The following is a 104,221-nucleotide window of genomic DNA, read 5'->3' as shown; positions in this document are numbered from 1 at the left end:
TTTGTATTTTTAGTAGAGCTAGGGTTTCACCATGTTGGTCAGGCTGGTCGCGAACTCCTGACCTCGTGATCTGCCTGCCTTGGCCTCCCAAAGTGCTGGGATTACAGGTGTGAGCCACCGTGCCCGGCCTTTCGAGTTTATTATTTTTAAAGATCCCAATTCTTGCTGAAATTCTTTTTCTCACTCTGTGTATTTTTCAATATATAAACCTAAGTTATTTTAAAATCCATGTTTGATAACTTCAATAATTGAATCTCCTGTAGGTCTGCTTATTTGGCCTTTTTTTTCTCTTGGTTTTTGGCTAATTGTCTTATCCCCTGGCTTGTCTGGAAATTTTTTATTGAATGCCAGATGTTGTATATAAAAATTTGAAGACATAATCAGAGATTCTGAATGGCATTATGTTCCTTCAGAGACAGTTCACTTTTGCTTGTAGCAACATTAAAGATGGGGTCAAATAACTTTAATTCTATTAGGGAATGAATATTCTGAATTTGTGTTTCTTTGTGAGGGCTGGACTGTTTCTAGTTAGATCTTTGGCCTACAATGTAGGTCTTCAAATATCTTATGTGAAGCCTTGGGTTGGTCATCAGGGCCATTCTTCTTTGGCAGGTCTTAAATTCTGATTTTTGTCTCCTAGCCTCATAACAATGGCAAAAGCTCAAGTCAACTTCTCATGTTACTGCTATTCTCTGTATTCTTCTTTTAGCCTGCTGTTTACAAATTAGCAAACGCTGGAAGAGAAAGAGTGACACTGAGTGTCAGGTTTATCTCTTTGCATTTCTCATTCTAAGATCTTAGCCCCTAGAATCCTCATTGCCTTAGTATTTATCTGATGCCTTCAAATGGATTGTTTTTTAATCCAGTTTTCTTAATTATTCTTAGCAGTAAGTTTCTGATAAATCTAGATGTTCATAGCTAGACCTTCTCATATGAATTTTAGAATTAGTTTGCCAGGTTTCATGGAAAAAAACATGAGATTTTTATTAAAATATTATTGAATTATCTGGGGAGAATTAATGACTTTATAACCTTAAGACTTCCTATTAATGAACTTAGTATATCTTCTTTTAGGCTATCTTTCAATCTTTAATGTCTTTCCCCTTTTTTTTTTTTTTTTCAAGAGACAGGGGCTCACTGTATTGCCCAGGCTGGTCTCAAACTCCTGGGCTCAAGTCATCCTCCTGCCTCAAGCTCCCAAAGTGCTGGTATTACAGGTGTGAGCTACTGCACCCAGCCAATGTCTTTCCACTTGTAATTTTCTGCATAATGGGCTTGGACACCTGTTAGATTTATTCATGGTTACTTCACATTCATATTACTATTATAATTTACACATTTTAACTACATTTTCTAGTAAGCATTCCTGAGATATATTGATTCTGTGTTCCTACTTATAATTTAACTATAGATTATTTTCCATTTTATTTTAGTTTATTTATTTATTTATTTTTTGAGATGGAGTCTCACTCTGTCGCCCAGGCTGGAGTGCAGTGGCACAATCTCGGCTCACTGCAAGCTCCGCCTCCTGGGTTCGTGCCATTCTCCTGCCTCAGCCTCCCAAGTAGCTGGGACTACAGGCGCCTGCCACCACACCCGGCTAATTTTCTGTATTTTTAGTAGAGACGGGGTTTCACTGTGTTAGCCAGGATGGTCTCGATCTCCTGACCTCGTGATCCGCCTGCCTCTGCCTCCTAAAGTGCTGAGATTACAGGCGTGAGCCACCACGCCCAGCCTATTTTGCATTTTATCTGGACAACTATATCACCTGCAAATAGAGTGTAATTAAAAATTTTAAGTCCCTACATATGTTAAAAATCTAATCTCACTGCTTTGGGATATTATCATGCTGTCAGATTACTATCTAAGATACCTAGAATAGGTGTCTCACTGAAAAGAAGTGATGATAGTGTTGCATCCTTAGTCCTGATCTTAAAGGGAATACTCTCAATATTTCATTATTAAGTATTATGTTTGCTGGGAGTAGCAGACTTGATAGATTTCATCAAGTTAAGGAATTTAACTTTTCTTTATATTTTTGCTAAGAAGTTCTGTTGTGAATACATGTTGAATTTTATTGAAAACTATTTCTGCCCCTATTCAAAATTTGCTTTTATTTTTTTCTCTTTTGCTTTGGTCCTATATTGAATGATAACCAATGATTTTAAATATTTAACCAATCTTTCATTTATTACATAATTACCAACTGGCCATGAAACGTTATTTTTCCGATATGCTGCCAAGGCCATTTTTTAATATTTTGTTTAGACTTTTTGCATCTATATTTGTAATTGAGTTTGACCTGTAATCTTTCTTTCTTGTGCTATACTTGTCTACTATAGAAATAAGGACAATACTCCATAAAATGAGGTGAGGAGTGTTTTCTTTTTTCTATTATATAGAAGAATTTGTATAATATGAGAATTATGTGTACCTTGAATATTTGGTTGAATTAGCCTGTTGTATCAGAGTTCAATCAAGGAAGCAAATCATTGAGTACTATGTAATAAAAGTAATTTATTATAGAAATTAAACCTTACATAATTGCAAGAAGAGCTGGGAAAATAAGGTACAGGAAGGGGATTTGGAGGATTAGAACAAAGTCACTGATCGGCACTCCGATGCAATGGGATGCATGGACAGGTTGGAGTTGGCAGGGAAACCCATGAAGTCAAGCACTCCCCACTTCCCAAGTGGAAAGGAGCGTCCAGTGGAGCAGGCAGGAAAGTCTATCTATGGAAGGATGCTGCGTCTGTGTCTGGTGGTGGGCCTGGAATCATCAGTGTGCATCAGAGCCAACAGTCAGGAAAAAGAGATTTAGAAAACACTAAGGAAGGGACAGTGGTGGCAATCCGCAGGCTGACAGCAACCACCACCAGCAAAAGTGAGGATGAGCTGGCACCTGTGCATCTGTCTTTTGCTGCATCTAACCACAGTAACCAACTGTATCCCAACGATATGCAGGGATGAAAGTCTGGGAAACAGTTACAGCTTACCTGGTTCACAAAGTAGAAAGCTGCCAGGCATGTAAAGCCTGGTGTTTTCCTTGTTGCTAGCATATGGCCTCTAGCTACAGAAACCCTGTCAAGTTCCAAACAGGAAAGTTTGGAATTCCTGCTTCAGAATGAACCAATGCGGAAAAGGGGTTCTCATGTAAAGACTTAAAGAATAAAGAGGAAATAAAAAGTAAAAGAAAACAAAGCAAACCATAAAATCTTGCCTGTCACAGCTACTTAAATTGACTAGATATTTTCTGTTTCTTTCAGCCTTTTGTTGGTTTTGGTTGCATGTGTATGTGTGTTTTTTAAGGATTTATAATTTAGTGCTGCTATTACATTTTCAAAGATCACACAATAATCAGTTATTCTCATGAAAAGAACATCAGTTAGAAATCAAGGCTAATAGTTGGACTGGAATCATATGGTTTCAAAAGAGTACAGTGTATTAAGCCTTTATTAGATGCTAGAAAAGAGGCCAATATGCTCATTTTTTACATAGTAGGTGATATTTAGTCAAACAGAAGCTCAATCAGGCATTGCGTGCAATGAGACCATGTGAGTTAGGGAGGAAAAGTATTCAGTCTGGAAAAAACACAAATCAAGTTTTTACATGAAAATGCTGTTCCTAAAACTTGAATTTTTAAAGAAAAAAGACATTACTGGTAAAGATGTGAAGTTGCAAGAAGAAGATATCTCTGCAGGGTGGCTTGGTGATTAAAAAACACAAAGTGTGTTTTTTCTTTAATCCGACCAGGAGCTGGTAGATAGCCTAGTCAAGGACTTAGCAGGGTCCCAGTTTCTAAGGTACCAGAGTCATTAAGAAGGAAACAAGGATTTTTCTGGTACAAAGATAATGGTATGTTATGGGTAGCCGTGTTCTCATGTCATTTCTTTTGTCATCATTGAACCCCTAAAAGAAAAAGGTGCTAAAATACAAAAATTTAATCTAAACCCAAAAGTGAGCTTTTGGAGGAAGAAAAAATATTCACACTTAGGTAAAGAAAACCTTGGGGGAAATTATGGTTATTATTTTTCTGAGGCCAGTGACTCAGCAGAAATAGACAAGTCTTCTGATCCTCCAGGATATTAATTGTCAGTGAAAGCAAAACCGAATATAGAAAAATCTAAATTAGCTGGGTGAGGTATCATACTGAATAATTAACTAATATCCACAAACCTCAAGTCACCCTCCCATCACCAAATCTTTACCAAAATTCCTATAAAGTATCCATTTGAAAACAGGTACTTCAATTTCTTTTTATTCTGATGTCTGGTATCACCAAAGTACAAGGGGTTGAGAAATGAAAGATAAACAAAGGGACTAGTTAATGCATAAACTGAATGATTCAAAGCCCCCAAAATTTAAAGTTACCATATCAGGTTGTGTTATCTGTAGTAACAATATCTTGGCTGCAAGGAAAATATTTAATTAGAACACCATGTGAAATTTTAATCTACAGAGTTGTAGATTAAAAAAATTTTTTAAAGAGTTACAAGGCTGGGCACCGTGGCTAATGCCTATAATCTAATACGTTGGGAGGCTGAAAGTCAATCACAATTCATTTTGCAAAATTACCAGCACGACCTTGCTTGAGGCCAGGAGTTCAAGACCAGCCTGGGCAACATTGTGTGATCCCCATGTCTACAAAAAATAAAAATAAAAACCTTAGCCAGGCATGGTGGCCTGTGCCTGTGGTCCTAGTTACTCGGGAGGCTGAGGCAGGAGGATTGCTTGAGCCCAGGAGTTTGAGGCTGCACTGAGCTATGATTGTGCCATTGCACACTCCAGCCTGGATAACAGAGTGAGATCCTATCCTCTCTCCGGAAAAAAACAAAAACGAAAAACAGAAACATCAGCAAGCTTGACAAATCATTTTGGTTCAACTCTAGTACTGCCTTAGACTATAATTAACTACTTAATCAGGCATACAATAAAATGTTTGTGTTTTTGGTGATTTTATTTAAATAATTAGAAGAAATTCATCGTTGTCTATAATGAAAATAAATCAGGCAATTTACTTACAATCTTGTAACTGAAAATACATACAAATTCTGTGCAATCACACCAAGAGGGAAAATTCTGTAGGGGAAAAGGACAGTAATGACTAAGAAACCCCGAAGCCTCCTGTGTAATATTTTAAAAATAAAATGTTTTCATTCAAATATTTTAAAAAATAAGCCATCTAATTCTGAAGAAATTAGTTTCTAAATTATATTTTTCATTGATTCATCACAACTCATTTTGCAAAATCATCAGCATGGACCACGCCAAAGAGGAGTTAAATGCCTACACTGTATCTTAACGGTATTGTAATATTCCAATCATTTCATGAAACTGATATAAATGTTCTGTCCAGATCAAAGAAATTACTTTGTAACTAACCAAACCAGTGTGACTGTCTGCTTTAACCCCTAATTTCTTCTGGGGCTGCAGGAACAACAAAAACAAAAATCTATTTGTATTGACTGCTGAAGACAACACAATTTACAAAGCACTGTTGTCCCAATTTGGGTTTCTAATAAGTTACCTAGTGATTCTCCCAGTACTCTTACTTGGAAATAAGACTGCAGTGAGACTGCTTAAAAGAGCAAACAAAAGCACAACTACGTATCTGTCTCCAGGCATTGAGTAGGTGATTAGTCGTAGGGATTGTGGAACCAAAACCTATAGTTTTGCTCTACTTTTGAAAGAAAAGATACTGTGCATCAACATAGTTCATTCTTCTTGACTTTCCTTTTAATTCCAGTTTTCACTGAGTCAGCTCCATTTGGTGTGGTGGGTCCAGGGCCCTTTGTTGCCATAATGGGTTAGCTGATAGGAGAGAATGGGGCTTCTCGACACCCCCTTCAAGGGTCTGTGTCCCATAAGAGGGCATATGAAAGCTTCGCTCCATTACCTGGGGACAGGAGCCCTTATCACTGGATACTGGAATCCAGCAGCCTTGCTCTGTGCCCATTCCACATAACCGGGGCTCCTGCCTCCATGAAGTTGGTTGCATTGACCCTATACGAAAGACAAAAGAAATTTCAATATTCATATCATTAACAATAGATAGGCAAGACAGACCCTAAACGGTAGTGGTTGAAGAACCGGCCTGAAAATGAGACACAAAGATAACCCATTTTCAAACTACTCTAGACACATTTTTTTCTTTTTTCTTTTTTTGATAAGCATCTCACTCTGTCATCCAGGCAGATTGTGCAGTGGCACAGTCACAGCTCACCACAGCCTCTTCCTCCTAGGCTCAGGTGATCCTTCCACCTCAGCCTCCTGAGTAGCTAGGACTACCCGGCTAACTTTTGTATTTTTTATAGAGACAGGGTTGCCATGTTAGCCAGGCTGGTTTTGAACTCCTGGGCTCAAGCGATTCGCCCACCTCAACCTCACAAAGTGCTAGAATTATAGGTATGAGACACCACACCCCACCCTGAGCCCAATTTTTAAAAAATTAAAATAGGCCAGTGCAGGGGCTCATGTTTGTAACTCCAGCACTTTGAGAGGCTGAGGTGGGAGGATGGCTTGCACCCAAGAGTTCAAGACCAGCCTGGGTAACATAGGGAGTCTCTATCTCTACACAAAATAAAAAACTAGCTGGGCATGGTAGTGCATGCCTGTGGTCTCAGCTACTTAGGAGGCTGAGGTGGGAGGATTGCTTGAGCCTGGGGAGGCCAAGACAGCAATGAGCCATGACCAAGCCACTGCACTTTAGCCTGGGTGACAGAGTAGGACCTTGACTTAAAATAATTTTTTAAAAATTAAAATAGTCTTGGTTGGCATCTTAAAATTTTTTTTAAAAGAATTACAATAGTCTTGGTTGAGGTGATTTAAAGAACTGTACTACCTGACACATTGCTCTTTAGCTTTTACTGTGTACTTCTGTCTCCCCATCTGGACCACAAATGACTTAAGAGTAGATAGAGCTCAGGTTTTTTGTTTTTTGTTTTTGAGATGGAGTCTCTATCTTTGTTTTGAGATGGAGTCTCACTGGAGTGCAGTGTTGAGATCTCAGCTCACTGCAACCTCCATCTCCCAGGCTCAAGGGATCCTCCTACCTCAGCCTCCTGAGTAGCTGGGACTACAGGTGTGTGCCAGCATGCCAGGCTAATTTTTGTACTTTTTGGTAGAGACAGCGTTCCACCATAGAGACAGGCTGGTCTCATTTGGTAGAGACAGGCTGGTCTCAAACTCCTGACCTCAAATGATCTGCCCACCTTGGCCTCCCAAAGTGCTCGGATTACAGGTGTGAGCCACTGTGCCTGGTCTGAGTTCAGAATTTAGATGTATTTCTTTTCCTTTCCCCTGGCATAGTCAGCTGCCCCTAGCATGTACTCTGCACTTAACCTGTGTCAACTGATGTCAGCTGAGCTCAGTGAAGATGGTTTTATGGAACTACACTAGTATTGTGTTGTAATGAGTTTTGCAGGAGCAGAGAAGAGACTGGCTCAGAGCCAAACTTAATCTTTTATTTCATTCCTCACTCAATCTCCCCCCACCCCAATCTCTATGCGCATTTTCACCCCAGGCATTTATGAGACAGCTGGACATGATTGGGGATGTGATCACTCATGCTGGGAGACAGTTATATGAGTGGCCCACAGAGAATGGGTCAAATTGTTTGCAGTACAGTGTGGGGGGAAAAAAAACAACAGCAAAAGAGACATTCTAATATATTCCTGAGTACTCAGCTAACTGTAATGAGTCCTTAGTTCTTTTCTAAGTTTAACCAAATTCCTGTAAAATCGTTGTGCTATTAGCTTGCAAAATTACATTATATGTGCCTCTATAGTGGGTTACCATTATAAGAAGGAATTATGCACTTTTAGCTGCTCAAGGAAAAGTAGTAACTACAAATATTCCATTACTTTTTAATAGTGCTACCAATAACAATAAGCACTGAAGCAAATTTTTGAAAATGCTGAATTTTTTCATTATCAGGGGAAAGTAATGATCCATATAAAATACTATACTATTTATTGTAGTTTTCATATTCAATTTTTAAGTGTACCTTAAATATCCAGGCCTTCGTCAGATTAGGTAATAAAGTTGTACTGAATTCAGTATTTGGGGTTTCATGGCAACATAGGTATGAGAAGGGAATTTAGATTGAGTTTTCCAAAACAAGAAGCCTATGTTCTTTCCAGAAAGAAATCTGAGGAGGAGGTTATGATAATAAGCACATTGAAGAAGGAAAAATATAGAAAATTCAATTGGAGTTGATATTTCATTAGCTCCTTTCATTAGCAGAGGAGCTGTTTTTGTTGGCTACAAGTTTCTCTAAACCTTTCCAAAGGCTCACGACACAAAGGCCTGTGAAACAGTCCTCTGGCCTGTGAAACAAAACTCAACCTGAGACCCAAAACCAAAAGGTTGATCATAATACAACTCTTAAGGGTATCTGAGTTCATTTCTATCTGAAGTAGACTGAGTTCCTGAGAACCTGGGTTGATTTTATGGTCTCTCCACAAGTGGTTTGGCTGGACTTCACAGACAGCCAGGCGTCTGGCTAAGGTCATGCCCCTGATAAGACCTGAATACTCTGAAATCCCCAGGACAATCCTCAGATCAACTTAAATTTACAGAAACACTTCCCACTAGATGGGCTGAACATGGAACATATTTTCTTGGAGCCATTTACAACTTAACTGGGACTATACCTACAGCTACCAGTATAGATCCTGGACCTTAAGAATGACCTCAAAACTCAATTCAAATCAAGGAGTCATCCATTGTGTTCTTGCTCAAAGTGCAAGAACACGGGCTGCCCTGTGACTAGAGTTTTGAGTGAACATGTTAACCTCATATAAGATAGAACTCCAGTGCAAATCAGGTCCATGGCATTTCAATACAGCCCAGCTATTCACATAGCTTATACAATTTAGTTATTTTGTTTGTGTGTGTGTGTGTGGTTAAATGAGACTTTTCATTGAAAAACAGTCAGGATCTAAGTAAAAATAACCATTCACCAGGAGCCAGGGATAAAAACTGACCATCTGCTGCCTGGCCATCCTCACCAGCCACTGGTTGACCCCCATTCTTGAGGTCTTGGTGTTCTTTTATAACCACAAACTGCAGACAACAAAAAGGAGGGAGAGAGGATATTGTTAAAATTCACAAATTATCTCAACGTACATTGAATCAAAGTCTATGGCTTTACGATGTTCATCCTATGGAAAGTGAAAGTCAGAAGAAAGGCCCTGTGAAGTTAGTCTTTCTATCTAAAGAGAGATTCAACATTCAGTGAGGAGCCTTGTGTTACTTTGTCTTAAAGCAACTAGGCACACCAATATGTTAACTGAAGAATCTATTCTAATTATGGAATCTCAGCTTTTAGGTCACGGATCCCTGGAGCCACTGATTTACCATAAGCAATCCAAGAATCCATAAGTATTCTAAGAACTGCCCATAGGCCAGGCAAATAATGTCTCATATATGTGTGTGCTACAACTTTTCATATACACACACGCACACACACATTAATAACACTCATTTAAACATGCTACCAAGTTCTGAGTAATTTGGGGCCATTAAAGGTAGTAATAATTACCAGTGCAATGACAATTTTGCAAGCTGGTTGAACAGCCTAGGGACCTAGAATTTTAATAGGAAGGAACAGAAAACAACATTTCTCTTCAGTCAACAAAATGATTACTTTTGTCATTATTTGTATTATCAAAAATTGATTGGGCACTTGCAATGCAGGCTGACCAGAGTTCACTGGCTCACATTCACTCTAGATAGATTAGATATTGAAACAGATCCATGCTACAAGGAAAGAAAAGAAGTGACCCCATACAACAGGACAAAGGACATCATTTGGTGAAGTCCTTCCTTGTCAATCAGTAACTAGTGCAAGGACTGCCCCAAGGTTTTGGCCGATCACGCTTCATTGGTTCAGAAATGGGCGCTCCACAGAAAGGAGCACACAACTCAGAAACAACAGAAAGAGGAGTAGAAAACAATCTCTTTGCCCATATTTTCCTTTGAGAAAGGTGTAGAAAGGGATGATGACTGGGGTCAATTAGGCAGAAGGCAGGGAAATGTTGGTAAGGGAAGTGTGAATCCACAGAACATGTATTTTCATTTTCTTATAATACAAATCATGCTTCATCTCCTCCTCATTGATGATCTCCTGCAGCAACACACTGCAAAATCAACACGCAACCCACTGTTTAAAGACACATGCCCATTATTTCTGTCTCAAGTCAAAATCCAACCCTCTGCACTGCAAATTTTCTAACCTCGTGCCTCTCTTCAGAAGAACATAGGTCCCGAAATTCTGGGCTGAGGTGGGGAAAGGAGCTGATAGAACTACATTTGTTTCTGCTCTTTCTTCTAGTTTGAGCGTTCAGCTCTCTCCCACTCCCACTGATATCTACAGCAGCAGTTGCTGTCAACGACAGTTATGACGGCTGTGGGGGACTGAGCTCAGCAGCCCCGGGCCTCCTAACATAGCTCTGAGCCAACAAGCTGCTCATGACAGCAGCAAATGCTTTTGATTTTTTAATAGACATACACAGATTGTGTTTCTCCTTCATTCCCATGATGATGAATTAATGAGATGAATTAAACCTGCTACTCAAAACCTGAATGAAATACCATGTAGACTGACAAGTGACATCTGGGTAATTTAGAAGTTCGCAAAGTCATGAGGCCTCAAAGAACCAACACATTCTAGAGCTTAGTCCTAGAATCACACACTTGTGGAATTGATAAAGACTGATAAAGACTGAAGGGATCTTAGAGATCATCTAATCCAAACCCCTTGTACTGAGTGGGTAGCAGAGGTCTGCATAGGTTAAAGGAATTGCTGAAGATTAGATAGCCAACTGGTGGGAGAGTAAGGCTAGAACTCATGTTCTTTCTCATGCTTTAGAGAAAAGGTCTCACTCTGTCACTCAGGCTGGAGTGCAGTGGTGCTATCATAGCTCACTGCAACTTTGAACTCTTGGGTTCAAGTGACCCTCCTGCTTCAGTCTCTTGAGTACCTGAAACTGCAAGTGTGTACCACCACACCCAGCAAAGTTTTTTTTTTTTATCTTTTTAAAGAAATATGATCTTGCTATATTGTCCGGGCTGGTCCCAAGCTCCTGGCCTCAAGCAATCCTGCCTTGGCCTCCCAAAGCATGGGGATTACAGGCATGAGCAAACTTGCCCAGCCTCTATTTTTTTCCCCCATACTTGAGTCCAACCAATAAATAAATAAATAAATAAGGAAACACTGAATGCCTATTACAGGTAGGAAAAGATGATCACCTGGTAGTCAAAAGCACAGTTACAGGAAAGCTACTTTCTGGGAATTCACTGTGAGATGGGAGCTGGGGAGTAGGGGTAATAATGTGGGAAGGACCCCAAACATTGCCTTTGCTCCTCCATAACCTCTCTCTAATAGCTCTTCCCTAAGGATTCAATCCTTCATGGACCTGCCATATATTCCAGTCTCTTCCACAATATATACCACAAATAATGCCAACAGCACACACTGAATCAGTCCTTAACTCTGACAGGTTTCTAGAAATGGAAATTCCCTTAACTGATTCAAGAATGTGTAGCCTGTTTCAAGACTGCCCTCTAGTGTTCCAAGATCAATTACTGAAGTGGATGATTTATGAAACATCTTGAATTTCCCAAACCTCTGTGCTTTTTGGAAAATATCTAGGATTGTCAGATAAAATAAAGAACCCAGTTAAATTTAATTTTGAATTTAAATTTGAACTTTCAGTATAAGTATGAATTTAACTAGGCATCCTATATTTTTATTTGTTAAATCTGGCAACTATTTTGCTACTGAAATTTAGGGAGTTGAAATGTGTGTGAGAAAAGAAATATTAAGAAAATTAGAGCTGAGTGCAGTGGCTCATGCCTGCAATTCCAGCACTTTGAGAGGCCTGGGAAGGTGGATTGCTTGAGCCCAAGAGTTTAAGACCAGCCTGGGAAACATGGTGAAACTCTGTCTCTACAAAAAATACAAAAATTAGCTGGGCGTGGCAGTGTGTGCTGGCAGTCCCAGCTATTTGGGAGGCTGAGCTGGGAGGATTGTTTGAGCCCAGGAGTTCGAGGCTGCAGTGAGCAGTGAGTGGTAGGACTACTGCACTCCAGCCTGGGCAACAGAACAAGATCCTGTCAAAAAAAAAAAAAAAAAAAAAGAGAGAGAAAGAAAAAGAAAAGAAAGAAAGAAAGAAAATAAATTAGAAGCACAATCTTGGGTTTTTAAGACATCTATCTGGAATGTATTAACTAAAAATATGGAAAGTCTTCACATAACACATACAAATCTAAGTTATAGAAAGAATCTACATGAAAGAAAAAAATTCCAAAAATTTATTGTGCCATTAAATTATGGCATTATTATAACTCATCTGATTCCTTTAGTTAATGACACAGTTCCCCCACCCTCCCACCCAGGACCTCCCTAGCTGATGTGGTCTTGGCTAACACTGACACCAGCTGGAAGCTATAACTGATTCCAGTCATTCTGAACTCAGTGAAAAAATAGAAAAAATGAATAGGGGTTAATATCAAGCCAATTCCTTGCTTCATCTGCTTTGGTCACATTACCCAAGGTTGAGGGCAAGAGGACATCCCATCCTCAGTGTCAGCAGGCCTGCGACTCCTCACGTCTCTGCTCGACTCCTCATAAGGATTCTTTGGGTTTTTCGATAGCAGCTTCTGAGTCCTGTGATAAAGCCAAAATTTGAGACAGTCTAACAACAAAACAAAATACTCAGCCCACTCAGTGATGATCAGGGACAACTAACTGCTTTTGCTACTAAAATTTAAGTACTTGTGTGGGAGAGAAGAAGTATGAAGATAACTAGGAACATAACTTTAGATGTTTAAGGCATTCTTTTCTGCAGAACTCAAAATACTTTCCAGATAGTGTTTCACTCTTTCCAAGGTTCTATGAGGTAGAGGGTGTGTGTGTGTGTGTGTGTGTGTGTGTGTGTGTGCGTGTTTGTGTGTATGTATGCCCATGTATGTTGGGGGGAATAGCCTTGCATTCATTCATTCACAGGTATCTATTGAGTACTAACTATACCGCAGGCACTGTCCTAGTACTGATGATATAGCAATGAAAAAACAACTAATTTTGCAGGGAGGAGTGGGGCAGTCTGTGGAAAAAATATCTCAGCAACTGTGTGAGGCAGACTATGTTAGCTCCATTTACAAGTGAAGCCATTGGGGCTTGGAAATGGCAGTGACTCACCTAAGGCACACAGCTACCAAGGGTAGTGTAAGAAGTGGGTCATGAAGACACAAAGCCTAGGCTGCTCTTACTGGCCCACTGCAATCTCTCACTCATAAAGAAATTAGAGGCAAAAACAGAAGGAGTGGATGACCCAAGATAAGAAAATCTCATAGTGGCTAAGCCAGGAAATACACTAGGTATCTTGCTTCCAAATCCAGTTTTTTAGAGTACTGTCTTGTTTGACATTCAACGCTAAGTCTATACAGGGCACGGTGTCATTCACTAGGGGTGGGGGTGGGGAGATTTAGCATGGAGATGGATCCCCATCCTCAAAGCAGTAGCCTCTAGAGCAGTGCATCTGTGAGACTCCACAATAACACCACTGTCCTGGGGCAGATAGGCAGCTTAATTGCCTCTAGGAATGCAACCCTCTGTCAAAAGCCCTACCTGGACATTCCAGGAAGAGTGATAAGGATAGGAGGGGCTGCTGTGAATCTGGCATCACAGACAGTACCAAGAGATGGTATGGGTTATTATGTGTTTTAATCAAAGGCTTCAAGGAAAAAAATTGAAGCAAGTGGCTAATATAAACAATTCCAAAGTTGCAAAGGTACAACGTTATAATTTGTACCAGTCAGAATGGCTATTAATAAAAAGTCAAAAAAAAAAGATGCTCATGAAATTTTGGAGAAAAGGAAACACTTATACACTGTTGGAGAGAGAGTGAATTATTTCAACCATTATGGAATTATGGAAAGCGGTATGGTGATTCTTCAGAGAGTTAACTGCAGAACTACCATTTGACCCAGCAATTCCATTACTGGGTATATACCCAGAGGAATATAAATCATTCTACCATAAAGACACATGGATGTCAATGATCATAGCAGCACTGTTCGCAATAGCAAAGACACAGAATCAACCTAAATGTCCATCAATGACAGATTGGATAAAGAAAATATGGCACATACACACCATGGAATACTATGCAACCATAAAAAGGAATGAGATCATGTCTTTTGTAGGAACATGGATGGAGCTGGAGGTTATTATTCTTAGCAAACTAACACAGGAACAGAAAACCAAATATCACATGTTCTAACTTATAAGTGGGAGCTAAATGATGGGAACTCAGGAACACAAAGAAGGGAACAACAGACACTGGGGGCTACCTGAGGGTAGAGGGTGGGAGGAGGAACAGGAGCAGAAAACATAACCATTGGGTACTGGGCTTAATACCTGGGTGATGAAATAATCTGTACAACAAACCCCAGTGACACAAGTTTACCTGTGTAACAAACCTTAACATATACCCCTGAACCTAAAATAAAAGTTAAAAAAAAACCCACAAAAAAACAAAGTTATAGTTTGTGATGAAATACTTCCTGTTGATTTTCTTACAAGGGAGTCCTTCCAAGAAATCACATGTATTAAACTAATAATATTAGAATACTTGAAAAATTTATTTAGTTTCACGAACATTAGTCTTTTTTGTTTTGTTTTGTTTTTGAGACAGAATCTCGCTTTGTCACCCAGGCTGGAGAGCAGTGGTGCAATCACGGCTCACTGTAATCACTGCCTCCCTGGCTCAAGCGATCCTCCCATCTTAGCCTCCCAAGTAGGTGGTACGATAGCTGTGTGCCACCATGCCTGGGTAATTTTTTGTAATTTTAGTAGAGGCAGGGTTTTGCCATGGTGCCCAGGTTTGTTTGAACTCCTGGGCTCAAGCAATCTGCCTGTCTTGGCCTCCCAAAATGCTGGGATTATAGACACGAGCCACCACACCCAGCACACAAACAATTAATCCTTTGAGAGACACAGAAGACAAACGGTATCAAACAAGCTAGACAAGACAGGCAAGGAATGGTATAAGGGAGGAAATAACTGATTTTAACCCTTTAAAGAAAAACAGTTAGCATGTCTAACTTAAAAACTCAATGTTAGAGCTGTATTTGTTGGTATAGTTGAGTATGACATGGCAACATTTAGACTAGCAGTTTTAATTTGATCTTGTCAGAATTGATCTACAGTGCAAACGTAGTTATGCACATAGCTGAAACTTTGCGGAGAGGTAAGCAGGTACACTGCTCAGAATTGTTAGGTAAATAACCATAGATTCACTCAGAAAGAATTGTACAACTCTGGATGCATTTCAGTGAAGAGAAAAAGAAAGGGTGCTGATGAGCTTTCTTTTTGAAGGAATAGTCCTTTCACTTCTGATTTTTGGATTATGAGAGTCTGAAGTTGAAGATACTCTTATATGTATGTAAAGTCTATAGTCATCTTTCAGCTGAGCTGGTCTTTGAATTCCAAGTTTAAAAAGCCAGCAATTTGCCATTAGCTTTCAATCCAGATCTCTGAAAAATGCCAACAGAACATAAGACATACTATATCATAACACAACAAATAGGAAAAAACACTTAATAATTATGGCACACATGAACTTAAGTTTCTAGTTTCCATTTTTTTTTCCTGCCTTTTGGCAATGATCCAATGGGATGAACCATTGATCATTCAATATTCTTTCTACACATATCCAAGATATTGATTACACACCAGGCTAAAAAGTACAATGTTATCGATGGACTACTGAATTAAAATGTCAAGTTTGTGCCTAAGAATCTTGTCTCTCAAGAGGTGGTAGAAAAGGGCTTAGAGCATATGACTCTTTTGGGGGAAGGTTACAGTTCATAAAAAATCAAAATAATAACAGATAGCACTTATTAATTCCTATATGCCAGACCTACACTAAAGCCTTTACTTAGGTTAACCCAATTAATCTCACAATAACCCTTGAGATAAGTACTATTCTTGTTCCTACTTTATAGTAAAGGAAATTAATGAATACAGAGGTTAGGACACATGTCTGGTGTTATTTAGACACTAACTTGGATTTGAACCTGTATAATCTGATTCCAGAGCCTGTGCTCTTAACCACTACACTAGGCTATAGCAGGATCTCTGATAAGTACATCTTGGCTGATATGTTGAATTTTCCAGAACACAAGACAGTTGCCACTTGAGTGGTTGTGTAGTACCCATAAATGTGGTTAAATTTTTATCTACAGATGGTGGCAGATATTTTGTACATTCTCAGAGAATTGGGACCTATTAGTCAAGTGGGTCTTAGGTCCTCCAGCCATGAAATGATAAGATTGAACTAGATAATTCCATAAAGTCCCCTTCAGCCCTAAAGTTTTATGACTCACTGATTTTGTACAACACAAACTATAACCGTACATAAAATGCTTTTCAATATTGATGATAATAGAGGAAGCAGTCCTACTTTCTAAGAAAACAGAAAATGAGCAGTGTGATGCCTGTGCCTGCACCCTAATGTAGTGTTAGTTTTAAAGAATTAAATGTATAAATGTTATTGTCTACAGTTTTTAATTGTTAACTTGAAATTATTAAAAGCACAAAATCTGAGGACCACAAATTTCCTTCCAAATTAGGGAAGATATTGATTTTCTTTTATGACAGTTAATATTTTGTGGAAAATCAACTCAATGGAAGGCAGCAATGAAAAATTATAGTTATGCAGGCTATGGGGGGAGCATATAATATTAAACAAAGAGAGTGGAACGCAAAACCATATTGTGATTGATAAATAACACATATACTATGAAGGTGTATGGACAATGACTGGAATGGAACAAGGAAAAAGTAAAAGCACTGATGTTTCAGAGCAATGAAATCCTGAGCTAACAGTAAAAATTCTACTGTTATTTCACCTTTTTTTTTTTTTTTTTTTGACATGGGGTCTCGCTCTATCGCCCATGCTGGAGTGGAGTGGCACGATCTTGGCTCACTGCAACCCCTGCCTCCCAAGTTCAAGTAATTCTCATGCCTCAGCCTCCCGAGTAGCTGAGATTACTGGTGTGCATCACTACGCCTGTTACTTTTTGCCTTTTTAGTGGAGACGGGGTTTCACCATGTTGGCCAGGCTGGTCTCGAACTCCTGACCTCAAGTGATCTGCCTGCCTCGGCCTCCCAAAGTGCTGGGATTGCAGGCATGGGTCACTGCACCCAGCCTATTTCACGTTTTAAATGTAGTATGTAGATGTACTGTCTCATACATCTCATCTCAAGGAGACAGGCATTCCCCTGGGAGGTCTTAGAAAGAGGTTTCCAGTACCAAAGGAAAGACAGGGTCACCTGTAGTAGTGGGCCCCCCACAGGCTCAGGAGGAGCAGCACGACAAGCACCACCACGCAGACAGCCACCACGATGACCTTCTGCTGCTGCCCGTGGCCAGCGTGGCGCAGTTCCCACCACTTCAGGTCTCGGTACTGACATCGCTCCCCGATGTAGCCAACAACACAGCTGTGACAACACACAAACAGAGGTCATCAGAGATGCCTGGCCAAAAACGCTGATAGTTTTGACACTCAGTATTCAGCTCTCTTTCAACCTCTGCATTTCCAGACTCAGCTCTTTGGAAACATATAGAAAATCCATCAGGGGTCAGTTGAAAGCGCTATGATTTACAAGTTAATGCAGCATGGACTTCTCCCTTTCGTCTGTTTGCTCTGGGATTTATGGGGGATTATTTGCATACTGCCTCTATAAGGCATTACAGGACATTGATTAAAGATCAGTTTCTGTTAGGCTAAAATCCTGAGGAGCCACCTTTTAAAACCAACACAAAGCAACTCTGCCCTAAGAGCCAAGGGAGTTTTGGAAACAAATGTTTGGCCAGATTGCAATGAGTATAGGTGAAAGGAAAGGAGAATTTGAAGGCAGAATTCCTCACTCGAAACCAGGCTATAAAAGAAGAATGTGTACAGTTGCTGAACAGAACACATAACCTAGTCTGCAGAGAAAACTTTTTTCCTTTTAAAAGAAAAATCACTGCTAGTGCAAGGGAAGACCCAGTACAACATACATACAGGCATTTGCCTATTTTCTTCAATGAGGGAAAAAGCTCTATGGAGGAAAAAGGGACGTTCACCTACAAACACCCTGCTGTCCCATTAGTGAAACTGTCACTAGAGTGAACTGCTGAACTTTTTTGAAGTAAATGAAGCAATGCTGCCATCTACTGGGAATGTGCATTTCTAGAAACGATTACGATCTCAGGTAAACATCTGTATTCTATTATCCTTTGCAAAAGCATCAACTTTGAAAAACATCCTATTAAACACTCTGCAATGCCCACTTATTAAAAATTCCTCCCTTTGGTCCCTGGATCAACTATTTATTCATCCATGTCCCCACTTTACTCCAAAAGGACTTAATGGAATAAAAATACAGAGAACTGACACCAGTGCCCATAGTGAGAAGAGGCAGCATGGAAAAAACACTGGACAAAGCTCCAGAAGATCTGGGCTCTAGGCCTGTCTCTACCTTTAGCTGGTCAGAGGGACTGGGCAACTCACTCACAGAGGAAGGAGGGAAATGGATTAGTACTTGTTAACCATCTTGTGTGTTTGACATCCTGCTAGGCACTTTTACTCATTTTATTTTTGGTGGCATATTCCTGTATTATGGATAAGGAAACTGAGGCTCAAGGAGTTTGTACAACGTCACACAGCTATGAGTGACAGGTTTGACTCCAATGGTTCTCTGATTTCAAAGCCTATGTTCTTTCCACTATACCATGCTGCTTCCAAAAAGAGTTTTATGCTCTATTCACCTCTGAAAAGCTATCTTCTGGAACTAACCATGCAAGAGATATCAGGATCTGAGTGCAGAAGCATAAAGGACCATCATTCTTGCAGGCTTTCTTGGATGCTGTTTTAATTCTAGCTATCTTTGGTTACAGCCATTTACTATCGATGCCTAGCAGCACCACTTTTAAACTGTTGGATGTTAATGGGCCACACCTCTGATCCTTTCAGAAAGTCTGGGGTCTTGAGGAATATGTCAGTCCCTTAGCCAAGAGTCCTGGAGATCCAAGTCAGCTGCAATAATAGAGCCTCACTGAGTCTTATAAGGCCCAGAATAGTCATTCAGCATTTTCCAGGGTGGGAGGAGGACACAGGATACTAGTTCTTTGGTTATGAATTAGTTCTTCTGTTAAACCAAACAAAAGATTCTCTGGCCAAATAAGTTTGCCTTTCCATAGTCAAATAATTTTGAGACATTCTAGACTCAATACAGATAAACAAGGCTTATTTTATTTTATTTTATTTTATTTTTTATGGACAGGGTCTCACTCTGTCTCCCAGGCTGGAGTGCAGTGGTGCCATCACAACTCATTGCAATCTCAGCTTCCTGGGCTGAAGCGATTCTCCCACCTCAGCCTCCCAAGTAGCTGGGAATACAGATGTTGCCACCATACCTGGCTAACTTTGGGAGGCCCAGGCGGGTGGATCACGAGGTCAGGAGATGGAGACCATCCTGGCTAACACGGTGAAACCCCATCTCTACTAAAAATATAAAAAATGGTGGCAGGTGCCTGTAGTCCCAGCTAGTCTGGAGGCTGAGGCAGGAGAATGGCGTGAATCCGGGAGGCGGAGCTTGCAGTGAGCCGAGATTGCGCCACTGCACTCCAGCCTGGGCGACAGAGCGAGACTCCATCGCAAAAAAAAAGAAAAAAAAAATTTGGTAGAGATGGAGTCTCACATGTTACCCGGGCTGGTAAACAAGACTTTTTAATGTGTTGTGGTATATACTATGAATCAAGAATTGAGGGCTAGACAGAAGATTAGAAATTATGGTTTAGGAGTCACGCAGCTGGAGGCTACAAGATTCTGAACCTCCCTGTACTGCTCCTAAGATCAATGCTTGAGATATTCTGTAGACCCTGCACTTGATGGATCAGCTGACACCACCCGGATCAATTAACTGGCTCATCTGAAATTATGGCCCCCACCCAGGAACTGACTCAGAACAAGAAGACAGCTTCAACTCTCTGTGATTTCATCCCTGACCCATCAGCACTCCTGGCTCACTGGCTTCCCCTAACCCACCAAGCTGTCCTTAAAAACTCTGATCCCCGAATGCTCAGGGAAACCAATTTGAGTAATAATAAGACGATGGTCTCCTGAAAAAAAAAAATTGAGGGTAGAGTATGATGCATCTCTCAACGTGATTTGACCATACAGCCTGTTTTTAAAAAGCATTTCACAGGACTGATGTTGGGGGGTCTTGGTCTAAAGAAGACCTGTTCAGAAGGGTGTTTGGCTGAAAGACAGAATGAACGAGGACCTCCTCTGAGCCCAGAAGGTTTGGAGCCTCCTGAGCATCTCCAAACCAGGAAATCTTCGAGGAATACCTTGGGCATGGAGACTCCCAACTCTCACTTCCTCTGCATAACCCCGGGGGCACCCTGTGGTTTCTTGTGGCTGAGGGGAACTTCCAGTGCCTCTAAGAAAGGAAGGAAGAGCTGGCTCTTCCAAAACCTGCTTACAGCATGAAGAGCACTCTGTACAGAATGACACCTGCCTAGGAAGTGTTTCTAATAAAAGTTGGACTGGTAAAGCACTTCCTAGAGACTTGTTATTATGGAATTAATAAAAGATAAGGTGAGGTCATCAGGGCAGGAGGAGGCAAGGGTTGAATAGTTAATTAAACCACATTTTTATTAAATATACAATTTAAAAACAAGGTTATGATCCAGATTACTGTGAACTCTGGTAATATTTTAAATATTGCTTTAGGTTCAAGGTCCTTCAATTTGAGTCTTATCTCCAGTTTGTCATTTGTAGCAACTCATGTTTAAAACATTATCAGGGAAATATGATATTTTCATCAGGATTTAATGACAGAAAGAAAAGCAGTGTGTTAAAGAGTTCATCAATCATTTAATAAATGGATGTTATCAGATCCAAATGAAAACATTGTTCTAAATGCAGTATGTAACCCTGTAGTACCCTTTATATTATTATAATGATTTTTATAATCTAAAGTATCATGGAGGAAAACAACCATGACCTAATACATTCGGACATTTATTTTTGTAATTTCATTATTTGGGATGATCAGAAACAATGAACAGGCAAAATCAATTAGATTCTTAACATTAAAACTAGCAATAACTATTGCAAATACCCAATTTATCATAGGTTAGGAAATATGAATATGAAAACAGAATTCTATAAGGACTGAGTCATTTTTACTAGTATTCATGAGCAATTTTTCACTATTTTTGTCATGCGGACATGATTTCTAGTGCAAGGCCATACACTTTGTCACAGAATATAGCTTACTCTTCCACAAATTTAGTCATTCTGTTCATTATTACTGATGAAATAAGAGAAGACTTTAAGGTTATAGTAGCTATTTGTGAGGATCAGACTATTTCATCACCCCTCCCTCAGGCACAGAGAAAATTATCAATGGATCAGGAGCCTGACCCTGGGAGACCTATTAGTTTTTTGGTATCTATCAGTTTCCTCCTATTGCCTTGAAAATATGAAATGAATTAAAAGTAAAATTTGAGGCAGAACTGGCTATTGTGGGTTTGGGTTTTGTTAAAGGGTCCACAGGAAAGGTTTTCGGAGTGAACACAGTGGGAATGCCTCATAGTTTTAGGGCTTCCTCAAATCTCCTTTCCAGGTTGACACGTCACCCACTGTGAAACCCTTATGGGGGCAAAAAGGGAGCAAAAAGCAGCAGCTGCAGTATCAGCAATTGTTACTGAACAACGAAATGTAAAAGTCAACTGTTAGGAAGTGAAGAAAAAACATACATATGATTAGTTTTGAAGAAAAATATTTTTGGACTCTGGCAAGAAGTCCAGTGTGAATATGTACCAAACTTTTGTAAATCCAGAAACAGATCACGGATGCTCACACATAATATAAAGCACATTTGATGGAAAAAAAAAAGTTTTAAGGAATTATCTCACAAACCTAAGTTTTTCAACCAGGATGAGACATTTAATCCCTAGACTGTACTAGTAGTAACATCAAATTATTTCAGTAAAAGGGGAAATCACCAACTCCTTAGATTTATACTTATCACCGGTAACTAGAAGGGGGCATCGTGATACACAAGGAGCATGCAATGAAGTGCACACACGTGGTTCATATGTGTATGTTTATATTTTTCCAAAAGAACACCTAATTGCAGAAAACCATCCTGAGTGTAAATTTTACAAATTAGCTACAAGTTATGGACTGAATAGCATCTCTCTGTGCCATCAGCAAGACAGTTTAACTTACTTGCATGCATACTTGTCCAATGCTTCAATATACATGCACACACCATCATGGAGGCAGTACCCATCGTGGGACAGGGGACATTCAGAGTCACTATTTCTTACGGAATAGTGGTGGTCATCTTCCCTGAGGTGAGGGGGTGGAGTAGAGTCTAAAAGAACCCAAGACATTACTTTTACTTTCTGAATGGATTAGTGTCTTTCAAGTATCAATATCAGGAACTAGTTTCTGTGAATAGTTTGTGACATAAATCTTTTAGTGACAGAAGAACTACTAGAAGGGACAATAGTTTCACTTTCCTAGCTAGACCTTAGTCATTCACTATGAAACCAGCCGTTCTTCCTTTGGGCTCAGTATTATCTGATACATAAAGCATATTGGAGGCAGGTAAAAGAACACCCAGTCCTAAGTCGCCATGTGAATTCAGAGTCACTGATCTCATAAAAACAAACCTGTCACACACAAACATACACTAACCATGTGAAGTGACAGTTAGCTTCAAGGTCTCACTGAACAACTGGTAACTCTATGGTTTAAAACCTACCCATCAATGTGCAGTCCATTACCTCCAATATCCTGGAGTCTCGAAAATTTTTTCTCACAGTGCTTTCTTCTAAAAACTAACCTTCAGAGGAGCCCTCAAGGACAAGACTGTAGCAACTCTGACCGGAAGAAAATGTTCCCGTAACAGAGGGCATGCCAAAATATAATAGTAAAGTCTCTTTTATTGAATGGTTCACTGCTCCTTAAAAGGTAAACATGTGCAGCTGACTACATAAATATAAGCAGTTTTTCAGTACCTTTAAGAAGAGCAAATTATTTGAGAAAAATAATATGCTAAAAAAAAAAAAAAACAGAGACCAAGTAAGCACAGAATTTTTCTTCTTAGGATGTTTTCTGCTTATAGGGCTGACAGACAAAAAGTGGGCAGTGATGGGAAAGACCCCCATCCTGGTCTCCAGGGTCTAGGTGAAGCCAGCTCCCCTTCTGGGGTGCTGATGGTGAGATGTTACTGCTGTTATGGGAAGAAGATTCAGGAAGCAGGAGTCAACCATTATGAATATTGAGAAAAGAAAGAGAAGAGAGCTGGAGTTCTAATTCAGAACAAGAAATACTGCCTTTTTAAAGTAATATTTTAAAATCCTTGAAAGTGATTTAAAATGCTGAGTCCAGACATTCTCACCGACCTGCCTAGCCCTGCAAAATTTATCCAGCAGCCCCACAAATTGACATTACAAATAGTGAGATTAGTTGCACAGTTAGAGAGAGATACCCATGTTCCCATCTTTATTGGATTGTGAGTAATAAAAAAGGATTTATTCCCGATGCTATTAAATTAAGAAAACTTGGACCATTTCAAATTCTCAAGCCCAGCATCGTCCTAATCAGGAAAGCCAGCTCTGCAGCCTGCCTGAACTGAATGATTTTTAGAATCTCTAATGCAAATAGAGATTAGGGTATAGAATATCCCCGAGCCAAGTCCCTCCCCTTCACTGTAGACCACCCACCAACCTACCAGGGCAAATCAGTCCTGGTTCAGACAGGCGTCCAGCACACATGCAGGTATAGCCTCCCTCTGTATTTGTGCAGCTGGCATTCTCTCCACAGCTGTGCACCCCCAGTTGGCACTCATCAATATCTGTCAGAAAAGACAGAGTACGGGAGAGAAAAGTGGGGTACAGAAAAAGAGGGTTTTATAGTTGGACAGCCTCTGGAAGAGGAGCTTCATCAGCTTCTGTAATGCTATATGTTCTCAGAGACCTATACATTTTTTTAATATATATTTTTATTATACTTTAAGTTCTAGGGTTCACGTGCACAATGTGCAGGTTTGTTACATATGTATACATGTGCCATGTTGGTGTGCTGCACCCATTAACTCGTCATTTATTTTAGGTATATCTCCTAATGCTATCCCTCCCCCCTCCCCCCACCCCACAACAGGCCCCTGTGTGTGATGTTCCCCACCCTGTGTCCAAGTGTTCTCATTGTTCAATTCCCACCTATGAGTAAGAACATGCAGTGTTTGGTTTTTTGTCCTTGTGATAGTTTGCTGAGAATGATGGCTTCCAGCTTCATCCATGTCCCTACAAAGGACATGAACTCATCATTTTTTATGGCTGCATAGTATTCCATGGTGTATATGTGCCACATTTTCTTAATCCAGTCTATCATTGTTGGACATTTGGGTTGGTTCCAAGTCTTTGCTATTGTGAATAGTGCTGCAATAAACATACGTGTGCATGTGTCTTTATAGCAGCATGATTTATATTCCTTTGGGTATATACCCAGTAATGGGATGGCTGGGTCAAATGGTATTTCTAGTTCTAGATCCCTGAGGAATCACCACACTATCTTCCACAGGGGTTGAACTAGTTTACAGTCCCACCAACAGTGTAAAAGTGTTCCTATTTCTCCACATCCTCTCCAGCACCTGTTGTTTCCTGACTTTAAAAATATGGAACGCTTCACGAATTTGCATGTCCTCCTTGCGCAGGGGCCATGCTAATCTTCTCTGTATCACTCCAATTTTAGTATATGTGCTGCCAAAGCAAGCATAGCCCTATACATTTTTAGATTTAAGGGGACTTTCATGAATGTTGGAGAGATGAACTAGGTCCTACAACGCATGCCCATGCACGTGTTGTTTTCCTTTTTTGTTTCCGTTCTTTCTCTCTCTCTGTCTTTTTTTTTTTTTTTTTTAAAGAATCTTGCTTGGTTACTAAGGATGAGGTACAGTGGTGTGATCGTGGCTCATTGTAGCCTTGACCTCCTAGGGTCAAGCAATTCTTCCAGCTCAACCCACCAAGTAGCTTGGACCACAGGCTTGCATCACCATGATTGGTTAGTTCTTGTTTGCTTGTTTGTTTTTAATTTTTTTTTTGTGGAGAACAGTGTTTCACTGTTGCCTGTTGCCCAGGCTGTCTCAAACTCCTGGCCTCAAGTGATCCTCCTGCCTTGGCCTCCCAGAGTGTTGGGATTACAGGCATGAGCCACCACACCCAGCCCCATGCAGGTGTTCTAAGCTCCTGAGAGAGGCTGGAAGCTTTCTTCCTGCTTTGAAGGAAAGGAGACTTCCCAAAGTTGGAGATTAGTAAACAACCTGTAGGCAAACATTTAAAAGTTCAGATCCTAAAGATTCATACTTAACTCTTTTGAATAGACATCCTGTCATTGACATACATATTATATCAAATACAACAGTTTTGCTTTTTATATAAGAATAAACTATATCAGAAAAATCATCCTTTCCCGACTACCCACCATTTTTTCTTTCTCAGCTACTGCCACCCTAACATTTAGGGCCTCTCTTCCTCTTAATTTTACATTACTGCAAGAACAGCCTTACTCATTCCTGGATCCCATGTTTCCTCCACGCCATGCCTAAACACCAGTGCCACATTATTCTCCCTCCAGCACAACCATGATAAACCCATCATTGCACCACTTTACTCAAATGCTGCCAGTGGCTCCCTGTTGCCTAGAACTTTGCTGTTCAACTTCCTAGCCATCGCCATTTGAGAGTATTGAGTACCTGAAATGCATCTAGTTCATATTAACAAGTGCTGTGAGTATAAAACACACATTAGAGTTTGAAGACTTAGTACCAAAATAAAAAAGAATATTAAATATCTCAATAATTTTTACACTGATTATATATTAAAATGTTAATATTTTGGATATATTTGAATACATAAAATATTATTGCTAAAATTCATTTCACCTGTTTCATTTTACAGTTGTAATGTGGTTAGTAGAAACTTTGGGACAACACTGACTGTCTGACCCTCAGCCAGTTTCACTGGAGAAGTGAAACCTCAGTGACTAACCCTCAGATTTTAGTCTTCCGCAGAGGTAACCCAACCCATCTGTTACAGGCTGAAATGTGTCCCTGCCCCTCCAATTCATATGTTGAGCCCTAACTCCCAAAGTGACTGTATTTGAAGAAAGCATCTACCAAGAGGAAAGTAAGGTTATATGGGGTCATAAGGGTGGGGTCCTAATCCAACAGCATTGGTGTCCTTAAAAGAAGAGGAAGAAGAAAACAAAAGAGGAAGAGAAACTAGAGCATTCTCTTGCTCTCTGTCTCTCTTTCTCTCTCTCTCCACATCAAAGAGGGAAGGCCATGTGAGAACACAGTGAGCAGGTGGCCATCTGCAAGCCAGGAAGAGACCCTTCACCCAAAACCAAATCAGCCAGCACCTTGATCTGGGACTTCGAGCCTCCAGAACCATGAGAGGATATATTTCTGTTGCTTAAGCCATCCAGTCTAGGATATTTTGTTATGGCATACACTACCTTATCAGCCTTAGTTTCCGTTCTTCCCCTCATATAACCTAAACTTAGTGCTCAACTAGGCTACTCTCTACCCTTAATGGCAGTCATGTGATCTGTTCATGCCTGGACTCCTCCCATCCCTTCACATTTCTGCAAATGAAATTACTTATCCCCCATGCTCCTTCCAAAACGACACTTCCTCCCTGAAATCTTTCCCAATACCTCAAACAAATATTTCTCCCAGTTCTGAACTTTCATTGTGGTTTTTACTTCTCTTATGATGTGCACCCTTCTTCATCACTGATCACAGTTATATTTCTTTTAGGTCACATTTTCCTTGCAATCAAAGACTACCTTCCTCATCCTGATAATTCTCAGGGTTTCCAGTACTGTGGCCTTATTCTTAATAGGGGCCAATTAAATATTTAACACATTGAATTGCTATCCCAGATGGCCCAAACCGACTCTTTTATGAGTCCCTGATATAATTTCAATAAACTATCACCTTGAGAGAAAGAGAGAGCTTTTCCAAAGCAAAGACAAAGAAGTATGCTTGACCAAGAAACTCAACTACTCTTAATAATAAGAAGGATAAAATTTTACATAGCACTTTTTATGTGCCAGGCAAGGTTCGAAGTATTATAACTACATATATATATGGGGCGGGGAGAGAGAGTGAGAGTGAGCTGGGGGAGAGAGAATAGAGGAGCAAGCCCACTGCTTTCATGGAGTCTGAGGACTCCGTGCCAACCATGCAGGCAGGGTGAGCACGCCCCATTGCGTGCTCGATACTGGAAGGAGATGAGTTAGTAACAGTGTGAGAAACCAGAGCCTAACGAGTTTAAACATCCAAGAAGAGATACCTTCCTTTCTCTTCAAAGGAAATTAAACATGAAATCAGCTTGTCTAAATTATCTATGGGCCTGCTTAATTAGAGCAGTGACATTTTCCTGACTGACAGCCAAATATGTGCTTAAAAGAGTGTTTACAGATGTCTGTGGATTCCACAAAACTAATCCAATAAAGGTCTGATTTAAATCAACCAGATTCAAAAGATTGATAGTTATGATTGATATTTCATCTTTAACCTTAGCAAGTGGGAGAAAGCAGTATCATTTGAGCTTCTTATCAGTTTCTTAGGTTTTCAGAAGGAGGGAAAGAAAATACTGAAAGAGAAGTTTTAAAGCGCTGTAAAACCTCAGATAATCACTTCACCGTGCCTCAGACGGCTTCAGGCAGGTTTTCACTTGTATGTGATGCGATGCTACTGACACCTGGAAACGTATGAGACATCCACGACGCGAACTCCCAATCCAACGTGCCACACCCAGACCTTGCCAGAGGACGGGGATTACGAAAGAGGGTTGAATCATTCTTTACTTGTATTTCAATGTCAGTGGCTTGACTCTCCCACCTATTGAACTTATCAAGAAATGTGAGAGGAGCCCTTTGACAAGCCACACCTCCTTTTCTTTATACACACAGCAGTGACTTCCAACAAACTGTCATCAGCTCTGCAGTTCACCACATTTCTCTTACCAAATTCACTGACAAGTAAATGCTGTCCAACTCCCCCCATGATGGCTCAAGGTGGGAAGTATTGATGAGACACTGGTGTCACTCAAACCCCAGAAAGAATTAGAAAGGCAGAGGAGTAAACAGCCTCCAAAGGGGCTTGAAGCTGACTAGGGCAGTAATAACACACGGGCACAAACTTGACTGTTCACCAAGAATGGAAATATGTCAGTTTGAGCAGGTCGCACAACTCTTTAAATCTTGACATGTGTGTCACCCCAATTATATCCTGTCTTCTCTCTGCTCATGCACCCACATTGTTTCCCGATTTCTGAGGCCTGCCTCTGCCCTCCTCCTCAGCACATGTGTCCTCTTACCGAGACAGTGAATCCCATCTCCTTGGTAGCCTTCTGAGCACCGGCAGACATAACCACCTTCGGTGTTGATGCACTTGGAGGAGGCAGGGGGGCACACTGGGACACCCATCTCACATTCATCTATATCTGTGGGCAAAATTATGAACTAGTGCAATATTTAGGCAATCCTGATATAAATGGGACTAGTTGGAAAGAATAAGCATAATCGTATATTCAATTCTTATTCAGTCCTTTACAGGTGCTGTTGCCAACATCATGCACGCCCTGCATCTTGGACATAAAGTTCACAAGTTACTGCTGAATTAGTCTTTACAGAGTTCCCACCTATCCGATTAGGCAAATATGTAAATAAATCACTTTCTGCCAGAGTTTCAGACCATAAGGACTGAGATCTTTCCAGCAATCGTTAAATTATAATTTTGAGGCTATTAATATAAAATAGGAACCCATCTATTAATCTATTCATTTGACTAAAACTTATGACCTAAGCTTCTGGGGTAAAAAAAAAAAAAAAAAAAAAAAAAAAGTTGTGTTTTCATTGGAATTGGTTAAGTCATAAACTTGACTTGAACTCAAATTCATGCTTCTAAAGCTAATTATAAATTCTTCCCCTTAATGACAACTGCATATATTGCGTAATCATAAATTTTACTATAAACTCAATGTATTTGTGTAAATATATTTATATGTCTCATTTTCTATGCATGTCATTCAATTTTTTTTTTTTTAGCTAACATCAAATAACTTATTCAAATCTGCTGATTACATAAATCCTTCTGGAGTTTTTGAGTCAGAAAGAGCAGAAAAAATGTTTCTGGTTCAGTATTGTCCAAATATGTGTATTTGCCCTTTTCTCTTACCAGAACATAGTTTTCCATCCCCAGCAAATCCTTTCAAACACTGACATGTGGCATCCTCTCCCTCTGAAATACACCGAGCATACGTGCTGCATCCCACAGGAGCACAGTCATCTTGATCTGCAAATAGCAAGAATCCCGTGCAGTTATTTCTAGACCTTAGAGAAGAAAACGGACTTTAATCTTCTGGTTCTACAGAACAGTCCACCACTTCCTTTCCCAAGTTCTGGGACAGGTTAACCTCCAAATAGAAACACTTAGTTGACCTATAAACTATACTACATTGAAAGATCCATAGCTGGCTGGGTGCAGTGGTTCATGCTTGTAATCCCAGCACTTTGGGAAGCTGAGGATGGATTACTTGAGCCCAGGAGTTCGAGACCAGCCTGGGCAACATGGTGAAACTCTGTCTCTACTGAAAACTGGTGTATAGTCCCAGCTACTTGGGGGGCTGAGGTAGGAGAATCAGGAGGTTGATGCTGCAGTGAGACAAGATGGTGCCACTGCACTCCAGCCTGGGTGACAAAGTGAGACACTGTCAAAAAAAAAAAAAAAAAGAGATGCATAGTCCCAAAAGTCCCATAGCCATGTTTCTGTTTATGTGCCCTCAAAGAACTTTAGTTTTAAAGCACTATCTGGTGTGTTCAAGGAACCCTATATGAACTTATTTATAATTTTTAAAAGCATTTGCAAATGTAAATTATAAAATTGCTAGAAGCAAATAGACTCAAATTTGAAAGGTCTGTTGCTTGTTTTGAAACTTCCCAACCATTTTGACAACAAAAGGAGTCAATCTATTCTTATCCCCCAAAGACACACAGACTAATATTTAGCAAGTAGATCTGTGCACCAACATGGCAAAGAAATTCAATCATAAAAAGATTTACTGACAATTTACTAATATCATATATAATAGAATAAGTATGTCACAATGTGTGTTTATTATCAAGATTTATGTAGTGACTTGCACACCTCAAGGCACTTTTACAAAATCATGAACCATACAAGTTAAGTGCAGTAAATGGATCATTTCACTTCATACTCCATTGAAATCCAAGTGCCCTGGGGAACAGAGTTATATGTTGAGCCATAAACATGAGCAGGTTTTTTTTTTTTCTCTTTACTTATGCATGTAATCATTCTCCAAATGCCACTCTGCCCTACCTTTTTGGAGTTGGGGGAATCTGACATACCACAGTAGGATATAATTTATCATCTGTCTATTCACTGGTAAGCTTGCTCATCTTAGTACAGAAGAGATTTTTTAAAAAGCCCTCCAAACTTGCCAATAAATTAAAGAAAGTTAAATGATCTAAGTAGGATTCAGGTGGCATGTGAATGCAGACATTGGGTAATTGCATTTGATTTGCTTAGCTACTTGAGCGAGAAGATTTCTCTTGTGGGAGCAGATGCCTTTCATGCTTGCTTGGTTATCTCCTGTCACTCATGACTCTTAGAGATGGATAAGATCAGAACAAATCAATTATCCATTTAATTCAGCATTTATTTGGAAGACTAGCTCCCAAATCACAAGGCTGCTCAGAGTGTAGAGTGGACAGTATCCGATTACCCAAGATGTTTTAAATCACTTGCAGAATTATCTTAAATTAGAATATGATTCAGGATTTACTTGGTAACATGCAAACCCAAGGCAGCTGTGCGTAATGAAAAGCAATAGTTATGCAGTTGTAGGAGGGACAGGCTACAGCCAAAGTTGTTGTTGTTGTTTCTACCACAAAGAAGCTCTGGAAGAAATAAATGCCTGTGTTCACATTCCTCTTCTCTAAAACAGCAGTGACAATTTCTGCCAGGTCTATTTTTCATGATGGTTCTAAGGACTAGAATAAAAAGTGACCTTAAAAAAAACCCCTTTGATCAAGATATTTAGTCAAATATTTGATCAAACTCTCTTTGATACATATTTAAATAAAGATGACAAAGAAAGATATTGTGATAATTTAAATAAGAATTAACCTTATCACACTAGAAGAGACCCAAGGTCCTGTTAGTGAAACTAATATAATTCATTTGAAAGTACCTACTACATATTAGGCCTTCCTGAGAGGCAAAAATACAGTGGTGAAGAATAGGGCTCTGCTATTGACAAAGGCTCTGCTGTTTTGCATAATTGGTTATTGAAGTACAAGTGTGATGAATGTGATCAAGGGGCAGAAGTGAGGTTCTAAGAGAGCTGTAATAGGCAGCCCTAGCCCGGTCAGGAACTAGGAAAGGCTTTCTGAGCCAGAGGGCGAAGGACACACAGGACTTTGAAGGGCTAAGAAACACACCATGGGCTGAAAAAACAACTAGCACACATGTCCATGTCTGTTAGAAACCAGGCCAGGATGAGGGAAGCAGGCCACAGAAAGCCGAAGGCAAGAGGGCTGGTGAGCCCTTGTTGAGGCTGGGGAGGTGTCTAAAGGTTGTTTCATACAGGGCCCAAAAGGCCACGTTAAGAATTTTAGATTATACTCTAAAATCCTAATGTGGAGTTTTCACATTGTCTTTTAGCCATAGACACTTTGTTGATGTGAAATCTCACTCTGAAACAGAAATTAGACCCCCAAGCCTGACTTAGGTGGAAGTAAGACTTCACAAGCTAGGACAACACAGAACACAATCCAGGTATGGAAAGATGAGGGGTTTTTCACCAGGACAATCAGCTCCCTCTATTCTGCACTAGGCTGCAGGTATTAAGCCAAATTCACAAATACTTTGGTCACTTAATCACTCCCCCATTCCCACCTATCTGTCATTTATCTTAGTCTTTCAGTCCCTCAACCATTAGTCTTTCAAAATATGCTCTATGAATCTCTAGGGATTCCTGGTGACTTTGCAAAGGTTCTCTACATCCCTAACATTGGTTTAAAGTATTTTATTCTTTCATGCTGTTTGTCTCCACAACTAACTGTGGCCTTGAGGACTGGGATGGTATTTAGCTCATCTTGGTATCCCCAGCACTTAGCACAGTGTATGCCAAATAAATTGCTAAACACACTATATTCCTAATGTTAATGAAGTTTTCCAGAACGTCTTATTTTCACATGAATTAATTATTTGGTCATAATTTTCAAAAACCTTTGGTCAAGTCACTAACTTAATAGATCTCAGTCTCTCTGCTTTCATATCTGTGAACTGATTTGTAATGAGGATCAAATTAGAGATTACGGTTGACCCTTGAACAACACGGGTTTGAACTGCACAGGTCCACTTATACCTGGATTTTTTTCAACTGAATACAGATCAGTATTATTGATGGGATGTGAAACCTGCCTACACCGATGCCTGATGTTTTGTATACCTGGGTTCCATGGGGTGACTTTGGGACTTGCATATGTGCAGATTTTGATATACTTGGGAATCCTGGAATCAATCCCCTGTGGATACAGATGGATGACTGTATATATAATCTAACATTCTCTGCAAATGTTATTGTTATTACTAAAATTATGAACCTCCTTATTTATATCTTATAAAAAAATCACACTGATAAGGTGAGGTAAGAGGTACCCAGAGCCACATACATCAACAAAGTAGTTTGCAGACCACAAAAGTTGGGTAAAGCATCTCCTTAAATGTCCTAATGTGGAGTTTTGAAATATTTTCCTTTTTTTTTTTTTTTTTGCCACATACATCTTGTTAAAGTGTTACTTAGTAACACAAACAAATAAAATGTTTCAAAGTCAAATTGCACTGCTTGAAGGGCAGTGACCTAAAGTGAAAGGATGGGGTTTGCAGAAGCTCTAGGGCTGAGCTGAACCCAGCTGGAAAAACCACTGACCTCCTAGGTGAATATGGAACAAGAAAGACTTAGGTTCCCTAAAGTTGTTACATACTGAACACATGATTTGGCATTTTAGTGACAAATGTGCAACACAGAAGAAAAGAATTCCAACGTTTGCTGTTTGTGGACTTTCTGCAGCAATTGAAGTGCTCAACCTATATTTGTTTATCAATTACTATCAACTTTTCAGGCTAATAGAAAAACAGCAAGGTGGACCAAATACCAAAAATATCAGGGGTGGATGGAAATACATTCAAATATGTTGTCCTATGTTTTACTTTTGTTTCCAAGTTACTTTGTTTCTTCACAGAACAAAGACTCACATCCAAAGACTCTCAAGGTGTCCTGTTTATGTCCAGACTAATATGCAGCCATCTTTCTCAGGCACATCATTCAGAAGAGACAGACTTGAGTCCAAGGTTTGGTTTCATTAGCCTTGTGTAGAACTTAGCCAATATTAAGTTAGAAAGGTAATTCAAAATTTCTCATTGGTAGGATGGAAACTGTTGGAACCAAAGGTATATTGGAGAACTAGTTATTCATACCTGACACCATGATTTCAGCCACTAGCATGTGTTGAGATTCTGTAATGTTATCTTCTGACACTCTAGTCTGGGACAAGATGTCCAATGGTGTTACTTGGTTCTTTAGATCAACTTCACCACCTATTGAAGGTCAATAGATGCAATTAAATTTAGCTTTTCTGTTTCAAAAAAAAAGTTTGATTTCATTTATGTTTATGACTATTCATTGGTTGTGAGTTCAGACTCATTCTTACAGTAAGAGGATTCAGAAAAACTGTCAGGGTCTTGGTAACTTAGTAAACCTCACCCTGCTATCCCACACCCTCTCATTTTCACTGAGCACTTAATGATTCGGGGAATAAGGAACCAGTACGGAAGAAAGATAGGACTCTTTCAGGTACTGGCAAAAAACAAGAGTAAAATACCAAAACCCTCAGGGACGTGATCAGCTCATAATCACAGCCCACGGTTATTAAGGACAAAATAGATGATCTTCCCTACTTGTCTTCCATACACATTCTTCCTCCTTTATGCTGCTTTCATGCTTATTTTAGCCTGATTTTACCTACATCTTATAATATGAAAGGACATTAAAAAGTCATGATTTAATACAGGCATAAGATTCTCGCACTGCCCACTCTCAGAACAGGGGAGAAATGGATTCTGTAAGACAGCAGTTTTCTAAACTGTGATCCACAGAACCCTGGGCTCATCCTTCAGAATGTCCCTAAAGTCATAATTCTTTTCATAATACTATAAAGTTAACTGCCTTTTTCCACCATGTTCACATTTGTACTGGTATGGCAAAAGGAATGTGGGCAACAGCTGGTGTCTTAGTATGGAAAAAGGAAATGACAGCAAACTCTACCAGTAGCTGAGCTCTTCACTGCCACACACTCATATTAAAAAAGAAAAGAAAAGAAAAGAAAAAAGGCCGGGCACGGTGGCTCATGTCTGTAATCCCAGCACTTTGGGAGGCCAAGGCGGGTGGATCACATGAGGCCAAGAGTTTGAGACCAGCCTGGCCAACACGGTGAAACCCTGTCTCTACTAAAAATACAAAAATCAGCTGGGCATGATGGTGCACGCCTGTAATCCCGGCTACTTGGGAGGCTGAGGCAGGAGAATCTCTTGAACCCTAGAGGCAGAGGTTGCAGTGAGCTGAGATCTTGCCACTGCACTCCAGCCTGGGTGACAGAGCAAGACCCTGTCTCAAAAAAAGAAAAAGAAAAAGAAAAAAAAATTGGCTGGGCAGGGTAGCTTACACCTATAATCCCAGCACTTTGGGAGGCCGAGGTGGGAAGACCACTTGAGGCCAGAAGTTCAAGACCAGCCTAGACAACATAGCACGACCTTATCTCTACAAAAAATAAAAATAAAATAAAATAATAATTTAAATACATTAATAATTAATAATTTAAATAAATTAAATAAAAATAAAAATAAATTAGCCAGGCATGGTGGTGCATGCCTGTGGTCCCAGCTACTAGGAGGCTAAGGTAGGGTCCCAGCTATTTGAGCCTGGGTGGGGCCAAGGCTGCAGTGAGCCATGATCATGCCACTGTACTCCAGCCTGAGCAACAGAGGGAGACCCTGTCTCAAAAAATAAAAATAAAACCCAGTTTCACAAGAAGATTGTTGTGAATCAATAAGAATTATTAATTTTTAAAACTCTTGACCATTGACTACACAGCTTTTTAACACTCTATGTAATAAAATAAGAAATACATATAAATTCTTTCAGTGCATACTAAAGTTATGATGGTTAGCTAGAGGAAAAACATAAGTAAATTTTGAATTGTGAGCTGAAACTAGCCTCTTTTTTTCATTGCATAACTTTTGTTTTGTTTATTTTTCATCAATCTGTTACTTTACTTATATTTACACCATCCCTAACAGATAAATATAAATTTTTAAAAAATTTAATAAAATGTAAATTATCTTTGGTATATTTCTGCTAGAAAGATATCAAGGGATGAATCCACAGATGCCCAGATTGTTTGGGTGCACGTTCAAGGGAGGCAAATAAGTACTACTGGTTATACCTCACACTTGGTTTACTCTTCCTCTTCCTCAAAGTCATATCTAGTTTGTAAAAAAGTACATCACAAGCCTTCTCAGGCTGGATTTCCCACATTTGTTTGATATCCTGAAGTTATTTTTTATAAAGGACTTTGATTTTCTTATTAAGACCTGTCATGTGATAAGAGATCATATACTACTACCTCTAAAATTGAGGACATAAAACTTCTAAACAAAATATCGCTGAACATTTTTGTGAGGTGATAGCATTTTGACACTTATTTCCAAGCCTGGGACCCACTCCACTATAAATGGGGAGGTGGAGGGCTTGGAGCTTAAGACTGTTACCACTAGAGGTCAATTGGATTTTGCCTGTAATAAGGAACTCAAAACTCAGCAGAAGAGAACAAACAAACAAACAAATTCTTAGCATTCCTAAAAACAGGAGAACTTTTAACATCCAAAATATTCAAAATCAGCAAAAGCATAAAGATTGATGTACAGCTGTATTTCTGAGTCAACGTTAGGTAATTTGCCACATAATTTATTATATTACCTGCCAACAGCTGATGACCATCCAGAGCCAGACACGTTTTCCCATCTGAGGCTTTCATAAAACCTTCACGACACGAACACCAAGCAGTTCCAAGCCTCTTTTTGCAAATATGTTCACAGCCTCCATTTTGATATAAGCAGGGATCTGCTCCTAGTAGAGAAAAGAAACAAATTCACAAGTGGGTTTGAAGATGAAAAGGATGCCATTAATGCAAGTCTACAGCTTGCTTTTAGGGAGCTATAGCTTTTAGGGAGAGAAATGCAGTGTATCTAAACAGAGGGTATATCAATAGCTATTTCAGAAGAGTTCCCCCAAGGAGCCACTGATTCTAAGATAAGCCCAGAATGTTATTACCTTATTAGTACTGGGTATAGCCAGCACTTTTTTCAAGAAGCTCTTTAGTCAAATGTGATTCTTATTTCCTGACTCATCATCTAGTCAAACTGACAAAGAGCAATTCAGAAAGAAGAGCTACTATAAAATGTGAAATGCCTTTTCCATTTGCTCACTCCTCAGGGGTATGGAAAGGTCCAAGTGTCGACAGAAGCTTCCACTGCCAGTGTCTAAATTGCCTGCCTTAACCCAAGGCTCTTCGAAATGCAGCAGGTAAGTAAAAGTTGTTCAAGAAAAGAGGTGAAATTGGAGGGATAAAGCCCCAATTACCAAACTACCAGATTGTCTTAAACAAACCTAAATCTTAGAAAATCTTAACATCTACACAGTTAGTGAAAGTTACAAAATCCCCTCCACCCCCACCCCAACTGCATGACATCAAACAATTAAAACAGTTGCAGATTCCAGCCAAGGAAAGACTGTGTAACATCTCCAGTATGTACCTGGTTTTACCAATGGATGAACCACAACCAGTGATGAGGGCTTCAGCATGCTGCCTTGGAGACGTACTCTATCTTTGCCAGTCCTCTTGTTTACTCTTATTACTGATGGCATAGCCCAATCTGAGAACCACACATAATCCTCAAACACTGCTACAGCAAATGGGTGACCTGGAAACAATTCAAGTTTGTTAAATACACCTTCTTTGTCTTTGCAATGACTATTTATGAAAGGACAAGGCTTGAAATTTACACAACATTCCTACACTAAATCAGCTCTTTAGCTACTCAGCAAGTTATGAGTGAGCCACCGACTCACACACCTGCCTCAAGGAAAGCCCACATGAGGAGGGAACGTCACCTTAGAATGGGAGCATAGTGGCATGAGGTCCCAGCAAGGCCCACTATCACCCAGCACTTGCAGAGTGGGAGAATGTGGGCTGATTGTCGTCCTAGCCCCATGAAGGAGAAAGGTGGAATTTTCCTTGTTTAGTACATCTGTCGCTATTTATAGACTAAACTCGAGTAACTTATCTTACCACTCTTTGCCTTAGGTTCCTACTCTTTTGAGCAGCAGTAATAAGCGGTAGATCAAATTCACAAGTTGTTGTAAGGATTTTTCAAAATTTGAGGTAATTGTATAAGAGTCTCCCCACATTCCCATCTCCACCAACACATTTGCCTGCATTAGTCCCCCACCTTCTTTCCCCTCTCTCCTTATTTAATATTGTGCCCCTGATGTCACCCTTCCTGCCTTCTCTAGGGCCTGGATCCATCAACAACCACCCCCTTTCTCTTACATCTTCCCTCTCTTCATTCCACTAGCTTTGTTCCCTCTGTCTACTATATCCTCTCTCCCATCTTCATTTCCTCATCCCCGTGACCCCTCTAGCTCCTCCTTGTCTCTTTCCTTCCCTTTTTAGCCACATTTTTGAAAGAGTCATTTATTATCTGCTGCCTCCATTTTCATGCCTCCTACTAACAGTAAGTGGGCATCTTTCTGAGCCCACCTTCACCAAACCTACCTCTCTGTGCCACTGGAACTGCTCTGAGAAGGCATGCAAGTATTGAATACGCAAGGGAATGTTTTAACGTTCTATCTCAGGTGGTTAGAGACTAAAGCTAAGGAGGCTGAAGTTGGATGTTTTAATCAAGGCTACTCACATTCCCACAGACCACTCTTTTTGTAAACGAGCAATGGATTTGACAGATTAGAATGAATGTCTTCCCCTACTGGTGGCAAACTCAAATAACTTGTTCCGGTTACAATGAGTCTCCACTTATCATTGTTGATCAGGGTCATTAAGATTCATTCTAGTCTCTGGCCCTTTGTCCCAAATTAAAGCCTTAAGTACAGCAAGGGAATTTTTAACATAGCTGTAGTTCTTTTTCATCATGGTGAAAAAGCATAACAGAAAACTTAACATCTCAACCATTTCTAAGTTCAGTAGTGTTAAGTACACTCACACATTGTTGTACAACCAATCTCCAGAATTTTTTCATCTTGCAAAACTGAAACTCTATGTCCATTAAACAACTTCTCATTTCCTCTCCCACATCCCCTGGAAACCACCATTCTCCTTTCTTTTCCTATGAATTTGGCTACTCTAGATACCTCAAATAATTGGAATTGTACAGTACGTGTCTTTTTGTGACTAGCTTATTTCACTTGGCATAATGTCCTCAGGAATTAATCCATGTTAAAGCACATGTTAGAATTAGCTATAGTGTTTAAACAAATACCTCACACTAGACATAATCTTTCTTATTTTTTGTTTACAGAAGAACCACAATTAATTGCATTTTAAATTAAGAATATCTTCAAACTTTTAAAATACATTTTTAATGTACAAACAATATTATATGTTTTTATTGCGTACAACATGATGTTTTAAAATATATATACATTGTGGAATGGCTGAATCTAGCCAATTAACAAATGCATTACCTCAGTTATCATTTTTGTGGTAACAGCACGGAACATCCACTCTTAGAAATTCTTAACTGGCAGCGGGGAAGCCACCACATATATACCAGTAGATGGCACTGTAATAATGGGAATGTTACTTACATAATTTAATATAAAATTATTTGATAATGGCCTTCAATAGTCAGTTGTATTAGTCATATAATATAGTAGCAATATAAATGATACACAAACTATCTGCTATGCTTTTCGGTTTAAAATATGGTGTCCTCACATTCTGGTTAGAAATTTTCAAATTCCTTTCTACCTTTTTATGTCAAAGATACAATTTTACATTTATTTGGGTGATGTATTTTTTGGTTTTTGTATTTTTTGAGACGGTTTCACTCTGTCACCCAGGCTGGAGTACAGTTGCACAATCACGGCTCACTACAGCCTCAACCTCCCAGGCTCAAGTGATCTTTTCACCTCAGCCTCCTGAGTGGCAGAGGGATTACAGGCACTCACCACCATGCCCAGCTAATTTTTGTATTTTTAGTGGAGCAGAGTTTCGCCATGTTGGCCAGGCTGGACTCGAACTCCTGGGCTCTAGTGATCCTCCCACCTTGGCCTCCCAAAGTGCTGGGATTAGAGGTGTGAGCCACCATGCCCAGCCTGGATGATTTTTTTTTTTAATAATGTATGTGTTCTGCACTAGATTCCTTGGCTTTACAGATATCATATTTGTTTTACCCTCCACTGTACCATCAGTTCCTGTAATGTGTCAATAAATACCCCTGAAGTAAAAGGATGATAAAGTCTAAGGTTGTGCATAAGCATATCACTTATTGTGAAGTATATCTTTAATTTTTAGAGAATCTTATAAATACACAAAATTTTAAATTATACTTATCTTAAGCCAAAGAGAATGGGCAAAATAGGTATCTTATACAGATTATTAGTTTGTTAGCTTCTTCCTAAATGAGAGAAACCATGTTTTTTCATCTTCCCAACCAATTTCTAACTCTCCAAAGCATCTTCAACACTTCCCTGGCTCTCATTTTCTATATGCAATCTGTTACAAAATCCTCTCAATTTTTTACGCACAATAATTTTTAATATCATAATCCTTCATTCCATTTTTAAATGACAATGTCCAAACTCAGACCATCACCAATTGTTGCCTGGACAACCACTATAGGCTTCTAACAGATTTCCTTCTCTCCAAATTCCAATCGAGCTCCTATACTTTACCTAAGCAGCTATCCAGAGATGCCAATCTTAACATATACATTTTATGTGCAAGAACATTCAATGCCCCTCTACTAAATTCAGAATTTCAGTTTAGTCAACATATCCTGGTAGTACTGACATACAAAGACCAATTTTTGCAGGCTTATAATCTTTTGTCATCATCTATTTACCACAAGGCCCAGTTTAAATACTGTCTTTGTACATTCCTGGAGTCAAAATACATTTCCCACTGCTTATTTCATTGCCATTTTGTACTTCTTTTAACAGCTGGCATGAGCTACAATGTTTTAAAGATATTTATGAAAATATATGTCACCCCATGTAAAATCTGAAAATAATAGGGGAGGAAACTATATTAATCTTTGCACAAGTTATCAACTGACATTCATTCATGCCTAAAAGTGCCTATAATATCACTGTTGTGAAACAACTTTTCTAAAACATAAGAAATGAAAACAGCTGAACCAAGTTCTTATTCCTAAAGGAGTTTAGAAAATTTTAATATTTTCATTCTGATTTTGGGACTTCTCGGAAAGAGAAATGATTATGCAACACTATTTTTTACCCAGTATTCCAATGTTAAGGTAAGCCTTGCAGCTCATGATTCCCTGGAGAAGTCTGTCTCTATTCCATATTCACCCATACGGCTAAGTGGTATGTGTGTGTGTGTAAACATATTTTGTATTTAACACTCATAAACACAGTCAGGATGAAGAAATCACCCATCCCAAAGCCTCACCTACATCATTCTGGGTAAGTCTTCGGCGTTTTGAACCATCCAGATTGGCCATTTCAATCACAGACTGCTTGGCATCGCACCAATACAACTTGTCAGTTAAGAAGTCAATCGTTATTCCACTGGGCCAGATTAGATCAGAGCTGGCTATAATCAGTCGGCCAAGGCCTTGGAGGGAAGAACTTTCAATTCGTGGATTAATCCCTGTATCAGTCCAGAATAATCTCCTTTAATCAAGAAAGCACACAACAAATAATATCTGCATGAAATAAATTATTCTGTTCTTTCATCATTGAAAATATCAATGTAAATTACCTCATGATATACTAAAGTGGTACACTAAGGAATACAGAAGAAGAGATAGCGCTGTATGTTCGGCAAATAATTTTGAAACACAGAGCAATTAACTTGTCTATGTAAAGCATCTTCGAAAAGAAATGTTGAATTAAAGCTCAGATCATTAGATTAAAAAAGAAATTGGTTTAAAAATTGCAATATATGACTAATCAAATAGTCATGAGTAAATAGGCTTGAGTAAAATATTCTTGAATTAGCATTTTGTACTGCAAAAAGGCAATGAAATCTTGCTCGCCTGTTCTTCTGTTATGCATATGTAAAATTCGCTGCATTTGTAAAACTACAACACAAAGGAAAGATCATATTTATCTGTTACCCAGTTTTATGCAATGTACTCTATTAACTCAGTTAATTTCAACTTCCATAAATCAGGTGCTGGGCACATTTTTTTTTGAAGTCAATATGGTTCATAATTTTTATTGGCCTATTTAGAAATGGTTACATTCTCACAGTTTTAATCATTTGGCTGGCTCCAAATCAATTATCAACTACTATCAATATATTATCTCCCATAAATCATTGTGAAATTTCCAGTGTAAATAAAATAGGGTTGGTTTTTATCTTTGTTTTTTAACAACTAGGAAGAAATTCTTTATTGTCCTTAAATCTCTAATCTGTAAATGAAAGTGTGTCACTAACTCACAATTAACAGCACAGTCTTCTAACCTTTCACAGTTTCTGTTTTCTGTCATCTAAAATCTAGGAATGACCTATTTCTTGTGATTTTTCTAAACAGAATCTATAAGTCATATAATCCAAATATCCTTTTCTGCTCAGTAAACAACAATGCAAATTTTTAAAGAAAATAGACGAATGAGCTTGAGTCTAGTCGGTTAATGAATTACAGTGCATTTTTCTTTCAAAAACAAATTGAATTTATTTAAAACAGCATATTAACAATAAAATTATTATACAAGAATAGAAAATCAAGACATTAAAAGCATGAGGAATTCATGCTGAAGATTTGAACAGATTGCATGGATTTTCTTGGTTTCTGGTTTTGGACACTAGCATATCAACCATGAACTGTCACATGACCTCTGCAGAGCAGTGCCTTATTTTTACAAATACCTACTTGGCCATTGGATGAATAGCAATTCCTCGTGGTTGAGAGAGGTTCTCCTTAGCGATTATTTTGGAACGTTTCCCATTTAAGTCACTCCTTCCAATCAGAGATTTCCTAAAATATGTGCAAAATAAGGGAGTTTGTTATAACACCTTTACTTTTCAAACAAAAATACTCCTTTCTCCTCTTTCTGAAATGCAAAGATAGGCATTCTAAACCAGCTCCTATTTCTGTTTCTCTCTCCCTCTCTCTTACTCTTTCTCTCTCCCCCACCCACAAACAAAGTAGCAGCAATAAGCCCACAAATTTTATATTTGTAAACACTTTTAATTAGCATCCCAATATTTATTCCAGGTAATGAAAATACACAATGACAGGACAAGGTAAAAGGATTGTGTCAGTGGCTGGGTGAGGACATTCTCTTTATAACTTCCAATCTCCTGCTGAAACCAATGGAAGCCAGAAGCAAAGAGACTGTTATCCTCATGGGATCATGAAGACGAGGGAGACAAGCCAGCACAAAGACAGTAGGTGGAGATTTACATTGGCTTTAATTTTCTTCCATTTAATTCTAAGACAAATGGGAGTAAAATTGTCCCTCGGCATCTGTGGGGGATTGGTACCAGAACTCTCCAAGGATGCTCAATTCCCTGATATAAAATGGCATAGTATTTGGATACAATCTATGTACATTCTCCTGTATACTTTAAATCATCTCTAGATTACTTATACCTCATGTAATGTAAATGCTATGTAAATACAGTTATAAGTTATTGGTTTTTATTTGTATTATTTTTATGACTGTATTCTTATTTTTAATTTAATTTAATTTTTGAATATTTTTGATCCAAGGTTGGTTGAATCCTCAGATGTGGAGGCTGTAGATAAACAGGGCCAATGGTACTGAAATATTACTTGCTAATCTTTACATTAAATAACCCAATGCAATCTGGCAGGGTAGAAAATTCTTATTTCCTGATTTTTCTATTTATTTGTCAAACAAATATTTACTGAGCACCAACTGTGTGTCAGGGATTGGTCTAAGCATTGGAGATACAATAGTAAATAAAGCCCTGTCTCTGTCCTTATAGAGCTCATAGTTCAACAGGAACAGAGGGAGAGAGAGGCAGAGGTGGGAGGGGAAGAGAAAGGGTTAGGTGGACTGGATGGGGAGGGGAAGAAAAGGTGGAGGGAAAGGGAAGGAGGAGAGGTCGGGGGAAGTAAGAGGGGAAAGAGGGAGAGGGGATTATAACACAGCAAATGAAAGCACATGCTGAGAAGAAGGATGTAAAGAATGTAATTGGAAGACTCAGGGAGGGTGACAGGGTGGGTAGCCCAGCCAAGCAGGGATCAGAGAAGGATTCCTGAAGATAATAACAAACGAAGATGAGAAGCAGGCAGCCAGGCAAAGGTGGGTGGGGATGGAAAGAGTACCCTAAGCAAGGGAATGTACATATACAAGTTCTAAAGTACAGGACCTAAAGAATGTGGGGCAGTTATACTTGCACTTTAGAAAGTTTGCTGTGGCTTTAGTGTGAAAGGGCGAGGCAGGCAGGAGATGACGGTGAGGAGATAAAACAGTAGCAGGAGAAATGGAGAAAACTGGATGAATTTAAATGCTAAACATGACTCTATAGCATCCCTGCCCCCTTCAGGAGCAAACAAGGGACGATCAGCAGCTTCTTGGAGCAGGTGGGACCACAGGCAGAAGGGATATAAATAGGGCTAAGAAGAGCCTCCCTTTCCCCATGTACTGCCTGCTTTCCCTGTTTCCCTGCTGCAAACCAGAATATATAACCACCTTTAATTCATTCAATAAACATCTGTTAAAGGCCTCTCACCTTGCTCTTGAGGGCAATGTCTGCATGAAACAAGCCTGCCTAGAAACATAAGGTAGGGCCATTCCCTCCTCCCGGTTTTACAGAATGCTAAGGAGACCTTCTCTGGTGGCTGGTTCACCAACTATTTTCTAGGTGCTGTGTAGGGAACAGGACTCCATGCACAGGGCTCTATGCACAGGGCCTTATTCACAGGCAGTATGCAGAAGAGAGGTGAAGGTAAAACTGGCTCAGTGACTATGCTGGGTTGGGAACACTTTGCAAACTACCAACTAAAGGCAGTGGAGAATTTGAAACCATTTCTACTCCAGTGCCACTTTAAAAAGATAATTTTACTCCCGGATGAAGTGGTCATAAGAAGGATACTGCTGGGTGGAAGATATTTTTGAACTTAATGTGTCAAGTTCTGTTCTCAGACACAACTGTCACTGTGCCTCTTCCCTTGGTGGGAGGGAAGAAATTCTGAGGCCACTTGCTTGTGACCAGGGGAGATGAAACTGTCACTTCTGATCTCATGATGATCTCTAATCATCTTAGAGATGAGAGACATCATCTCTAAATTCTGTTTCGGGCAGGAATTAAGTGATGAGACGAGAACGACATAAGCTCCTGACTGTGCAGCTGTCTCAAGGCAAGATTGCTGGAATTTACTTTTAAAGCTCCCCCAAGGTGTTCACCTAACATGCTTCTATTTGATTCAGCTAGAGAGCAAATCTCAAACTCCAGTGTTGGTAGTGAGAAACCAAAGACCAGCAGGGATATTTGGGTTCATGGGAGTTCAAGCATCACCTTTAATCTAGTGGTGTGTCCTTCTCTCTCTAACCATTATCTAATCGTCCCAGTGTCACTGAGATCCTCCAAGAGAAAAACTCACCCTCCTTCTAGGGTAAGAGGTGTCCATCAACAACCCTAGAAGAGTGATTTTTTTTTTACCTCATATTAGTTTTTGTTACCTCAAAAGAATGAATAAATAGATAGCTTATATTTTTACCCTCTTGATTCTTTACTAGGCAATTGACTTTAGGAATCAGTATTCCTTGATACTAAATAACAGCATTACCATTGGAATTTTCAATGTGCTTCCTTCCTACATTTAGATGTTAATTTGAATCTGTCTTTTCCTAGGCCAAAAAGGAACTGCAAGCATCCCACTTTGCCTCTTTTGATTGGCTAAGAGTTACCATGTGATCTAATATTATGAGATTGGAATCTCAGTTATTTACATCCAATTTCTAGGTAATATCAAGGTTTCCAAACCATAAACCTCTCATTTCCAGATAAATTAAAGGTTTTCTTTTAGCAGCTGCCTTTAGAGCCAGGAGGACTTAAGAAGGGCTTGTTATTACTGAAGCCAATGAACTGGGGAATTTAGGGTCTGATTCTCCAGGAAACAGTGGTGCCTGTCTATCTCCTGAACGCCTTGCCTCTGCAGTCGGTACCATGGTGCTATTAATCAAACACTGTTAAAATTAGAGGTCCCTTGTGAATGTGGGGAAATATGAGAAGACTTGGCATCCTTAGTGGACCCGAGAGTGGTTGACATCTGCCATTTTGATCATCGTTTACCCTTCTGAGAACAACCATGTACAGCTCTGTTATTATACACAGCTGACATTTAAAATATTCTTTTAAGTAGGTTCAACACAGAGGAGGTCATTATTATGATTTTTATAATTATTACAACTGAAGTTGATTTTAATTTGTCACATGACTCTGAGTCAACCATATGTTAAATCCACACTGGCTTGGGGCGGTGGTACATCTTTATGACTGTTAAGAGAATAAGCTTTGCAAATGGCCATCTTTGAGTTCCAATTACAGATCCACATGGTACTTGTTGACTGCTTGACCTTGGGAAAGTTATTTTACCTCTCCAATTATCAATTTTATCAATTTTCTTAATCTTTAAATTGGAGATAACAAAACTTACCTTTGGGGATTTAATAGTGTCATGGATATAAAGCACAGTATCTGGTGCGTTGCAACTATTCAGTAAATAAATACTCAAATAATAAAGAAATGAAGGTATGATTAGATGAACAAATGAATGAATGAAAGAAAATATGCTCACCTTGGATGTAAAATGGCCATACTATTGATAACTGATAACCATATCATACAGATAACCACATCAACAGATTTTTTTTTTTTTTTTTTTTTTGAGACGGAGTCTCGCTCTGCCACCCAGGCTGGAGTGAGGTGGCGTGATCTCCGCTCACTGCAAGCTCCACCTTCCAGGTTCACGCCATTCTCCTGCCTCAGCCTCCCGAGTAGCTGGGACTACAGGTGCCCACCACCCGCCCGGCTAATTTTTTGTATTTTTAGTAGAGACAGGGTTTCACCATGTTAGCCAGGATGGTCTCGATCTCCTGATCTTGTGATCTGCCCACCTTGGCCTCCCAAAGCACATCAACAGATTTTTAAAAACCTGTTTCCCATGGATTATCCTGATAAAAAGAGATATTTCTGGCACACAAAATGCCTACCCCCAAGCATAGAAACCCATTCCCTGGGACTTCTCCCTCTGTGTTGAAACTGCTGATTTCACAGAGGTTAAACCCTCATTCTCCCTTCTTTTACTTTTACTTGGTTGCGTTGGTACCAGATGTTCAGGATGGCCACCATTTCACTTTCTGGCTTTCCGTTACTCTGAGAATATATCTCAGAGTACATTGCATCTCTAATATTATTTTGTGAGGGGTCTATCGTTAGCAGCTTCTGTTATAGTTCTGTAAGGAAGTGGGATCTCATTCGCACGCAGAAGGGATACAGCCATTTCCTTCCTGCTTCCTGCCATTCAGTTCTGAGGTTCACGCAGGCTGCATACACACCAAGTACAGTAGCCCTTCCTGCAGCTCTGAGAGTGGGGTTTCACAACTGCACTCTGGTTCTGTTTTTTCCCACCATAGGGAAACAAAGAGCATCCCTCTTATCTCATGCACTTTCCTCACAACTCCAGCTGAAGTTCTCCTCCCTCCTTCATGCTTGTTTTAACAGGGAGTCAACATTCTAGTCCAAGATTTGTCACTTGCATGCCGAAGCTCATTCCATGGTGGCTCCCTTTGGGAGTGTACACCTGTCATTTGGCAATTATTTATGTGTGGCCCTATGACATTTCTTGAACTACTATTTAGACCAAGAATTTGTATTAATTATTTTGCTGGGGAAATATACCTTATCTCCCCAGCTAAACTAAGAACCGACTGAAAAGATGGAGCACATCTTAGGCTCCTCTGTATCTCCCATGTGACTTAGGAGAAAGTCTTATTTCCATAGCAGATGCTCCGAGAATGCTTATTGCTTATATTCAGACAGGTTTTGAGTTTCCCTGATAACAAAAGCCTGAACTGCCAAAACACAGGCTACTTTTTTTTTTTTATTATTATATTTTAAGTTCTGGGATACATGTGCAGAACGTGCAGGTTTATTACATAGATATACATGTGCCATGGTGGTTTGCTACACCCATCAACCCGTCATCTACATTAGGTATTTCTCCTAAAACTATCCCTCCCCTTGCCACCCACCCTCCGAAAGGCCCCAGTGTGTGATGTTCCCCTCCCTCTGTCCATGTGTTCTCATTGTTCAACTCCCACTTATGAGTGAGAACATGCGGTGTTTGGTTTTCTGTTCCTAACACAGGCTACTTTCTTGGCCTTCAAAATCCTCCCACACACACAGATGCAATCTTGATGAAAGGAGAAAGTGGAGGGAGTGTGGACCGCAATGGTGGACTCTTTTCTCCAATCCCAACCAAATGCCCAGCAACATTTTTCTGTGTTCAAAGTGGAAGATGAAGCCAATAGTATTACCTATCCCATCACTCCCATCCCACACAGCTTAAAACTGAAGCAGAAAACATACCCTCTGTCTGTCCAATAGAATCTACGGCCAATCCAGTCCACAGCAAGACCTTCTGGCACATCTACTCCTTCCTCAATAAGCCTTTCTCGCTGGGAACCATCCATATTAGCTCTCTCTATCCACTTCAGGGCTGTATGGGCAAAGTATATCTACAAAAGAGAACACAGGCATTTCTGATTTTTTTTAAACTAATGTGGAATATATACAAATGGCACTAGTCTTTAGGTTGTACAGGGTGTTAAGAGCTTGACTTTGGAGATAGGCACACCTGCAACTAAATTCGAACTAGGCTGCTTCCCAGATACGTGTAACCTTAAGCAAGTTATTCAATGTCTCAGAATCTTAGTTTCCTCATTGGTAAAATGAGGATAATAATATCAAGCTTATTAGGTAGGTAGGTAGGTAGGTAGATAGATAGATAGATAGATAGATAGATAGATAGATAGATAGATAGATAGATGTATATAGATATAAATATACATATATCCTTAGCCATGTATCTGGCACATATTGCTATTGCTATTGGTATTGCTATAGATAGATAGAGAGAGAGATAGATAGATCTCCTTAGCCATGTATCTGGCACATACTGCTGCTGCTATTGGTAATTTATTAACCCTTGATCATTGGTCAATGACGTAGCCATCATGCTTGAACTACTGTGGCTTCTGAAAGGGGGCAATGATTTGCAATTAATGAGGGCTACAAGCTGGGCTCAGTCTGTAGCACCCCACTTCACTGCAAGTCAAGAGACACTTAGTCACTGCAGGTCAAAACTGGTTCCCAGTTTTGTCACTTATTTGCTTGATTGCTTTGGATAAATTCTTTAACCTCAATTTTCTCAACTGTAAAAATGAGGAAGTTAGACTAGGTATTTGCTAAAGTTCCTTTAGTCTCTAATCTTATATTCAATCAGATGCCACATAATGACATTTTGGTTGATGACGAACTGCATATACGATGGTGATTCCGTAAGATGATAATGGAACTGAAAAATTTCTATCACCTAGTGACATTGTAGCATTCAAAATGTCATAGTGAAATTACTTTTTCTTATAAGTTTAGTGTAGCCTAAATGTTCAGTGTTTGTCTACAGCAATGTACAGTAATGTCCTAAGCCTTCACATTAATTCACCACTCACTTACTGACTCATCCAGTGCAACTTCCAGTTCTGCAAGCTTCATTCATGGTAAGTGCCCTATAAAGGTGTATCATTTAAAAATATCTCTTATGCCATATTTTTTACTGTACCTTTTCTATGTTTAGATACACAAATTTTTTACTATTGTGTTACAATACTGCTTACAGTATTCAGCATAGTAACATCCGCACAGGTTTGTAGCCTAGGAGCAAGAAGCTAGACCATTAGTGATGCATGACTGTAATTTCATTTTAATTCATCCATCTTGTTCAACAGAAGATTTCTTGCCAATGCAAAGTTCTTTTACAGTCTAGTATGCAGCCTATCACACAGGTACAAGAATTTCCATAAGACTGTTTAAAAATGACCCAAAGCAATATACAGATACAATGCAATTCTTATCAAATTGCCAACATCATTCTTCACAGAATTAGAAAAAACAATCCTAAAATTCACACGAAACCAAAAATAAGCCTGAAGAGCACAGACAATCCTAAGCAAAAAGAAATAAAGCTGAAGGCACCATAGTACCTGACTTTATACTATAAGGCTGTAGTAACCCAAACAGTATGGTACTAGTATAAAAACAGACACATAAACCAATGGAATGGAATAGAGAACCCAGATGTAAAGTCATATGCCTACAACCAACTGATCTTTGACAAAGTCCACAAAAATATACGTTGGGAAAAGGATATCTTATTCAACAAACTGTGCTGGGGAAATTGGAGTGCCATAAACAGTAGAATGAAACTGGACTCTTATCTCTCACCATATAAAAAATTAACTCAAGATGGATCAAACACTTAGGTGTAAGCCTGAAACTATAAAAATCCTAGAAGAAGAACTAAAAGAAACTCTTCTGGACATTTGCCTAGGCAAAGAAATCATGACTAAGCCCTCAAAAGGAAATGCAACAAAAACAAAGATATACAAATGGGAATTAATTAAACTAAAAAGCTTCTGCACAGCAAAAGAAAAAATCAACAGAGTAAACAGATAAGCTACAGTATGGGAGAAAATACTTGCAAACAATGCAGTTCACAAAGGGCTAATATCCAGAATCTATAAGGAACTCAAACAACCCAAGAAGATAAAAACAAATAACCCCATTAAAAAGTGGGCAAAGGACATAAACAGACATTTTTCAAAAGAAGACATACAAGCAGCCTACAAACATATGAAAAAATGCTTAACATCACTAGTCATCAGAGAGATGAAAATCAAAATCACAATGAGATATCATCTTACACCCATCAGAATGACTATTATTAAAAAGTCAAAAAACAGCAGATGTTGGCATGGATGTGAAGAAAAAAACAACTCTTATACATTGTTGGTGGGAATGTAAATTTGCAATCCTCTAGGGAAAAAGTGTGGTGATTTCTCAAGAGCTAAAAATAGAATGACTTTTTAATCCAGCAATCCCACTACTGGCTATCTACCCAATGGAAAAGAAAGTATTATATCAAAAAGACACCTGCACTTGTATGTTTATCACAGCACTATTCATATAGCAAAGTCATGGAATCAATCTAAGTGTCCATCAATGGATGAGTGGATTTTTAAAATGTGTCATATATATACAATGGAATACTGCTGATAAAAGAGAATGAAATCACTGTGAGCAGCAACATGGATGGAATTGGAAGGCATTATACTAAGTGAAATGACTCAAATAGAAAATCAAAAATTGCATGTTCTCACCTATATGTGAGAGCTGAACAATGGGTACACATGGACATACAGAGTGGAATAACAGACACTGGAGAGTGCAAGGGTGGGAGGGTGCGGGGGGGTAACAGGTGAAATACTACCTATGGGAACAATGTTCACTATTCAGGTGATGGGTAAATTAAAAGCCCAGACTTCACCACTACACAATCTATCCATGTAAGACAACTGTACTTGTACCCCTAAACCTATAAAAATTTAAAATGTATATATATATATTTTTTTAAAGATATGGGTCAGTTGATAATTTAATGAAAGCATTGTAGAATTTTAACTGTGAGTACACATGTGTACATAAACTTACAATCAATAATGAGACTATTCAGAAAATGGTAAGTCGTTAAATAATGGGTTACTCTTCTTTCTAAATGAAATAGAAAAGGTTATGTTTCATAAATACAAATAGGGGTACTTCACTCCACTGGCACTGTGCTTCTCAAACTCTAATGTGCATAAGAATCACCTGAGAATATTGTTAAAATGCAGATACTGATTTAGTGGTCAGGGGTGGAACCTGGAGGACTGCAGTTCTAATAATCTCCAGGTGTTGTTGACACTGCTGGCTCAAAGATCACAATTTGAGTAGCAAGAAAATAAGAAAATTAACCCAAGAAACAAAAAGCAGCCACCTGACTTAAAATTCATTCTAGGTCTCCACATTCACTTGTTGTAAGAATACTGATTCTGCAGGAATAAAACTAGTTTGGTAATAAATGAATCTTGAACTGCCTTTTTTCTATTAATTATTTTTTTCTGTTATTGTAACTGTTCTATGGAACCATATAGATTCAGGTCAGGGAAAAGAATTGTTTGCTAGTGTTCAATTGCAAAACTTTAATTTGCAAAAATACTTCTATTTGGCTACCAATCCATACCTATTAAATATAGAATCAATTTGCTTCACTTTGTTTCTTTTGGCCATTTAACAGACTGCTTCAAATCAGGAAGAAACAAAAGCCCAAAGTTTGAAAGTCTAGGAATTAATGTACCACATAGTAATAACTAAATAATTATGCAGGGTAATTAATAACTATATAAATATATCATTATTGGGTGATTAATCTCCAAAAGACACTGTAACATCATTTCAAGCACATTCTAATCTAGCACAGATACAACTAAGAAATTAGAGATCAAATGGCCAGCTGATACAGAAATTCTAAGTTACACACAAAACTTATATAAAATGTTTATGTAAATAATGTTATTAGTTAGATTGCCATTCTCACATGAGCTATAAAACTTACGTTCCCTGATTTTCATGGTAAAGAGGTCACTGAATCTCCTCCCTCAAAAGACATATGTGAAACACAAATTACTAATCCATACTTCCTATGCCCCAAACTCAACCTCCCACTCCTCTCACTACCAGCAAGTAATAAAAAACCTGGTTATGAAGCTCCTTCTATATGCATGACACTGTGCTAGTCTCCCATCCTCATCTCCAAAGAGGAAACTAAACTGAAAATCCTGTGTGATCATTTCCAATAAAACGGCTAATCGTAGCAAGGACTAGGGTAGCATTATGATGGCAAGAAAGTCCTTAAAATTTCTCTAGTGTTACTCCAATATCTATATTTAACTTGTTCTGTGCCTAATCATTCAGAGCTTAGCAGAGGATTTTCAAGTAGGCCAGGTCATTTGTTAGGATAAAATCCTCTACTCTGTCCTTAAAGCATGTCCACATCTGTTCAAGTAACAAAACCATACCTTATTTTCCACAGGGTCATGATCTAGGGCATAAACCATTCCCATCTGCTGGCTGAGCAGAGTTCCATAGTCTGTTCCATCAAAATGCATGTGTCGAATATCTTGAGAATTGGCAAACAGCAAAAATGGTTGTGGTCCTGTTAACCAAATTTCAAATATGGCTGAATTTAAAACGTGCCTTAGAAACTAAGAGGCATCTCTGACTCTTCCCTTTCACTGTACCTTTTTACCCAATTTCTACAGTACTTGTTTTCTTAATTTCCCTCTAGTGTGGTATAGGTGAAGACAGGCAAGAGGATGTCCTCTTCCAGGAGGTGACATATTGCCAGAATTTCATCTCTGGTTTCTTCCCTCTCCAGGTATTTGCTTTTAAAAGCTGCTTACTTACAGAAAGAGACAGCGTTAAATAACCAACACCATAGCTAAATGATGCAAGTCTTAGGGTTATACATCTTCTTGATTCACACATACTGAAACACTAATATCAGTAGATTGTATACTTTCATGTCCGAATAAGTAACTTTCCCTGGCCTGGGCACTTCTTAAAGGGAGGCACGATGATTTGAGTTAATAGCAAGACCCTTGACAATTTTAAGGATTTAGATTACACTATATTAATGAAGGCCCTGAGAAGTTAACAGTATTGGGGTCTCACTAGGGCAAGGTATACAGGATCATCATCACATGATAGCATTATGAGCATTATATGTTTAAAACATAATGAACCTTCAGGAGATATTAAATCAATTTGGTATAAATCTAGAATTTCCATGGCTGTTGAAGGATGCAAGAGAGGTAATATCAGAAGACAAAAAAAATAGCTGAAGCATACAACTTTATATTGAATTTTGACATAAAAAGGACAGAATTTGTCAGTGTTATAATTATATTCAGTAGAGAGATAAAAATCAAATCAATCAACAAATACTTATTAAATGCCTCTTAACTATAAAGTGTTTTAAGACTATTCTTGTCATGACTTTCTCATATACTAAAAATATTCTATCTGATACTATGGCAAATCTTTGCCGGATGCTAATTAAGACTAGAAATAGTCTTTAAAAGCCTGGTTACTAGTTATATTGTTATTACTCATATTATTCATATTTACAATGTGATTTGCTTTTTTTCCATTTCAAAAATACAAAACCATAAGCAGTTAACTTTCCATCTTTCTAAACAAAAGACTTTCATGAATTTTTTTTCAGGGACACAGTTACAGACAACCACAGCACTAACCTGAAGCTGCACAGCTTTTTTTATCCAGTTGTAGGTCATACCCAGGAAAGCAATCACATTCCCAGGATACTGGGCTAAGAGGAATGCAGAGCTGGCTACATCCACCATTATCAGGTGAGGAACAACCTACAAAAACAATTGCTTGGTAATGATGCTACGTCATCCAAAATATAATTATTTTTCATCAAAGGATGGGGGCGAGCCAACCATTTGTTGATTTTTTTTTTTTTTTTTTTTGAGATGGAGTTTCACTCTTTCACCCAGGCTGGAGTGCAATGGCACTCTCGGCTCATTGCAACCTCCGCCTCCCAAGTTCAAGCAATTCTCCTGCCTCAGCTTCCCAAGTAGCTGGGATTACAGGCACCCGCCACCACGCCCGGTTAATTTTTGTATTTTTGGTAGAGATGGGGTTTCACCATGTTGGCCAGGCTGGTCTCAAACTCCTGATCTCAGGAGATCTATCTGCCTCAGCCTCCCAAAATGCTAGGATTACAGGCATGAGCCACTGCACTCAGCCCATATGTTGATTTTTTAAAACATTTCCACAATCATTCATATGGCTGCAATCAAGGTTATTTTTCAGAGATAAAAATCAAAATGTCACAGTACCCTCCTTCCCTATAACCCAACATCTTGGATGTTAATCCTTCACATTCCAGTGGCCCTTGTCCTCTTATTCTACCAATGAGTTCAGGAGCAAGTGCACTGGCAGCTGTCTAGAATGAAAAATCCATTTGATGAGTTTGGCAGCTGGTCTAACTCTTCCTAGTAATTTTTTTCTCTCACACATTTTTAGCTGCTTGGCTTTGTTTTATTAGAAAATCAAAAACACACACACAATTCTTCTGCTAATTCTGAGTTACATCCAGTTATCTATATACTTAAGTCTCTATGAAGATAAAAGTAGAGAGGTGTTCATTAGGTGCAAGAAACAGACTAAGCACTCTGCATCTGAAGTCTCATTTAATCGAGGTGGCCAAGTATCAGTATCTCTGCAGTTGAAGAAACAAAGACCAAGAGAGGGCAAGTATCTAGACCAAAATCAAAGCTGCTAGTAACTGGTAATGCTACCTCAGGGCTGTCAAGCCCCAAAGCCCTTGCTCATAACCACTACACTATGCTGTCTAAACAAAAACAAAAACAAAAAAGCCAAAAACCCAAAAATACTAAATTTAAATCTATGTTAATCTGTTTTAACAATATCTTTCAGTATACAATATTGGAAAATCAATTCTTCTTTGACAACAAGATCAATTTTTAGATGTCACTGAGCAAATGTATGTTTTCAAACAAACAAAAGGTAAATAAAGCAAATAAACTCACCGCTACATGTTTTCCCATCTCTCTCAAGCACCGAGCCTTCAGGACAGAAACATAAGGGACCTTCTGATGTCAGAACACAGTCATGGCTGCATTCAGACACATTGCTTGGACAGGAAACAAGTTCTAATTAATAAAGAACAAGGTCAAGATTAGTGTTAAATCAGGTTTGCAAAAATTTATTGCAATCAGTTGCTAATATTGCCAGGTGATCCTCCTGCCTTGACCTCCCAAAATGTTGGGATTACAGGTGTGAGCCACTGTGCCTAGCCTTAATTTTTTAATGCATAATAATGGTATTGTGGTTATGCCTGAAAATTAACTGGATATTAAATGATAGGAAGGAATTATAGTTAAGTTTTTTAGATACAATAATGTATCATGATTATGTTTTTTACATGCCTATTCTTTAGAGATATACAATGAAATGTAGTACCCAATAGTTATTTTTAAAAATTAAAAAATTAAAATAAAAAAGAGATAGACAATGGAATATAAGGTAATACAGACAAAGAAACAGGAAAATACCTATAATAAATAGATTATAGATGATTTGTTTCCCAACCTTAGAGGTTCTGATTTGATAGGTCTGGGGTAGAGTCCAGTCATCCATGGTTTTTGTTTTGTTTTGCTTTTTGAGACAGGGTCTCACTCCATCACCCAGGAAGTGCAGTGGCTTGATTTCGGCTCACTGCAGCCTCCTCCTCCCAGTTCAAGTGATCCTTCTGCCTCAGCCTCCTCAGTAGCTGGGACCACTGGCGTGGGCCAACATGCCTGGCTAATTTTTTTTTTTTTTTTTTTGTATTTTTAGTAGAGATAGGGTCTCACCATGTTGCCCAGGCTGGCAGTCATCCATGTTTTAAAAAGCCAAACAAAATAAAACTCCAAGGTAATTATGATGCACACTGCTGATTGAAGATCACCAACCCAGATCATAACCACCTTAGAAACATATTGAAAATGAAGAAAACTAATGCAATAAATACTTGTTGCTATAACTTACGATGACATCGTTTCCCATCAGGAAGCAGAACAAATCCTACAGGGCATGTGCAGTAATAGGATCCAGGGGTGTTTTTACACCCAAGAGTACAGCCATGATTCCAAAAAGCGCATTCATTAACATCTGCACAATGACAACAGCACAATACATTCAAATGGCTATTTTTGAAAATAAATTGTGCTATCACTAATAAGTCATTACAACGCAGGGTATCTCACACTTGTATATGCTGTAATTGATCATGGAAAGTCTGTTTTCCATACTCTAGCAAAGGGTAAAATAAGTCAATTAAATGATGATAAAAGCCATTTCTATTCTGTCACATTTTATGCTTTTGTTTTCCCTGAGATAGAGTCTGGCTCTGTCACCCAGGCTGGAGTGCAATGCCACGATCTCAGCTCACTGCAACCTCTGCTTCCCAAGCTCAAGTGATCCTCCCACCTCAGCCTCCTGAGTAGCTGGGACTACAGGTGCACACCACAACACTCAGCTAATTTTTGTATATTTTGTAGACATGGGGTTTTGCTACATTGCTCAGGCTGATCTTGAACTCTGGGACTCAAGTGATCTGCCTGCCTTGGCTTCCCAAAGTGCCGGGATTACAAGTGTGAGTCACCACGCCTGGCCCAGCTTATACTTTCAAATACAGATTTTCATATTAGAATAACCCTTGGGGAAAAGGTAGTAGTATTTCCCTTGAAAAGATACAGTATGCCATTTAAGTTAGGGACTCTTGAAAGCTCTTTACAAGCTTAGGACATTTCCTATTGTGCTCTTCACCCTTCAAGACTGACCAGAGCCCTTTCCCTAAATGTGGAAACCTTCTCCAGCAGTTTTATTCTGGCTGAAGCCCCAGCCTTCCAGCTCACTATCTCTATGCCATGGCTTTCACCCATTGGTCCCATGTAAGCAGGGGGTTATAATTAACAGGCAGATGCTAGATTTACCTGAGGTCTCACCCCAGCTAATTCCACTGTATGTGTGCTGCAGCCATTGGATTCTTTTCATCACTAAACTACTGCACCTTCCAGGAAAAAGGACATAGTATTTCTCCTGAGTTCGTTGCACTTGGTCCAGAATCTCAAAACAGGAGGATTCTTAGACAAACCAGCCTGGTTCAGTTTCCCAGGCTTCCTACTAGATCTTCTTGGGATAAGATAGGAGTCACAGACTCTTTGAGACTCTTACGATCGCTATGAAACCACTCCCCTAAAAATGTACACATACTGAAATTTTGCACACAAACGCAGAGGTTGGTAGAATCCACTTAGAGAATCCCTGCCTTATATCAACCCCTAAGCATCCTCTCAGAGTGTTTGATCTAGAAACACAAGATATGAAGATAGGAAAGTATTATAAAGGTTTTACAAACAAGAAAAAATAAATAAAAAATAGTCTTCAGGGGTTGTGTGGGGGACGGGGAGAATGGACTTGAAGTTGGTTTTCCACTGAGTCTCTGGCTGGCCCACTGAAGACAAGCCGCTGGCTCAGCTGAGCATTCCTCCCCTCAAGCAGCGACTCTTCCATTACCTTCACAGTACTTCCGGTCATTACCTTCACAGTACTTCCGGTCTCGACTTAGGGCGTATCCCTCTGCACACGTGCACAAGTGTGACTGGAGGTCTTGCCCACACACAGTGCTGCTGCAGTTTCCTTTCCTCAATTTGCGAAGTTTCTGCTCTAAAAGAGAAGATGCTTTATTTGGAGTGGGGCCGTGTTTTGACAGAGGACACTGCTAAATCTCTTCCTGATTCTTAAGAGGTCTTACCTCCCTACAACGTCTGCAGCTGCATCTCTCACGGAGGCAAACTTAGCCAGAGCCCAGATTCCCCAGCATCCCGAAGCCCACTTTTTTCTCCAATTGTATTACTTCTCCAAAACCTCTCAGGATTGGGCATCCTGATTAGCTGGAGATGTCATTTCTTAGGTTGCGAATACTAAACACTACTTAGTAGCTTTTTCATTCTAACTTACTTTTATCACAAAAAAGCACACATATTCTGCAAATGAAATAATCTGCTTAGGAAATGAAAACAGATTCAAACCTAAGAATACTTTTTTTTTTTTTGAGACAGGGTCTCCCCCTGTCACCCAGGCTGGAGTGCAGTGGCACAATCTTGGCTCACTGCAACCTCAGCCTTTTGTGTTCAAGCGATTCTCCTGCCTTGGCCTCCTAAGTAGCTGGGATTACAGGCACACACCACCACACCTGGCTAATTTTTGTATTTTTAGTAGAGATGGGGTTGGCCAGGCTGGTCTCGAACTCCTACCTCAAGTGATCTGCCCACCTCAGCCTCCCAAAGTGTTGGGATTACAAGCATGAGCCACTGTGCCTGGCCAAGAATACTTTTTAAGTGTAATATTTATAGGTTAGATATGTAAACTATTTAGCTGTTTTTAATATCATTATTTAATGAACATCTTTCAGACTCAATATATACCATTGCCATATCTCTGCTCCTTAAATTTCTGTAGTTATTGCTGCCAGTGTCCCATGTGTTCCAAATATTCCATAATAAACAGTAAAATCTGCTCAGCGAGTTGGGTGTTTGGGTTGAATTAGCCAGCTATATTGAACAAGTGGTCAATTTTGTACCATTGGGATTTTCAGAGCCAGAATCAAGGGCTAAACTAGTAACACCTACAGTTGGCCCTCCATATCTGTGGATTCAACCAACTTAGGACTGAAAATATTTGGGAAAAAAATTCCACAAAGCAAAGTTCCAAAAAGCAAAACGTGAATTTGCCACATGCCAAGCACTATGTTGAATTCACAGGAATGAAGTGATGTAGGCATTGTATTAGGTATTATAAGTAATTTGGAGATGATTTAAAGTATATGGGAGGATGTGGCTAGGTTATATAGAAATACACCGTTTTATATTAGAACTTAAGCATCTGCAGATTTGGGTATCTTGGGGGATACCAATCCCCCACGGATACTGGGGGACAACTGCATATCCCTTTCCAAAAAGTTAATAAGATTTTTGTCTCTTTTGCACCTTATTTTTTGCCCACTTTAAAAACAATAGCACCATTGTAAAATACTATGAGAAATACAGGAGTAAGCTTGAGCGTAAGGGCAGATACCTAGAATGCAGGTAGATACAGAGGCTAGAGGTCTGGCAAGAGGTGAAGGCCAAGGAAAACTACTGGGGTCATGGATTCTGAAGCCATGGCATTGTTAAAATCAGCTAGAGCTGATGTATCATGGGAAAAGCTGAGGACCTGAGGAAAGGACTGCTGAGAACACCACCATTGCTGGGAAGGACACAGGAAACAAATCAGCAAGAGCCTGAGCAAAGCAGGCAGAGGGCCTGAGACTGTTCTCCAAATAGGCTTGGTTTCTCTGATCTGTTTATCTACTAATAAAGAAGTCTCCTTTGTCTGCACCCATTTGCTTCTACTTCAAATCTCAAAAGATAAAATTTCAACACATTTAATTAAATGATCAAATTGGCTTTTATTTGGGATTCATGAATTGGGCAACATCTTGTCTAAAAATAGACAGATGCTACACTGGCTGTGGCAGCACATTCAGTTTTGTGATATTGCTTGAGCATGATACATATAGTGGATTGGTTAACATCAGTTTACTTCAGGTTACTTTCCTCGTAAAGGTTAAACCAGATGGGATTTCCTTATGATACCAGTTAAAGCTGACCTGTTTGGGGATTTGGCTATCATCTCTCTCCTGATCCGTCAGGGGGTCAGATAAACAAGTTAGTTTTGGTGTGTTGATGTGGAATTTTAGCATGAGTGACTTCATTTTGGTTTGGTCTGTTGGGGCCTATTGCAGGAGCTCAGTCTAAATCAGTTGCCTCCCATAAATTTTATTTAACAACACTAGACATGACCAATAACAGTAAGATTCAGTAGAAACATATTCTTGCCCCCTTGAAAATGTCCCTAGTGTACATTGAGATAACCGGAGAGTATGCCACCCTCTAGAGATTCTGATTTGGTAAATCAGAGGCTCAGGAATCTGCATTTTTACAGAATCAGGAGTGATTATGATGTCAGGAGGCTGCTTCACACCACACTTTCAGAAACACTGGCCTAATGTACTAGTGAAACATTACACCTTCATCTTAGTTACAAATAATTACTTTTAGCTAGTCTGTGTTATTTCCTTAGTTATTTTGAACCTGTTTTTTCAAATCTCTTTACAAAATTAAATGCAAAATCAGTCTTGTCAACTTTCAACACCATTGCAGTATCACCTGCTAAATCAGTTAAGATTTACATTGAATGGTCTTATGGATAATTGATTCCAAAAATTTTATTTCTTGCCTATGATTTTTATATGCCAATTATACATGTATAGTTACATTATTTTTCATGTTCTATATGCTTCACTTAAACTATCAAAATTTTAAGCAAAATTAAAAATAAAATGGCCTAAATTTTAAAAGTAAATGACTAAAATTAGAAACTTGTAAATATTGGAGACAAAATTCATCCACTTTAAATTTCTTTTTAAAAAGCAGTAATGTGTTTAGCTTTAATTTTACAAACTTTACAAGTTAACAACAACAAAAATCCAGGAAGGTTTGAGTTGGCCTTTTAATAGCACTGAAATGCTACACTTTCTTGAGGTAACAAAAAATTGAAACACTATGCTTCTTATAAAAACTCTTTCCTTTGCCCTATAAAAATCTTTCCAAACTCAGCATGCTGGATGATTACTGGATTACCAATCAGGGAAACTGAATTTTGTCTTGGTTCTTCCTCTTACAGCACATCACTTTATCTCTTTGACCTAAGTTTCCTAATTCACAAAATAAACTTGTTGAAATAGATATTCACTGAGATCCCTCTTTTAAAAAAATTCTATAGTTATAAACAGAATTAAATGTTGGTGAAAAATTCTTTTGAGTTTATACCTCTAAAGATTATCAAACCTTAATTACTGCTTATAGTATGGTAACAGAGAATCAAACTGTCTAATGAAGAAAACAACTATTGTCTCAGGTGTAGAAAATGCTTTGTTCTTCTAGATCCAGTATATATTTTTCTTTTTTCCCATACCTTTCTACTACCTCTCACCTGGATTTGTATCTGTTCTTATCACAATCATCCCCATTGTCACCACCACAATTATGTATATGCATCTTTTTTCCATTGATAAACTTCTGAGGATAAGGCATGTGCCCTATTCACATTTACAGTCCCAGTAACACCTAGCATGGTGCCTTTTACAACATAGGCATCCAGTAAACATCTAATACATCCATAAAAAGAACCCTGTGATCATGTCACCTGCAACCTAACTCCCTATTTGTTTTTTCCTCAAAGTTCCAATCAACCTTAGAGCTAGAACTCAAAACAGTTTGTCACAAGATGCTAGCCAGTACTTTTTCCACTATACCATGCTTCTGATGGCTTTTAGTGATGCTTCTTAACAATACACAATCACTCTTCAATAATGGACATAGGCAGAAAAAAATCGCATTCTCCTCTGTCTAGTTGTGCTGATGACGTGACCTGAATTCAGACACTAAACACTTTAAAAGGTCATTTTAGGTGGTGGCAAAACACAGAGGATTGAGGGTTATATTTTCTTTAATCTCCTTAATCTTCTGCTGTTCTTTAGCTTCAAAATAGGCCAGAGCCAGCACTGAGAATGCTGCTGCTGACCTCAGAGAACACTCCTTCTCAGAGCTGAGCAATGAGGCCTAATTACCTCTGAGATCAATTAAAGCTCCTAATCATGGAGTTTATTGTCCACCACCAACTGCACCTTCAATAACTGCCTGGCTAGCACACAGGCACTCATGAGCTTTACTATAGCCCAGTGAATCTGTAGATTTTACCCTGGCCCAGTTCTGAAACAATGCACTTGGGATTCCGTTTCCTGTTTTTTTCCACTGATCACATCTTTGTCTACCTCAAACTCCATGTAAGACTCACCTCATCAACAAAGCCTTTCTAGTCTCTTCCATTCAAACCCATTAACTTTGGTCATTCTGAAGTCATAACTAAATATTTGGCATCCCCAATATTTAACACATAACAAAAATTTTGAATAACACTTTGTAAAGTATTTGTATTATCACATTTCATTTTCATAACAAGCCCTTGAGCTATGCAGAGCAAGTATCATCTTCCATTTTACAGATTAGGAAATAGTGCCTTGTTAAGGATCACATAGAAAATAGAGTGTAGAACTGGGATGCTATTCCAAGCCCTTTGACTGTAATCCCCCTCTTTTTACCAGATACGTAAAATTCTATGTGTGTGTGTTTATATTTATGCATTTGTATAAATATAAACATGTACATAAAATATATGTTAGTTTTATGAAATGTCTATAAAAACATGGCTATATTTTTGCTTCATTTGTTTATTGTCTTCATCATTAATGAGTTCTCAATAATGACTGCCTCAACTTCCTCAAAAAACTTCTCAAACTGAACAGTATAGAAGTTTACTCTTGTCAGTAATAGAAATACAAGGAAGAAAATACAAGAATGGCCATTCTGTGCTATTGGAATTCCTAATTACAGTAAAAAAAGAAAAAAATCACCTAGCCAGAATTTAGCCACTTGGTATCATATCCATCTGTACCCTTTTAGGAATTAAAAAGTAAATGAATCAACAAACTTAAAGCACTTTAAAAATAATGCTTTTGGCCAGGTGCAGTGGCTCACACCTGTAATCCCAGAACTTTGGGGGGCCAAGGCGGGCAGATCACCTGAGGCCAGGAGTTGGAGACCAGCCTGGCCAACATGGTGAAACCCCGTCTCTACTAAAAATACAAAAATTAGCCAGGTGTGGTGGCGTGTACCTGTAGTCCCAGCTTCTTGGGAGGCTGAAACATGAGAATTGCTTGAACCTGGGAGGCGGAGGTTGCAGTGAGCCAAGATCATGCCACTGCACTCCAGCATGGGTGACAGAGCGAGACTCCGTCTCAAAATAAATAAATAAATAAATAAATAAATAAATAAATAAAATGCTTTTAACTCTTAGAAGAGCCCTTCAGGCCCATTGAGTCTTTTCTTATTGTATCCTCATTTCTGGCAGTTTGGTTGCCCATAGCAGGAAGATGGAAAATACAAGGTATGACATATGTACAACTATTATGTATCCATAATTAAAAATACATTTTAAAAAGACAAGGTGTATATGCCTCCACTACCATTGTCACCACCGCACCCCACCCGCATTCACCAATGGTAGAAGTGGCTGCGTGAGTCCAGTGTTCTTTCTTACTAAGCCCAGATGTAGCCTTAACCTTGCATTCCAGACTGCCAGTGTCAATGGCTGCAAGACAGTTGGTAATTTCCCACACAGACTAGAAACTCCAGGTCAGGGTTCCTTCCAGAGAAAGATAGTATAATTTGAGTATCAAAATGGTAATAATTACAGTGAATACAAATGTCAATTATTTTTAAAAATCCATGACTTTATAGAGATGATTAAAGAAAAGTGACCTTTGGAGGACACTGGAGGGTTAGGACACTAACTCTTTATTTTGAAAACAGGTAAATTAAGAAATAGGATCGAACACTGAATTTACCTTTCCTATAAAAGCTCCTCCTCCTCAGGACAATCATATATCTGATTTGGAAAGGCTCCTCTTTGTATAAGAATCCCAGCTAATATATGCATAAACAGTGACAGAATTAGAATGTCATTGCTTTGAGCCTCTAATAAAAAATGGCTCCAGGCAATGATAATCAATAGCTTCTAAAACAATTAAGCAAAAGGCTGATGGGGAACTTGCAGTGGCTGGACCAGGCTGGTGACTTCTGAAATGCTAATTAATTTTGAACATCACGAAAAAGAATAAGAACTAGCCCCGTGTGCCTTTTAATGTGGTACAAAGGGGAAGCTTACAGAACCACCTGCAGTGCCACCCATAAAGCATTCTTGAAAACAATCTGATTCTGATCAGATTTCTAAGCCTAAACTACCAGTTTATAGGTAACAAGGAAATTAGAGAAACATGTTAAATGACACATGGGGATATAATCTGCAAAATCCAGAAAGTGAAAAATTCTATAGGACTAATGATCTGGTTTCCTGAACAAACAAGTGGCAAGAAAAAGCCTCAGGTTAGAAAATAAACAGAGGCCACAGCCAGGCATGTGAAAACCTGCAAGATGTGAGAGCCAGCAGCAAGAAAGAAAACATAAAAATGATAAAGAGCAATTTCAAGTATTTAAAAGAGATTTCAAATGGCAGCCATTTGGTGTCAGGGCAAACCCAGCTTTGCCCCAAACCAGTCCTATGCTCGCTGCAATGGCATGTATCCTTGTAAATGTGACTCTAGTCACTAAGAAAATGTCAATAACTATAAATGATGCTAAGAAAGATAGCAATCCATATTTTACTAATATTTCCATGAAGAATAACAGAATTTTATGTGTTTAAACTAATAATTTAAAATTATATGAACTAAATATTTATCTTTTTAGGATGATTCTTTTCCAGTGGTTTCAAAATAACCAAGATTTTATAGTAGACACTCCAGCAACAAAATAATCAAAATGAATTAGACTCCCACCTTGGCAATTTTAGCTATACTAATTGCTTCCAGAAGCAAGTACATTTCCAGGTGGAGACAATTATCCTTCATGAACTCACAGGATTAAATTCAGCCATCTTTTTGTGCATGAAATGAATGTAAAGCATTTTACACAGTGTTAGTAATAAATAACCTTCATTTCCCAAAGAATATGCTTTTGAAGCTCTCTTATAGCTTAAAACCGAAATCTACATTTAAAGAATACAGAAAAAAGCAAAAATATTTGGACCTTTTACAACATAATATCTATGAGCAATAAAGTAGTTGTAAAATCCCCAGAAGTTGAACTTGAAATAATTGTCATTAAGATGTGTACAAAAATGTTCCCACACTATTTCTGAGATTTGTATAATAGTGTAGGTATCAGGGCAGCCAGGATATCTGGCTAATAAGTTTAATCATGCCAACAAAAAATGTGAGATTCATTCTGTGCCTGTTTTCGGACAGCCGGGGAGAAGTAAGAGAGAAAGAGAAAGATTTTAAGTTTCTGAAATTGAAAAAAAAATTAAAGAAAAATGTAAAAAGAGAGAGAGAAATAGGGTTTTAACTCCATGATCTGTGCAAACTGAAGCACTTAACTACCAGAAGACCATGGATAAATAATGATATGCTGAATTACAGGCTTCTCAAAACAAATAAGGTACATCTAAAATATGAAATGATAGATAATACAGTGTATTTGGAGAGGCAGCATGTTACCAGTCTGCCTGGTTTCAAATCCCAATTCTACCACCCTGTGACCTTCAACAGGGTATTGTGACATCTCTAAACCTCAGAACTTTTAATTTATAATATTACACTAATTATCACACTTAATTAATAGAGCTGTTGTAAAGATTAAGTGAGATATTATAAGGAAAACCCTTAAATTATCACAAGAACAGATAATTTTGTACCCAGGCAATAATTATGGCATTTCTGTGAGCCAAGAAGTTGCATGTACTTAGATGGGTTATTTCAAATTCTAATTGAAACAAACAACAACAACAAAACCTATGTACTCAGATATTATGTATCTTTAAAACTTATTCTTTATTATATTATTTAGGAGATAGAGTGCCAAAGAATCTTTTTTCACTTGGTTTTTTTGTGGGGGGTGGGGTTTGAGATGGAGTCTTGCTCTGTTGCCCAGACTACAGGGCAGTGCCCTGATCTTGGCTCACTGAAACCTCTGCCCCCTGAGTTCAAGTGGTTCTCCTGTCTCAGCCTCCCAAATAGCTGGGATTACAGGCAGACGCCACCACACCCAGTTAATTTTTGCATTTTATTTTATCTTATTTTATTTTATTTTTTAGTAGAGACAGGGTTTCACCATGTTGGCCAGGCTGGCCTTGAACTCCTGACCTCAAGTGATCCACCTGCCTTGGCCTCCCAAGGTGCTGGGATTACAGGTGTGAGCCACCGTGCCTGGCTTGCTTGTTTTTTCAACTCTTGTTTCTTAAAGTCGTTTAGGCATTGGGAATGCAATGGAAAGTTGTATTCTCTGTCCTCCAAGGACTAAGGAATATAAAAAGACAGACAACTCCAGCTAAGCATGGTAAGTGTCATATGATTAGGGAAATTCTCTGAGAACACATTCCCTGAGAATACCTTCTCTGGAACAGCTAACTTAGGCTCACAGTGGATCAAGGAAGGTGTTCCTGAAGGAAGTCATGTTGGAGCTGTTTCTCAGAGGATGAGGAGAGACAGCCGGTGAAGGGACGGAGGTGGCGAGTTCCTGAGCATGCAGACTGGGCTGCAGGAGAGAGCAAGTGTGCCTCATGAAAGGAAAGTCATCTTTGAGAATGGTTGCAACAGAGAATGTAATATAAACAAGGGTGAGAGAAGAAGCTGAGAAATGAGCAGAAGCCTTGGTGAGCCCAAGGAAGAGACTTCACTTTAATTACTGACGATTAGGAATTCTCAGTGGATTTTAATCAAACAGTGACATGACTGGGCCTTCTTTTTTGAGGGATTATGCTCCCTGCAGCAGAGAAAATGGAGACAGGGATACTAGTCAGGAGGATGCTGGAGAGAGAAACCTGCAGGAAGGGCAGAGTGGTTAGATCGTAAGGGGTAGAATTGTTGGGATGCAGAGACTGATTTCGTGGGATGAGAGTGAGGAAGATGAAGGAACAGGCAACTCCTCGGTTTCTGCTTTGGGAGATGCGGTAGAGAGTGATGCCATTCATTGGGTTGATGACACTAGAGGGAGAGGAGCTGGGGAAGAGGGAGGTGAAAGTTGGTAGGTTAGTTATTTTCTTTGAGCCTGAAACACTTGCAAGAAATCCAAGTAGACATGCTTACAAGGCAGATAACTATAAGGGCCTTGATAAGGGTATTTTTACTGAGCCCAAACACATGCATTTTATGTGCCCACTACAGGACCCGGAGCTTGGAAGGTACAGACAGCAAGCAAGCAAGGCCCAGAAGAAGGACCAGGGCAACTGCTCTTCAGGAAACTGGTCAGATCATCAGAAAATGGCCTGATGGTGAAACTGTGGCTCTATTACTTTGACTTGGGGCGCAGCATGCAGACATATCTGCAGCATGAAGCTCCTCCAGAACCAGACAACCTGAATCTACAAGGCAAGGACTTGTTCAAACCAACAAATCAATCTTCCATGTGAAGCTCTGGGGCTTTGCCTTTGTAAGCCCCTCCCTTGCCTTGGCCAGACAGTCTTCACCAGAGCTGCTCCTTTTTGTATATTATGAATAAATTCCCATGTTTTAAGTCAATTATCTCTGTAGTTTAACTCTATAGCAGATCTTTGCAGCTTGACACTCATTATGCCTGAGTCCTTTTTTAAAAAAAATTTGTCTAGAGCTCAAAAAAAAAAAAAGAGGTCTGAACTACAAATAATAGATTCAAGAGTCCTGTGGGCTGCTGCATAGGAAATAAAACAGAAAAATGACATGGGTTGTGTCACCTTTAGAGAGTAATGATGCACACAACCGTATGAATAGTTCTGAGAAATTCCACTCAAGAAAAAACTCATTCAACTTTATTGAACACATCATCTCTAAATCACTTGGCCCCGAAAGGTTTTTTTCCCCTAAGTAACCTCATTAAATCCCATAGAACTAGAGTTTTGAGGCCAGGCACGGCGGCTCAAGCCTGTAATCCCAGCACTTTGGGAGGCTGAGGCAGGTGGATCACCTGAGGTCAAGAGTTTAAGACCAGCCTGGCCAATATCGGGAAACCCTGTCTCTACTAAAAATACAAATTAGCTGGGCATGGTGGTGGGTGCCTGTAATCCCAGTGACTCAGGAGGCTGAGGCAGAGAGAATTGCTTAAAACCCAGGAGGCGGAGGTTGCAGTGAGCTGAGATTACGCCACTGCACTCCAGCCTTGGCGATAGAGCAAGACTCCATCTCAAAAAAAAAGAACTAGAGTTTTGTAGAGCATGCTTTGAAAAATGATAGCTTAGGCATTTTGCAAGAAGTAAGTTTATTGATACTCATATTTGTATAAATATTTATATTTTATAACAAAAATAATATCAACCAGATTATATGATTTTTCTGTTATTTCTTCATTGAAGTAGTTTCACTACTAAATGCTTTGTAAAGCAAAGTACCACTTTCCAGATCACCAGAGGAGCTGCAATTTAGGCATAATATCCATGAGGAACTAACCAGCCTCTAGAGAAGTATGTCTTTACATCTGAAGGATGGGCTGGGCACAGTGGCTCATGCCTATAATCCCAGCACTTTGGGAGGCTGAGGCAGGCAGATCACTTGAGCTCAGGAGTTTGAGACCAGCCTGGGTAATATGGTGAAACCCCACCTCTACCAAAAATACAACAAAATTAGCCAGGTGTGATGATGCACACCTGTAATCCCAGCTACTTGGGAGGCTGAGGCAGGAGGATTGCTTGATGTCAGGAAATGGAGGTTGCAGTGAGCCGAGATCGCACATTGCACTCCAGCCTGGGCAACAGAGCCAGACTTCATCCACCCCCCCCAAAAAAAAATCCGAAGGATGTCAAACACATTGAAAACCCAATAAAATTTATATACCATCTCCCTAGGTGGAACAGTGCATATTTTCATCTAACCCATAAAATCAAGAGATCCACAGGCCCTACATCACAGGTAAAGAGCTCCTGCTTTCTAAGACACTAAAACAATTTAAACCTAATCAATAATGGGCAAAGTAGCAGTGCCCCTGAAATCAAAAGTCCTTTGCCTGTGGAGTATGTGTGAAGTGCATCCTTCGGTCAGTAACTGGAGCCAATCTCCAATGCCAACTGTCTTCCAGGTTCCAGATTTGTCTGTGGCTCTGCAGCTGGCAGAGGCTTTCCAACCAATTCTATTACTTGCCACATTGTTTGGGGCTGCTCTTTAGTGAATCATTGTAGATTTTCTTCTGAAATTCATGCCTTCAGTTATCCTATTTGAACTTCCTGTCACAGAAGCTGAGTAGTGAGGGGCTCTGAAGAGACAATATATTTATGGTAGGAAGAATACTAAACTGAGAGATTGATGATAGGAAATTTTCCCCCACATTCATCATTAACTAGCTATGTGATCATGGAAAAGGTGCTCTATTTCTTCAGGTTTCTCAATGATGAATTAAGTACAATTATTCCTACCCTTCCTGTCTCACAACATTGCTGTGACAAACCGATAAACTAAAGCCCATGAAAACACTTTGAAAATTCTGAGGTTACATATAAATGTAAGAGAGGGTGATGATGATGGCAGACATATCTCTAATTATTATGAATGGGACTCAGTAAATACTTATTCATAATGGCCCTTGGTTATGATTTTGTTGTGAGTCATCACCACTCAGACAATGAGTTGTATGTGAAGACAGCTTGAGTTGAAATTTCCCATGGAAGGTATGTGGCAGTGTATCAGATTCACTACCTTTATATGTAGACTATCTACACTACCATTATGGGTTCACCCATCTACTTTATAGCATTACCACTAGGTTGTTGCTATTTAATGTGGTGCTAGAACCCAGAGTTGAACTGTTTCCCACAACTCTTGCTTTGTGAATTCAAGTGAGATTGTGCCACGGCACTCCAGCCTGGGCGACAGAGCAAGACTCCATCTTAAAAAAAAAAAAAAGTAGAAGATATAAACAATTCTATCTCTGTTTCTGCACTTCAGAGGGCTATTTAAGGCTAACATTAAATATATTTTAAAACCTTCTTGAAATAAAACTTTTACATAAAGGTGAGATGTTAGCGTCACATCATTTATGAGGTACATTGAGCAGCCTAACGATTATAACAAATTTTTAAAAACCTGACAACTTTTTTTTCTGTAGGCCCCTTGTGGTATTTCATAAAAACCTAACAACTTTTTTTTTTTTTTTTTAATTTGAGACAGAGTCTCAATCTGTCACCCAGTCTGGAGTGCAGTGGAACGATCTTGGCTCACTGTGGCCTCTGCCTCCTGGGTTCAAGTGATCCTCCTGCCTCAGCCTCCCGAATAGCTGGGACTACAGACATGCGCCACCATGCCCGGCTAATTTTTGTATTTTTAGTAGAGACAGGGTTTTGCCATGTTGGCCAGACTGGTCTCGAACTCCTGACCTCAAGGGATCTATCTACCTCGGCCTCCCAAAGTGCTGGGATTACAGGCCTGACGACTTTTTAAAAACAATTACATGCTAAAGAATTCAGAGAAGACTACATTTAGAAGTGGAAATTTGGGACTGTGACTAGATTCAGTCAATCACTCATTCTTTTTACTAACATTTACCGTCTAAAATTAATTTATTTATAAATATCTACTGTATATATGGTGGCTAAAAAAAACAAACAAAATAGACATGGTTTCTACCTGTATGGCACTTACAGTCAAATGGGAGAGAGAATCCAAAAAGAAAGCAAATGAGTATGTAGTTACACCTTGTGATGAGCTCAATGAAAGGTGTACTGTGAAAAAAGTAAGAGGTGAAGGGGCCTATTTTGATTGGCTTATCAGAGAAGACCTATCTGAGCACATGACATTTAAGCTCAGAACTGAAGAGAAGTCTAAGCCAAGGAAGAGAGACTGCAAAACCCTAAAGGAATGAAGGAGATTAGCATGTTTGAGGAGTTATAGCAAGACTTGCACTAAATTTTAGTGAGGGCAGAGATCACTAGAGCAGGTTGGTCAAATATTGATGAGACTGGTAAAATGCTGAACTTCAACCTAAGTGCAAAGGAAAGCTTTTGAAGGATTTTATGTAGGGGAGTGAATGGATCAGATTCAGAAAACAGAAGGATCAGTTGAGTAGCTACTATAGTAGGCCAAACAAAAAGTACCTGTCTGCTTAGACTATGGCAGTGGCAATAGAGAAGAGAAGTGGACATTTGAAATGTATTTAGAAGGTAGAATGGAATGGATTCGGTGTTGGATTAGAAATTGGGGGTGAGACAGTGGGAAAAATCGAAGATGGCCCTGTAAGATCCCAGAATATGCCATTCCAAAATGGGAAGGATTGTTGAGCTTCAAACAATTAAAAAGAAAGAGATGCAGAAAAGCTCTACTTGCCTAAACGCAAGACATAGATTTACAAAGACAATAGGTACCCCCTCTCTACCAAGAATAACAAAAGTTAACCACTGAAGACAACTTTAGATCCTTACGGCCTGGCAATGGCTGCAGAGGTACCTACATTAACAAGCTTTATTAACTAGCATTTATCTGCCATTTATTTGCCTTCCCCCAAGTTGCTACTCATAGAAACTCAAAGTCCTTTTCCTCTGTCTTGTCACTTCTCTAAAAATGTACTGTTCTTTATTAAAGATACTATATAAACTGGCATTAAAACCACCTCTTTGAGAGCTATTCATTCCCCGGATTTCTCCCATGTATATATAAAATGTACATGTTAATCCATTTCTATTTGTTTTTCTTTCTTTCTTTCTTTCGTTTTTGTAGAGACAGAGTCTTGCTATGTTGTCCAGGCTGGTCTCAAACTCCTGGCCTCAAGCAATCCTCCCACCTCAGCCTTCCAAAATGTGGAGATTACAAGTGTGAGCCACCATGCCTGGCCTTCTATTTGTTTTTTTCTTGTTAATCTGTCTTTTCTTACAGGGGTCTATTATAACTAAGAATATATGAGGGTTGAAGAAAAAAAATTTTTTCCCCCTACAACGCCTCATTGTCTGGCTCAAGCAGGTGAATGGGTGGGAACTATGTGTCAGGCCCTGCGCAAGGTCAATGATGACTCACCAGGCTCCCAAGTGTCATCTTCTGCCTTGGGTTGTGCAAGTGGATGCACTACTTTCAGTTCACCAAGTGGTACAAATGATGAATGGAGGTTAATTCTAACCATGTCCTTTCCAGTGTGTTTGTTGGCTATCCAAATTGTCTTCATTTTCCATGTTGAATAGAAGATACGGTCACCAAAAAGGGACATTGCAAACAAATTATGCCTAAAAAGCAACCACAAAAGAAAAAAGAACAACAGAACATTTGTTCCTTGGCTTATTAGAATTTCACTTCATTTCAATTTATTGTCTAAATTTTAACCACCTACGTTTTCAATTGTTTCTCATTTAAGTTTAGAAAAGTATATTAAGTTTAAAATTTTATTTATCTCCTCATACTCTGAGCTAAGAAGATATAATTTCTAGCTCCAGATCCATTGTCTCATTCTTCTTTTAGTCATCCAATAAGTGTGATGAAAATGGGGAAGAAAATAGGAACAGCGTAAGAGTGGGTTTCTAGTGACATCAATTTCACATGACGAATTTCTGCTTCTTGCCACAAAGCTGGAAAGTCAGTTGCTGGCATGATAGCAAATCAATGAAAGATAAAAATATGTAACATCATAATTCCAAAAAGAATAATTATGGTCAACATGTGAGAACTTATTATGTGCCAAATACTCTGTTAATTATTTTTGTTTGTATTCATTTACTTTCCCTTCACAATAATCCCAAGAGACTGATACTATGATTATCCTCACATTAAAGGAAAATGAGGATAAGAGAAGTTATAGAACCTACTCAAAGTCACTCATCTAACAGATGGTAAATCTGGAGCTTGAACTCAAGTCTTTTTTTTGAGACGGAGTCTCGCTCTGTCGCCCAGGCTGGAGTGCGGTGGCACGATCTTGGCTTACTGCAAGCTTCGCCTCCCGGGTTCTCGCCATTCTCCTGCCTCAGCCTCCCGAATAGCTGGGACTGCAGGCGCCCGCCACCACGCCCGGCTAATTTTTTGTATTTTTAGTAGAGACGGGGTTTCACCGTGTTAGCCAGGATGGTCTTGATCTCCTGACCTCGTGATCCGCCCGCCTCGGCCTCTCGAAGTGCTGGGATTACAGGCGTGAGCCGCCGCGCCCGGCCAAACTCAAGTCTTTTGGATTCAAAATCTATGGCCTAAACCACTATACCAGTTCCATTGACAAAAGTAAAATTAATTTATCTTGTGGACTTCAAATGACAATTGTTTTATTTTATACCAAGAGTAAAACTTACTGTGTTGGATGTTTACTAATGTGGACAGAACCTCCATCATAATCACAGGAGCAAATAAGAGAATTGCTTCCTTCTCTGTTGTACTGAATCCAAAACAGCCGCTTATCAAGCACATCCAATGACACAGCTGTTATTTTCTCTGATGTCTCCAACAGAGCCTTCACTCCCACACCATCGAGATCTGCTCTATAAAGGCTTCCAGCCACCTCTGAAGACCAAAATATAAACCTGAGGGCAAACACATTACATAGACCCAAAAATGAATGTATAGTGCCTTAAATGGCCAACTCTCTCAATGTTTCAGCAGCTCCTTCACAGGGCAAGTTTGACTATTTTGAATGAAAATTTATTCAACAAGTAAACACTGCCCTATTGTAGACATTACAAGTGATTTCAAGTTAGAAAGGGAATTATGCCTCTATAGCAGAAAACCATGATAGTTAGGAATATTTATGGGGGGATCCTGTCTCAGTTGAAATGCAGGCAACTGTCCTATAGAAAACGGTGCCTGTGTGCTGCAAAAGAGGGCTTTGGTCTCAGTGAGAGGATCCCTTTGAATTTACAATGTTATAATTCTATCAATCTTCACTAGATTTGTAAATATATTTCAATGTCTGAATACAGCAGAATTTACCTTTCTACTGGATCAACTGCTACATTTGCAGGATATTTTAAAGCACTTAAAAGAATGTGGGAATTATTTCCTTTCATATCTGTTACTGTAATGATTCCTTCCTGTTGATTTGACCAAATAACTTCTTCATTTATCCAATTTATTGCCATTCCAGAAACATTTTTCTCTATATTACATACTCTCTGCAAAATCAAATTTTAAAATTGTTATTAATACTTCCCCCATTCACAACAAAATTATTTTAATTGTTATATATAAAAAGTCTATTCTTTTAAGTATTTGTCATCTTTATGCAGTTCCAAAATTGTTTAAATAATAAAATAGTCACAGATACGGTGCCTTTGTTTTGATGCAGCATTTACCTCCTCCGACCCTTAAGTAAATATTTCTGGAAATAGTATTTATAGCTTTGAAACTAAAAATTATCCTACACACTATTTAAATTAGGAAGCCAACCATAATGTATTGATCATTTCAACTATAGTAATGGTGAAATTTTGATGCAACCATACAGACAGCTTATTCAGTTCCATTTGCTAATGGAAATTTCCAGATCTTCAACTGAACTCAATTCCAAGCTATGCAAGATTTCCTTGGAGTCTGAGCTTACAGACATGAACTCGATGAATTTCTCATTGTGGCCTTTATTCTTCTGGCCCTCCTCCTCCAATAGGCCCCTTCCTTTCTATAGTCCTTCATGCCGTCACACTGTGACCAGAGTAGCAGAGTGTCTTTTTAGGCACCTTGGGCTGTATTCCCAACTCTTTCATGATAAAAATGCCCAACCAGAACTTTTCATATCTTAATTTCAGCCACGGGCAGGTAAGCTGGTCTTCTTGGGGAATGGAGGTTGCAAGGTGGGCAGAAGCCCCAATTTGTACTGTTAAAGATTTTCATGGTGTAAGTATTCTACCATGGCAGACATCCAGCTACCCAGGTGACATCACTGAAATCAGAGTTGGGCTGAAATTGCATAATCTCATAAGCCTGTGCTATTTCTACATTTCATACAAAGAAATCTAGCCAACTTATTTTACCATTGAAAATAATGGCCAAAACTGCAATTACCTTTGCACCAACCCAATCCATTCATAAATTAGCTCACCCAGGTAAATTGTTTGAATTTTAACAGTTGTCCTTTATAAACAAAGTTTTAACCCAAAGGAAGGAATATAAGGATGGAATTTTAGGCAACAGACTGATCCTTTCCTAATGGCTTGATATAAATTCACAACTATTTTAAGTTTTTCCATGTTCTTGATAGGAAACCCTTCAGATTCTTAGACTCAAGAGTTTGAAACTATACTACCAGATGTCTGGAGGATAATGAGTAGCCATCCTTGTTAAAAGTGAGATTAGCAAGTATTGGAGATGTGATAAAACAGATTAGCACCTAATTGAAGCTTTTAAGAATAATTGGAAAGAGAAATATTTGGCTAAAAAACAAAAAATACTGTGGACTTTGCATTGAGAATCAACTCTTAAAGTTTCTCTAGTCATGTGCTCTTTGTAATCCATCACCAAATTGAGAGAAACATTCCTCCTGGGACTCATGTAAGGATTCTATCAGCTAAAAAGAAAGATTAAGGATCTTTTGTATGTACATGAAGTAAAGTACTTATCTGTCATCTGCTATATTATTTTTTTTTCCGGAGTGCAAGCTCTGTGAGAATAAAAAGAAGAAAATTTTTCTTTCTACGTGTCAGGTGCCAAAACCCATGATGGAGATTTTATACAGATAAAACAGGGTCTCTCAACTTCAGCACTATTGACATTTGGGGCTGGACAATTCTTTATTCTGGGGCTGTTCTGCACAGTGTAAGATGTTTTGCAGCATCCCAGGCCTTTACCCACTAGATGCCTGTATCGTCTCCACCTTCCTACCTCACCTACTTGTGACAACCAAAAATGTTTCCAGACACTGCCAATTGTTCCCTCAGGGAAAAATTGCCCCCCACCTGAGAACTACTGGGGTACCTTACAAATAGCAAGAAATAATCATGCAAATAATCTATCTTAATCATAAAATGGTGATCTGACTTAATAAATTCAGATATTTTCAAAATTACATTCATATCCTCACTTTCTCATTTTGGGGCTTCTAAATATCAATGTGTGAATTTATTCAAGAATATACACCACAGATGTAGATTAAATAAATGCCTATATTTGGCAGACACGCATTTGAACTGTTATATAATTTTCATTTATCTATACATTAAGAATTCAATATATTATATTTGTCAGCCTGTACAAAAACAGCTCAAACACTGTAGGTAAGGGTATTTTACCTCTTGCCTTGACCCATTCAGAAAAACTCTTTGCAAAAGTTGTCTTTCTAAATCCACCCAATAGATTCTTTTCTCATTATAATGAAAATCCATGATCACTGAGACACCAGCATCCACCACCAATTGCTCATAATTTGTTCCTTCTGTGTCAATCCTAAAGATACTATTTCCGTGGGAGAAAATTAAGAAGGGTGCAGGACCTGGGTGGGAAGAAAGAGACCAAACTGTATACTTTTAATATTTTATCTCATTTAAACAAAATACTTCCCAATGACAACCAACACAAGCAGAAATAATTTTTAATTACTCGTTTTCTGTTTAAAATAAAGTCTATTTATAGACAATAAAGAGTTCCTGTAGATATTCACACTCCATTTTGTAAATTGTCTTCTCCACAAACTGATTATAAGACATGAACATTGGTAAATTATGAAAAATGAACTCTCTGAAGAGAAAGACACTTTTTACTCTTTATCCATAAAATACCTTTTTATGTTCAAAAAGGAACCACCCACCATATTCTATTGTGGAAAGGATTTATATAAGTGTAAAATTTAATTATGTAAATTAGAACTAAAATTACAGATATTATCATTTTGGAAATGGACTCCTTGGGTCTTACCTATGACCAGAGCCTTCAGCATAATGACCTAGAAGACGACGGTGAAAACTAAAAGGTCTTAGACGGAAGCAGGAAAAATTGAAATGCTGTTTCAATTTCAGAATCCTGTAAAGGTTCTGAAATATTTTGACCCTGTTATCTTTACCACATAAATACAGGATGCCCAAATAAATTTGAATTCCACATATATTGCATGGGACATACACTACAAATTTGTTCTCTATTTACCTGAAATTCAAATTTGACTGCGCACTTTGCATTTTTATTTGCTAAATCTGGGTGGCAAACCTCACTGGATTTCTTGGTGCCTGTAGGGCCTTGCTTGGTACCCTAATCCTGTACCTGGGGTCCTCTCCTGTTCTAGGTGATGGCCACCTACCAACTCTGATGCCCCAATATTCAATATCTACTTGGGAACCTGATCCCTTCTTGGGAAACCTCACCACTAATTACTGACAGACTCCACACACAGCTTGCCTGTGATGCTCTGAGATGACACCAGAGGATGAAATTAGTTACATCAAGTCAAGTTAGTTTTCTTGGTCTCTCTCTCTTGACCAAGTGTGAGGAGGCTTGGGCCACTCTGCCTTTAGAAAATGACAGAATCACTGGGGTAAGTGGGGGATGGAGGGGAATTCTAACATACTCTTGCTTCTGTGCTGGGCTTACTCCATTCTGTTTTATCATCAAAAGTAATACTTTAATATGACTTAATAAATGTGTTTATTGTAAGCATTGAATAAAATGATGGGTTAACATCCTTTTACTCAGGGACTATGTTCTAGAGTCAGAAAACACTAACTCCACTTTGGAGAGTACATTGAATTAAAGCTACAAGAGGGTTGGCGCTTCCAAGATGGCCGAATAGGAACAACTCAGGTCTACAGCTCCCAGCAAGATTGACACAGAAGATGGGTGATTTCTGCATTTCCAACTGAGGTACCTGGTTCATCCCACTGGGACTGGTTGGACAGTGGGTGCAGCCCACGGAGGGCCAGCCAAAGCAGGGTGGGGTGTTGCCTCATGTGGGAAGTGCAAGGGGTCAGGGGATTTCCCTTTCCTAGCCAAGGGAAGTTGTGAGTGCCTGTAACTGGAGGAACTGTACACTCTTGTCCAAATACTGCGCTTTTCCCACGGTCTTTGCAACCAGCAGGCCCGGATGTTCCCTCCCCTGCCTGGCTCAGCTGGTCCCATACCCATGGAGCCTTGCTCACTGCTAGCGCAGCAGTCTGAGATCGATCTGGGATGCTAAAGCTTGGTGGAGGGAGGGATGCCACCATTGCTGAGGCTTGAGTAGGTAGTGCTATGCTCACAGTGTAAACAAAGAGGCAGGGAAGCTCGAACTGGGCAGAGCCCAACGCAGCTCAACGAGGCCTACTGCCCATTTAGATTCCACCTCTGGAGACAGGGCATATCTGAACAAAAGGCAGCAGACAGCTTCTACAGACTTAAACATCCCTGCCTGACAACTCTGAAGAGAGCAGTGGTTCTCCCAGCACAGCGTTTGAGATCCATTAACAGACACACTGCCTCCTCAAGTGGGTCCCTGAGCCTGTGTAGCCTCACTGGGAGACAGACACCTCCTAGTAGGGGCCAACAGACACCTCATACAGGCAAGTGCCCCTCTGGGACAAAGCTTCCAGAGGAAGAATCAGGCAGCAATATTTGCTCTTCTGCAGCCTCCACTGGTGATACCCAGGCAAACAAGGTCTAGAGTGGACCTCCAGCAAACTCCAACAGATCTGCAGCTGAGTGGCCTGTCTGTTAGAAGGAAAACTAACAAACAGAAAGGAATAGCATCAACATCAACAGAAAGGACATCCATATCAAAACCCCATCCGTAGGTCACCAGCATCAAAGACCAAAGGTAGATAAAACCGCTAAGATGGGAAGAAACCAGAGCAAAAAGGCTGAAAATTCCAAAAACCAGAATGCCTCTTCTTTTCCAAAGGAACACAATTCCTTGCCAGCAAGGGAACAAAACTGGACAAAGAATGAGTTTGACAAGGTGACAGAAGTAGGCTTCAGAAGATCAGTAATAACAAACTTCTCCGAGCTAAAGGAGCATGTTCTAACCCATCGCAAAGAAGCTAAAAAACCTTGAAAAAAGGTGAGACAAATGGATAACTAGAATCAACAGTGTAGAGAAGAGCTTAAATGACCTGATGTAGCTGAAAACCACAGCACAGGAACTTCGTGACACATGCACAAGCTTCAATAGTCAATTCAATCGAGCGGAAGAAAGGATGTCAGCAATTGAAGATCAAATTAATGAAATAAAACAAGAAGACAAGATTAGAGAAAAAAGAGTGAAAAGAAACAAACAAAGCCTCAAAGAAATATGGAACTATGTGAAAAGACCAAATCTACATTTGATTGGTGTACCTGAAAGTGACGGGGAGAATGGAACCAAGTTAGAAAACACTCTTCGGCATATTATCCAGGAGAATATCTCCAACCTAGCAAGGCAGGCCAACATTCAAATTCAGGAAATACAGAGAACACCCCCAAAGATACTCCTCGAGAAGAGCAACCCCAAGACACATAATTTTCAGATTCACCAAGGTTGAAATGAAGGAAAAAATGTTAAGGGCAGCCAGAGAGAAAGGTTGAGTTACCCACAAAGGGAAGCCCATCAGACTAACAGCAGATCTCTCTGCAGAAATCCTACAGCCAGAAGAGAGTGGGGGCCAATATTCAACATTCTTAAAGAAAAGAATTTTCAACCCAAAATTTCATATCCAGACAAACTAAGCTTCATAAGTCAAGGAGAAATAAAATCCTTTAAAGACAAGCAAATGCTGAGAGATTTTGTCACCACCAGGCCTGCCTTACAAGAGCTCCCGAAAGAAGCACTAAATATGGAAAGGAAGAACCAGTACCAGCCACTGCAAAAACATGTCAAATGGTAAAGACCATGGACGCTATGAAGAAACTGCATCAATTACCAGGCGAAGAACCAGCTACAACCATAATGACAGGATCAAATTCACACATAACAATATTAACCTTAAACGTAAACGGGCTAAATGCCCCAATTAAAAGACACAGACTGGCAAATTGGATAAAGAGTCAAGACCCTCAGTGTGCTGGTTTCAGGAGGCCCATCTCATGTGCAAAGACACACATAGGCTCAAAATAAAGGGATGGAGGAAGATCTACCAAGCTAATGGAAAGCAAAAAAAAAAAAAAAAAAGCAGGGATTGCAATCCTGGTCTTTGATAAACAGACTTTAGACAAACAAAGATCAAAAGAGACAAAGAAGACCATTACATAATGGTAAAGGGATCAATGCAGCAAGAAGAACTAAGTAGCCTAATTATATATACACCCAATACAGGAGCACCCAGATTCATAAAGCAAGTTCTTAGAGACCTACAAAGAGACTTAGACTCCCACACAATAAAAGTGGGAGACAGTAACACCCCACTGTCAATATTAGACCAACGAGAAAGAAAATTAACAAGGATATTCAAGACTTGAACTCAGCTCTGGACCAAGCAGACCTAATAGACATCTACAGAACTCTCCACCCCAAATCAACAGAATACACATTCTCAGCATCACATCACACTTATTCTAAAATTGAACACGTAATTGGAAGTAAAACACTCCTCAGCAAATGCAAAAGAACAGAAATTGTAACAGTCTCTCAGACCACAGTCCAATCAAATTGGAACTCAGGATTAAGAAACTCACTCAAAACCCCACAACTACATGGAAACTGAGCAACCTTCTCCTGAATGACTACTGGGTAAATAACGAAATTAAGGGAGAAATAAATAAGTTATTGGAAACCAATGAGAACAAAGACACAATGTACCAGAATCTCTGAGACACAGCTAAAGCAGTGTTTATACGGAAATTTATACACTAAATGCCCACAGGAGAAAGCAAGAAATATCCAAAATCGACACCTTAACATCACAATTAAAAGAACTAGTGAAGCAAGAGCAAACAAATTCAAAAGTTAGAAGACAAGAAATAACTAAGATCAGAGCAGAACTGAAGGAGATAGAGATATGAAAAACTCTTCAAAAAATTAATGAATCCAGGAACTCGTTTTTTTGAAAAGATTAACAAAATAGACTGCTAGCCAGACTAATAAGGAAGAAAAGAGAGAAGAATCAAATAGACACAATAAAAAATAATAAAGGGGATATCACCACCGATCCCACAGAAATACAAACTACCGTTAGAGAATACTATAAACACCTCTATGCAAATAAACTACAAAATCTGGAAGAAATGGATAAATTCCTGGACACACACCCCCTCCCAAGACTAAACCAGGAAGAAGTTGAATCTCTGAATAGACCAATAACAGGCTCTGAAATTGAGGCAATAATTAATAGCTCACCAACCATAAAAATTCCAGGACCAGACGGATTCACAGTCGAATTCTACCAGAGGTACAAAGAGGAGCTGGTATCATTCCTTCTGAAACTATTCCAATCAATAGAAAAAGAGAGAATCTTCCCTAACTCATTTTATGAGGCCAGCATCATCCTGATATCAAAGCCTGGCAGAGACACAACAAAAAAAAGAGAATTTTAGGCCAATATCCCTGATGAACATTGACATGAAAATCCTCAATAAAACACTGGCAAACCGGATCCAGCAACACATCAAAAAGCTTATCCACCACGACCGAGTTGGCTTCACCCCTGGGATGCAAGACTGGTTCAACATACGCAAATCAATAAACATAATCCATCCCATAAACAGAACCAACGACAAAAACCACATGATTATCTCAATAGATGCAGAAAAGGCCTTCGATAAAATTCAACACCCTTACATGCTAAAAACTCTTGGTATTGATGGAACGTATCTCAAAATAATAAAAGCTACTTATGACAAACCCACAATCAATATCATACTGAATGGGCGAAAACAGGAAGCATTCCCTTTGAACACTGGTATAAGACAAGGATGCCCTCTCTCACCACTCCTATTCAACACAGTATTGGAAGTTCTGGCCAGGGCAATCAGGCAAGAGGAAGAAATAAAGGGTATTCATTTAGGAAAAAGGGACGTCAAATTGTCTCTGTTTGCAGATGACATGACTGTATATTTAGAAAACCCCATCGTCTTAGCCCAAAATCTCCTTAAGCTGATAGGCAACTTCAGCAAACTCTCAGGATACAAAATCAATGTGCAAAAATCACAAGCCAACAGACACATGAAAAAATGCTCATCATCACTGGTCATCAGAGAAATGCAAATCAAAACCACAGTGAGATACCATCTTATGCCAGTTAGAATGGCGATCATTAAAAAGTCAGGAAACAACAGATGTTTGAGAGGATGTGGAGAAATAGGAACACTTTTACACTGTTGGTGGGAGTGTAAATTAGTTCAACCATTGTGGAAGACAGTGTGGCAATTCCTCAAGGATCTAGAACTAGAAATACCATTTGATCCAGCAATCCCATTACTGGATATATACCCAAAGGATTACAAATCATGCTACTATACAGACACATGCACACATATGTTTATTGTGGCACTATTCACAATAGCAAAGACTTGGAACCAACCCAAATGTCTATCGATAATAGACTGGATAAAGAAAATGTGGCACATATACACCATGGAATACTATGCTGCCATAAAAAAGGATGAGTTCATGTCCTTTGCAGGGACATGGTTGAAGCTGGAAACCATCATTCTCAGCAAACTATCACAAGGACAGAAAACCAAACACCACATGTTCTCACTCATAAGTGGGTGTTGAACAATGAGAACACATGGACACAGGGAGGGGAACATCACACACCGGGGCCTGTTGGGAGGTGGGGGGCTGGTGGAGGGATAGCGTTGGGAGAAATACCTAACGTAAATGACGAGTTGATGGGTGCAGCAAACTAACATGGCACATATATACCTATGTAACAAACCTGCACGTTGTGCACATGTACTGTAGAACTTAAAGTATAAAAAAAGAAAAAGAAAAAAAAGAAATGCTACAAGAGGCTGGGAGAACTGTAAGATTATGAGAGTTTGAAATAGGTGCCAGCATAAATGTCTAAGAGAATTCACTCAAATTATTATTCCCAGATCTTTGCTACAATACAAGCCCCGCTATGCAGACACATAGTGAGGGCCCATGCTCCATTGCAGTTGTAGAATCACGTAGGCATCTTGGGAAAAAGGGAAAGGGCACTAGACAGAAAGCCAGAGGCCTGGTTTCCAGTCCTGACCCCACCAGCTTCGCTTCTCTGGACATCTCACAGGATCTCCCCTGCCTGTATCAGAGGATTATTATGGGAAAAAAATGAAATTATAGATGTGAAAGTATTTTATTAATTGTGGAGGACTACATGTATATCATTTGCCATTGCTTTTTGCCAGAAACAAGTTTTCACTACATAGGTTGAGCAACTGCTTGGATTTGAACCCAGGGACTGGAACATTGGTATAACTTGTCTCTAATAACTTGTCTCTAATACAGCAATTCATCATGGAGAAAACGAAGGCACTAGGAAGAGACACCTTAAACTCATAGCTACTAATTCGTGGGGCAAAGATTACCATGGACATCTAGATTTATTTCTAAGAGTTCTCTGCTATGTGTATCATGCATGCTCTATAGTCTATGCTGAATAAATGTATCCAATATATATTGTTAATTTCCTAATGCATTGACATATTGGCGAGATCAATAAAATATTTTATTTATTAAAAAATATTGGGCCGGGCACGGTGGCTCATGCCTGTAATCCCACCACTTTGGGAGGCCGAGGCAGGCAGGCAGATCACGAGGTCAGGAGATCGAGACCTTCCTGGCTAACACGGTGAAACCCTGTCTCTACTAAAAATACAAAAAATTAGCCAGGCATGGTGGCGAGCGCCTGTAGTCCCAGATACTCGGGAGGCTGAGGCAGGAGAATGGTGTGAACCCCGGTGGCGGAGCTTGCAGTGAGCCCAGATCATGCCACTACACTCCAGCCTGGGCAACAGAGCGAGACTCCGTCTCAAAAAAAAAAAAAAAAAAAAACATATATATATATATATATATATATATATATATATATATATAAAACTAAATGGGAGGTTTTCATGTAAAAAAAAAAAGAGAAAGAAAAGGCTCTTTAAACATTTTAATATTCCTTACCACATAACACAGTACAATCCTCTGTACATAATAGGAACTCAAAAATTTTGAATAAATCAATAAACTAATGAAGAAATAATTGTGTTCGTTTATTTGCGCTTTTACTAATAGAACAAAGCCATAGAAACAGATATATCAAATTAATAAAAGATGGGTCTAGTCAATGGTAGTTATCTTACTAACAGCAATAATAATAACGAGTTTTTACATCCTGACCTCATTTATCCTCAACATAACACCATGAACCAATAAACCAATAAGTCAAAGGGAAAAGAGAAATCTCAAGAATTTGTAAATTCATAAAGCACAAATTATAGCACTAACTTCTGTAACTTTTCAAAAAAATAGAGTAGTTATAAAACTACAAAATCAAAGTATAAATAATTAATACATTTTATCTTCAGATTTTGCCCATCTAAGGGCTAATCATAGCATACAGATCCTAGCAACTAGGAAGACTCTTGACATTTTCAAATTGTTTCCCAAAATTGTTTGTTTAAAATAATCACCCAGGGTGCCTCTCTGTGAGTGAATGTTCCTATTTTTTGCAGATCCCTACTCTACTCTTGAGATTCCAGTTAATCCAGCAGGGCTGGGCTGAGGGCTATGCTTTTTTCTTTTTCCTTTTTTTTTTTTTTTTTTTGACCAGGCACTCCAGGTGATTCTCAGGTCTTGGTGAACCGGGAAAACATGGATCTAATTAAGAGGAAATTCAATGATGTTTCCCAAAGTCCCACCACTAGTAGGTGGTAGACTTGGAATTAGAATCCAGGTACTGCAATTGCAATCTAGTGCACTCGCAATCTAGTACACTTCCAACTCCACCCTGCCTTGTCACATGTTAAGATATTACAATCTTCATTTTCTTTGCACAACCAATTGTAATTCCATTCCCTCAAAGCACCGTTTATTTTTCCTACACTGTCAACATCGTTTTATGTAAACCAGAGCCCAGGCTATATTTGTAAGAATGTAATAAAATATAATTTTAAAGAAAATGAAACACTTTGAGAATTAGGCTTTGTGAATAATAATTACAGATGTGAAAGTATTTTATTAATTATGGAGGACTACATGTATATCATTTGCCATTATTCTGTTCTACCAATGGAAATGATAAATATGGTAATGTTTTTTCAGACCTGTCAACTCTGTAAACACTGATGTGTGGTACAGTCTGTGGATTTGAATGTCAGCAAGGTGTGCATGTTTGAACAGCTAAAGCTTTCCCATGTCAAAACCTACAACATTTGTTTTGGGTGCAGTTCAGTAAGGGGGGGAAGTACATACAAAATGAAACTTCATTTCTAGGGAACACAAACCTTAAGGCAGCAAACAGCAAATCAATTAGAACCTCTGACTTCTCAACCTAGGGATTAGTAGGGGATCTTCAGGAATTAGAAAGGAGTTCAGAATGTTTGGAGCACATTGAAGATGTTTATCAGTGACTACAAAGAACTATGACTACATAACACAGAGGTCAGTGATGAAAAGCAGGCTTTGCTTGAAGTAGGAGGCAGAAACAGAACATTTTATAACACACACCCCTTCATCCTCTGTGAGTCTAAGGGAGTGCCCCACACAGGTAAGTGAGAAGAGACATTACCTGTCTTCTGCAGGCCTTGGGGGCAAACACTCATGAGAGCTAGTTAACACATAAATGATAACCACAACCAGATTAACAAGAAATCCTAGCTGTCTATCAGGTGAACATTGCCACCTGCCCTCACCACCACAGGTTTCTTGCCCTAAATCTAGAGACAGACTGAAAGCTCACAAGATGAAGAGAGTGCAAAGGGAGCTTCTGGACCTCAAAAACTTCAGTGACACCACGAGAAAAGAATGTGGCTCTAAACTAATGGACCTACATAAGGAAGGCTGAGGCCTCCTCACACTGCTCCCACAGAAAGCCCCTAAGAAAAGTCATTTATTACTACTCCCCAGGGGCTGACTTAAATGACAGCTTGGGTTTTATGAAGTTCAGAACGTTTTATTCACTCCAAAAAACTATCTCATCTCCTCTTCAGTTACGGTACTTAAAAGAGCACTGTATTAGTCCATTTTCACACTGCTATAAAGAAATACCCAAGACTGGGTAACTTACAAAGGAAAGAGGTTTAATTGACTGACAGCTCCACACAGCTGGTGAGGCCTCAGGAAAATTACAATCATGGCGGAAGGCAAAGTGGAAGCAAGGACCTTCTCCACATGCGGCAGGAGCGAGAAGAGACAGCAAAGCGGTGAAGCCCCTTATAAAACCATCAGATCTCGTGAGAACTCACTCACTGTCAGGAGAACACCACTGGGGAAACCGCCCCCTTGATCCAATCACTTCCTACCAGGTCTCTCCCTCAACACCTGGGGATTACAATTCAAGATGGAATTTGAGTGGGGACACACAGCCAACCATATCAAGCACAAATTTCTTTTCACAGCTTTCTTCTCAGTTTATTCATCTATGTCAAAATTCAGGTCAAGTGAGAGAGAGAAGCCAGATGATTTAAAAATAATGCACCCAGAAAGAAGAGCCAGGAGATTTGAATTTAAGTCTTAATTCCATTTAAAAAATGCTCTGGAACTCATTTTGCTTCACCAAAATTGTGAATGAAGATTGCCTAGAGTAGTGATAGAAATGTGTCATCCAGAGCAGAAAACAGCCCCTACCTACCCCCAGCCACATTTACATGTAAACTGAAGAGGCTTACTTTCCAGGTCCTCAGGATATTAATTGAGACTAGCAAGTTCTGCAACATGAAACTTGTTTTGTTTTGTTTTCAACAGGACTTCTCAGTCTTTAATGTGCTATTCCACACTCTAACACTCTAACAGGGTGGGTGGTGAATTTCATCAGAATAATTACAGTCAACATATTGTGTGTTATCTCTGGGGGAGCATATTGAATGCATTATTTCATTCAATTGGAGAACACTAGGAGGTAAATGCTCTCAACATCTCTATTTTACAGAAGAAGAAAGGAAAGTTTCAAGCAGTTAACTTGCCACAAGTCACAAGGCCAATAAATAGCGGGGTAGGGGTACAAAGCTATGCCTTTCTCATCACAGATCCTAGCTTTTAAAGACCAAGCTATACTGCTTATCTGAATGTACTAGAAATTGTTCAGTGTGTTTTAGTTCAGTTGTGTCAAGGAACCCACACCAGGAAACACTGTTCCAGGCATATTTACCATAAGGCTGGATTCCCTACATCCATCTTCCATAATTAATTATAAAGCAGGTCCCTTTAAATAGATTCCTATAATTACATCACCTGAATAATTTTATATCTACTTCTATAATATATTGCATTTGTAAACAAAAAATAAAATTCTAAGCCTCCCAACCAACTGAATAGACCCCTCCTCTCAGCCAAGGACGTTTCAAAGTCAACCTGAAAAACTAGTTCAGGCCATGATGGGAAGTGAGGGTGGGACATGCCTTATTACACCCTCCTCCCGTTGGAATTCAGGCACAGCTGACCAGCATTAACATTAAAAGAAAGATCTTAAGATTGACAAAACAGACTTTTTGTAGCAATAGGACAACCAAATTCCAGACTGACTCTAGTATAGCATCACATGACAAACAGCAGACCCTGAAAGAAATCAAAATATTTTATCCCAAAATATATTTCTTTGACATGTTTTGAAATGGTCCTGCAAAGCTGTCTCTCGTTGGGAAAATCTACATTCTGCAGGTAATCCCCATTCATTTCTAGGTCTTTCCCCCGACCCAGGAGAGAATTAACTAAGAGTCTGGCACCTTTTTAGATCTTATAAGAGCTCTGAAGCCTGCTATCTGGAGGTTTCATCTGCATAATAAAACCTTGGTCTCCACAACCCCTTATCTTAACCCAGACATTCCTTTCTACTGATTCCAGGTCCTTAGATGATAAGTCTTTTAATTAATTGCCAATCAGAAAATCTTTGAAAAATTTTCTGTGACCTGGAACCTAACCCCACCCTACCCTACTCTTTGAGTTGTCCCTCGTTTCCTGATCAAACTAATGTATATCTTGCATGTATTGATTGATGTTTATTATTTTGCTTATAGATGTCTAATTGGTCCAACACCCTTTGTTGAAAAAGACTGGCCTTTCACCATTAAATTGCTTTAACATCTTTGTTAAATATCAAATGAGTGTACTTGTGTGAGTCCGTTTCTGAACTTTCTCTTCTGTTCTATTAATTTATGTGTCTATCCCTTATCCAATACTACAGCTCATTATAAATTTTAAAACTCATAATAATTCAGTTTTGCAGAACAGTGAACCGTTATAATGTTCCTATGCTGTAGGTAGTCCTTCATCTTAAGTAAGAATGTTTAAACACCCCTCAGCTTTTCAACACAAATTATGCTCAATTTTATTTAAAGTCTACCATTACTAGACTAAAATGAATTTACCAACATTAAAGCATTAGAAAAGTTTTCCAAATGTTTCACACACACACACACACACACACACACACACACACACACACAGGGCAAAATTCAGAAATCACTTATCCTGATCTGATCTGTCTACTGAGTTTTGCATCTACTTTTGGACATGTCTTTTTTTTTTTTTTTTTTTTTTTTTTTTTTGAGACGGAGTCTCTCTCTCTCGCCCAGGCTGGAGTGCAGTGGCACAATCTCCGCTCACTGCAAACTCTGCCTCCCAGGTTCGCGCCATTCTCCTGCCTCAGCCTCCCGAAGAGCTGGGACCACAAGCGCCCGCCACCACGCCCGGCTAATTTTTTGTGTTTTTAGTAGAGACAGGGTTTCACTGTGTTAGCCAGGATGGTCTCAATCTCCTGACCTCATGATCCGCCCGCCTCAGCCTCCCAAAGTGCTAGGATTACAGGCGTGAGCCACCGCGCCCGGCCTGGACATGTCTTTGGTGGACATCTCCAGTTGGGAATATCCCACAGTCCCAAAAGTCCCCCTGCATGTTAAAAATTGAGATTACATAACACCTTCTGATTAGTTTGCATTTACTGAAAAGCTTGAATTTGATAAAAAATCTAGTTTAAAGATCAACATGTTTTGATATTTGGTTTTTGATAGCTTTTTTAAACAAAAATAATTTTTCACAATTATGTCTATATCAGATGAAATAAATGCATCATTGGCTGTATTTACAAAATCACAAAATTTACTTTTTAATTACATCCCTCGATTATTCACAAATTTTGTTGAATTAGACCAGCAAATTTCTATCTTTCTAGATTTTAAATAGTAAATGAAAACTAACCAGAAGGTATTGCATTTTATGTTTTTAACAAGTGGATTTAAAAAGACAAAAACTCTGTATTTGGAAGATTTTTAAAAATAGCTTAGAAAGCTGTTTGTAAATGTTTTAAAAGTGCAGACACAAGAATTTTTAACAGGTGACATATTGGCATTGATTCAACAATAAAATCACATAACAATGGAAACATCTCCAACATCTATCTTCAAACTGCTCTCTTCCTACACAAATTTCTTATAATTAGTGGTCACTTTCTCACTTGTTAAAACATCACCTATAACTTGGATAAATTTTTGTTGTTTTAGTTACTTTTTGGGTAGCATACTACTGACATCTATCTGTAATCACAAAAATTTTTTAAAAGCCAAAAATTGTTAAACACTTGTCCTTTTCTTTTTCTTCTTTTAAAGACGGTGTCTCGGCCGGGTGCAGTGGCTCACGCCTGTAATCCCAGCACTTTGGGAGTCCGAAGCAGGCGGATCACGAGGTCAGGAGATCGAGACCATCCTGGCTAACTCGGTGAAACCCCGTCTCTACTAAAAATACAAAAAAAATTAGCCGGGTGTGGTGGCGGGCGCCTGTAGTCCCAGCTACTCGGGAGGCTGAGGCAGGAGAATGGCGTGAACCCGAGAGGTGGAGCTTGCAGTGAGACGAGATCGCGCCACTGCACTCCAGCTTGGGCGACAGAGCGAGACTCCATCTCAAAAAAAAAAAAAAAAAAAAAGACAGCGTCTCACTCTGTTGCCCAGGCTGGAGTGCAGTAGCATAATCCTAGCTCACTGCAGTCTTGAACTCCTGGGCTCAAGAGATCCTACCTCCTCAGCCTTCCGAAAAGCCAAGACTACAGTCACATACCACCATGCCCAGCTAAGTTTTTAACTTATTTGTAGAGATAGGGTCTTCTATGTTGCCTAGGCTGGTCACAAACTCTGGCCTCAAGCAGTCCTCCTGCTTGTGACATTTGACGTTTTGTGACGTCTGACATTTGACTGTTCTAGTAAGAGCTTTGCTTCAAGATACTTTGTGGAAAGTATGTAAGACAAAGATTTTTATGATTACTCCCCATCCAATACAAAGTATTATAAAGAGACTAGTCTTGTTTTATAGGAATAACTACATCAATGATGTTCCATAATGCTTGATGCAATTCCAGTTTCAACTTCTTTGCTACACGTCTTGCTGTGAAGGCCGTGGTGTTCTCTGTGATCTCACCAAGAATGCTTTTTGGTTGATGTCCTAGTAAATGCAGTGGGTGTACCACTGCTGAATACACTTATACTATTTTTTTCATGGAACATTTTTTGATATATAAAAAAGTCATTTCTGACTTCTGAGAACTTTCACTGAGAAAATTTCTTTTCTGTTGCAATTTTCCCTTACTCTCTCATAGAAAAGAATTACAGTTCTCTGAGCATTTCATTGTTGAGGTAATTATGATAGTGGCTAAGATTACTGGCACTGGAGACAGAGTACTCATGTTGACTCTTTATTGGCTCCAATACTATTGGCAGTGTGGCCTTCAACACATGACTTAACCTCTCCGTGTCTTGGTTTCTTCATCTGCAAAAATAAAATGGGAATAATAGTAATACTTACCTCAGAGATTGTTAAAAAGAATAAGTAAAGTAATTCATGTAAAGTGCTTAGAATCTTGTCTGACACATATTGAGTTCTCAGTAAATGTTGGCTATTACTTTCTGGAAAATAACCATACGCTGTGATATATTAGAAACACCTTTACTTCCATTCAACAGTATAATTGCTTAGTACTTACTTCATCACATTTTCATTGATTCTTTCTGTACAGTTTTCAGCAGTATTTGTTTACAAAGGAACACATTTTAATTTGTTGTCATGTGGTTTTTCATGTATTATTTTAGCAATATTTTACCACCACAGGAAGCAGGAAGAACAAGTGTTTCACCAATAATATCAGGCTTTTCCTCTTTTGCCGTAATGTAAGAAACCTCAAGAGAGGCTTCTGACTTTTTTCATTAAGCTTAGTAAATAGAGTCTTCTTAACTATCATAACTCTGAACACAACTGTAAAAATTATAAAAAATCATTTTCAGATCCTGGATACTCATTTACAAATATCTTGCTTGTCCTGATGGCTTCATGTTACCTCTAGCTAACATCTTCCCAGGTACACTTTACAGTTTTTGTGAGGTTTGTCGCTAATAATAACAATTGTAAATCCATTTTTCAGGCTGTCTTCTTGTTAATTTCTCTTTTTAACTTTTTTTGGTCAGATCTACGGAGATTTACGTTGCTTTCAGCTCTTACGTAGCCAACAAAAAGCTCATCCTAGGAATAAGAAAGGTGTCAAGGCTGCCCTTTCCTCATTATTCTCTTAGGTTTGCAATATTAGTGTTGTCTGCAATCTTTAGTTTCTTTGTAGGAAGGCGTCTGAGCCACTTGTTGAATTTTGTAAGGGTTAGTTTTGATAAAACCAAATAAGAGGATCCGTAAGTCATCCTGACGAGCTCTGGAGCCCCATTGCCCTGTCAGGGATCCCTGTGTATGTGGATCAGTGATGTCTCCACTGTCAGCCCAAGCACCTAGCATCCAATAAATACTTGCTGACTTGATTTGAGTTAATTCATGGATGTAATTTATATAAAAGGAAATTTCATTTATTCAATCCTACTTTCAAAGTGCTTTCAACATAGAGAACTAGATATATTAAGAAAGTTTTCCTAAACCGACTTAAAACTATTAATTTTTTTTGGTAGAAAGAACTAATAAAATCATTACATTGATGGACTTTCAACAATCAGTCTTGGGAGGTGTCATGTGCATTGTAAATTTCACAGAATAAGAGTCTAGGGTCCTGAGCTATATTCTCATAGGACCTGAGAAGCTACTTCATCTGTCTGGATCTCAGCCTCTCATCCATAATAAGAAGCAGTTGGGCTAAATGATCTTGAAGGTCCTTTGTAATCTGACATTTATCAATTTAATTCATATTCTATATGCACTAAAAAATTCAATAACTTTCTTTTTTGTGGCACTTTGGCAAGGAGGCTCAAACTTGTAGTAAATTCCTACATAAATATTATTCACCTTAACCTCTACTTTCTGTGAATTGTTTCCTTCTTTGTTTCTTGGAACTTCAAATATGAAATCAATAATGTGTCATAGGCCAGGCGTGGTGGCTCACACCTATAATCCCAGCACTTTGGGAGGCCAAGGTGGGTGGCTCTCTTGGGCCCAGGAGTTCAAGACCAGCCTGGGCAACATGGCGAAATCCTGTCTCTACTAAAAATACAGAAACTAGTTGGGTGTGCTGGCGTACACCTGTAGTTCCAGCTACTTAGGGAGCTGATGTGGAAGCATCACCTGAGCTCAGGAAGTCAAGGCTGCAGTGTGCCTTGACTGCACCATTGCCCTCCAGCCTGGGTGACAAGAGTGAGACCCTGTCTCAAAAAATAATAAAAATAATTTAAAAATATGTCATCATGAGTCCTACTAAATGAAGTAAAACAATAACTTAAATAACTTCCCCCTAAGTGACACTAAACACTCAACTTTCTAAAGGAATTCTAAAAATTAATCTACTGATTAAATCTATAACAAATTTATTAGGGGTACAAAATTTGGTGTAAGTCTCATTTATACTGAATACAATTATCTTCTCTCTTTTTTAACCAGCTTTAAATTTAGTTTCTCAAATCGCAAGGATAAACACATAAATATTTGCCTATAGATACTATATCCTGAGTGTTCTGGACAAATAGATAAAAATGAGGTAAAATTAAGAAGTGTCGGCGTATTGCTATTTCCTGAGCCGAGTTTCACTGTTCTCATTAATCCTACACTGGTCATTAAGTTCTGGGCCCTACCTATATACATATATACCTATAGGTACAGCTATATAAATATACAGAAAAAATATTTTATATAATTCTCTTGAAGACATATGTAACAAATAGCAAGATTAACTATTTAAAAAAATAATTAATGGGGAGTTTTGTCACATATGTTAGGATAATAAAAAGGATAATTTTTTAAAAATCACGAAGAACCTGCTGGTTAAGATGGTTTTTAGGACTTAGCTCATCCCAGGAAACTGACTTCTCTAAGCATTGTTGAAAATTTGAAGAAACAGGTATTATAAAAATTATAGAAGGCAAAAATGTTTCTAATATGTCTCATTTATGGTTTTTGGTAGGGAGTAATAGCCAATATTTGCTGATAACTCACTGCGTCAGCTAAGATTCTAAGCACTTTACAAGAATTAATCCATTTAGTACTCATAGCAATCTAAGAGGTAGGTATTAACAGCTTGTATCAGCTCCAGAATTAGACCCTATCAATTTCAAAAGCTGAGGCCTAACATAACATGCCAGACATAGGGCGTTGACCAAAGATGAGAGAACTTCTTCTTGCAAAGTAAGGCAACAAGCAAGCGTAACACTAGAACCATCTGCCCAAAACTGCTCCATTTTTGCCTGTGTGACAAGATCAACCCACTATATAAAGAACCAACCAGAATTCACTCTGCTTAAAATGTATCCTTTGTTTGAAAATGGCACTGCCTCTCTTGGAAGTAATAAACCCAGTAACTTCATATGTGTCAACATAGCTCATGTTAAAGAGGATGTCATGCGCTATGTATTTCTATTAGCTCCTGTCTCAGAAGACAACATGTCAGTATTGAAAGACAGTCACTTATCCTCTTGTAGGTGTCCATGATTGTGTGCTTTTTAATGGATTGAAATCCCAGATGAACATTTTTCTTCAAATACCTCATTTTTTCCCACTTACATGAAATCTTTGCCATGATTCATTAGAATAACCAGGAGAGATAAAAGTTCCAGTAGGTTTTTCAAATTTGTCTTCCAAAAAATAATAAGCCTTTTGATCCACTTAGAGCATTGACCATTCTAAACAATGTTGCTTGAATCTAAAAGATATAGTGGGTAAATTAACATTAATGACAATAACCTTTGCAATTTCCCTGCACACCAAGGAGAAGTTAATTTCCTTTGTGTTGAAAATCTTCCAGTAAACAGAATAATTATGCACTTCAGAGGAAGGGAGAAAAACACCAGAAGACCCTTGGTAGCTTCAACCCTTCGGCATGTTTTTAAACCTCGTAAGGGAAGGCCTGGGCTGGAAGAGCAGAAGATTGGTGTCAACCGGCATGTATTATGACAATGTTCAGTTTGACTAATCTGTTTTTGACCTGTTTATACAAGAATGGTGTGTGTGAAAAAGAAAGATCCTCCTTCAAGCTTTTAAAATTTTAACCAGAAAAGTGTTGGAGTGAATGAAATAAAACACTATTTCTCAACTGATACACCATGTGCTGAAGAACAAGGCAGCTGCCGTGATGCTGTTGCGACTATCTGTATCCTAGCAACCACCTACCCACAGAAAGAACCACCTCATGGATGTAATTCCTTTACTGCACACAAAGCTGGTCCATAGCACCCTGGGAAGTTAGTCTGAATGGAGGAAGGAGGCAGTGCTTTTCTCCAAAAGGACTCTTACATCACTAGGAAGAAGCTTTGCAAATAAATTAGTGCCTACCATGAATCACTGTCACAGCAGTTGGCTGGCTCTCAAATACCTTCACACACACACACAAATTCCAGTGTACTGAATGTCCTGGGAAATACTTGGGAAACCCAGACACTGAGAGGCATTAGTATGTTTGGTCAACTTGGGAGAATCAGAAAATCAAGTCAGAATAAAAAAAAAAAAAAACAGATGCTCACACCAATTCAGATTCCAGACTTAGCAGGGAGGTCAACAGGTGATGAGAGTAGAAGTTTCTGCCTTGTATTTGGCTAAAACAACTGAAGTTTCTATACATTTGCTAATTCCCAGAATTGAGAAGAAAGCTCTGGAAGATGCTGTTAAGAAATAGAACATCTCCTAAAGAAAGACATATTGACAAGCATTATTCCACAATTGCCTTTGGAAGTTATTAACTTTGGCCATATAAAACAAGAGAGTAAAACATTTTCAGAGATAGTAAGATCTTTCAAGAAGTGTAAAGATCCCTTCTGTTCAGTGAAATTTTTTCTTCTTCTACACCTGGCAATAATAGTATTCATCCTTCCAGACCTGACTCTCAGTCATCTTGTCATGAGCCCCAGCAAACAGGACAGCTGGGAAGGGCCTGGGATGGCCGTGTGCACAGCCACCTCAGTGGTAATAAAGAATCTCTACAAAGTGAATCTAGTTCTTAGTTCACCTAATATCTAGGCAATACTTCCTTCATGGTGAACAATATTAGCATTCTGGAGGAAAGCGCTGGCCAGTAGGCAAGAAGTAAATAGACAACGGGGACAATTACATTCCAATGGTCAGGATCTCTGTAGTTGCTGTTGTTGTTTCTGGTTCTTTCTTAAAGTTAATTCTAATTCTCACATGAGAAACTATAACATAATAAGACTAATATTTTGTTTACTAGCTCTAGGATGGCCCAAATTTGGAGTAATAATTAAACTAAGCACTAAACTGCTTCCTGGAATTTAAAATTTCTTGAAAAAGATTTAGGAATCCTTTAAAAGAACGTGATTTCTTTCTTTAAAACTGACCTAGACCTTTCTGAGAGATTCCAGGGCCTGCCTCTCTTCTCCTCGCCCCATCAAGTGCTCTCCCCTGTTCTCCTCGACCTCTGGCCACACCAATGAGATAAAGTGATTTCTTTCTTAAAAACTGACTATTTTGAAAACGCTCTCCAATGCAGTCATTTCCAGCTATTGAGGATAGTTATTGAGTCTTTAATTGTTTTGTTTGCAATAAGTTTATAAAAACTACTTCTGTACAATAATTGCTAAAATAGCTTAGATCAGGCAATTTACATTGGAAAGTTGCTGGGTTCTCCTAGTTTCCTCTATTGTAATCAAAGTGACAAAAAGTTTAAGGACTTCGAACAGATTTTAGAAGACTTATTTTCCAGGTAAGAAATCTTTGTTACCTTTCATCTGAGGTTCAATGTTTCGCTTTTTAACTCTGTATGGATTAAAAAAAAACTTATAAATTCATCTATATGAATTTGTTAAATGAAACCTATGCATCAATGATAAAAATAAAAGACATTGTACTGATTCACAAGCCAAACTATTTGATGCTCCCAATAGCAGACCACTGACTGACTAGGGAATATTCTGAGCATACTTCTCTATTTACAGGTGTGTATCGTTTACACTTGACCTGTCCAGTCAGTAACTACTAAATAAGGGCACATTTCTTTTTTATAGTGAAATTTTTTGGACCATGCCACCACAAGCAAATTGCTGGAAATTAGCCTCCTTCAAAATCCTTCCATCCTAGACCTTTCTGAGAGATTCCGGGGCCTACCTCTCTCATCCTCACCCCATCAAGAGCTCTCCTCTGATCTCCTTGATCTCTGGCCACACCAATGTGAAGCCACAGTGCTCCTGGAAGTAGTTCCCCCCTACCTGTCACTCATGTACCATTTCACCTGAGCACAAGTGAGATCAATGTCTAACTTTTACTAAAGTCCTCTTTAAGGATTGTGGATAAGGGAGGAGGACAACCTGTAGTATAACTCACAATCACTGGCCATGACCAGACCTGTTAAAGTCTCTTTTCAAGTCAGTGCCCTGCCTTACTTATGACTTATGTCCATCAAGCCAAAGTAAAGGCACTCCCCAGCCCCAAAGTGCTGTAGTCCCTTCCCAGACTCAGAATACAGGACAGAGAGAGATACAGACAGAGAGAGACAGAGAGATGAGAGAGAGAGAGAGAGAGATATGAGAGAGAGACAGAGAGAAGAGGAATGCATTCCTAATACCTGGGACTGCCTACAAGAATCTTCACTTCTGTCTCAAAATTAACATCTCCCATTGTAGAAGGAAAAGAAAAATGATTACTTTGAAACCAGGAGCCAGAAATTCTCAAAGGAGTACACAACTGTTTTTGTTTAGCAAAACACATCAGCGCACTGTTTAATAGTTTTTGAAGTTATTTTCATTTAAAAAGGCAAGTCTCGGATATGATCAGAAAAGCAAAATTGGAGGAAGAAGAAATCTAAAATGTTCTGCAGAAGGATGTGGATGGTCTGAAGTAGATTAAGGAGGCCCAGGAAAGCGGCCAAGGTGCAGGTCAGTATCACTGTGGGAGAAAGAGGGTTTCGCTCATGTGGTGGAAGACTAAGGCCCAAGAAAAAGAGATGCCTGGCAAGTCCCTTCCACAGATGACATTGTGTCACTTTTAGGAACAGGAATGAAAAATGTTTTACTTTGTTGTTGGAAGTGCCGGGATGTAAGCAGCCCCTGCCCTTGCCCCAACCCTCCCAACAGCAAACCTTCAGGTAAAGTCTGTCCCCTCACAGCTCTTAACAATTGTTTCCTCGTTCTTTCAAGAAGTAAGTGAGACAGGGTGGTGGCTGGTGTGAGGTGGTGAAGTATGGGAAAGGGACATTACATGAGGGCAGTGAGACACACAGTAGATGAATCATTCAGTAGGAGGCCCAGAAGGGACACATAGCCTTGCCTTGCTCATCACATCCCCCACCTCCAGCATCTTCCAAGACAGAGGAGAGAGACACTGGGTTTCCTGGAACATATGATAGAGGTGCAGGTCACTTTAATTTAAATAGATGCTGAGCCCAGCAAGCCACAGGACTTGGGCATTTCTCAAACTCCAGGTCCCCCTCAGGAACATCATCTGGCCTTCCACTCCTTCCGGAAGAATCTCAGCACAACCACACGCATTTCTGTTTCTACCATTACACACTCTGAGAAAAGTCATTCGCTATGAATAACCCACCTTTACTTGAAATAAAAAAAAAAAACAACACCACACCTAGCAATCAAGAGAAAGTAACAGAGCTTACAGTGAAGAAAAGGTAAACGTTTATTCTACCATTTCACTTATTTTCTAAAACTATCTTCCAAGGAGGGTGTATATCACATAGAGGCTATGTAAGATGGTTTGCTATTGTGTAGAAAGAAAATATTAGATATTTTATTTGTTGTGTAATGTTCATTACATACACATGTTCATGTGTACAGTGTACATATTACATGTATGTAATTGATAAGTAAATGTGTTTATTAGAAGCATATGCTTACATTTTAATTATTTTACTGATGGAACGGAGTCTGGAGACTACTGATTTAATAAACCAACTGAGGCCAGTCGTGGTGGCTCATGCCTGTAATCCCAGCACTTTGGGAGGCTGAGGCGGGCTGATCACTTGAGGTCAGGAGTTCGAGACCAGCCTGGCCAACATGATGAAACCCCATCTCTACTAAAAATACAAAAATTAGCAGGTGTTGTGGCATATGCCTGTAATCCCAACTACTCAGGAGGCTGAGGCAGGAGAATTGCTTGAACCTGGGAGGCAGAGGTTGCAGTGAGCCAAGATCATGCCACTGTACTCCAGCCTGGGCGACAGAGCAAAACCTGTCTCAAAAAATAAAAATAAAAATAAAAATAAAAAACCAACTGATCACATGGGATCAACAGAAGCCCAAACCTCACCATCACACAATATCCCCTTGTAACAAACCTCCACATGTACACCTGAATGTAAAGTAAAAATTGAAATTAAAAAAAAAGACAAAAACTAAAAGCTAAAAAACCTCCAACCAACCATACTACCCAAGGAATAATTTGAAATGGATTTTCATAAAGGCAGATTTGTAAATTATAAAGTAAGGTTTTTAATTTGCTTGAGCCAAATTATTAGTCTGTTTACTTTTGATGGAAACAATCAATTACTTGCTCTACCCTGAACACAAGCAACTTCTAAATTGAATGTCAAATATTTTGACAAGCTCAAATTAGCCCCAAAATGTAAATTAACTGAGAAAACTAATTTACCATTTTTATATGCTTTTAATAGCTTTAAAAATCCACAAGGGAAGGGTTCCACACATGGGCAAAAATATGCAAAAAACTGAAATAATCGCTATCACTTTCAAGTGGCTTGTTTTTGCTGCTGTTAAAATAAGATTATTACCGGTAAGAAACCTGACGAACAGAGTTAATTTGCAATGAATGAAATTTTTTATCAGTTGGTATAAGAAAAAGACAAACACCAGAGCCACAGTTTCACAAAGGTACTTACTCAAATCAAGTTGATATGTTCTTGTATTTTTAATAAACATTTCTTCTGATTACAAAAATATGAATTATGTATTTTTAAATTATTTTGACTATAATTTTTAATGTTGTAGAACTATTATTGGGTTTTTCACTATGGCATTTTGTCATGTATAAAAAATGTTCGATGATTATAGGCAAAACCAAGCCACATTTAGAAAATACCATTACATTCATAAAAATAATTTTTAAAACAACAAAAACATTAATAGAATCTTGGGCTTATCGAGTGTTTATTGTATGCCAAGCTCTGTTTTGTGCACTTTACATATATTAACTCAGTGGTTCTAACCCAGGCTGTTGGTTAGAATCACCACATTAAAAAAAAATGAGGCCTAGATTCCACTCCCAGAAGAGACTCTGATCCAGACTGCCCGGGGTGGCCACCCAGACATTAGTGATTCTAATGTGCAGCCAGCATTGAAAATGAATACATTAACGCAATACTGACAAGAGTCCTCGGAAGAGGGTACAATTATCTTCATTTTAGGGTAAGGAAAATGAGACACACAGTTCACAAGCAGCAGAAATGGGATTTGAATCCAGGCAAGCAATCTGTCTCCAAAATTTATGCTTCTTTACCACTAAGCTCAATGACCAAACACCACTGAATATTTGGAGGTTAGTTTCACTGCTGTTAGAAAAAAAGAAAAAAAATCGCATAACCCTGGCTGAAAAAACAGACAAGCTCCTGGTCTCAGAATTACTCTGGTTTGCACATGACTGGGACGCTGACCACGCCTTAGCCGGTACTGAAATCACTGATTTCACTGTTTACTACTAAAAGTGATAACTTAGTGCCACCCCAGGATCCCTCCTGCAGCTGGGAGGCTGTACTTCTTCCTTACCCTTTATTACCAAAAAAGTTCATATAAATAATGCAGGTACAGAAGCCAAACAGGAACAATTTCTTTTTCAACTGTTATTTGTCCTCCAGGGTAAATAGACTTGAAGGTTCAGAAACCATTTGCCAGCAGTTTTCTTTCCTGCTCTCCTCACCTGCTGTAGCTCAAGTAGACGCTAACAGAATACTCAGTTAAAAGGAGGGAGAGGGAGGGGAATAGAAAGAAACCTAATTGTGTTGCTATCACTTGGTTTATCCGGCTAGCAGTCACATGAGTAACAATCTTGCATAAGTTTACCTGAATACTGTTAGACCATAAAGGATTCTTCCTGCTGGGTCAGGTGGCTGCAGAGGTGATCTGTCTCAATGCCAAGGGCAAGAAATAAGGCAAGTAGAATTTAAATGAGGGAAAAATAGATGATGGCACCATATCTATTTAGAGAGGAGAAAGAAATACTATCCTCTGAAATGCACACAGTGACAAAGGGTGACCCAGGCAGTTATCAGCCAACATGAGACCAGGAGTGTAAAGTACGGGATTTAAACCAGTGACTTGCAAGAAATGAGGTAGCAGAGAGGCAGGGAGTCCCAAAGTGCCATCCACACATTCCACACTCCATGGATCTGTGCCGTGTCACTGCACTGTTCAAATACGGCATCTCATCGTATGACTTGATCAAAGAGATTTAGCCAAGACGTGGAGCCCAGGAGGACATTTATTGAGCATACTCTGCTAAGCGCCATGCTTTGGTACATGCTAGGTTATCTCGTGTGATTCCCCACAAAAAAATCCTAAAAGCAGTGGGCGAGGGTATTATTTCCCAGAGATATTCTAAAGTAACTCAGCTATTAAGTTGGTAGCATGGATATGAAATGAGGCTTGTTTGTTTCTAAAACCTGTGGTTCCTTCCACTCTGTGACACAGTCTCCCCAACTCATTGTTTCTATCCTGGGTTTCATGTTTATTGGGTACAACCTACCTCAATGAAGGCACTTCTGAGCCACCAGAGGTGGCAAGGAAAACAAGGCATAGACTTGCTTGCCAGCAGGAATCAGACTATTCTGAGATCCTAGAGCCATCCATAAAAGCTCATTTTTGTAATTTCTTGGGTTCTGCTTCAGCAACCTGGGTTCTTCTTTCCTAGCTTCTGGCTGCCTGATAGATCGGCCCAACCATCACGCCTCACATCCCATGCAAATGACAGTGCCCAACTCTAGATATTTGCCAACTACTCCATGGAAAATTCTCCCGCCCCAAAGAGAGTCCAGTCCATTTGACATAACTGTATACAAAAGTTTTACTTCTGTCTCCAACAGCTGAGTCTAAGGTTCATGGGGCCATTTTTGTCATTTGTCACCCTCTTTTTGTTGCTGTTCTCTAGGACTATGTCATTAGCAGATCAGAGAAAGACGCCTCATTCATACACAAGAATTTGCTGAGTACACACTGTGGAAGCAGGAATGTCCTAGGTGCTGGGAACATAGAGATCACTAGGATTAAGTCTTTATTTCAAATACCCTAGAGTTCTGCTCACCTGTTACAAGGGGTGCTACCTGAGAACAGAGTCCAGAGATTCTGAGCAAAAGCACCTGATTTCCTCATCGGGAACTTCCTTAATGGGAGAGCCAGGACAGCAGCCTAGCTTTGGCAGTTTGGCTCCATTCTGCTCTCTTTATTCAAACTATTGCCTATTGTGTACTGTCTTCCATAGGTGTCTCTTCTGGAAACTGTACTGTGTTTTCCCCCTCAATCTACCTCTTTTTAAAAGCCAGACGCCATCTCAAAAGGGCAAGCTGATAAAAATGGAATGTCGGGGCAGCTCATACCCTCTCATCAACAGAGGCGGCTGCCGTGTCTGAGCAGCAGGTTGGAGGCCCACCCGAGGATTAAATAAATGAATTAACAGTTAGAGAGAGAATGTTTTTCAGGCAATATCCTTTGGCAGGATTGTAATTCGCATTCAGTCAAGCTCCCATTTCCCCTTGGCGAAAAATCCATTTAATATGAGAGGACAGTGTGGCTTATTTACCCATTGTCGTATTTGGCAGTTCTCAAAGTTGCAATGCACCTGTTACTAAAACTCCGGAGTTGTGTCAGAGCCTCAGAAACAGTAAGAGTGGGGAGAAAGTGAAGGAGGTTGAAATTGAAATTTAGGTTAATTTTCACAATTACCTTTGTTCACAGTTCCCTTCCCACTTTTCACTAATTTTTAGGAACTTCTGAATTCTTACAAGTTATCAGAAAGAAGGATTTTTTTCTTTGTGGCTTAAGAGTTTCAAACAGACAAACAAAAAATCAACCATCTGTTTCCCTAATTTCCAAGCCAATTAGCCAGGTGTTAATTACTCCTCTTGTCAGAGTAAAAGCTGAAGCTTCCATGAAATGTTCTGCTAGTTTAAAATGAGGCATATTCATTCACTTATACACAGAAGTACAGTTTGAGAGTTATGAATTTTTATAGTTGGTAGCAGATTAGCTCTAATGGCCAGTAAGAAAATAAACATGCATCAGAAAACAAAAATTAAGCAACTATACATACCCAAAGACAAACTTTTTTAAATGCCCAAGTATACCAGATTGAACCAACAGGGATGTGGGGGCAGTTTCCCGGAGACCTGGAGCTCCTTTTCATTGGAGTACTTACCCACACAAGTAGAATTCCCATTTCCTGCAAGAGTACCTTCAGGACAGCTCCAGTGCTGCGGTGCTGAGAGACTAACAAAACTAAATTTTGAAACTACTGGCAACAGAATGATAAGAGTGAGCAGCATAATCTTGATGAGTTTGAACTTTCAAAAGAAAACAGCTTGATTTTGCTGGAGCATGGCCCGGGCAAGGTGAGTATGATTGACCCCAGATGCGGCTGCCTGAGTGGAGGCCTCAGCCCTGGGGCATCTTTTACTCTCCTGTTGTGCTGTTGTCCTCCAAGCTCTTTCTTCAACTGAGAGACCTTCTGAATGCAGCCTGCCAAGGGAAGCCACAGGAAAGATTTCTTTATCTATGTTTCTTTGGAAGCCAGTAAGAAATACCTGACACCCTTATGACAAATTTCACAGAGTTTAACAGCCCTGCTCTGGCTGACTTCACTGTGACAGAGCAAGGCAAAGGCTTAGAGAGGAAAAAGAAAGGAAGAACTGATGGAAAGTTCCAGCCACAACCCTTGGATCGGGGCTGAAAGAAGAAATATGGAGATACGATTCCTCTCCCAACACAGTTTCTCTTTTTGAAAAGTGGAATGACTCAGCTTTGCTTTTTAAAGCTCTTCAGGCTCCACCTCCTTTCCTTTAGTGACACTTGAGTGAGCCTCTGTTTGCAAATGAGAATGTGGGCAATTCCTCCACACAGGAAAGCAGGGATGGCTGCCAAAGAGGAGATAACTCGCTACTCACCATAAATATCCTGGGCAGAAGTGGGAGAGAGGAGTTGGGGGCTGTGGAGGTGCTCATGGTGAATGGCAGGAACTGCTAAATATTGGCTATGTTTTAATGTCTGGAAGGATGGAGATAAAATTAAACCACGCAGTATAAATCAATAATAAGCAGCACTGTTGATAGTTTGAATTGATAATAATTGATCATTCACATGAGCAATAGTAAAGATAGTTCACCTTCAGCCCATTATTTGAACGAAATGTCAATACCAGTGCACATTCCAGGAGCTTTATCTTATTTTTCTCTTTCTCCTGTATAGTTTATAGCGGAATTTGAAAGATTATTCTTTCCAAATCAAAGGGAAATCCCTGAGGCCAAATGAAGAGATACAGTATGCACAGACACCTTTTCTTTCAGCATGAGCATGATAAAACATCACGAGGGGCCAGGAGTGCAGAGAAAGGAGTGGATTGTTATTATAGGGACATTGGAAAAATTAAGCTAACAGTGCAAAGCTGGGAAGCACTGGAAATCCAGCACAGAGGAATGCTTTTCCTTCTAAGATAATTTAGGCTTTTTTTTTTCACATCTCTGTAATAGAAAATAAGAACTGGACGTATCTGTTAGCTGTCTCCTCAACCACTTTCTACTTGGAGCAACAGCGGTTATTTCTTCAGGAGTACAACTAGGGCCCAAAAATACCCAGAAGGCAAACAACTTATAGCAGATTTGATGCACGATGGAAATTTCTGTCAGTTTACTCCATCCTGGAAAATGGACTTTCATTTAAGTTACCCTGAGGTAGTGTTCCAAGTGCTGGTCAAAAATGTACGTAAAAGCAATAGTCACAAAAACAACC

General features: G+C 39.1%; 1 protein-coding gene and 1 non-coding gene across 2 annotated transcripts; both read right to left on the bottom strand.

The window, feature by feature from the left end:
* Window positions 1-3,435: 3,435 nt before the first annotated feature.
* Window positions 3,436-103,217, bottom strand: EGF (epidermal growth factor). The gene is made up of 24 exons (XM_003830021.7): window positions 102,636-103,217; window positions 76,084-76,283; window positions 73,793-73,974; window positions 73,159-73,386; window positions 71,909-72,111; window positions 57,766-57,891; window positions 56,212-56,334; window positions 55,212-55,334; window positions 53,889-54,014; window positions 52,650-52,786; window positions 48,064-48,212; window positions 42,371-42,475; window positions 40,942-41,165; window positions 37,046-37,213; window positions 36,210-36,359; window positions 33,653-33,772; window positions 29,327-29,443; window positions 28,467-28,592; window positions 23,813-23,935; window positions 22,300-22,447; window positions 17,345-17,512; window positions 12,556-12,673; window positions 8,988-9,066; window positions 3,436-6,003 (listed from the first exon to the last, which is right to left on the bottom strand). The coding sequence occupies exons 1-24, from the start codon at window positions 102,760-102,762 to the stop codon at window positions 5,750-5,752; spliced, it is 3,624 nt and encodes a 1,207-aa protein (XP_003830069.1). The 5' UTR covers window positions 102,763-103,217; the 3' UTR covers window positions 3,436-5,749.
* On the bottom strand, window positions 24,749-24,851 carry LOC112439789 (U6 spliceosomal RNA). The gene has a single exon (XR_003028009.1). It is a non-coding gene; the product is annotated as a U6 spliceosomal RNA (small nuclear RNA).
* Window positions 103,218-104,221: the final 1,004 nt, after the last annotated feature.

Source organism: Pan paniscus, chromosome 3 (assembly GCF_029289425.2).
Source record: "Pan paniscus chromosome 3, NHGRI_mPanPan1-v2.0_pri, whole genome shotgun sequence".
NCBI lineage: Eukaryota > Metazoa > Chordata > Mammalia > Primates > Hominidae > Pan > Pan paniscus.
This window is presented reverse-complemented; position numbering and strand designations above follow the sequence as displayed.

Coding starts and splice junctions, on each gene's coding strand:
- EGF (XM_003830021.7), bottom strand. CDS start 102,762: ATGCTGCTCACTCTTATCATTCTGTTGCCAGTAGTTTCAAAATTTAGT. Junction 54,015..55,211: donor AGATGGGAAAACATGTAGCG/GTGAGTTTATTT, acceptor TTGTTTTTGTAG/GTTGTTCCTCACCTGATAAT. Junction 48,213..52,649: donor ATGACCCTGTGGAAAATAAG/GTATGGTTTTGT, acceptor TCTCTTTTGTAG/ATATACTTTGCCCATACAGC.